Source organism: Oreochromis niloticus, linkage group LG3, assembly GCF_001858045.2.
Source record: "Oreochromis niloticus isolate F11D_XX linkage group LG3, O_niloticus_UMD_NMBU, whole genome shotgun sequence".
NCBI classification, from domain to species: Eukaryota; Metazoa; Chordata; class Actinopteri; order Cichliformes; family Cichlidae; genus Oreochromis; species Oreochromis niloticus.
In genome coordinates, this window is record NC_031967.2 from 3,735,828 (window position 1) to 3,854,874 (window position 119,047).

Genomic DNA, 119,047 nt, shown 5'->3' on the forward strand with positions numbered 1-119,047 from the left:
GAACATGTGAATAAGTTTGTGGAGTCGAAGAGAGTGTCAGATGGAATTGTGAGTTTATAGTTGGAAAGGGGAGAATGTAGTTATGGCGCACTGGAAGTTAATCTGTAGCATGACTTTCAAAGCCAAGAAGAGGAGGAGAGCGAAGGCAGCGATTAAATGGTTGAAGTTGAAGGAAAGATGTTGCACAGAGTTCAGGGAGGAGCTGAGTGAAAAAGAGTCAAGGTGGAAGAATTGCCAGATCACTGGGAAAGTACTGCAGAAGTGGTGAGGGAAACTGTCAAGAAAGAAAATCCTCTGAACAGAAAAAAAAGACAAGAAAACTTGGTGGTGGAATGAAAAAATGTAGGCATTCAAAGGAATTACTTAGCAAGGCAAAAGTAGAATTGTCCGAGAAAGTAGACAGGAGTACTGGGAGACAAGGCATACAGCAAAGAGAGAAGTGGCAAAGACAAAAGAAAGAGCTTATAGTGAGTTGAATGTGAGGCTGAACACTAAGGACGGAGAAAATGACTTGTAGTGATTGGCTGGATAGTTTATGTTAAATAGAATAAGCTGATTTTCTAATTAAGCCTCTAAGGAAATTATTTATTGATGCAATAGATCTCTGGATCTCCCCTAAAGGCACTGCACATCCAGTTTGGATTTAACTACAAGGGATATCACATATTAATGAAACCACAATTCTTTGGCAATAAATTTATGAACCTTAAGAAGGTTGAAAGAGCTTGTTGAATTTGACCATGGTATTGTAATAGGATCCAAAGGTTTGGAAAATTTCTTTCCTCCTTGATGTTCTACAAGAATACCAACCAAAAGTGGTATTATTGCAAAGTGGAAGCAACTATGAATGGGAGGCCATGTAGACTTACAGAGCAGAGTTACTGAGTGTTGATGTAGTGCTGTGTGATACTACAAATTTTGGTATCCATACCAAACACACCTGAGCATCCAGCACAGGACACTGGGGAACCACCAATGCACCAGTGGGTGGGGGCGTGAGGCACTGGCAAGGAGTGTGGTAGGGGCAAATAGGCCCAACACCTGGAGGAGCCTGAAATGTTTTAAGTGATAAGGGTCTAAGACTTGACACATACACAAGTGAAGATCAAATGATCACCGATTTCACGTCTGCACAGCTGTTTTATACGTAAGCTTTGGGGCGTGGCCAGGCTAGCTGGAGTGTCTTAAAAAAGTAGCCACAACCCTCGAGCAAGGGTGGGTCATACCCCGTACATATGGAATATGCAACAGAGTAAACAGATAGTCTCAAAATGATAAAGAACTACTATTGCTATCTTATCAGGAAGTTTTTCTTTCTTTACAGGAAATACTTTACATGTTATAGGTGAGGTTGCTGTCAACCTTGCAAAGTTCACAGTGCAGGCTCTCCAGTCACTGATCTTCCTGCTGTGACTTTAGCATATGAATAGGGTAGGGGGCATTTTAACAGTCAGTCTGATTTAATCTTGGAAATGACTTTGCATTACTTTTATAAATTATTAAAAAAGAGAAAATGTTTGTGTGGATGACATTCAGCAGCCAATAAAATTACTGGTTCGCTTGTTATCCTCAATCCTCTGATGTCCAAGTCAGTGATGAGCCCGACAATAAACGTAACTCTATCAGAATATGTACGTTTTTTGTTTTTGTTTTTTTTTTTAATAAAATTGCCCTCTCAAGTCTTGGAAATTCATGGAAAAACTATTCACATTTATTTTGCAAAAGTCTTTGTTTTTGTCCAGAATATGTGGTAGAGGTAAGGCTTTCACCTAGGACAAAGACAGCAAGGACTGGTATTTTTATTTATTTATTTTACAGCAGTCTGCTTCTGTTACATACACTAGAGAGTACACATGGAACAAAGAATAGACAATCAAAAAAAGGCCTTGAAACGGCCCCACAGGGACACTGTTTGTGGTGAGTGGTTCAGTTTGGACTAATGTTTTATTACAGACTGATTATTCCATGAGTAGATCCAGCATGAGCAGCTACATTAAAATGGTTGCATTAGTGTCTAAAAATGGTGAGCAAAATTTTTAGTGATGAAGACTTTTATTTGTAAAGGAGTATTTTAGAATGGATTGAAAGAATCCAAATAATCTTCCACCATTAGCTGCAGTGGCCGAGTAAGATACGAGACAAAGACATTTCAAGATTTAGCTAATATTTTCATATTAACTACTTGCATTGTGACATAAAAAAAAACTTATTTTGTGAAAAACTAGTGAGGAGTTTTCTTTACATTAAAACATATTTCCTGTTAAAAATGATTATGACTGATATACTAAGCATTAGCATTAGGTTTACCAGTGGTCCCATAGACACACACACATGTACCACTTACTTGAAGGTATCCATTAGAAAAGGGCTTTTAAAATCTCACAAACGTAAGCACTTAAAACCATAGTGACTCTGTAGTTTGGATAAAGCACTTTAATAGCAGATGAATATTAGAAAGAAGACATGGCAATGCATGACAACAGTTAGTGTGTTACTTACAGGAGCAACATTTGACACTCAGATTAAACTCAAAATTTGATATGTTTCTCTTCAAAAGCACTCTTCCCTGACACAACACTCTCAAGATTTCAAAAATAAAATCCCTTCCCCGGTATTGCAATTAAATAAATACCTAACACAAGCTAATGTAAGGAGCTGAGCTGGGCACTTCATTTGACCAGAAAAGAATCAATCACTCAAAACACATTTATGATATTGTCATTCATTTCTTATATGAGGTCAGTTGACAAACCCCATTTCCCATCCTCATGCATGCCTTAAGAGTTATACACCATGGCAGACAGATAAATCTGATATATATCCAGTATATGTTTACATACATGTTACAGTATGTTAGTTGGCAAGTTGATCGATTTACGGTCCAGAAAGTCGAGCAAAGGTGATGGACTTCAGCTTGAATGTATAGCTTTATTACTGTACGCAACAATACTTTCAAACAACAAACATACAAAGAGTTAACTCTCTAGCTGAGAAGATATAATACAGTTAGAGTATTGACTTTAAAATCAAACAAAACCTCTCTTGTTCAGCTTAAGTCTGCTGCAGTTATGTGAACCTTGAAGTCTGAACGGGTTTATTTTGTTCAAAAAAAAGAAAAAAGATGATTCTCTCAGCTGCATCCTCCTGACTGGTTTAATGATCCTTTCCAAAGTCAAAAATAGCTTATAAAAATAATTGTATTTGGTTTTTTTTTTCATGTGAGTGCACGTCACCCTAGCAATGCAGCATGTTTGACATGTTTGTACACCCTGAAATCTTCTGTATTCTACCCCTCCTTTTCTTCCTCTCGCTGACTGTGATTCAGAGTTGTGGCTGCTATCCAGCCCCTGGCTACTCTATCTGGGCTGATTTATGAGAGGCTTGCGTGAGATATGGAGCCACATTCAAATGTACCAGAGCACGGATATCAAAACTATGTGGCCAACTTCTCTGATTGAATAGAACAAGAAGGAAAACCAGAAACAAAAGATGATGAGGTGGTTTTAGACAGTTTTGAAGTAAAAGATCACATATTTTTTGTTTTTTTTATCCCTGTCTTTGGCCTTGACATGCTTGAACAGTGAATGTCTACAGTCTCTTCACTATCCTAATGTAATGGCAAGGGTGTAAAAATGAACTGTCTTGAATATGTAACAGTAACTTAGTGCAAGGAGCAGAAGCAGCAAGAGAGAAAAGGCAGCGCAGCAAACAGGTGATATGTAGAAAGAGACAAGATGGCAAAACCTCACAAAGAGAAAACAAACTCGGTACAGAAACAGAGACAAGTCAATACTGAGATTAAAAGAAGGTGCACATAAAACATTCCAAACCACAGAAACCTGGAGGAAGGCCTGCATGAGAATTAGAAAAAGCTGTTGTTTTTTTATGGAGTATGAAAGCACTGGCATATGAGAGGGTCAGGGGTGGATGCAAAAACCACATAGGAGGCAAGGAGCATCAGCACAGGCCATGCAAACGCAGCTCCTCATTCTCCATAAGGTTGTCAGTCAAATATTTGGACCACACTGCATACAAAAAGCTATAGATCCCCGCCACAGCTTTGTGAAACTGTGCCCTCGCAGGGTTCCTCCGTGGCTTCACAGGCATGGCATTTTAGAGGTGGAAAGTAGGAAGAAGGGGTATCACGGTGGTGCATATATAGATATTTCCGATGGGGCTTTTTTTGTATTTTGTTTTCTTCTCGATACTTTTTCAGATTTTGCTTAGTATTGTTTTTCTGTCTAAAAAAGGCGTGCCTTCTTCTTCAGGTCGTTCTTCTTCCAGAGAGCCAGGCGGTCAAACTGCTCCAGGGTCATGCCGAACACTTGCTGAAAGTCCTCTGGAGATAGATGTCTCTGGATTAGGAAATTGTGGCAGAAAAAAACATTGTTATTTAGAGTGGACAACAGTAATACCCAGCAGCTTCTTGTCAACAAATTATAACCAAAGGAAACACTGGTGGTGGTTGGTGTTTTGATGATAAAGATGCAGAATGGGTGAAAAGATGTTCAGACATATTGACCACAACTGTACTTTTATTTATTTATTTTTTACCATAAAGATCATACATCTTTAAACTCAGCAAAATAGTTGTCATATATTTGTTTTTCATCAACAGTTTTCTTCTATTTGCACACTTTCTCTAAAATTATAAACATCTTCTTTCAGAATGATGTAGAAAAACTAGTTCATGCATTCATTACTTCTAGCCTAGTGTATTCTATTAATTTATATCAAGATGTCCTAAAACTCCCTGAAAAGCCTTCAGTTGATCCTGCAATAAGAGTACTGACAGGAACTAGAAAAAATGCAGATTCCAACCATTTTGGCTTCTTCTTATTGGCTCCCTGTTAAATCCAGAATTGTATTTAAAAACCTTCTCATCACATAAAAAGTGTTGAATAATGAGAAGAATCATCTTATCTTAAAGACCTTGTAGTATCATATCACCCCAACAGAGCACTTCACTCTCAGACTGCAGAATTACTTGTAAAAGTAGAATGGGAGGCAGGGTCTTCTGCTTTCAGGCCTCTCTTCAGTGAAACCAGCTTCCAGTTGGGATCCAGTAAACAGACACCCTCTCTTCTATCTACTTCTACTAGATTGATTGATTGATTGATTGATCATACTTTATTTATCCCGAGGGAAATTGGGTTAAGGCTGCCAGCCGTGCCAGCGCCGTCTTACCCTTCCGACCATACATACGATGTATACATAAGATTAGGCTTAAAACCTTCCTTTTTGCTAACCCTGAGTCCTCCCTTAGTTATACTGCAATAGGTGTAGGCTGTTGGGTGACTCCCATGATGACCTTTTTTCACTCCCTGCATTTAATTATTAGTTATTATTAATCTCTGGCTCTCTTCCACAGTGCATATTTGTTCGGTCTTCCTCCCCTCACCCCCAACCAGTTGTGGCAGATGGCCCCGCCCCTCCCTGAGCTTGGTTCTGCCGGAGGTTTCTTCCTGTTAAAAGGGAGTTTTTCCTTTCCCACTGCCACCAAAATGCTTGCTCAAAGGGGGTCATATGAATGTTGGGGGTTTTCTTTGTAATATTGTAATCTTACAATACTAAGTGCCTTGAGGCAACTGTTGTTGTGATTTGGCACTATATAAATAAAACTGAATTGTATCGAATTGATTTCACAATGCACACATTTTTTTCAAAGGCTAACAGGACTGGATTGAAGGAATGTTGGAATACAAACCATTTGGCATTTTCTTGATGAAATAAGCAAGGTATTGGTAAAAGATACTAGTAACCTGTGTTGTAACCTGTGTTGTTTGAAAACATGTATCATTCAGAATTAAGGGTGCCTTCACAGCAGTGCAAGCTATGCAATTTGCTGCCATTGAGCTGCTCAAACTGATTAATCAATAGAACAATAAATTAATTTCTACCTGAAGCAGTATTATCTCTGGCTCTTGACCAGCATAATTTTTATTAATCTGTATCAGCGTCATGGTCTAAGCCTGGACACATATATTAGATAGACATCCTGACATGTTTGTGTGAGCACACACAGTAAACAGGCATAATATTGCCTTCTGTCTTGATGTTTAATACAGTAATTTGAATTTTATCCCTTATAAGTTCTTCCAATCAACTCCTATCCTAAAACCTCATGTTGCCAACACTCACCAAGTTCTCTCTAAAAAAGCACACAAAAAAAGCGTAACAAAAACTTGCATGGCATTGATTTAAACCCAGAAAAAGAGCGTAGGTAGCTTTATTATAAAATGTTTCCTGCACTGTGCACTGCAGATGTGTGTTTTTTGTGATCAAAGAACTAGGTAAAGCTATTTCTGTGAAACAGCCAATCACCTGCTTTATATCAGCAAACAGAAGGAAGATTGTGGCCCTGTTGGTTTTCACCTCGAGGTAAAAATGTTCAGGTGCCTTAAATTTTTCACCGGCCAAATTGACAGGATAATGACACTGGTGATATGAAAAAGGGGGATACTCTTCCTCATTTCATATCACCACCACCACCAACAACAACAACATACTGTGATTACTTTATTGTGTGTAACTGTAAAACCAATGACTCATGCCATTCAGTATGTTATACAACGTGTTTTCTGTTAGCTGTCAGTAGCAACAGATCACTGATTGGCATTCTGCTAAAGAGGTTTAATCCAAAGACTTTCAGCTTTAATTCTACAACTTTAATACAAGTTTTGCTTCAACTGTTTCAAAATTACAGCCATTTTATACATATTCCCCAATCTCCAGAGGCTCAAAAGTAGCTGGACAACTGCAAGTAGTTTAATGGCCAAGTGAGGCCTATTTCCTTGTAATCGTATAACAAGAGATCTGGAGCTTATGCTGAGAATTGTATTTTGTAGCTTTTTGCTGAAATGTCAGTATGAGGTCCAAAGGAAGGATTATGATGAAAGAGATGGAAGTTATCTTTTGGCGGAAAAACCAAAATCCACCTATCAGAGACGCTGCAAAAACTTTGGTTTTTAGAAAACATGAAGAAAAGAGAGAAACAGCTCATGATCTGAAGCATACCACACGATCTGTCAAACATAGTGGAGGTTATGGCATAGCCATGTATAGCTGCCAATGGAACCAGTAAATAGTATTTATTGAAGACATGACTGCTGATAGAAGTAGCCAGATTATTCTAAGGTGTATAGGAATACACTCTCTGCCCAAGGATATTTTTTATTTACACTGAAGCAGCATGAGATCAAACATGACACCTTAAAATTATTGGGTGACCTACCTCCTGGGCTATAGCCACTCCAATGTGGACCTAACTGTGGGGGTTTACACTTTAACGGGCATCCTTACAGAGGGTCACACACTAGCTAAATAACAGAGTCATCAGTGTTTATCCAGATAATACATGAGCAAATATATCTGAAGGCATATTTGGGGTTGGCTTTGGCTTAGGAGGTGAAGTGAGTCGTCTGCTATTTGGAAGGTCAGTGGCTTGATCCCGCAGCTCCTCCTGTCTGCATTCTTCAGTTATGAGCGCTTAGGCATAGAAAAAATTACTTGCATGAATGTGTGGGTGAATTAGCTTTGAGTGCACAAATAGAAACATGCTACTATCAATTTATTTACTATTTCAAAGAACTTGGAACTCTTTTTTCTTGCATTTCTATATTTTTATATAGCCTGGACTGCAGTTTGTGTTCCTAAATTTGCATTTTTCCATGGCACAAGAACTACATGCAGTGTGTACTTAAATGGTCTGATTCTTATATAGCGCTTTTCTACTCTCCCGGAGTACTCAAAGCGCTCTATACAACACGCCACATTCACCCAGTCAGACCCATTCTCACAAGCACTACCTCTATACTGAGTGCTTTCTAACTACACTCACACACATTCATACTCCGATGGATGCATCGGAGAGCAACTTGGGGTTAGTATCTTGCCCAAGGACACTTGGCACGCAGACCAGAGGAGCCTGGGATCGAACCTCCAACCTTCCGATCAGTAGGTGACCTGCTCTACCTCCTGAGCTACAGCCAGTTATAGCTTTTTCTTTTCATTAAGACTATAAGCAAAGTTAAACTAAATTGAAATAAATTTAAAGCAATCAAAAACCTGTCAGTTTGAGGTGTTGCATGGGTCAGGTAGCTTAATCGACCTAATCCTAACAGGCTCATTGATTGTTACGTGCAATATTTTTGTTATATATATTCAAAGAAAGAACATTAATATTCTTTACAATGATTCTCTGTATTTACAGAAATAAATACATTTAAAATACTTTAAATATTTTGTTACAATAATAGTGAAAAAAGGTACTTAATATAGCAACCCAAGTTTCAAGAGAGCCTGCCTCGAATGCCGAAAGACACATTTTACTGGTTTTGGAGTTTATTTGCAGGCAGTGTATGGTTTAAATGTGTATAAGAATAGCTTTCTTTGTTTTTTCTGGGTTTAGCTGCTGATTAGTATGGCTAAACCTACAACAGTTCGGGGTCAAGGATCAAGATCAGTGGCGGGTAAAATGGAGGTCAAACAGTTTCTCTTCTGCACACACTTACACACACTTCTGACAATAGGACTCCAGTCTGGTATTTCCAACCACAGAGGGAATCTCTCGAGTATCCTCAGTAACCTCAATATGGTCAGACTCCACTTGGGACAATATTTCTGTTAACTGAAAGCCTCACAGTGAACTCTCATAGTGGGGTTACTGAAGACTGAAATGTTTCAGAGGATGTTTTTTAGATAAAACCTCTCTTCCGAGGACTGCAAAACCATGAGCTCTGCACCACAACACAAACCACAATTGGATTTTTACAAAATGGGTTCTTTTAGAGACAAAAACTGTTCCTTTTTTCAGCTGCTCAAACTTAATGAAAGTTTTGAATCTTTAAATGGGTAGTGTAATAATAACAGCAGCAGGAAATTGGTTATTCTGGGACATTAAGTCCAATTTCACTTTATTTCTTTATTATAATTATAGGACATATATGTGTGTTAAACTTGCCATGACCTGGCACCAAATCAAATTAAACTACTGCAAATTATACTTATATTTCTCATAAAATCTCCAGATGCACTGTATTTTAGCATACAATGTGTATGCTTAGAGAAAATAGTTCGTTTATTTTTTATTTGTCACTTAAGTGATTGAAGATGGCACTTCTATAAGCTTTTGCTGATACTTTTATCCCACTTGGCTGAGCTGCCTAGCCATCCTACCCAAACCACAAATTCTTGACTTGACAAAATTCTGTAAGCCAAAATTTCATATTTTCTCAGGCCTGTTAATGACCTACGGATGGAAGGAGGGAAACAACAGAGGGGAAAGTAAGATTAGAGCTCACCTCCAGTCTGGTGCGGTCTACATCTCTGGGAAGCTTCACTTTCACTCTATGCGTCACTGCCAGCATTTCATAAGGGTAGACCTGGCAACACAAAGTAAGCATTGTGGGAGATTTATTAGGGAATACAATTATAATCCAATGTCCTAACAATGCTGCCAAGAATATGAAAGTATATTTGCAAAGTAGTAGCAAACTCTTACCTTGTACTCTGAGGAGGGAAAAGACAGAGACAGAAGGAATTACTCTGGTGGAACAGTTATCTTTTATTTGAATTCAGAGCTATTATAAAAACTAGCATAAGTGAGCTTGAAAATAAATTACACTTGCGGACCCAAATCTCTTCAAAAATATTGGGTTTCAAAGGCGTCAAAAAGCATTAGAAATGGTCGCTCTGCTCACACACACAGACTGTTATGAGGTTGGAATCCTTTCAACTCAATCGTTGCCTCAGATACAGCCAAGACCGTACACGCACGCACTGGTAAACACACAGCACTAATTTTTCGAGCTGGAAAAATGACATCATCCTTCCTCGCTCTTACTTCTTGTAACTGATCTGGAGCCAAAGCAACAGGGCTCTGCATGCTTGATCGCAACATATATGCAATGTTATTAGGCATTGTAAAAATAACCTTGATCTGACTCATAGAAAGATGATATGGTCCATTTAGTGTACATTTTATAGCTTAAGACGTGGCTAATATTTTTTGGAAGGAAACATTCAGTTTTGGGAATGGAGCCTGTGAGATTTTACAACAGTTTCAGCAACGTGAAAACTCCATTTAAAACAATCAGATAACTGACACGGGTACGTGCATTTAGTGGGGTTAGGTTAAGTGGTTAACATGTGAATAGCGATTGCCTGGCTCTCTGTATTAACCCTGCGACAGACCCTGTCCAGGGTGTGACCTGCCTCTTGCCCTATGGAGGATGGGATAGGCTTCAACAGCCCCCACCTCCACTGTATCCACCTACATGATTTCTCATGTAAGAGAACAACTACAATACAGAAATTCTATTTTAGGTGAATCATCTAGTAATCAGATGACACTTCCTTAACACCTTTATTTAAAAAGTTTTTATTTAAGTTCCCAAAGCCAGGCTGACATGTATTCAAAAGCTTATTTATGAGTTAATGAATGCACTCATGAGAGGAAAGAAGATTTTGAATTTATTTCTAAATTAGTCCTCAAGGTTAAAATAGCAAGTTTCAGCTTCACTTAACAGTGAACAATTCATAAATTTGTCAGGGTGACTCACTAGTTGTTTTTCTCAAGCAAAACTCAGATAATTTATGTGGTTCCCCAAACTTAGAGGGTAGAAAGCAACGGGATATTAAATATGTGTTAATGAACAGACTTTCTGAGAATACCAACAGAGACCTAGAGACACCTTGGTATTTTCCATGCTGATGCTAAGCTAGGCCTAGACTGTAAGATGGTGTTGAGCTGTAGCCTGGTCAGAATGAGTAAGGTGAGAGAACTGTCATACTACTAACCCCTTCCAGTATGGTAGTCTTGGTTGGTATATGATCGTGCATGGTTAAAAAAGACGCCTATAGACTGCACTGGGTGTAATGTGCTATGCTGTATATGAGTGTTTTGCTGATAAAACCTTTAAAAACTTAAATTAGAACTGAAGATACATGTCCGCTCTCACCTCTCATGCCTCCCCAGCTCTGGGAGTCTGGGTCCACTTCATCCTCCATCATCTCAGCAGCCTGCAGGAACACACACATTAAACAAACACAGAGTTAGACCATAATTCAGATATTCTGCGTCATTCCGCCAAGAACACTGCTGCTCTTTATCAAAGCAAGGGTTCATTTGAAAGCCTTTTAGTAAAAGCTGTTGCCCTTGATTTGCTCACATTCTTTCAGAGTTAGCAATGGGAAGTGGATGTGACACTTCTGATAGGGAGTTTGGATTCCTTTGCTCAGAAAGACTGAAAGCCACCTGATGAGACAAGGAGAGACCGTTATTGTAAAGTCTCTGCTGTTTGTCCAGTAATCCATTTTCTAGTGTTAAAACTAGTGAAAAACAAATACTATTCTTTAAAATAAGAAAAATAATTTTTGAAAATAAATCAGTATTCAGTGATACTTCCCAAGCCTTTAGAATTCATGAAGCTGAACTGGCAGGGATTTTGATATACGATATACACATAATCGTAACTGGTGTGAAATGTGAGTGTGAATGGTTGTCTCTCTCACTGTAGTACCCCTGCAACACACAAGCTAAGGACAGACCACACCATCTAACATCTGACACAGCTAACTAGTTAATTAGCTATCTTGCCTGCCAGGAAGCTAATGGTTCCATGTTAAATTTGTCTCCATGCAACAACATGAAATACAATATATGCTCTACCATCATGCTTGCAAAGTGGAAAAATATGGTATGTTAGCTAGAAAACTAACACACAGTGTACAGAGGATTTCTTGGTGTCTGTAAGTAAACCAAGAGTCAACCTAAATATCTGAGAAATCAAGCCAAGACAGTATTTCTTGAGGTATCTGGCAGTTCCTAAAATGACCAATTGAGACTAGCTCCAAAGCACAAAGTCTTCAAACTATCATTTAGGAATTATGATCCAAGGAAAAAGACAAGCAGCCCAAGCATTTACTCAGCCTCTAAATGTTCCCACCCTGATCTCACTGGGATGTGCTGTAAGATGCCTAATCTATCACTATTAGCTCCCTTGGTACCAGACATAACAGGTCAACCTCTCCAGGTCTCAAGTTCATTCCTCAACAAGTCAGATCTATTTAGCTACATAAGTAGTGTCCAAATAGTATTTGGCACGTAGCTTAGTTAAAGATCAGTGTTTTGTCTCATAAAAAACTCTACAGAGGAATATAAAAGCTATATTCCCATAATGCAACGTGCAGATGGCAAGATGCTTCTATCTTGCCAGGATATTGAGACTCCTTTGGATACTTTGCATTAGCTTTGCATTAGCTTACTATGGTCTGTCAAAGATGATAAGAGTATGACAGGTAACTATTAAATATTCAATATTGGAATTCCTATTTCTCTGCTATCAACTCTCTCCTGAATGCTTTGATATCATGAAATCTTTCCTACTTATGTGTCACCTCTTCTATGTGCATTATTCTCCTGACAGAGATTGGTGTACACTGAGCATTGTATCCCAGCTGTTCTCTCCCAACAAGACGACATCATCATCAGAACAAACTTCATTGCCATTCTGGGATCCTGGGGTCACTAGTCTGTGTTAATGGTGTTATTACTACCATTGGGTGTTTATGCAACTGCAGGTAGTTCAGGTTTACCATCCCCAAGAGCCTCAACTACCTTTATTTCTGAGCAACTCTTTGTCCCTTGTGTCCCTCTACACTCCTTGGGGATTGTCCATACTTACTCTCACAGCTCCCCCTTTCCTGTAGAATTTTTGTTACTGTTAGACTGCTTCAACATCACTCCATCAGACTTGCACTGTGTTAACCCTGCCAGCTGCAATTATCATGCATTTTTTCTCTGTTCTTATAACTCTGTGCAGGCAGTGTGTCAAGCATACCATCTCATCCAAGTCTCTTTATACATCTGGCCTCACTGTCCACCACTAAACTCTCCAATCAGCTCCCTCCTCTGTCCCTTGTAAACTCAAAATCTGGATGTCAGTTAACTTAATCTAACTGAGCAAAAACAAAAATAACAATCTCTGGAGGTCCAGCTGAGACTCCATTCTTTCATTCTCATCACATATTGTCATATTTAAATGTTTCAAACCATCAAACACATTTGCATATTAGACAACATAATATAAAACAAAGGAAATATGCAGTTTTATATTCCAAATCTATCTGTGTGATAATGTAATTCACCTGCACAGTTAATTAATTACTGTTAAATCAATTGATTTATAATTGTTTGATTAAACACATTTTTTGGGGAAAGCTGGGTTTAATTTCACTTGTCACACCCAGGCCTGATTACTGCCAGAAATGTTGAATCAAGAAAACTGTCTGAAAAAGTAAAGTAGGTTAAAAGATTTCAAAAAACAACACATCGTGTCAAAAAGAAAGAAACTGTCTAAAGAAACACCTGGGACTATGTCATTCTGCACATGAGTTAATTTCCAATTCTAAGGCATACCACAGTGTGACCCATTATCTAAAAATGTAAACAACTTGGAACATTGGTGAACCTTCCCAGGAGAGGCCAGACTACCAAGATTACTCAAAGAGTGCATCAATGAGTCATCTGGGATGTCATAAAAGAATTGGCAAGAAATGGCATCCACAGGAGGGTTCTATGGCAAAAACCACTGCTGACCAAAATAAAAACAAAGGTTGATCTGCCAAAAAATGTCTTCATTGTCCTACAGACCTTTGGGAAAATAATCTGTTGACAGATAAAATTAGCGTTTACCAAGAGTTAAACGTGGTGCTAACAGTGTGATGATGTGGCTACTTTGCTGCTTCATGACCTGGATGATTTGATGGAATCATGAATTCTGCTCTCTACCTGAAAATCCCAAAGGACAATGTCCTGCCATCAGTTCATGTCCTGAAGTTAGTTCATACAAAGCCAAGTAGGTTTGAATTACATTTTTCCCTTAACAAATTAAATAATCATTATTTAGGATTCCGGTGTTCTCTTTGTCTAGCGTTTAAAAATTGTTTCATGATCTGGAACATGTAAGTGGACAAAACCAAAAAAGGAAGAGGAAAAAAGAACATCTTCAGATTCTAGCCTTTACACTCAAACTCTGCAGCTGAGAACTTCATTCATGCCTTTATCACCTCCTACCTGAATTATAGCAATAGCCACCCTGGGACGCACTGACCCAAGGACACAACGACCTAGACTGTCCAAGCTGGGGCTCGAACCGGCAACCTTCCGATTACAAGGCGCCCTCCCAACTCTTGAGCCACGATTGCCCCGTGAATAATGATAGTAACTCTCAATTCACTGCTCAACACTAAGAATACTATTATAAATACTATTATAAATAGTGAGTAATGATTAGAAAAAGGGTTGATTTGGAGAAACTTGGAACACAGCTATCACAGCTATTTGTAAGCTGCAGCAATGTAGTTTAATTAATTTGGATTTTAAACAGACACTAAGTTAGGTTTCATTCTACTCCAAGAAAAGAAAAATCATTCTTTAAAAGTATAATATTGGAAACTGTGTCTTGATATTATTTTCACAGAAAGAAATATATGAAGAGTCTAATTCACTTGATTGTACTTGTAGCACATTAAATCCACCATGTTAACAATAATGTCAGCATGTGAAAAATAGTTCAATATAGTTTGCCATGACTTTGTTGTGGCTCTTGAGCTTTCATTTCCTCTTCTGTTCTGTTTGGTCTGCCTGTCCTCTATCCATCAACAAACACAGAGGGAGAGCAGCTATATTGCATCAGTGGCTCATAGACTACCCCCGATGTCCTAAATAAACCAGAGCACTACCTGTGTGGACTGAATGGTACTGACTGGCCCTGTGAAATTTGATACCAGAGCTGTGATAAAAGGGAGGTGGATTTTTAAGGTAGAGCAACACATTTAAATGGTTTATATGCTACTCTGAGGTTTCCTGTGTTGATTAGTAGTCAGTGGGAGGCTAAACAAGGCTGGAAAGTGTTGGTTTGATAGAGCCATGGTGTAATCACATAGAAATGGAGACCCTGAATGGGAAACAGCACCAGGTAGTGGTCTAAATGGCAAAAGCTGTCAGATCCAGACATCTGTTTGCTCTATATTTGCTCAATTAAACTATAGTAGAAACAGGATAGCAACTTCATTGCAAGTAGGAGCCACTGTTGGTACTGATTTAAATGTATTTCTTCACATCTGATCACTGATCACAAGTAGTTGTGGTGACTGCAATGTGAGGTGTTTGCCAGGTTACCTGGTAGAAGGCAAGTTGTTTCTAAACAACTATGCTCTGAGTTGAGCCGACTGCAGTCAGTATCAGAGTCATTGACAAAGTACTGCTTTAATTTAAAAACACAAACAAAATTCCAACACGTTTCAGTTAATCTGAGTCATTCTGTGCCAGTAAGCGCAGCTTGTCTGTTTTACCAGAGGGGACTTGAGTCAGCTGGTATTCCTACATACAAGCAAAGTCTGTCATTTCACAGTTACAGTCACTATTTGTGAAGGAAATTCTGTTTCTGTGAAAATTTCACTGATCACTGAATGTAAGTAGTTAATTTGTGTGCATGAAATTTGCAACAGACTGTAAAATATTTGTGATTTTTGCTGATTTATCCCAGTCACCATGTTGAGGCACCAAAATAGCTTTGAAGACAGCAATGACTGCGAGTGGTCACAAACCTGGTCTCCATCTTCGAAGCAACCACTTGAAAGGCAACAAGACTGGAAGTGTATTGCACATGGTCACAGTAATTCTGGTCATGCTCCAGTCTCCAATCACTGTTTTCCCTAGTGCGACTGTAGCGTTAATGAAGGACCAAACTATGGTGAGGTCATCTCATCTGTAAATGTGAATTGGTTTGGCACTAGGCATTAACCGTTAACTATTCTGTGTTCAGAGTTTCCAGTGCTAAGTCTCAGTAACACAGGTTAAAAAATTAAACCTGACTTGGACACTTTTAAAATATGATCTTTGGCTGATCTACCAAAGATCTGAGATTGTGCATCTTGATGGCCATTCTATATCAGAATCTGTCTGCTCACCTTGTAGATGCCGTTTCTTCCATAGCCAGGTAAAGATGCAGACTTATTGTAAGGGAAATCTACAAAAAAGCAAAGACAATTATTTTCATTTATGTCAGCTCTAGTTCACCATCTAGCTAAGCTTGTTAATAGATACTTACTAGGTTGGGAAGTGTCAGTGGGCAGACTGCAGGTTGATTTGCGGGGGTCGATGTCCTCTGGACCCATCTGACCATCAATCTCACTCTTCAAAATCATCCAACTGGTCCTCTACAAGGAGAAAGTAAGAGACAGAGAGAAAAGGACAGAAAGATGGAAAGAGGTGACGGATGATGGCAAAGTATGAGTTAGTAAATTAGTGAATGGATGTACAGCATTTGTAAAGTTTAAGAAAATGACTTGAAAAGAGATATGGAAAGACGGATAAAGACAGAAACTGTACACACAGACCCACCTTGCTATCCTCACCATCCTGCCAAGATGTTCTAGAAGCTGCAAAACAGTCAGATGTTACATGACGTCACAGTTAATGTGCTGGATTATCTCTCTCTCGGCTCCCCTGTGCTGCACTATTAACACCAATATTAATCATCCCTGGACCCCTTTGCATGACATCATCGGCCACAGAGAGCATCCACAGGGAGCTCCACAAGCACAATGTTACAAACATGGAGAAAATTCATACTTTAACTAAAGGATTACACTGTACACTGTGGGACATTGGCTTGTTGGCCATAAGAGTCAGGATCTACAAGCCTAGTTACCATAAAACTCTGTATGTATATCCCTTGTCTCATTAGGATAGATAGAAAGGGCTAGACCCCAAAATGCATTTCTTTTACATTTATAACCAGTTTGCTAAATGACAGATGACCATGAACTCTCCTGTGAATCATTACTGTGCCAGAAGAGAATCGTAATGTTGCTTTGACAACCTTTCTTACTTAAGAACCAAATTTCAGCTTTCAAATTTATGTGCCAATGGCCAAGGGCATCAATTTCCTCTAAAGAATCAACTCTTTGTATTTGGTGAATTTAATTTTCCAGTCCTGTAGTTAATACTGAAATAAATAAACTGTCATCTGGAATCAAAATACAAAGTACAACATTATTTTATTACTTTTACTTACAAGTAATAGTATTATTATATACTTATCCTTCTTTAATCTCTCTGTACGAGATGTTAACAATTTCACAATTCTGAAAAACGCAACGCCGAATGGCAAAACTTTCGACATGACCTCATTCACAAAGGGCTTGGGACCAATTGGCAACCTCCTGGCAATCACAGATTGCTTGGGAAAAAATATCTATTGGAGAATAGTTAGTGGAGGCTGCTGTTAGAGTTAAGAAGTCAACTACTGTCAGCTACTCGTTGACTCGTGAAACAAAAACACAAACCAGAATCAGAGGACGCTTACCTTCGCAGTAAAAGTTAAAACTGTGAGGCAAAACTTTTACTCTAAACGCAAACATTTTCTTTTTCCTATTTGCGTGACACTTATTATCTCTGCGCTAGCAAGTGTTTTCATAAAATTTCATCTTGGTTGGCAGGGCCATAAAAGATGGTATCTAAGCCAGTGTGACTGAGGTCATAGTGAGGAACAGGCTAGTAGCTGTTTTGGTATTCAGGTGTTTACAATATCAATGTTGTGCATTCCTGGTGTCATTTGCACTTTTTATTTATTAGAATGCATTGCAACACAAGACAATTTCAGGAGTATAGGCACTTGATAGCCCAACGCAGTGTAAATTAATGTATATCTTCAGGTTGTGGGGCCAAGAGAAACTAAATCTTAAAATGTGTTGGTCACAGCTTTGTTGTAAACTTATCATACAAGCATGTGGAACTATTTGTGATGTTTCTGACATACTGACATTATGATGTTAAGTGAATTCATACGCAAGATTGTGTAAAACATGAAAACTTTAGAGATGACCCCTAAAAAACCTGGATCCAATTCCCACAAAGTAGGTGTAGCCCACTGAAAATAAACTTAAGCTAAAACACATCACAAGTCTAAAGGCAGTTAGGAGATCAGTAAAGGGAGGTGTTTTTCTTTTTTTGGCAAACAGTACACTTTGTCTGTGATCTAATGTCTGCTTGAATGCTTCCAATCTAGCTGTCAAAAGCCAGCTCAGTTGATTTACATGTCACTGTTACTTGTTGATAGTGATGATGATATCCTTGTGTGGTAGTGGTGACATTAGCTCCTTGGAGTCCCGTGTTCATGCATTTTGGGTGAGCCTGTGAAGTTAGACTAGATTTCTTAAAGTATGCAACATAGTCTAGGGTTACTAGAAGTGTAGACCAAAAATTATAATTTAGGCACACAACACAATAATTAGGGTAGAGACACAAAGAGACACTTCACCATACTAACCGAACATACTAACACAACATGATTCATGTGCCTGACCATTCACAGTGTACAGACAGTTACAGCATCACCAATGAAATCAACCAATGAGCTGGTGGAATGAGTGCACACATGCAGGAACAGGATGAGCAAAAAACACCCATGGGCCCAAATCCCAAACAGCTCCACTCCCACATAGTTTGGATTAGGAAGATGAATAATCAATGTTTCACTGTGTGAGATATTGAAATTAGGGATATTTCTAAAATTGTTAAAAAATAAATTATAACATTGTGTAACAATGTTACCTACAGACCCAAAACGAGAGATAACCTGCCTTAAACTGAACAACGCTGATTTAGCAAATGTTTGATCAGGACTCACCGATATTTAACCAGAGATTGACAGTAACGCGTAATCCGATTACTTTTTTCAAGTAACGAGTAAAGTAAGGGATTACTACTGCAAAAAAGTAATTAGACTACTACTACTTACTTTCCCCTAAGCACGCTGCATTACTGCGTTACTAAACTGTGAGTTTGTTTGTGAGAGTGTCTCATGACAATGATGTACGAGCGTGCAGCGTCCGTGGTAACAGACGAGCACAGATCAACAATGGAGTGGGTGGAAGTACTGACATTACTTTGAGTTTGATTCCGTAAAAAGTGACAAAAACATTAGTGTACACTCTGCGTTGGAAGAAAACTTCTTCCTACAGTGAAAAATTAAACTTCAAATCTGAGCGAGCACCAAGCACGCTGCCACGGGAATGTGAAATTCACAGAGAAACCCCGGACCCCCCACTGACATGACCGCTGCAATACCGGGCAAACCTGCACCCGCCCCACTCCTGCTAAACAGATGAAAATAGATTTAGAAGCGACAGAACTCAGTGCTGCTGAATCTTTGATTTATTTATTTTTTTGCTGTGTTTTACTTGCATCTATTTGAAAGAGTGAGTATAAACATAAAAAATTATTTTATTTTATATGCTGTAATATGCAAAAAATAGGTTTAATTGTAAACTAATTTCTTCCAGTCAAAGAATGTTGATTATAATTTTTTCTTGATGCAATTTGCATAAAGTTAGAAGATTAAAACTAATAAAACAATTTAAAAAAAAAGAAATTTATTTGACTCCATTATATATGATGGATTATGAAAAAAAAGTAGAATTGGGCTGGAAGGTCTATTGCTTTATTACCTATTTGGAGTGTGTATTATGTTTTTAAAAAGTAACAAAGTAACTAAGAAATAAAGTAACTAATCACTTTTTTCAAGTAACTTGACCAACACTGTATTTAACATACTCTATCCTATAGGTGCCAGTACCATCATTAAATGGGATAGTTCCCAAAAGCCTGCGATAAATGATTTCAGTAACAGTGAACACAAGTCATAGAAGTTTTTAAGCAATTTTAGGCAAACATGTTATACATATTCATACATATTCAAAATGCAAACTGCACTGTTCATGACACACTGCTTGGATTACAGAAATTCTCTGGGAGCCACTGCAATATTCTGCATCTGTAAGCCTTTAAACTAAGAGACTATTCTGGATATTCTGCAGTGTAAAGGTATGGATGACACATCCATACCTTTACACTGCAGAATATCCAATTGGATTTTAGTAAAAGGAAGGTCATCTGCTCTCAGAGAAGGGTCATACTGTAGGTAGCATCATGTAACTCACACCTAAAATGTTTGATCAGAAACTTTAAGGTTTTTTTAAAATGATTATTTTATTTTGTTGTTAAATTGCCATAGCATTGCCCACCATCCAATTGTTCAACAATCATGGATTCTGGGTGAAGTACACCAGTTCTATGCATGTAGATCCATAGAGCCTTCTAGACAAGCGAAGTTCTTAGAACATAAAGGAGGAGAACTGGAATGAATGACGTGACTGACAGGCAGCATGCAACACATCGTGCAGAGACCAGACCAGATAAAGAAGTGTTAAGGACGAAGTGGACTGTACCATGCTGTTTGTAGATGGGGGGTTTTCTATAGATATTATCTTTGACCATAGTCTCTGAAGATGGGAACAGAGCAGAAGAAAGAAAATGGAAGAAGCCAACATGGGCAGGGTAGAGAAAGAAAGAGAAAATGGAGAAAAAGAAGCATGAGTTAGCAGTTATTGCGGGATGAGATATATTTAAGAAGCAAACGGGGGAACAGGAAAGCTGATTCAACACAAGTCATTTGTCATTTTCATTTTGGCACCTCAGATAAATCAGCAATTTTAAATTCATGCAACATATTCGAAACACATTAATTTATTGGTCACTGTTTAAGGGGAATGGCAGGTCATTTGATGTAGAACAATTGAATGATCCTGAAAGATTAAAATCAGCAGCCACACATAATCCTCTAGGATCAAAAAATCCACTTGTATTAGCAGATTTGAGAGAATTTCAAATAAAATCATTCAAAAATGGCATCTAAATTATTAACATAAACATTAAACATAAGTCCAAAGTTGAAGGTTTGTTCAAGAATTGTTGCAAACACTGCAGTGCTAGTTAAAGTACCTTTGCAGAATGATGAGGACTGTGCGTTATCCCCTAAAGCTGATCTAATCCATCTTAGTGTCAGTGAACCTGTCTAGGCCTCTGATGGAGATGCTTAGTAACGACTGTCACACATTAAGACACGGCAGAAACACGACTCACAATAAAACAACAGATGCTGGTCATTTCTCTGGATTGTTTCAGTGCCTGCCAGCATTTGAAACAATATCCATATAAAAGCAATAAGAGCAATGACTATGAAAGCCATGAAGTGGATAATTTGCTTCCAGCATGACGGTTTTTTCCCCTTCTCCACGACTGACAGTATAATTGACAATGGGAATTATTTTTCCATTTCCCTCTTTGAGAAAGCAGCAAAGACAACAGAGTTAAATGTGACTACTTTTCCAAATGTTGGGATCTTGTGTCACTGCTGTTTGATTGTTTCTGTGCAGTTATTCTGAAATTAGTAAACAGTAAGAACACTGGGAATTAAAGTCCAAGAGTCCAACAGAATATAAAGAAGTCAAGTGCTAAAATATTCTGCATGAAAAAACCATATTAATCCTGTGAAGTTTATAATTAGTGTCTCTTTTATGAGTAAGAAGAATCTTGCCAATGTTACCAATTGCCTGGTCCTCAAAGCCTTCCTACCAGGTAAAGACAAACTTTCCTCTGCTGTTATGGATTTCTTTGAACTCATGTATGAAATAACTGGAAACGAAACTTATCCTACAAATGGAGCAGAACAGGTAGCTTTACATGGCATAGGTGGCATTCATCAAGCTGATTCGGGCCATTTAGAAGAACCCACTGGCTAAATACAGACACTGACACTTGTTCAAATAATAATCAAGCTCCATGTCTTTGATCTTCTTAATAATGTCAAAAGCTTTTCTATGTAAATTACTAGAAAGAAATTGCATCAATTAATTTCATTTTATATAACTAAATAAATAAATGAATAAGACAAACTAGACACCCAAACTGAGTGAATTGCACTGGCTGAGATTTTAACTTTGCTGCAGTTAATCTAACCTGAACCTAAGTTCACAACAGACTAAATATCAAGTTTAGTTTAGTTTAGTTTGATCAGGATTCTATAATGGCTATGGTTAATGATGGCCTATTTTCTGAAGTGTAATGATGTGAAAATCGTGGGCTGAGCTGTGAAAAGCAGTCCTGTATGGCCTACCTGGTATGTGGAAATGCCGGGGAGCAGCCACGTATGTAGAAGTAGATGAGGGGGATTTGCCATCAGAATAGGTGGATAAGCTGGGGGTACTCCGACCGCTTTCACTACCTCCAAACGTGGAGGGCATTGAATATGGAAGGCAAAGGGGAAAGAGTTTGGAAGGAAAAAAAGGGAATTGGGGGGACAGAAAACAGTATTATGGTAAGGTTACTTATACAGCTCAGACATGCAGCTATTACTATAATACCTTATCCAGTGACTTGATAACCCAGCCATTTACAGTGTGTCTGTATTCATTTTATCCTGAATAGTCAAATTTTTATGGAATGTTATTTGGGTCTTCTACCTGCTAACTGATGAGATTTATAAATAATTCTTGCTAGCACTTTAATGTAAATAATCTTACACTATGTTGTTCATCAGCCCAAATGCAAATGAGATATTTTTAGATATTTACGGAGATTCCCAAGCACAGGAAGACATGTCTGTCACCTAGTGTACTTTCCTTTCAAAGTATCATTAAGAAGCTAAATGCAATGTAGAATTTCAGATGCTCATTCATCTTAGGCAACTTACATCTCAGCCTGCAGGATTCGGATTGGCTTTTTTTATGACTCTTTTTTCAGTCTTACTGCCAACTTTACACTACAAGCCAAATTTACCTCGCATAAACACATTAATACAAAACTTTATTAATTTAAGAGTTTTCTTTAAATTATGTCAATGTATGAGGCCAGTTTGAAATTACCAATTGTGGGATGTCCATAGAGTTCTTTATGTGTCTGCCATGTCAGAGGGCTCGCACATTAAGATAGAAAAGGCCTCTCGCAACTCTGCACAGGACAGCAAGAACTTGTTTTTAGTTTGTTTATTCTGATGCTGTAGAAGTTATTATGGAAAACCAATCAAGTGATTTATATGGAACTTATAAAGCCCTTGGAGTCCGGCCAGATGTCAACTCTGTGCTACTCTATGGTTTCAGAAAGTCCTCCAAAATGTTTGGAAACAGCAGCTGAAAAGCTTCTACCACACATCTACTACAAATCTTTGTTTGAATTATAAGTGACCTTATTATTGTAAGGTCTTTACCTTATAATATAAATGTAAAAAAACCAATAAAAGTTAGTATCATAGCACACCTAAAGGGCGTCGATGGCCTCTCATCACGTATCATTTTCCATGTGCTAAGTGTAACAATGTGACATGCTTTCGCATTTTGCTGACTGCATGCATTTGGGTGCTGCGTATCTATGATCACAACCAGGGCACACCCACTGTTACAACACAAGCAGGCTGGGTGATGGAGTCACTGACAACAGTGAAGCCAAAAGTAATAAACACTCTACATCCAGAGCTTTGAGGAAGAAACACAGAGGGGATTGAGACTGTGTCTCTGTGTGAGAGTGTTAGCTGACTGAACACACACACTCATCTCCCCTTAGACACAGAGGAATTATGGTCAGGGATCTGGATGCAAGTGGATGAGATCACTGTCACGCAAGTCTAAGTGATCCCCTTCACATACAGAAACACACACATACACACAATAGTACTGTTAGTGCAGGTCTAAATGTAGGGCAGATCATCCATACAAACATCTGGAGCTAAGACAAGAGGCTAAGAGAGTTTGGGAGGAGATGCATTACAGTTTATCTCAACAGATTACACAATGTCAAAGTCATTCATTTATCAAAAACCAATAACACAAAACAAGATATAAAAGATGGCTTTGGGATCATTAACAAGGAATCTGGGGATTAAAATGAAAACATGCATTTTTCATCCTTACAAGGTTCTTTCCTAAATATCCATCATCAGTGTCACTTCATTTCAAAACACTTTTTGCCCCTTAGGGGGTAATCTGCAGAGCAAAACATCTGGATAACTTGAGTGCAGCTGACAGCAAGTCTTAATACTACAATAAAACATCATTAAAACACAAGTCTGTTGCATAAAGACAAACAGCAGTTCCAAGGCAACACTACGCTGCATGCCACTGCAACTGGAAACCAGATCCCAATTTACAGATCAGTCTGCTTGGTCTGTTTCATTTCTGTGTTACTCCTCTCTTTCATCTTCCCCATAAAAGAGTTCCCATCTCAGCCTCTTCACCCCAAACCCTGGCCCAAGTGCTCGTGATTTTCTGTGCAAAATGTGTCTCCACCTCTTAAATCACTCTTCAAGTACTCTTCAAATTGCATTAAAAATGAAAACTACTAAACAAATATTTGAGCTTAATAGTCCTTGCGCAGCCTTTTGAAGACGTGGGCATTTGTGACCTTGCATGCCCTTTAGTCATCAGTAAACTAGTCTCTCTGATAGTGCTTGTTAAAGGATTTTTATATGTATTCTGCTCTATTGTAGTTAAAAATCCCTAGTTGTTTAGCTTCATTTAAACTCCTGCATACATTGTGTTTCATGACAAAGCTTGCATGAGGAAATACCACAGGTGCCTCCACCCTTGCTGAGTTTGCTGAGATAAGCTTGACCAGTTCCTATTTTTAACTGTTTGAACATATGTTTCATGCTTATCACCTTGTAAGGAGTTGTTTTACACACAAGGGGCACCGACCTGACATATTTTAGGAAGGAGCAGTGTATAAATACAGAGGGAACTGATGTCTCAGTGTGAGTCTCCACTGAGATCACCCATGTATATACATGTTTGAGTTGTGTCTTTCTTTGCTTGCTGGAAACGATTCTTTGACAGTGCTAAATGCTGAAACGACTGGAAAAGTCACACTGATAATGAAATTTTACAAGAGTTTTCTCAAGCTGGTATTTATATAGTTCTAAAAAAATTATTAGCAGCTTATCTAATTATTCATTTGTTCATTTTTACCCATTAAACCAATATGGATGTGCTCATAAAACTAAATTTAAAACAGCAGCCAAATGTAGCCCAAGGCACAAGCAGACAACACTGCTAACACGAGTTTTAATGTTCATATTATTGGATGGAGCAGGTACAGCAGGTCAAAACTGAAATGGTAAGTTAAGTGATATATTAATATCAATTAATATATTATTATCTATTGTGGGTGATAAATTGTTTCATACACGTGTATGATTGCCTGAAAGTGGGAATATCTCTAGACTCCACATTCACTAGTGGTGCACTAGTTTGTGTTTATGGTTTTATTGCTGAATCAACTGATTAGTGGTGGTATTAAGCCAAGTGTTTTCTTTAAACCGTGTCATGGAATATTTTATTGGGTCCGTTGCTGAAAAACTGACAACATCTGCAGATGCAATCATATGAAAAAGAAAGTTTTCACAGGGCTTGATGCAGTCCTGTGACAAACTGAACACACACATGAGCTACCTTTAGCAGCAACAACTTGAAGTACTTGTTTTCTTTACGACTTTATCACTATCTCGCATAAGATTTTTAAGAAAAATGTTGTTCCTCTTCTCTTCAAGATTTCTTCTGCTCATTGATGTTTGCGGGTATTTGTTCATGTACAGCTCTCTTAAGATATCTATCAGTTTGAGGTCTGGACCTTGACTGGGCCACTGCAACACCTTGGTTCTTTTCTTTTTCAGCCATTCTATTGGGATCATTTTCCTGTTGCATGCTGTCCATTATGAGCAAACGTCTCCACTTTGATCTCATCTGTCCAAACGATATTGTTCCGGAAGTCTTGTGGTTTGTTCAAATGCAACTTTGCAAACCCAAGCCATGCTGGCCTGCTTTTTTAGAACAGGGCTTCCAAACAAGCCATACTTGCTTAGTGTTTTCTTATTGTACTATCACGAACTTTAACATGAGCTTTGAGTTTTGGACACACTTGCCAATGACCAACTATTCAAGTGTACGACATTTGATTAGCAAGCACCTAGCTGCTACTTATCCTCTTAATCCTCTCTGACACAATTTAGATCTTTGACATACACAACAGACTTTTCCAATGATTCTGTGTTAGAAATTTACCATTTATCAGTCATCGAGTTAGAAAACCTTGATTCTCTTCAAATTCATATCAAATTCACGGTGATAAAGTCTATATTATGACAATGAACAAGGGATCATTCAAGAAAAATAGCAGAGTGGATCTAAGATCAAAGCTAGGCTGTACAGACAAGCGCAAAAATGAAATCGCCCTTAACCATCCTCTAAAAGTCAATACCAGATGTATCAGGGTCACAAACAGGTCTACAAGGAGTTAAACCATGCATAACAATAACCACATTCACAGACACAAGTGAACAGGGCAAGCAGAATGAGAAAAAAGGAGCAATCCTAAAAATATATCTTGATGCATCCCATGAAACCCGACAACACCACAATACCAGAACACAACATCACAAAACCTGCTATCCATTCCACTACAGGGAGAGGAAACACAGAAAACAGAACTGCTATTGTCTTTACCGTTAGGAGGAGGTAAACTGAGATGCAGGGATGTCCTAGGTTTAGGGTCAGGTAGGGGGTCCTGTTTGAACCCTGAGAGGTGAGGGAGATCAGGGGATGAAGGAAAGCGAGCTTGTTGAATAAGCCCCCAGGCAGGGGTTACATTATGCGAGGGAAATGTGAAAGGTACTGGTTTGTGATGTTGATTTCAGGGATGTGTGACATTGTAAACCGCATCAGTGGTTTCATGGCTTTAGTTCAAGAATCAGTGAGAATACAGAATGAAAATAAAGCTTCACGAGTGACCCAAAGTTTACAGCAGTTCACACCAGTATAGTCACTCTGTTTCCCATTATGGCTCATAATTCTATGGTAAATCCAGGTCTAAAACATACACAGTGAGAGTTTCCAGCACACGGTTAAACTGTTGGTAAATCCATGCGAAGTCAGGTCATTGGTCACAGCACTCCATTCTGTAAGACCTTTGATCTTAGTCGAATACAGACAGGACTGGTTTGCTGCTGAATCACCAGGTTTCCATGCTTCTTTTCAGGCATCTTGGAAACCAGCTTTTGGGACACTTTAAAGCCTCTTCTAAATATTTATTAAATATAGAGATTTTTCTTGGTTTTTATTATTTTTCTCTTTTTAAAATTTTAGCAGCAATGATTCCAGCAAGTAGTCCATTGTCTGCATTGGACCATGTCTTAGTCTTTAGTCACTGGTACCTCTAAAGTAAGGGATATAGTTGTGCTGCTGCAGCATAGCCAGGGTGGTGGGATTTAGGTGTAAAGACAAGCCTGCACTACCACCTATTGGTGTAGGTGAGTACTTGCCACAACTACCACCGCCACTGATCCCTTCAGCCCCACCAGAATAGTACATGGGTGGGGAGGATGTGTTCCTGGCCCAGGTGGAGGGGTACTTAATGCCACCCATGAGGGCTGGGGGTAAAGCTTGGCTGCTGTGTTTACCGGCAAGGTATATCTCTGGTCCTAGGTATCCAAGCAAATCACAGGAGAGTACAAAGGAGAGTACATTACCACAAAGTAATGGCAATAAATGGCTGGTCCTTTTAAAAAGAGGCCAACAGCATACAGAATACCACACAGTATACATGTATATATATATATATATACACATATGTATATATGTATATGTATATATATATATATATGTTCATTACAGACCACAGAAGAAAACAGTTCCTAGGCTTATCTTATCACTACCTGCAAATATGCTAAACATATGTAATGACTTGATGGAGAGCATACAGGTGGACGCTGGGGTGGTGGAGGGGTTCAAATAGCAAGCAGTGATGCTGTGCAGCAGCATTAATATGTCAGAAAGATGTTTAGCTTAAACAGACCACCAAGTTGGGAGAGTGTATTTGGTCTATGACGAGAGTAAAGCATGTTGTATATGATACAGCACAGCTTGAGATCTTTGACTAAACTAGCTTGGAGGCTTTGATTTTCTTTGAAGTTCTGTCAAGACTATCCCTGCAGTTTTGATGCACTTGTACTTTACTTAATAATGGTGCAAATGCAAGTTTTGTATTGGGACTTCACTTAATTCTGCAGTCAACTGAGTGAAAACAGTGACACTCTGCAACTTTGCTTTTATATAGTAATACAACCAAAAACAACCATGTATAAATTAAAAATAAAAAAGTAATGCACTCAGTGAGCACCCTGTGTCCTATTATTAGTCTAGTGTGACTGAGCCATAAACTGTTGGATCTAATACAGGTTAAACCTGGACATAATTAGAGAGTAAGACCTTTCAGCTTTTCAAAAGGCCACAGTGATGTATGGATCATGGGGTTTTGCTAATACCTGGTCGGCTGTAGTTCTGAGGGGAACGAGACGGGGTGTACCGCCCATAGCCCCCCAGGGAGCTGTTAGAGCTGGGGCTCGACGGCCTCCGTTGACGGGGTGATTTTTCCCCATCACCCTGAATACACAAACACAGAAGATAAAAACAGAGTTAGTATATTCTATGGACTCAGTCCTTAATTTCAACATCAGAGAAAAACGTGGGGGAGACTCGATTTCTAAAATAGTAATAGTGAGGCAGCTCAGTTATGTTGCTCAAGTCACACCAAGGAGCGAAGATAATACAACGTCAAGATAACAGGAGTGAGGAGAAACCTGTGTGCTTATTTTTATGATTAAGAGCAGAACTCATTTCAAATATGTATCAACAAATGGAGCAAATGGTTTGGATGTTTTTCAGAGTTTGAAAACAACATGCATGTTCTATTTTAAAAACAATCAGATTACATATATTTTTATTGCTTGTGCTGTTATACTGATCAGCCAAGAACTGAAACTGAAAAACTGTGACTCTAAGACAATAAATCCTGCATTACTGATATTAGCCTTTTGGCAGGGAAAGACCAAAGAGCATGCTTTACTCCAGGCCTCAAGGGCCAGTGTCCTGCAGGTTTTAGATGTGTCCTTCATCCAACACAGCTGATTTAAATGGCTAAATTACCTCCTCGACACATAGTGTAATGTTATCATATCTGCATAAGATCCAACAATTAAAACACATACCACAAATCATTTAAAACTGTCAATTAGCCTAGAAAACTCTTATGTCCTAAATATGGCAAACAATTTGTTTGTGTCCACAAACACATACACTCACACACAAGCACACGAAAAGGCACTGATGAAGTATGATTTACATCCACATTGAGACACAATGCATCACATTACCTCAGTAGGAGTAGGAGAAAGCAGCTGGGGAGACTGCAAATGAAAATGGGGAAAGAGCCAATGATTAGGAAAAACTCATATGTGAGAATATATGAGTTAACCAACCAGCAATGAGAGTGGGAGTGAGCAATGATGTCCAAATGCAAGGACATTGCTGATGAGTGAATGAGGAAGTTTACAGTTCAGCTTATAAGGTCAGGACTGTGAAGCTGTGGCTGAACTGCAAAGTATTGCGTCAGTGTGGCACTAATGAATGACTTCACTGTGATTATGGAGGATGAGGAAGGTGAAAAATAAAACGATAAGACAGGGAAGAAGCTACACAAGGAAGGTTTCTCGCTCAAATTGCATTCATTCACTGGTGTGAGACAGAAAGCAACCTGTGAACAAATCAGTTCTTTCGAGATAAAAGGATGACTGGATGTATTAAATCATTAGACAAAAAAAGACACATTCCTCTGGTTTTCAGTTTAAGTCTGGATATATGCTGCATACATTCAAATTCACCTTAACAAACAATATCCGTACAGAAACACTTGCTCCATATCGCCCATATTTGGCTAGTCTCTGGCTGACACTCATTAACAGTTAAGCAGGTAAGAATGTAGTGAATTCCATTTACTCTTGTTACTGTACCAAAGTTATGTTTACTTGCTTTCTGAGTGATTTAAAACCCCTTTAGCTACAATTTTACTGAAACTTAGATTTGTTTTATAGAAGTATTGTTCTATTCTCATAACGGAGTCATGACAAACCATAAGAATTACCAGGGAAAAAGTTCATCACAGCAGCGTATGGAAAAAGGAGTCGGTGTTACCTCTCCATAGTGCCTCTCGTCAGATGGGTAGCTGACATAGGGAGAATAAGACAACATGTCAGGCCTATCTATGTTATAGATGGCCTTGGTCTTTGGAAGGGCTGCCAGGTCCTTGTAGTCCAGCATCTCCTCTCCTAGCTTGGCCTGGCAGCAGACAGGAGACAGATTTTGTTTTTACTTGCATCCTACTGACACTTGGAGGAGCGCAGAGGTACAAAAGTCATCTGTTGCTCCCCTGGTGGTGAATAGAAGTGATGCAGTCTTACATAGATGACTCTGCTGGGAGAGCCCGAGGCGCTGGATGCCGGGACTGAGGTGATGCTCTCTGATGAAGTCCGGGTCACCTGGAACACACACACACACAACAGTTTTAAACACACTGAATTATGACAGGCTAAGAGAGGTGGCATTCATGTAATTACTGCCATCCATTCAAACTCAAGCGTAGTAAGATATATTATATACAGCGTTTTATCATATACATTTTTTTATTATTCAAAGCTGCCCTTTCGTTTCTTTAGGGTAGTAATGTAACAACAAAGAAAATCCTATAAACGTCTTATCCTGAATGGCTGCTTCGACTGCTGCGAATTTTTTCATCATTATTGATAAAAAATAGTAAAAACAATCGTCTTCCCAGAGAAGTGTCCTCTTAAACTCAAACCCCAAAAGTTTTGCATTTACAGTGAAATAAGTCAAGAAGCCAGACCACAGTTGTATCACAGTCATGTTTTAAAAAGTACAGCTTCAATTGTAATAATAATTGTAATAATAAAAACACAATTAAAGTCAAAGTCCAATTATTTGTCAACTCGCCTATCCATCCAGATCACCTCTCTACAAAAACTGTGCTCCATTAAGGTTAGAGTTATGCCCAGCTGTGGACATGGACAAGCAGAAAACAAGGATTACTAGTCAATCCTGTTATACTTTTCTCAAGCAAGTCTGCTTTAAGTCCATCCAACAGCCAATCAGATCCATGATAAGACTACTCTCCAAGAGAAACCATAACATCTGTGGAACTACATCATGTTAGTCCTGCTTTGTGCCTGTCATAATTTCCATGACCACTAGAGGACACTGTCGTGTCATTATACAGTTGACTAACTGTCACTCTTCAAGTTGGTTGAAATTTGTAAACAGATGGAAATAAACTTCTCCTCAAACTACCTTTGGGGAACATTTTTTCATTTGTTTTATGCTGCATTCAAAGACTGGGACCTGGACATGATGTACATGTTGTTTACCTTATTGCTGCATTATTGTTCATGCCTTAACAGTTCCAATGCCTTTATATAAATATTGCAAAAACTCAAACTTAAAAAACACATTTGAAAGTATAACTGAAAAGATAATATGTGTTAGAAACAACATCTAGATGTTGGCAACAAGAGAGAACTAAACCATGGAGAAGGATGACAGTAATGTTAACCCAATGCTGAATATTTGGCAGACAAATGGTAAACTTTAATTCTCCAACACTGTTTTCATGACAATCAACTTGGTTAAGATGTAAATTGTAACAGTTAGCGTTGATATTATGATCACACTTCAGACTCAGCCTGTTAGCCTAGTGTAGCATAAAAACTCAAAGCAGGAGTAAACAGTTAATCTAGTCCAAGGTTCAGAAATATGCTAAATATCACTTCTAAAGGTTCTATCAATTTTATTTCAATAAAAAGACAGTTTGAGGTAAGTTTTCTAGAGAATCTAAATCTTCTCATCTCCCTTTTTAATTCCACTTCTGCATAACTTGAATCATTTTTCTGTTATTACAAGGGTATTTTGTTTAACACAAGCAATAAAAGCACACATTTTAATTCCTCAAAAATTCAAACAGCAAATACTTACTTTACACAGAGGGCGCAGTGCCTGTATTAGTGAAGCTGTACTGGGATCAGTACCGATGATGTTTAAGTTGAATGAGAGAGAGTGAACTTTCCATCATACGGCAAATTAAATATTTGGAGAATCGAAACAGTTGTGTTTGATTTTTTTAGCACATTTTTAGCACGTTGAAACAAGATAGAAGCATCCACTCTGTCTGGCCAAGCTGTGTGAGTGTTGCCCTCTATGGATGAACTGCTCAGGGGACCATTCTGGGTACATGCGCACACAGATCCTCAGCATCTTTAGTCACATATGTCAGCTCTGCATAGCACCAGAGTAAGTAACAAATGTAACTTTAACACTTTGTGTTGCTGTGGCTGCTTCTCAGCATGAAGACAATGCAGCACTAAGTTGTCAGTTCTAAACAACCCATGCAGCAGATGGTTGTGAGGGGAGGGGAGCTGAGTGGGGTTTTGGTTGCAGGGACGTACAGGAGCACCGACCTGCTGCTCGAGGCCATCATTGAGCTGTATCCGGACCTGCTTCTGGGAAGGAGAGGGGTGACGATGAGGAATGAGGAAGGGAGATGGAGGAAGGGCAGACAATGGCTGATGCAATGCTCAAACCAGAACCTATTTTTTTTAAAACTGACTCAATTACATTTTTCTTTATTTACCTTCAGCTTCACACAATTTTCTTTTGATGGTGATTCTTGTTACGCATTTTTGTTGGTGATATTTTGTCTCTGTTATTACTCTATAGTCTGTATAAATTGTTGTACTACTTTAATGACTGAAAGGCACCAGCAACAACAAAAGGAATGACATGAATATATTCATAGGAATGTTCTTACTGATGAACATTTTTATTTACAATGAAACAAATTATGAAATGTTAAAGTTTAGAAAGCTAAATGAAAAAATGCCAGATGAGTTGTAAAAATGTTCTAAATTATTATTGTTGTTGTTGTTTTTTATTTCAGTGGATATTGCTGTGGACACTGGGATGTGTTGGCACCTCTACTTTAGGTATTAGGTCTATTTAGGGGGAAAAAAACAAACTTTAAAAACAAAAAAAGAACTTTTTAACAAAAATTTGCAATAAAGACTGAACTGTGAACTGCGTAGCTTGTAGGGATAAAAAAAGGCAAAAAGCTCCTTAAACTGCAGTTCAGCAGTTCATGTTAAGAACACGAAAGAAACCTCAGTGACTGTCTAACACAGACCCAAATCTTCCTCCTGCTCACTATTTCATGCACACAAGAAGGTTGGAGAGCTCCATCATAATTTCCTGGGACTATGAAAAATTCAGTTTTTGAAACTGTGTTTTGGGCTCATTGTGGTATTCCACTTTCTATATTCAAAACAGCTAAACTCAACCACTGACTGTGCTATATTCAGAGGTTTTTCAAACTCTTCCCTTTTAACTTCTGAGGAATCCATGACAAGGGAGTATCAGAGCTTTATCTCTTCTGTCATTTATTTACATATATATATATCTGTCAGGACTGCCTTTACCACCCACCTTACTCTTCTCCTCCTGCTTGGCTGCTTGTCTGCATGGAGGATGCCAGATAGAAGATCCTGAAGACACAGAGAGACAGGCAGCACCATTTGCACTTTCATGTTGTTGAAAGTGGGTCAAATATTAAAAATTGGTTTAGTTTAATGAACCATTTGATTGATTTAAATCATACATTATGTCATAACTTATTACTTTATAAATTGGAGCGACATATTTTATGCTTTTTAAATCAGAAATAATTGAATTAATTTACTGTCTGCTTTGTGTTAATGACAGCAGCAGTTGACAGAATCTCTGTTACTAAACTAATGTGACTCAAGCACACATGTGCCTTATTTATTCACCAACACACATTGGGTTTATGAAACAGAGTAAAAGAGAAAAGAGAACGTGATGAACCAAAAAGTGATGTCGCGACTAGAAAATTAGCTCTTACTGCCTAAGAATAGAAAGTAATGTGCTTTAGTCTAAAAATAGATCATGAGTTTTAGCACTGGATCCTCTGTGGTTAGGCAGGAAAAACTACACTGCCTATCCTGACAGGTAGGAGCTATAATAAGACATATGAAGGCTGCTTCTACCTTGCAGGTACATTTCCTCTCCCTCTGCAAACATCTGCTCACACCGGACACAGCGTGCACATGTGGGGTGGTAATGCTTCTCGCCAGCCTGTTGATCAAGAAATTAAAACACATTAGCACACTGCAGTAGTTACTATTTATCATATCTCCTAAGCAATGCAGTCTTAAAAGAGACATTCTAAAAAAGCAGAAGAGGAAACAATACATTGCTTTCAGATGGCAACCAGTATGCTTTCAAGCCTGCAGTTTAAATGTTCTTTTCATTCAATGAACGATGTGATTTAGTCCCTATGCCTAACACATTCATTGAAAGACGTCTGTGTTACCATCTATATTTATATACATAAGCGCTCTTAGAAAATGCATAATTACCTCATTATGAATAAGTTGCAAAATGAACAGTGAGTTTCAGGAGTGTTGCTGAGCTAAAGCTAATTCAGGGACAAAGGGAAACAACTTCTGTTAAACTACAAAAATTAGGTTGTTTTATCATTTAGCCACAAGATGGAGACATTGCCATTCAGACAGAGCACTGCAGGAGTAACACATAAAATCCTTTTGACAAAAAGGATTTAAAATACATACATGACATTCGGCTTAATCCTGTATTTATACAAATTCCCCAAATACGTTTTCTCCATAAGTACCATGAAGCACTGTGTATGATGGCCTGTGTGTTAAGCATGGAGCTCCTGTGTGTTTAGCATGGAGGCAACATGTTATCTCCAGAGCTTGTCAGAATCCACAAAGTGGTGTGATGGGAGGGAGTTGTCACAGTGAGGATGAATGAGTCTGTGATATTGATTTTGAGGCACAGTGTGGATTGTTTCTTGACTTGCGAAACTGCTAGTGACCGATAGTGAACTGCTGTGACCTGGTCAAGTGTTGGGGACTGTCTGGGTTCATTTTTGGCTGTGGAAGCTGATTTGACTGACACTGACACTGTGTGCATGGATCGTTTGGGTAAGTTGTCCACTTTCTACTTCCATCCCTAAGAGCAAATATTACATTTGGTCAGTGTTTTCCTCAACAGGAACTCAGAGGGAGTTTTTCTTTTCTTGACAGATTTTTCAAGCTGTTTCATGGATTCAAACTAGCAAACCTTAAAAAGCATCCTATTCTCTTAAGTTTCACAGTCTTTTGGGTGATTTTCTTAATCCAGATCCTTATTCTGTCTCTTTTCATGGCAACAAAAACCACCATTACTGAAAGTGAGCAGAATTGTCTCATTCTTGGCAGTTTTTCTTGTCCTAAAACACATATGATTTATGGACTCAGTAATAAACAAAACAAGTCAAGATGGAGGTTTATTGGAATTGAGTCATTCTTTTTCTCTCCATGCAAAGAGATTTCATCTTGCTGTAACAGCGGTCTGATTACGTGCAATACCTCTGAGGCTCCTCCACTTTGCTGCATCATTCTAATAGGGTAGGATACCAGAAAACAGGATGTCATCACCATATTTCTTGGCTAACACCCTGCTTAATGCTTGCTGAACCAAATGGACAGCAGATGGAAAGAGGAGGCAACTAGGCACAGAAATGTACTAAAAAAACCCCAAGAAGACTCCAAGTCTAGGTGTTACTGACAGAAAAACAAAAGGCCACCTGTTTAAAAACTGATAGACAGTGCTGATGCTATGCCAGAAGTTCATATTTGAACTGAAACTGAGAGAAAAGAGGAAGCTGACCTAGGAACTCCAAGAACTAAGAAGATAAAAGGCCGGAACAGGATTGAAATTCAAACATGGAAAGTATGAGAGAGGCGGAAAGAAGATAGAACTGCTATCAAATCCTTCCTTTGTCAGCACAGGGAGGAGAATGATCCTATTCAGTGTCCTGCAGGACTGGCATATCAAGAAAGAAGAAGGGGGCTCAGGAACGGTTTGGAGGGAAGTTGAGACTGAAAGAGTCTAATTAGATTTTTACTTAGGAATGGGGCTGTAGCTGGTCAGCCAGGGTTGAAGTTTGTGGCTGAATCTCATGCAGAGTATGGCTTTAGATAATGGGAGAGCTGCTTTTTATATCTTTACTACCTACAGCCCATATGCTTTCTCAAAATTATCCTACCTCTATTGCTCTCTCCATTCGCTCATCTCGCAATTCCAGGAACCAGTCAGGTGAGGGATGTGATTCATTTAGAAGACTGGAATAAATTTGTGGCAGTATGAACACAGAAATACAAACATGGTCTATGGTGTGCAATCCAGTTGACATACATCAAGCTCTGTGTTGTGTCACAGGTTATTAGAACACAACAGCAATGGGATCTTTATCCAGCTCATGATTTTACAGCTCAGTTATATATACTGTAAGAGACAAAAGTACTGGCACGAATGCTGCGTCATCTGATACTGAAATCAGAAGTTTACCTCAGAATATATTCAACTTTAAAGTAAATGGACTGACATCCCAGTCTTACAGACCACTCAAAGTGCTTTAGAATACGATTCATACAGCACTTCTGTTGAATACACTTTGAGTACTTTATCTACTCATTCATTTAAATACAGAACCTTATTAAAAAGTGACATTCATATCTCCACTGCACCACAAAGGGATCTTGAACACTGAAACCAACTGGTTAAAAAATACTGAAGCCTTGTCTCTGATGTTGAAGGTAACACATTTAATGTTTCTACCATGTTTCAAACTAACACTGAACTTAATAGTCAGTATGAACAGTGACAGAAATAAAAATGCCAATGAAGCAAATTAGGCAATGATCAGTAGCACAGATGCTTGGCTGACAGCAGAAATACTTAATCTCAACAGGTATAGTTTGGGTGTTACATATTGTTTTGGCTCAGCTCCGTAAGTTTAAACCTTTCAATAATGTTTGTGTAGGTTCTCAATCATCCAGGTCAAGGCAGTGTAAAGTGCTTAAGTCAAATGAGCTGAACTACCTTGGGCTGCTCATCCAAAATGCTTCTTCATTTCATGTCCTTTCATATTCCTGCATTGGTGAAAGATGCAGAATACAAGACAATATGTCTGCCATCCTGGTTACATATGTTTCAAGTTCTTGAGTCAAAGGCATCTAGACTTCTTTTAGGTTCTTGGTTCTTCTTCGTCTTTTTTTACTATTCCCAGTGTTTTCAGTTACTTGGCATTTATTGCTAAGGTCAACTTAGACTGCATGTTGCTCTTGCATTGTCCTCTATGTCCCAATTTCAGCCAAGCATGACACATCACAGTGTCTACTCTCACTGTTTCACTGACAAAGTGACTGACTGACTAACATCTTGGATGAGAGATAAATGCCATGGCACAAGGAACACCGGGCAACAATAAACATAGCTTCAATTCCATTGCTGCCATCTGCAGTTACTGAGTCAGTGCAGTATGACCTCTGTGTGCTCTTTGATCTCAACCAAATGTCACGGCATTTTGAAAGTACAGTCTTTCAGTTACTATTTCAAAGTGCAGCCTTGCACAGCTAGAACAGCTGGAATCTCCCTGAATCTCACACATGAGACAGCATCATCAGTCAACCCTGAATGCTTATGATAAGGCAGTAACAGCCCAGCTAACTATTAGCTAGCTGAAGTTGTCTTTCTATGGTAGATCCTATGGACATTTATAACTTCATTTGCAATTCCACCTCATGCTGCTAACTCTAGCAAAGGTGTTAAAATAAGGATCAAAAATGCCATTGTTCTGTTGTTCTGTCCCTCATATCTGATGACACACTTTAAAACATGCACTGCTTCATCACGCTCACCGATGAAGATGAACCAATGGTTTTAGTCAAAGAAAGTAATCATTTGAGGACACTGAGGTGAGAGGCAGGTGACAGTGTGCAATCTGTGCTATAGCTCCATGGCTGCGTGATTCTCTGCCACTCTTCTTTTATTTGTTATTGCTGTGTTCCTTCTTCCAGAATGGAAATCATTCCTTTAGCATTTATCAACGCACGCACCATCTGCATCTGCTGTTGCAATCTCATTAACTTGTGTTACATCATATCACCCCGGAGATTCAACTCCCTGTAGTTTTCATGCAACAATCAGAAGTCTAAGCTTTGGCAAACATTTTATTCTGATATGGGTGTTTGCTTTTGCTGGAGTTATGAAACTTGTTATGGAACCACAAAAGCAGCACTTCACTTTAGACTAGGTGCAGTTCAACCTGGATATTAAGTATATGTTTCCTGGAAAGAGACGCACCCTTAACAACTATAGTATGCTCAGTAAACACCAGCAATTACAAGAAAACTAACACACACAATACCTTTGGCTGTGTTAAGGTATGTGGTGTTACTGTAAACCCCCATGGTAAGAGGTTGTACTATATGTCTATGTGCGCCACAATGTTAGAAACATTTATAATGTATTTGCATTTGCAAATATGATGAATTTTTAATGGTCTCTTTGGGGAAATGAGGTCAGTCCTGGAATCAGTTAAGTGGAAATATGAGCATGAGAAACATGTAAAATACAACTCGCTGTGTTTCTCTGTAGCCTCTTTCTCTGTCTCCGATCACATACTTACCCACTCTGTTTTAAGCTTATAGGGGGTCATTGGATTGCTGGGGGTTTCTCTCTTTTATATTATAAAACACAAAATAAAGCGCCGTGAGGCAACTGTTGTTTAACGCTATATAAATAAAAGTGAACTGAAATGCACTGAATTGTGCAGGTAAATGAGCTTCCTCCGAAGGGTGACTGGCCTCTCCCTATGAGGAGTTCAGCCATTTGGGAGGGGCTCAGAGTAGAGCCACTGCTCGAACTGCCTCGACCTCACACTGGAGAGATAATATCTCTCGGCTGGCCTGGGAACGCCTTGGTGTTCCCCCAGACAAGCTGGAGGAACTGGCAGGGAAGAGGGAGGCTTCTCTGCTTAGGATGCTGCCCCTGCGACCCGGCACTGGATAAGCAAAAGAAGATGGATGGATGAATTACATTGATCTAAATTGAAAACCAGTCTAAGTAAGCCATTTAATGATGACTTTTTATTAATAATTCTTTAGCTTGTGTACAGGTTCAGTGTCTCATACTGAACTTTATCTTAAATTATGTGCCCTATAACAAAACATTTAAACTACCTAACAGAAACATCACTACAATGACTTGCAGAATCATATCCTGCAGTTCACACTGGTATACATACACTGATATCACTCATTTAGATGACAGTTGTGATTAAGTTGTACTGTTAACTAGAAGCATCTTGCAGAGAAGTATAATGCTCTCTCCCTGTCAGCAGTGTAATCTAAAAATGTAACTCTTGGAAGGAACAAACTTATTTATTAAATTAATTGTCGGGTCAGTGAGAATTAGATAAGAAGCAGTTGAACAAAATAGGAAAAAATACTGCAAGCAATCTGTTTTTAAAAAAGGAAGGTTATCAGCACATCAGTGCTGTATGGTTGTAGAGAGAAGGACTGGGCAAGTCTTAGGTTTAACTTCCTATAGCTGTCCAAAACATAGCACCTAATGATGTTTTAACTACTGTTTAAAACTAAACACTGAATAAACTGAACCACCATTCTTGGTTTAAGTCTGATTATCGATTCAGATTATTCAGTGTTTTTAACAGTTATTCCTTTTGTGCATTTATATTTACTGTAATTCGATTATTCTTCTTCCCATACATGTTTTCTGTAGCCTCTTTTGTTGGATTGCTGAGGGTTTCTCTCTTTCATATTATAAAACGCAAAATAAAGCGCCGTGGAGCAACTGTAGACAACAAGTAGACAACAAGTAAGTTGAACCACATGCCACATGCTAACAGCTAAAAAAGGTTTTGTTCTTAATGGACGCCAGCAGTGCTGTACCTCAAGGACTTTCCCTGTAATATACTTCTTACAGCTCTCACACTGGATGCCAAACATGGCGTGGTAGTCCATTTCACAATAGGGGATCCCGTCCCTGTAAGAATGACACAGGATAAGAAAGTAGGGTAGAGACAGGTGCAAGCATCAATAATAAATCTAAATCTAAATAACAGCATTAATGAAGTCTTGTGATAATCAAAGTATATTCAGATAACCAGCCAGACTTACTTGCTGATGTACTCGGCATTGAGCACCTTGTTGCAGACTTTACACTTGAAGCAGCCCAGGTGCCAGTGCTTGTCCAGTGCCACGAGTGACTGTTCATTCTTAAATTCCTTTCCACAGCCGCAGCAGTCTGTACAGAGAACAAAATAACAAAGACTAGGTCAAATTTAATGGAAAATGACACTAGAGTTTGATTTGTCTGAGTGGAAAAGAAAAAAAAACATTGGACATTTTGTTTTCTATGAGGAAAACACAATTTAGGAAAGTGCCAATTTAAGTGAAGGAACAAACAATGCAAAGTTTACTTATGGCATGAGTTATGCTTTCAAACAGGCAAACAGAGGAGAAGGGCACTGACTGTGGACAGCCTGTATGGGTGCAGGGCTGTTGGCAGGAAGAGGCTGGGTACACTTTTGGCAGATACACTCTTTCCCATTAAATGTCACTCGGTCACCGGCTGGAAATGGCTGTCTACAAACAAAGAGAAAAACAGTAGATGATCAGAGGGGTTTGACAGGTACAGTACAGTTTGTACTACTCTGAAATAAAATTTGGTCCATCAGGGTGCATAAAAGGCTCATCAGAAGGCCCTACAGACCAATTAGTAATATCCTCCAACCCCTGAAAGTATTTTTATCCTGATGACTTTAGAATAGAATAGAATAGAATAGAATAGAATTCAACTTTATTGTCATTGCACATGTCACAGGTACAGGGCAACGAAATGCAGTTTGCATCCATCCAGAAGTGCTTTAGCCATGATATAGATATATTACAATATATATTAGCAATAATATAGATATGTAAGTATATTACAGAAATGGGTCTATTATGGTATGTTATACCATAACATACCATGGTATACGGTATGAAGTATGTTATGAATATTCTATAACTATAAGTATGTACAGGCTGTAGTGAGTACAAGCTATGTACAGGCTATGAACAGGATATAAATATGAAAAACTATACAGAATATGAAATAAAAAACTATACAGAAATATGAGATATACAGTTATACAGAAATGTGAACTATGCAAGTTATGAACAGTTGTAGGATTAAAAATTATCGTATGTACAGAATGATTATTTACACAGAACTATACAGTAGTGCAGTTAAGATAAGTGAGATATGTGGATAATTTCTACAGAGGCTATATAAAGTGCTAGTGGTTGTGAGTGGTGGTTCAGTCCATGTTATTATTGTGTGTATGAGGGTACAGTTGTCCATTGTGTGTGTGTGTAGGTGGTTGTGGGTGTGTGTATGTTCAGTCCATGAGTTTAATGTGGGTCAGATGTCAGGAGGCAGAGTTCAGGAGTCTGACAGCTGTGGGGAAGAAGCTGTTCCGGTACCTGGTGGTCTTAGTCCGGAGACTCCTGTAGCGCCTCCCAGAGGGCAGGAGGGTGAAGTGTCCATGTGATGGGTGACTGGGGTCTTTGATGATTTTCCCAGCCCTTTTCAGACATTGCTTCCTGTAGATGTCCTTTATGGCAGGAAGTGGTGCTCCGGCGATGCGTTGGGCAGTTTTCACGACCCTCTGCAACGCCTTCCGGTCCGAGGCAGAGCAGTTCCCGTACCAGATTGTTATACAGTTGGTCAGGATGCTCTCGATGGTGCAGCGATAGAAGTTCACCAGGATGTCTGAGGACAGGTGGTTCTTCCCCAGAGTCCTCAAGAAGAAGAGGCGCTGGTGAGCCTTCTTGACCAGCTTGGAGCAGTTGGTCGTCCAGATGAGATCCTCGGAGATGTGGACTCCCAGGAACTTGAAGCTGCTCACACGCTCCACAGCCGTCCCCTTAATGTGGATGGGTGGATGTGGGTCAGCATTCCTCCTGTAGTCCACGATGAGCTCCTTAGTCTTCTCGGTGTTAAGCAGCAGGTTGTTTGTGTCGCACCACTCAGCCAGACGATCCACCTCCTCCCTGTAGGCGGTCTCATCGTTGTCACTGATGAGGCCAATCACCGTGGTGTCATCTGCAAACTTAATGATGGTGTTGGAACCATCAGCAGGTCTGCAGTCGTGGGTGAAGAGGGAGTAGAGGAAAGGGCTCATCACACAGCCTTGTGGTACACCGGTGTTCATTGTGATTGTAGATGAGCAGCGGTTATCCAGCCGGACATGTTGGGGCGGTTGGTCAGGAAGTCCAGTAACCATTTGCAGATGAGGGAACTGATGCCCAGGTCTGTCAGTTTCCTGATGAGTTGTGAGGGGTGGATTGTATTGAATGCTGAACTGAAGTCTATAAACAGCATTCTGGCGTAGGTGTTGTTGTTGTCCAGGTGTGAGAGGACAGAGTGCAGTGCGATGGAGACTGCATCCTCTGTGCTCCTGTTCTGGCGGTATGCGAATTGGTGGGGGTCCAGGGTGGGGGGGAGACAGGATTTGAAGTGTGCTAGGACCAGCTGCTCTCAGCACTTAGTGATGATGGGGGTGAGTGCTACTGGGCGGTAGACTTTCACCTGTTAGGAGGATCTGTCATCATATCTTTCACAAAAAGGTGAAAGGTGCTGAGGTCATAAGCCCAAGCTCTAAGCCTACTCCTCAAAATATGTTTGACAAGCCACCAGATACTCAACTAATTATTGTTACATGTTCTGATATAACTTAATGTATTTATTTACTTTTCTCTGCTATTATGTCTAAATGCAATACCCTGAAGACTGATGTAAAGCTGATTTAATAGCCATTAAAAGTAAAACCTAAATCTTTAAAAGAATTGTTTATATATTAAGCTACTCAGCTGTTGTTTGATATTTTTATTGGTTATTTACATCAGGTTTATTTTCAATTTGAAACTTTTTTCAGTCTTTAACGCATGTATTTAGAGACTTGAGACTTAAGTCTCTAAAAACCTGCTGTATTTTCTTTGTCACTATTCACTTAAATAGGTTCTGCCTGACAAAGTGGAGATCCTCAAATCCTAGTCATCATGAAGCAATCCAAGGGAATTTAAGAACAAATGAGAAACAAAATAATTGTGATCTCTCAGGCTGGAAAAGGTTATAAAGCCATTTCTAAAGCTGTGAGACTCCAGCGAACCACAGTGAGAGCCATTATCTACAAATGGCGAAAACATGGAACAGTGGTGAACCTTCCCAGGAGTGACCGGCTGACTAAAATTACCCCAAGAGCGCAGTGACGACTCATCCAAAAGGACACGAAAGACCCCAGAACAACATCCAAAGAACTGCAGGCCTCACTTTCCTCAGTTAAGGTCAGTGTTCATGACTCCACCATAGGAAAGAGACTGGGCAAAATGGTTCCAAGACAAAAACCACCGCTGAGCAAAAGGAGCATAAAGGCTCATTGCAGTTTTGCCAGAAAGCATCTCGATGATCCCCAAGACTTTTGGGAAAATACGAAAATGACCAGACAAAAGTTGAACTTTTGTCTGGTCATTTCCTGCAGATTATGGATCTGAACACTGTTTACTGCTTGACCAGTAAACTTTTCAGCTTATCACTCCAGCCACACTTTTTCTCAGAGAGATTTCTCATCGTTTTGATTTCTCGTCGTTTTGTAGTGGGAAAGTGTGTGTCCCACTACATCTCGTGCAAAAGTAACAGCATTTCAGGAAAGGAACATCATTCCAACAGTAAAATATGGTGCTAGTAGTGTGGTGGCCTGAATTTGTGATGGTTCATGAATTTTAGACCTCTCTGCATTTAATCATACTTGTTATTAATCTTTGGCTCTCTTCCACAGCATGTCTTTTGTTCTGTCTTGCTTCTCTCACCCCAACCGGTCGCCCCTCCCTGAGCCTGGTTCTGCCGGAGGTTTCTTCCTGTTAAAAGGGAGTTTTTCCTTCCCACTGTCGCCAAAGTGCTCGTCCATAGGGGCTGATATGATTTTTGGCTTTTTTTCTGTATGTATTATTGTAGGGACTACCTTGCACTATAAAGCGCCATGAGGTGCATGTTGTTGTTATTTGGTGCTGCATAAATAGAATTAAATTGAATTCTGCTGTCTACCAAAACATCCTGAAGGAGAATGTCGGGATATCTGTTCATGACCTCAAGCTGAAGTGCACTTGGGTTCTTTTTAGGAGCACTATCCAACACCTATGGGATAAACTGGAACAGTGACTGAGTACCAGGCCTTATCACCTAAACAACAGCCTTGAATCCCACTAATGCTGATGTGTCTGAATGTGGATAAATCCCTACACTCATGTTTAAGCATGTGCTGGAAAGACACCAGAAGCCCAAAACCTGTAACAGTGGGCTGTTAGTGCATCGGTTTTGGATGGAGATCTTCGTTTTCGACATCTCATGTTCAAATCTTAAAATTTCTATGTTTTCTTGTTTGTAATATCTAGTAGGAAATGAAAGAGGTGCAACACGAACACTGGCTTAACTTACAAGCCAAAGACAAATGCCATTATACAGCTAAAGAGTTACTGCAATGACAATGAAACAACGTTAATGTCTGCTGGCTGTTTGTGCAGTCTGCTTCACAAACAGCTGCCATCATCAAGTCAAATGCATAAGGAATGATGACTCCTTGGCAGAGCAGGGCTCTGACTTGCTGCCACGTGCAGCTTCCTACAGCTCTGAAATGTGATATTAGGAGCTGCTGTCACACTGACACAGCCAGCTACTGAGGGAGGAAGACATCCTGGCAGGCTGTGAATGGCTGAAATTAAAGATGACTCATGCATAAATAGACAAAAAGTTATGTTTTCAAACCTGACATTGTGAGTTTTTAAATCTGGAAGTCTTGCTTACAGTTTAATTCTTGGTATTAGGTTGATGGAAGCCTAAAATCTGAAACCCATCAACCCATTTTCCCTTATTACTATTGGTTTATTACTGCATTAATGTCATCAGATTACCATGTTTATGTTAAAATATTACACAAATATCATTTTATCATTTTATTGTTAGCAGGTTACTGTCTAAAATACACTATTTTAGTGACACTATTAGTAAATGGTTTTGACTCATATGTAATTTTAACTGCCATTCATACACGCCAGCGATGCTTTACTTCCTCATCATTATATGTTTGAAAAGGAGAGTAGCATTTTGTGATTTTTATTTACAAGATGCAAAGACTGCCTGCTTACAATACCAGACTGCAGGACATTATTTTAACATTAGCTGCACCTCCTGTTCACACTCACCTTGGAAAAACTGGATTTAAACACTTTGCTGCCCACATGAAACTTTTAAACCGTTGTATTTCTCTGTCTGCAGCTACTCTTGCACATGTTCTTCTTAATTTGTGATCATGTATTATGTGTCTTTTTCTTATGTAGCTGTCTATCAGTGAGACTACCTGTTTAGTTAAAGGATTTAATAGTTATAATAATTCTCATGACTCTTTTATATGCATTATGCATTATGCATCTTCCACAGCATGTCTTTTGTCCTGTCTTCCTTCTCTCTCCCCAACCGGTCACAACAGATGGCCGCCCCTCCCTGAGCCTGGTTCTGCTGGAGGGTTCTTCCTGTTAAAAGGGAGTTTTTCCTTCCCACTGTCACCAAAGTGCTTGCTCATATGATTATTGGGTTTTTCTATGTATGTAAACATAAAAAATATATGCTTGTGTGTGCAGATACAATTTATGTGGAGAGATACAGACAGACAAAGAAAATCCAGACAGCAAAATGAAAAACAGCTAGATTACTAAATAATTGATGATTGACACAGCCTTTTCACTGTGACATACATACAAAAAATACACAAATCACAATATGATGTCTCATGTCAAGCAGCACTTGTCCTATTAGCCTCATTTTTATATTGCTCACAAAAGGCCCGTGTGATTTACTATCACAAAGGCACCATTTGTTGTAAGGGAACTCCAAATACCACACTGGAACATTCTGATCTCAGGTTCAGCAACGGGATGACCGAAGTATGATAGGATGAACACACACACACACACACACACACACACACACACACACACACACACACACACAGAAAACCCACCCCCAGCTCAAAAGACACTTTACACTAGCTGTGGGAATGGGTAAAGTGGCTGCACTGACTGACCACACACTTAAAATTCCTGCCTGCGAGAGGCTTCCATTACCTTTCAGGGCTTGGAAAACAACACTCTCACACAGACACACTATACAGGAGACGCATGCATGTAGATTGAAAAAGGTGAGTGCAACTGTTTGGTGTGCAGTGACACGTGTGTCCTATATTTATACATGTATGTCTATTATAGCTTTATGTGCTTGTAAATGACACCAAGAGAAATGTGCAAAACATACTTATGAGATGTCTCCATCTGTAAAGATTGTTTGATTTTGAGTTCTCTTAATAATGGGAGAGTGGAATTCTGAAACACGATATTTCTGCAGTAAAAAAGATTTAAAAGTATTTGAACTGTGGGTACGGTGGCTTTGTAGGGCTAAACATAATGGGGAAAAAAGTCCTCTTACCTTAAGAGTATGTCAAATGTAAGCATTTTCAAAACGGCGGGACTGACCTAAATATGTTTGTCATATATTCATCATGTGCATGAATGTCATGGCAATTTGGAGCTTTTAATGATTTCTCTGAACTATTCATTTTTTTAGGGAGACACTGGTGTTCCAGCACTTTCCAGTTCTTGGCAAGCTTGAGCCTTGGGTTGTTCCAGAACACCCTAACCAATTTCCTCTCATTTCAGGAAACAGTTTTGGGTTTTCTTCCAGATTTTTGGCAAAGTGTTGACATATACAAATAACTTGTACTGTAACCAGTTGAAATGAACTGAGCCAATGATCAGAATTTACAGATGTTTAGAAATGACACCAAGAGACCTTCCCAACTGGGAAGTAAACTTACAGTTCTACTTCTTAGATCTTCAATAAGTTACTTGGACTTTCCTCTTGTGCTACGTATTGGTCAACCCAACGATTACTATCAAATCAATCCTTTATATGCTAGCAAAAAGAAACTACCAGTTGTATTCAGTCATCGCCGCTAAGGAGAAGTTAATAGCACTTCAAATTAAAAGATATTGTAGAACCTTTAATCTACTGAAAGCTAAGAAGCAATTAAATAACTTAAAACTGCAACACTGAAGAAAGAAATATGTTAAACAGTCTTCTTATTGCATACTGTGTAGTATTGTGCTGAGTACATTAATAATTCGTCACGTTAAAGGCTGATGGTCATCTTTACTCTTTATCGATTTGTATTTGTTTTGGGTTTGAAAACTAAGAAAAAACATGTCTGTGTATAAACATATGTTCATCCATCTCTTCCTCAGCAAGCTCCACATCTGCACTTGCTATTCACATGTTTTTACTATTTTCACTATTCTCATGTTTTTGCTTAAAAACAATCTTTGTTCCCCTAGACTGACTTGTCCCCTACTTGGGGAGAGGGACATACACATGCACTGAAATGCTTGGAAGGACACTCACTGCAGTTCATGCAATCTTAAGCGTCTTAATCTAAGGTTTAATCACCACAACTAAGTGCAAAATCCTTATACTAAACCTAGCAAAACCTAGTTTGTCACTGCATTTGACTTCAGCGCTAACTCATTATCCACTTGTTACCTACATCCAATGCTTAAAACAACAAATCCTTAAGAAGTATTTGATTAAATGCTTTTAAAGCACCATTTTTATATAAACTGTACTGGTCAAATGACTTTGCTTATGTTAAGCCAAGGCCTCTGATGATGCACCAGAATGTGCAGGACACCTTTTGACATTATTGTATGCTTTCAAAAACACATCTCAGTTGCAAACCAAAAAAATTTGGTTGCTCTTGTCAGTTTTCTGTTAATGTCATGAAAGTCAGCAGAACTGCAAAGTTCCTTTTTTAAGTGCAGCTGGCCTGATTTATTGACACATGGCTCAGTGGTGCTTAGATGGTCACGGTAGATTGATGGCAGTGAGTTTATGTGCTAAATGAATAAGCTGCTCTCAGAGCCATGTTTCTCCCACTTGCTAGTTTTAGGAAATACCAAAGTAAAAAATGAAATCTGTTATTTTGATTCTACTCCATATGCTAATTTCTTACTTGCATGAGGTGCAAACAAAGCAGCGTGGGTGGTAGGTCTTGCCCAGCGCGGACACAACCTCCCCCTCGATGAAGTCCTGGCAGCTGAAGCAGCGAGTTCCATACAGCCGCTGGTAGTCCAGAGTACAGATGTATTCACCCTGCCGCACAAAGAAGCCTCCCTGGGCCAGCTCGCAGCCACATACTGGAAAAAGAGAGAGGAACAAATAGTCAAAGGTTATAGCAAGGTTCTCCTTGCTATAGAAACATGTAAAAGTGAAGGGTGGATTTAGGAAATGACCAAGGGGACCAAAAAAGAGAAAAGAAGACATCAGATTTGTTCTCCCTTTTTTCCTTAATTATCGGTTTTTAAAATTAATTCAACAGACATAGGATTGTATAGTAAACAAAACAAAGATTTTTATACTATAATTGCATTGCTCACAGTGTTACCAGCTTCACTGGTGCTTAGAATGGTAGAATGAAAGTGGCAGAAAATCTTGCCTTTTTATCCCTTAAGGCCTCGGTTATTTATTTACAAATAACTTAACCTCAGTTAGTAACAGCTCCACAAAAGGCCAAAATAAACAACCGGGGAAACTTTGGATTATATTCAGTTAATTTGCATCTGTTTTCAGAGATCTGAAACAACAAATCAGAAACCTGTTAGGCATCCACTTTATTAAATGCTACACTCTGGAAATACAAGAAATGTAGAGAAAAAAAGTAGGGGAATGAACTTTAAAAAACTGCGTGACTTGGAGAATACACATCAGTCACATGCAATCAGCTGATTCACAACCTGTGAACAACCCAGCAAGGAAATTAGGGCGCATAAAACAACCAACACAAAAATCATGCCAATCTGGTGGTGGATGCGACACAAAGTCTTCCTAAATTCAAAATGTATGCTCTATGTTCAAAGACAAATCTGCATGCATCATTGGAATGGGAACTCCACAAGTTACTTTAAGAGATGACAGTGAACCAGATAAGTTTCAAACTTTTAATCTAAATCTAGACAACCACTTCTATTCTTACTTTACGAAACAAAGACAGAAAAATCCACAGAGTTTAAAGACATTCTTCTAAAGTAAAAGAAAGACACGGTATTGTCGTATGCAGAGCCAGTTTGACACATCTGATTGTTTTCTTCAGTAGGGTCACGTGAGCATGGGTGTGTTATTAGCCCGAGTGCACATAATGAACCGTGTCTGTTTGTCTGCCTTTGAACAAAACATGACAGGATCTCACCCTGATTACACACAGCAAACATAGCAACCATATGACATCACAGAGCTGCTACGCCCTGAGGGGAAGCTTTGCTTTATTTTTCCTCTCCATTAGCAAAAACAAAACCCCTCCTGCCTTTCCCCCCAATTCTTTCTTTCTGGAAAAAACAACAGGAAAGACACATGACAGAAGTTTGTGCTGCTTTGTGTCATGCCTGGACACTGCTCAGTGAACCTTTGCACACACTTAAACTTGCAGGGATGTCCAAAAGTTCACTATATGGACAAAAGGGCCACACGTCTTTATCTTTGAATTAAGGTGTTTTGTAAATTCCATTGCAACAAGTGTATAACATCAAGCGCCTATCCATGCAGTCTGCCTTTACAAAAGAATGTGAAAGAATGTTTGGTACTAAAGGGCTCACTGAACTCGACCGTGGCACTAGCAAGGTGCCACACTCGAGACACAAGTCAGTTTGTGAAGTTTCTTCCCTCCTACATATTCCATCATCAATTGTAAGTTGTATTGATGCAAAGCGAAAGCTTTTAGGAACCAAGTGGCAGACCACGTAAAGTTGTAGAGCGATGTTGCTGAGAACAGAGGGACATAGTGGATGAGAAATAGCTAATGCTCTGCTGACTTAATAACTTCTTCTGCCCTTAACACTAGCACAAAAACTATGAACCAGGAGCTTCATTGCATGAGTATTCTGTGGCTGTGCTTTTGTCCATGTAGTGTCTCTAGCACATGCTCTTAGCACAAATTCACACACATACTCGCATGAACATTGGAAGGTGCGTGTCAGCAAACTTGCATAAAAAGCGTGTTGATGAGTTTTTCCAGTGGTAATTAAGATCCATTTCACTGGTAGACAGGTCAAACCAGTAAATTCAACCAAGCCTAAGTTTCTGTCAATAACTGGTTAATGACCAGCATCCCTCATGTGCTCAAATCAGTATATGTTTTTTATTGTTATCACACAAATTTAATCAAAACAAACATATCAAACCAAAAAAAATGTCTGCATTCATTTTGCTTTTTAAAAACATTAACAAAAAGAAAACAGTATCCTCTGTAAATCGCCACCTTAGTGTGGTAGAGGTGTGTCCAAGTGTTACTAGGGGCTTTTGGCACTTGTAGGGTCTCTCAAGGCAAATTTGTGAAAAAAAAACAAAACAAAAGAAGACTTATCCACATGACCCACTAAGTAAATATCAAGGGACCCGGGAACAGGGATACCAGGGTCCCACCCTGGAACCAGGCCTGGGGAAGGAGCTTGAAAGGAGATTTAGCTCACTGGGTACAGCAATATTTTTCTTCATAGACATACATTAAACTAAAACTACAACATTTTACTGTGATTCTGATTCTGAATGATACGTTGGGTAACCTTTGTCGAGCATTTGCACAATTTCTCTTTTTTTCATGTTGTGCTAATAAAACAACAATACAAGCAGGAATGTTTTCGCAGGAAGACAAACTTTTCCAGCAGCTGCTATCAATTCCCTTTCATCCGGTTCAGAAATTTGGCAACCTGTCTACAATGAGATAATGCTCAGATTTGATGGAATAAACACCACTACATGGTAACTCTGAGTGGATGGATAGGTGGAGTCATGTTTCGAGGAATAAAATATAACCACAGAAACAATAATTCTGCAATGCCTCTTTTGAAATGCTCTGAGACAGTCAGTATAAAATTTGGAAGCCAAATGCCCACAAAGACACTACACAAGGCTCTTTTGTCCTTTTTGTCCAACACCAAAAGGACAAAAGGACTAGTGATAGGTCTCAAGTAATTCTAAAAACATTAGGATTTAGAACAGATTTCCTGTGATTCAGTTAAATTGGGAAATAACAGCTAAGAGACTGCTTATAAATAACTTAAGACTACTTTTAAAAGACTTTGGACTTGAGTCTTCAGAAATGATGTGGACTGCTATGAGACATTTAAGGAGTCAGAACTCAGACTTAATGTAAATGTCGTTTAATACACATGAGGCTTGATTTAGAGTTGTTTCAAATGACATAAGTCTTGAAGTAAGACTTTAGACTGACAGACTTGAGACTGTGAGAGAAAATAAAATAAGAAAACAGCTTTGTTATTGAGCAACACAGAAAGAGACATAGTGGGCAGAAACGTATAGAGAAACAGACGTCCTCACTCAGTCCTGAGTGCTGTTTCCCATCAGCTCATCTTTCAATCCCTGTATATTTATACCTACACTGCCAGTTGGCATACAGGCTTTTCTCCTCTCTGTATCATAAATTATTTGCTTAAGCGGCTCAACACTTGAGTCTTTATGAGCTCATCCTGCATTGATAGCTCTTCCAGAAAACATTAAAGGTGACAGCACACTAAATCGTTGTATGTTATTTGTTTAATGGGAAGCAGAGAAACATAGTTCATATATTGCAGATTACTCAAAGTTACTGTAAACTTGCCTCTAATGCAGATCAAAAGGATTTTGCCTGAGTGCATGGCATACCGTCTCATTGCAAACTGGAATGTGTATTAGGAATGCAGTGGGTGGGGCATATGTTGAAAGCCAGATAAAGTTGAATAAATTCAGTAGACATGGAAATAAAAGTCAGCAAACTGATTCGTCCATATTTAGAATTCTAACATCAGTGGTGTACTTGGTAAAACTGTAACTTCTTATAAAGTAATACAGTAATGCTTTTGATCTTTTTCCATGGAGTTAAAGAAAAACTGGTGTTTTAATTGATCTGATGAAAAATGTAAAAAAAAAAAAAAAAATGTTAACAGCCACATGAACGTGTCAGAATTATATATGTCAGCCTGATGTAGGGTTAAGGGTTACACTACAGTAGATAGATGCTTACAATGTTTTCTGGCTGAAAGATATTACTTTACAAAAACAAGATTGTTTCTGTCTCTGAAAGCTTATCTCATGCACAGTGAAGGCACTTGCATAACTCCAAATGACTTGAGAGGAATTCAGTGTGTTGTGAATGTGCTTCCTTCATGCTAAATGAGGTCTGTTTAGCTTTTCCTCGAATGGAATGGATGGATGTACAACCAACTTACCCTGTTGTGGTCTATAAATAAAATATGGCGCATCTGTTTTCTCATGTACAAATGAGGTCTAGTGAGAGAAAAAAGTAAAAGATTTAAAACTCTGGAGAAGAAACCAAGTCAAAAATAATGCTGGGTATCCTAAAAATATCCTATTAAAAATATTAAAAATGTCCTAAATATATTTAATTTTGACACAACGAAATAAAAGACAGATAGCAGTGGCTAACTGGCTCGCTAATCAGATTGTGGTTTATTATTTTTTTGGGATTCACTTCTGATTTAAAGCTGCATTGTTGATATACCGTAAATCCCGGACTACAGAGCGCACCTGATTAAAAGCCACATACTCTAATTGTAGAAAGAAAATCAATTTTGTACCTGTACAGGCCGCACCGGATTTTAAGCCGTATGCGTTTCACTTGTAATATGAGATATTTACACAGAAATATTACACGCTTGGATTTTTAACGTTTAATTTAATCCATAAGGTAACATAAACATGGTAACATAAACCTTATGGTAACATACAAAAATACATACTGCAAATGCTTTTTTTCCTCAAACAGCGCCTGTAACACGGCTATCTTTAAGTATACGTACATATCGATAACACACAAATTACGTTGCTTATGGTTTTTTTACGGAACAGTGCACAAACAACATTACAACGTCTCTTAACAACCGATAAAAATATATACCGTATATATACTACTTATCATTTTGATTGGTCTACTGTTACCAGGCAAAATGTTTTTGGCCGCATGAAAAAAAATATGCATTAGCCGCACGTCAGTATAAGCCGCAGTGTTCACAGTGTGGGAAAAAAGTAGCGGCTTATGACCCGAAAACTACGGTAGATATGAAATAACATTCTGTTGAATATGAAAGCGATTGTTTAAATCTTTACAGATTTTACAGTTTTGTGGGGGAACTTTAACCTTAACCTTTTCTGGCTCATCGTTTTGGTTGATCAGCCCAACTCCCCACTGTTTTGGTTCACCGGCTAGCAACAGCTGCCTTCTAATTAAGTACAAAAAGCTAACCTAAACGCACTGCATACCACAATCATAGCAAAAAAAAGAAAGAGTTAACCACTAGGGCTGGGTATTGTCACTGATTTCTAGAATCGATTCGTTTCCGATTCACAAGGTCCCAAATCGATTCGATCCACGATTCGATTCAATTCGATTCGATTCAATTCAATTTGAATCTGGGAAATTTTGACAGTCAGAAATATTATGATTCAGATCAGTACATTTGCATATTTTTGTATCTATAAAAAGGAAGCTGACACACGCAAGACTTTATCAAAGGTGTGAGCGTCACAGCAGATGCCTTTGTGTCAAAGTAGCTGAAGATAAAACACAGAAAAACATGAAGGTGGTTTTCCTGGCCTGGGATTTTATAAAAATATTCTGCAGTACATCAAAAATGAAAGAAAACCATTAATAAACATATGAACGTTACCTCTGACGTTACAGCAGTGTTATTAGAGACACAGCTAAGCGTTTTGCATTTTGCATAATTTTAAAAAGTTTAAATTTGTTCAGTATTGAACGGCAGAAATTAGGTTTTCTTTTTGGAAGTAAGTAAAAGGAAAAAACAGCGGCCGACAGCGCTGTAAATAACAGTAGACTTGTGCGTAACAAGCAAGCGAATAATGCAGAAAACAGATTTTTAGACGGGAAACTGTTCTTGAAGTACACACACAGAGAGAGAGAGAGAGAGAGCTGTGCATGAAGTGTGATTTTATCATGGTGGAAGCAAAACAGTAAAAGTTAGAGGGAATTCATGACGATGTTTATGTGAAGCGTAGTTTGGATCTTCTTTTGCTGCTGGTTCGGTCAATATTGTTTGGAGAGAGATAAAACTAACAGCTTTAGAATCAGCGCAAAAAGGGTGTGAACACAAAGCGCGGACCCGGTGACAGATCAGAATCAGCGAGCTGTCGGCTTTCAGCCCCGACCGTGTCCGTGCCGTCGGGTAAGAAAGGCGACATCTCACTGATTCTGATCCGCGGGTCCGCGCTGTGTGTTTACGTCTTTGTGCAGAATCTGTGTACCTGCTCTCATTTACTGTCTTAGCTGTTTGGTGGTTGTTGAAATTTTGTGAGATTTCACCAGAGATTCTGGCATTTCGGGCAAAATAAATTTATATTAAAAAATTGATTCAGGATTTTAATGAATCGATCTCACGTTATCCAAGCCAGAATCGATTTTAATCGATAAATCGATTATAAAGACCCACCCCTATTAACCACTACCATAAATTTTTGCTGTATATAGTGCAGCTAAGAAGGCAGATATTTTTCTCAAAGGAAAAACAAACAGAGCTAACATGCTACTGTTCCTTTATGTGTCAAAAGTACCTGGCTGCAGGTGTGGACCTCCACACACAGTATGGTTAGGATTAAGGGTTAGGGTTCCATGTTGGGTTTTTTGGGGCTTTTTACGGCTTTATTTGAAAGGGTAAAGTGAAGAGTGACAGGAAAGCTGAGGGAGTGAGAGCGGGGAACACATGCGGCAAAGGGCCATGGGTCGGATTCGAACCCAAGACGGCTGCTCTCAGCCATGTGGCATATGCGGCGTCTATATGAATGACTCTGTCCCAGCCTTTATGATACACTTGCGCGATTTCCACTTTATCTGTGCAGGTTATGTGTTTCTGCCTACTGTGGAGCTCCAGAGTGGCTGCAACCCTTCTCTTATGTGTTCTGGATATACTCAGAAACTCTTCAGCAATCGGTAAACTAACATTGAAAACACTAAGCTTACAAGACCTGTAATTTTTTGCTAATTTGTGGTTTGTGTTACTTCAATAAAGCTCAAAATAGTAACACAAAAGATAGCTTTCAGTCAAGATTGCATCCACTTATTGCATCCACCCACAATATTTTTTACAGTTTTAATTAAGACCAGTTTCAAGAAAATCAGTTTTCAAATGTTCACAAGTAAGGTACGACAAGTACTGTTTTGGGATTGTGTTTGTGTGTTTTTCCAAAAAACATTAAGATGTTCTTTATCTTTATAACATCCTTCATCCTCAGAGACCCTATATACTGACATGCCGTGTCGTTACAAGAAGGTGACCTTGACTCTAACTCATGTTTCACAATGCTCTCACTGTGTGAGCCTGCGTGTGTTTTGTGTGTCATCAGGGTTAAATATACATGCGGCACGTGCTCTCTGCTATAAATGTAAGACCCTGACTGCAACTTGTGTTTTACAATGAATCACCGCTCAATTCAACTTTATTTATATATAGCACCAAATCACAACAACTGTTGCCCCAAGGCGCTTCATGCACATGTGTGTGGGACGTTGTCAATACCAATCCATTTCACAACCTTAACTATAGCATCTTCAGTCTGCTTACACTGATTTTTTACAGGCTAATTGAAATGTACTTGGGAAAGAAAATCCAAGGTTGATTCTTCTAATTCGTTAAATGCTTGCTGCAAACAGGACTGTACAGATGAGGGAGGTCTGTCTATTTTCTACTTGAAGGTGAACACTTCCACACCTTTTTTTTTGCCCCACCAACTTAATACACATGTGCTTGAGGTCAGCACCCCCAGCCCAATGATGCACACACACGCACACACTTCCTCTAAATATGTTCTGGTTAGTTGGCTTCCAAGAAGGAGACAATTCAACAGCCAACACCCGACTGAGAACATCACAACCATCTGCTATTATAACACCAATGACTGGACTACGAGGACCATAACATGTGGCCAACACTGGCTATTTACTTCCAGGAAGAAGCACAGACTGGTTAGGTAATTGTCCAAAAAAACAATGCAGTAGGCTGTAATTGCATACAACATGCAGTGGAAACCCCATTATAGCCTGCCTCTTAATGACTTTGGACTTGGTTTATTTATTCAAATAATGATATCGGTAAGCAAGTAGTTTATTTTTGTATTAACAGCCACAGGAAGTAGTTAAAAAAAGACAATGAGCATTTTTTCTTGGCTTAGCAGCTGGGGAATTTACTGGGAATTTAAGAATTAATCACATATGAGTTAATCATGTTAAGACTGCCGCAATAAGGACTTTGCCTTAAAAACTTGGCTACAAACTGATCAAGCAGAATCTGAAGGGCACTTCTTGATGAAGCCAGAAAGACTACACCATTACCAAAAAGGAAACACAAGATCTTGAGATAATCAAAAGGGAAACCTTCCACCACTTGCTGTGCTGAATTTTGCCCATAAAAGTTATGAACAGAACCAGTGACAAAAGCAGTTCAAAAGTTCAACTCCCAATGGGAACATATCTGACATACCCTGGTTGGGCAGTCTCTGATGCACCCGTCCAAAAGAGCAGAAAACTCACGAGTGACACAGTAGCTGGTAGCCATACATCTTCTTGTGGTATTTTAAGCAAGTATTTCTTTGCTTGTGTTGTGTTTGTGTATTTCTTCCATTAAATAAGTGTTCAGTGAAGCCTGGTCTTCACAGTTGGTTTATTCTTGGCCAGAAGGGCCGATGGCGCAATATGGCAGCCTCGCTTCTGTCAGTCTGCCCCAGGGCAGCTGTGGCTACAACTGTAGCTTGCCTCCACCAGTGTGTGAATGTGTGTGTGAATGGGTGGATGACTGGGTATGTAAAGCGCTTTGGGGTCCTTAGGCGGGGCTAGTAAAAGCGCTATACAAATACAGGCCATTTACCATTTACCATTCTCAAAATCTAATCTTTCGCTAAGTTCTATGTTGTATACGACTAATACTATTTAAATTGTGTATGTTCGACAACACAATGCACACTTGAGAGCATTCTCATTCCCAACGCATAACATACCAACAATTTGTCACATCCCGAGGAGTCTCATAGTTCCGCGTCCCTATGATACGCTCCAGATTGTGGATGGAATCCAATAGAATGACGCTTGTGGCGGTAACACACACGCCTGCCGTGTAATCCATCCCTAACCCTAACCTTAACCATAATCATAACCTTAACCGTATCACATAGTGTTTTCCAAAGCGATTGATGATCAGAACGTAAAAGAAATGTAGATGTCTAGGTTCATTCCAAACGGTTCTCATGTCTCTGAATACATAACATGCAGAAATTTTGGCTGCCGAAAGCGTAACATACCGACGGTTTGTCACATAGTGTCGGTATGTTACGTTTTGGGATGAGAACGTGTTGGCACACTTACACTGGGACAAATCGCAGTACATGCTGGAAAACTATATATTACACAGGAGGTAAAATAGACCCTAAAAGGAAGAACTGCAATGGGCTTTAGCTCTTGCAGTTTCCCTCTGTTTCTTAGCTGCGGACTTTAACTCAAACATGTAATATTATATCCTTGTATACCTGCGTATGTGTATACAGGATGTGCAAGCCGCACTGAGAGGTGAGGTATACTGCCTCAGCAGACTTTGCCTACTTCATGAAAAAAAAAAAACTAACATTTTTACCTGTATGGAGAACCCAGTGTGAAATAAAAGATTAGTATACATGCTTGCCAATGTGGCGTGAGAATGACAAGTCTGACATAATGAAGCCTTCCTAACACTTCTCATTTATCTGTTTTCATGCAGGCTTCGCTGCTTTAGGGTGTGTCCACATATTTTCATGTTTGAGTATTCCCCGCTGTATTCAAATGCTGTTTGGATGATGTGATGGCCCTTCAAGAGAGTAAAAACAGGGGATAAATGTCTGTCTGAGCTGTTCGGCCAGGTCGTATTGTCTGCAGCGTCTGCTATTGATGGCGTCTCACTGCTAGCTTAAAGATTTCTGAGACACAGACAAAACAGGATATACAGAGAAGGCCACAGTTGGTACCTAAATAAAACACACTTCCTCAACCATACAGTTAGGTGTTGCTGGAAGCTACAATAAAAACAGCAATTAGTGCTCATCACTAATGGGGGGTGGGTGACTGGGATGTTTGTCAAATTTTTATAATAAAATAAGAAAGACAAAGTCCTCTTCTTTCTTTAAAAAGATATTTAAGACAATTAAAGTACTATGTGGGACTTTACTCATCCCACATATGATTTTCAATGATTCATCTTCAACTTGGAGGGGTTATGTGAATCCAGTGAAGTGTTTCAGAAAATTAGCTTATCTGGTCCAATCGCATTCAATTTATTTATATAGCAACAAATTACAGTTTCCTCAACGCGGTAAAGACTCCATAATAATACAGAAAAAAAAGACTACCCAATCAGCCAGCACTTGACAATAGTGGGAAGGAAAAGCTTTATTTTAATTCTTACTAATTTTAACAAGAAGAAACCTCCAGCAGATTTAGGCATAGGGAGGGGCAGCTATGACCAGCTTGGGTTGAGGGGAGGGAGACAGATCCAATCTGAGACACAGATTTCAATTCAATTCTTATTTCGTTTCTAATATTTTTCTGTTTTTAATCTAATGCAGTCCCCAAAAGTTGTTATATTTTTTCTATGTCAGTTTTCTATGTCAGTTGTTAATAATATTTTGATGTTGATATCTCAAAAAGTATAATTTTAACAGGCTGTCAGTTGGTTTCTAACAGTGAGTGATGCCACATGGTTCTTGTTATCTTCTCATTCATTACCCTTTGAGGCTTTTGCAGATGTTTTCTTTTATGTAATGAAAGCTCTTGTTTGTGAATGGCATTTGGGCCTCACCTGGTTTCTATATATTGTCAATCCTCTTTGTTTCAAATTACGCTGATGATGTCTTATCTTTGAAACCCGTCTAAATATAGTGAAATACATTAATTAGAAAGTACCTTCATTGTCTTAATCACTTTAGTAAGTAACTGCAGTCACTTGAAAGCACGCTGTCAGGTGCTGTTGCCAAAAGCACTAAGACTATGTATATTATGATGAACCCGAAGAAACCTTGATATATTAAACACAGCTAGCTGAGCTTTTGGGGTTCCTTGCTTCAGATCTGGCCACTGTTAACCTCTTGGCTAAGGCCCAGGCTTAAGGTAACTGGTGATAATACTGTAATAAAATCAAAGGTCATGATTCTCTTCCATGAAGCATGCACTGGGAGAAAAACCTAACATCTCAATTAGCATTACACTTTGTTGAAGTAGGCTGCTAACACTCCTTTGGGTGTCTCCTCTTTTCTTTGATGTTAAATTTTGAACTGCGGATTGAAAAATGTCATTGCCACTAAGCCTGCTATGGTTTATTTTATTGGCATACTCAAAAGTTTCAAACTCCTATCACTCCACATCTGGAAGTTTTAATAACTAACCGAACCTGACTCCCCACCTAGCCCTCACAATGCTGGGATAATCAGCACATTTAACAGGCCAAATTCGTTGGAAATTGAATTACTGTGGTCATGCTTTAGATTTATAGATGGGAGGAACAGCCAAGCACTTTTGGGTGGGGTAAAGAGAACCCTTACATAGCTCCTCTGACTGTTGTGTGTTGGTATTAGACTTGTAGTCAAGACTGCCTAAACCACGACCAAGACAATACCAAGACCAAGACAGACCGAGTCAAGACCGAGTCAAGACCAAGACAAAGTCGAGACGAGACCAAGACCAAGACAAAAAAGTCTTTAAACTGTAGCCAGATGCTGCTTCGTTTACGGGTGCAAGGCATATTTATGTGTTTTTGCGATGCACTCGCACACCCCTCCTCACTGCTGTCTACTGTCTCACTCGCTTACTGAGAGGACAGACGCACGCTCCACTTGACTGTCGCGTCTCTCACCCTCTCTGTTTTTCACATAATGATATTATCCTATATCCTCGCATGTGATTGGCCACAATATGGAGGGATTGGAGCATAGCTGAGCCACTGTGTGAGAGCTGAGCAGCGAAAGGAAATTAAGTGAGTCGACTCAATGGGAGTCGACTCTTCTGATTCACTACAAAGCACTCTCTAAGCACAGCTCTTAGAGCTGATGCTTTTACGCATGACACATTATCGAACGTTACGTTGTGTGTCATGGATACTGTTGACTCCAAATCTCCCGACCACTATGTCGCTCTGAGACAGCAAGACCAAGACAGCGAGACCAAGACAAGACTGAGGGATCCGAGACCAAGAGAAGACCAAGAAAAAAGTTCGTTGAGACCAAGACAAGACCAAGACCACGTAAAAGTGGTCTCGAGACATCCAACTCTAGTTGGTATTAGCATACTCACTGAATACTTGGCATGAATCACCTCAATTTGCCCATTTTTTTTTTTTCAAACCAATCATAAAAGCTCTTCATGAAGGAACAGCTCAATCAGTAAAGTGTGACAGTTTAATAGATGCTGTCATTACTGACAAATCAGACTTTTTAAATTAATAGCAGCAAAGATGATGTTTTTATTAACTATTTTGTGCCATACAGGATATAAATACAGTAATCTGTAGCATGCAGCGTGATATGTAGTGTTGGTCTACACAACAATAATGGCCAAAACTATTTAAAAAGGCTACAACTTGCAACAAAAAGGAATCATCTGTTAAGTAAAACAAAAACAAGCTGACCACTGAGTGCAGTGCACTTATAATCTTGTGATGGCAATGCAAACACTGCCACTTTATCACTTGATAACAGAGTTAAAGATGGAGGTAGTGGTAATGGCAGGGTGTAAATGTACAGACAGCGAGTCTGCTGGTCAGTGTAAGATTAAACTCCAGGAAGCTGCCGACACTTTAACGACCCCAACCATTGCCTAGCAACCGGAGCGTGTGTTGACAACAACAGCAGTCTGACACAAGAATCGAGCTGGGAGTCTGGCCTGGGAGTGGTGAAAATACATACTCAAAGTCACATGTGAAAAGAAAAAAGAAAAACATCCACAACCCACCCACAAGCACACACATATACACAAATGGAACATGCTCACATTTCAAGTTTCTGACACTTACAGCTACCCTCCCAGATTATATGTACAAAGAAAAAATCCCCTCACTCCCACCCTACCCCTCAATTACACACTAACACAGACACACATGCACACACACTCACACTCACACCTACAGCTGGTTAGCTTTGACCAACCCATTAATAATGACTGTATTGCTCAACTATAGATGTGCTATTACAGTACACAGAAAAACAATAAACTAATGCTTTTTTATTCAGTTCTCTAAATCTCAGCCACATGGTGTCTAACTAGATACTCTGGCTGGCATTATCTTGGCCTCCAGTAATGCTGTGAGGAATGGGATATGTGCTGCAATATTCACATTAACGCACAAAATATTGCTAAAATTTGTATCATCCCATCTCAGAGTGCAATTCATGCATGTGCATTACTTCTTGGCTGTAATTCATTATTATTTGGCTGTTCTAAAGGCTCCCCGAAAAGCCTCAATTTGATACAAAACGTTGCAGCAAAAGTACTGAGAGGGACGTGAAACAGAGATCCTAATTCCACCATTTCAGCTTCTCTTCACTGACTTCCTGGTAAATCTAGAATGTGTTTTAAACTTCTTTTCACATACAAAGTCTTGATTACTCAGGCACCATCATATCTTAAAAGACCACGTAGTATTATATTATCATAATACAGTACTTTGCTCTCAGAGTACAGGCTTGGTTTTTGTTCCTAGGTTTCTAGGATCCAGACCCATCCCTCTGATGAAGAGAGCAGTTATAGTTATAGTTTGTGTTTTTTCCTGTCTCCCTATGCTCTCCCTTTATTTTTCTCTTTCCCTTCACTCTCAACTGGTTGCAGCAGATGACTGCCCCTCTCTGAGCTACAGTTGTTTTTTTTCCCTGTTAAAAGGGAGTTCTTCCTTACCACTATCCCCTAGTGCTTGCTCATAGAGGGCTGTCTAATCATTGGAGTTTTCCATCTATTATTGTAGGCTGTGGCTCTGATTTGGTGTTACATACCTTTGCAGATGAAACACTTGATATGAAAGTGTTTGTTCTGAACTCGGAGTGCCTCCCCTTTGCAGGGCTTTCCACAGTTCTGGCAGGCGACAGGTCCTCCACTGCTACCCTGCTTCTGTTTCTGCTTCTGTTGCTCCAGAGGGCTGTGGACAGCCTGCTGCTGAAACACTGGAGGGGGCACATACAGGGACACAGATAAGGAAATTTTAGATTATACTGTAGTAGATATAATTTGTAAGTACTGTGTTTGGAGTAATACTCCCAATATATGGCAGATAACTGCTTATAAGGTTGATAAAATCCAAGATGATTTGTTTAATTTCTATGAGCCCTTTATTCATATCTTATACTTGTATCTCATGTCTAATAAACACTTAAAAATCTTATGTGCAATGTCAGATTTCATTGCTAAAATAGAAACAGTGCTTTGATCCAAAAATATCCAACTCGACACTCCGAATGTGACACAAAGATATAAATATAACGTTCTCATTTGTTTTTCTTTGTTCTCTGTCTCAACACTGAAACAGGTTTGTTATTTTCATAATTTACTGGCAGGTAGGATTGTCTTCTTACTCTCCTCTCTATTGAGCCATTTGCTATGTTGAGCAATATGAGGACGTACAATTGAGTGTTTCAAATCATCAAACAAATCATATTAGAGAACAACAACCTGAGTAAATACTAATGTGTTTTTTAAACAGGGAACAGGGGAAAAAAATCCAAACCTACCTGGCCCTATCTGAAAAAGTCATTTTGTGATCTTATTGGTCAGCAGTGGTTTTAACCTTGGAATGCTTCCATAAATGCCATTTTTGCTTGGTCTCTTTGTTATTGCTGAATCATGAACACTGACATTAAGGCTACTTCCACACTAGCCCGGATAGATTTGAAAACGGCGTTTTCATCTGAAAACGCTCCGCATCCACATTAGCGTTTTCAGTCGTTTTCACAGAGTTGTGCGTCCACATTGAAACGACCGAAAACGCTTACGTTCCGGTACTGAGCATGTGCAAAAGCGAGTGAGAATTAAAGAATTTGAAGAAAAGCTATCTGGAGCATGTACAAACTGATATTAATCTTTTTTAGCGCTGTCAAAATTGAGAGCAATCAAAACAACTGCTGTATAATGCCCTCCGCTATCTTTGTTTAATTGGTCACATGACTGCATCACATGACTAAAACGCGTCATCGTTTTAGAAAGTCTGCGTTTTCGAGTGTCCACACTGCGACGGGACAGCTCCGTTTTGAAATGCATGTGTTTTCGAGAGCATTTCCAAAACGCTGCATTTTTCCTTGGGGAAAACGCCGTCTCAGTGTGGACGGGAGGCCAAAAGGGAGAGAAACGATGCGTTTTCAAACAAAAATGCATTAGTGTGGACGTAGCCTAAATGAGGCAAGTGAAGTCTGCAGTTCTTTAGATGTTTTGGGTTCTTTTGTGACCTTGTCAATGCATTGCCAATGCAATCTTAAAGTAATAACGGCAGGCCAACCACTCTTGGGAAGGTTCACAACTGACTACGACAGGTTGTTCCAATCTTCCTCCATTTGAGGATAATGCACCCAAAACCTTAGAAGTGGCTTTGTAACCCATTCCAGACTAATTTCAATAACTCTGTTTCTCAACAGTTTCTTTAGACTATGTCACGATGTGTTGTTTTTTGAGATCTTTTAGCCTACTTCAACTTGATCTAAGAGATCTGGCAGTAATCAGGCCTGAAAAACTACTATTAGTAAGTAGGAAGGGACAAATATTCTTTCATGGCGCTGTGTTTTGCTAACAGGCACACAGTCGAAATCATAAAAGCTACATAAACCCTATAGTGAATGGACTTTACAACTTCTTTCTTCTCTTTGTTTCTCCCACATAGGAAGGAGGGAGTGAATCAAGGTAAGCTAAGAAAAACATCAAACCAGCCACAGTAACAAAAACCAAAACACAGACACACACACTGTAAGACCCTGACATGTCCATCCCAACAGTTCTATCAATACACCTCACCCCTTTGCCCTTTCATCGTAAGCCTAGCAGAATAGGCTCGTATGCTGATCTGCCTTTCAGTACTGACTGGGGCAGCAGCTTAACAAAAGGCCCTTTGTGTTCTCAGGAAACATTTGTGTCGTCAGACCGGTTTCATCAGGTCTCCATGGTTACCAATAATTGGGCTCGGAAAGGGAAGTTCATCAAATGAATTGATTCGGAGAAAGAGAAAAAAAAGAAAGCACACGGATAATAACAGTGAGCCACGCAGAGCTACTTTTTGGAAGCTAACCAAGAACTTGTTGCTGGTAAACATTATCGTTCATTCCACTTTACTCACTTCATCGGATGTTAATTAGTTGCTCTATTGAGATAATGTTGTATTAATGCTACCGTGTTTTTCAGTTCAACTTAACTGTGTAATCTAGTAAAATGAAGCCAGAAAAAAACATTTCCATAGGAAGTCAAAAGAAAACTTTTCAGTCCAATCCAAATAATTTTTTTCCTACCGCCATTCTTTATTGATCTAAAAAAAACCCTAAATAAATTAAATTTGAGAATAACATGAGAAGATTGATATGAGTCTCATATCATTAGGAAAGCACACAAAGTCAAAAGACAGCCATTTATGTGATAAAAAGCTGACTATATCTTGTCTGTATGACTAACTCTTTATGAACACATTTGTACATCTGTTAAGTACTGCTAACTAATTAGCAGATTGCAAGCTAGAGTCAGGCATTGTTCAGTAAAAGTCGCAGACATTAAAATATAAAATCTCTTAACTCTTACTGAGACATCAAGAAACAAAACAAAACAAACTCGAAAAACTACTTGGTTAGAACTAAGAAAAGCTCATTGGTTTATCGAGATTAAAAGACAACCTTTGACAATATTATTCACAAATTCAAAAGCCCTTTGGTTTAGGTTAACCACACCTTCTGCAACATTAGTTGGTACAGAAGTGCACCCAAGCGCCATTACTACAGGAATGATTATCACTTTTAACAATCAATTAATGGCCAGATAGCATCTACAGCAGTGTGTGTGGACTTACAGTAGTGCTAAATGTGAGCAATAGGATATTCTAGACAGTAACCATCTCTTCCTAGTTTAACTGGATCGCTAACTTGAAAATTAGCTGACACCCAAAATTAATAATGGGAATAAGAGGGATTTTTTAAAATGTTGTCATGTTCAGGAAATGGGACCTTATTGAAGCTACCATGCAGAGCATATATGAGCATGGCAACCAATAAAGACAAGAATTTAGGAGGGGAAACTCTTGAGTCCTTGTTTGAAAAAATACATAAAAAAGGTCCAGGACCATGCTGATTGGAACCATCTGGAAAAGACAACAGCCCAAAAGTGAGAAAGTGTCAGGAGGAGGGAGGGCAATAGGGATTTGCAGTAACAGGGAAGCCTGGAGGGGTTCTGCCTTCTGATCTGACCTGGCATGTGCTGCTGAACCCTTGCACCTGTTGGGAGGGATCCAGTGTCCAGTGTCACTACTTCCTATTCAAATAGCAAACAGAAGAGGAAGGCAGGGGTGAGGAAGAGACAGGAGCTGATCATTTTTACCAGATGTAAAATCTGGCAAGTTGAACAACACATTCAGGCTGTCGGCAGACATTTGTAGTGGTATGTGATAAGGGTCCAATATTCTGTCTGTGCAGGGATTGAGCAATTTACTGTTTATATTTGATGCAGTTAGCTGACAAAAATAAATAAAGAGTAGTCTGCTTGATCCATGTTAAATTACTGCTAGGATCCTTGATCGGTTGCTATTTTCATCTTCGTGTTTCAAAATGCCAAGTAATCAATCTAACAATTAATCATCAGTTGTTTTGCAATAATTCTATTTAGCCCAGTTTGAGAGTATGCCTGCCAGGAGATACTACCATTTTTTTGTGAAAATGCAAATGAAACAACCAATCTATTTCTTAGAATGGACCACATAATCCCTCATTTAACATCACCCAATGATTAAATGAAAAATAAATCTTAAAAAAACTCAGGAAAGTGCACTCATATATATTTCTGACCAATTCATTTCTGTCCCTGCAAGTAACTACCGGTGCAGAGGTTAAAGGTTTTAGAACAAAGGAGTGGAAGTACAGGGATTTTGAAATAATTCATTTGTGAAAATGTAATAAATTTCCATTCTGTGAAGGAAGACAGAAAGTTACTATGCTGTGAGTGGAGAGTCTTTCCCAGGAGTCCGCTACTCCTGCTAGTATCTGATCTTCTCCAGGGGGCCAGTTGTCCCCATCATCAATCAGTCTCACTGGTGCCTGCGTTGGCTGACAGGCGCTAGTGCGCTACTAATGCTGTTGTCCCAAAGGTCGTGGTCGGGTAGGAAACACTATCTGTGCAATGCAACACACACACATACACACACAAACACACACACACACACACACACACACACATACACATACACATATATATATATATATATATATATATATATATATATATATATATATATATATATACACACACACATGTGTGTGTGTATAATACACAGAGGCCATTGCTGCAGCCTTATCTCTAATGCCTTTTCAAGAAGCCATGGTCCAGCTCCTAAAAATAGTGTTCCCTCACACTCACAGGGATCCCATGATGCTCTGCAGCATTCCTTGTGTGAACCATCTGCAGAGGCAGCAGGGGTGGGCAGGAGATCATTATGTTCACAGAACCACAGCAGTAGTACTTTGAGGCTGCTGAGCTGCTGACCTTGGGGACTTTTCATTTTCTTCTTCACACATTTTAAAATATTTGTAAAATCTTTGTAAAAAGCATAGGAGCATCAGTGAAAATTCTTTCAACTATTACTTTAAATTGTTAAAAAAAAATGCTAAAATGTACCTGGGAAGCTGGAACACATCTTCTAGAAAAGCTACTTAGGTAACCAGCTGTTCACAGATTGACAGTTTTTTAGGTGGACTATCATGGTATCAATAAACTACAAGTTTCTTTAATGAATGTGACACTTTTCTGAAGTATATTTCTGAAGTAATACAAAATCAAATTTGCATGGCAACAGATTTTGAAGACCACTAGTGATTGTTACCAGCTTATTTATTTTAGTATCTGAATAAAACGTTGACTATGTCAGCATAGTCTCTGCACCAGAGGTCTAAGTGTCAAATTTCTGACCAAAGCGGTAAGTGATTCAGTCCCAGAAAACCCAGAATATCCCGGAATGTTTAGGAGACCTATTAAACACAATTTTGGAATTCAAATACTTTTATTGGGTGTATTCACATCCTCTTAAAGTTATATGCCTAAATAATATGATCAACAACATGTGAGATTTTTTTAAGGGCCTGCTGACACCTTGCTTTACCTTGAAATTGCCATTACTTCATTGCTAAAGAGTTTCCTGTCCTTCACCCTAACAGAATACTCCCTCCATTATCTCACCCTTGTTAGAAGCCAAGAAAAAGATGCAAGGCAAGCGTCATTGGCAAAGTTCACTGAATACAACCCCAGTGGTAAAAAGAGGAACATGCAGTTTTTTGAATTTAGTCAGACATTATGATTTAGGATTTTTCCCACTTTAAGCCGTCACATCCACCTGTGCAGTGATGCCTGCAACCTGACCCGTGCGGCACTGAATCTCTGACCATGAGGTCAAACACTACAAAAAGCAGACCTTCAACCTCTCTGGCAGATGACACCAGAATACTTTTGCTGGCTTAGTTAAGGCAAACAGAAAAGTGCAAGTGCTGACTACCAGTTTTCATAATGCTATGTATTATTCAAGTAACCAGAATAACCACCAGGACATTATTTAAGCAGTCATAAACCTCCATAATGGCCCAAAGCAGAGCAAGAATAGGCAACTACTATGTTTTCATCTGAATGTGGCCTTTGTGTGAGAGCATATGATTCTTTGCCCTTCCTGTGACAGCTGGCTCAGTGAATAGTTATTCCATGTGGATGACACAACCCACTGATATGATCCCATGTGTTACTGCAGGAGGCTGCACTGTAATATGTCCATGAATTTGCCTCAGTATAAAACAGTACAAGGTAACCAGCACACTATATGTAAACTATATGTAAGCTTTTTAGCATACTTCCAGCTTGTCTAAAGGTTCCATCTCCCATTTCATGACTTTGACATTAAACAGCTGAGGTCAGTTTTCTTGCCCTCATATGTCTTCAGTATGAACCTGAAGGCTATTGCAGTTGAAAAAAAAAGTTCTTAAAGAGGAATATCTCACAGAGTCAGTGAATAAGCTATCTATCTATCTATCTATCTATCTATCTATCTATCTATCTATCTATCTATCTATCTATCTATCTATAGATATCTATCTATCTATCTATCTATCTATCTATCTATCTATCTATCTATCTATATCTAGATATATACATATATATCTAGATATAGATATAGATATATCTATCTATATATATTTAGATCTTTATATATATATCTATTGTGTCCTGTACTGTGTTGTCTGATTTTTTTTACTGTCTATAAAAGCAAACTATATTGAAAGACGTACCAGGGACTGCCCACAGATAGCTGATGTGCTGTAACAAAGACATAATAATAATCACAGGTATCCAATTAAATATTTACTTTTAGAAAATATGTCATTATTGATAACAGAAGGGATCCTTGATTGGCAGACAACCTGCTGGTCTTTCAATCCAGAGGCACTGTCTTCGATTCCCATTCAATTCTGTAGAGGCAACCAAGACAGCGCTACAACATCCAGAGCCTTGAGGAACTCGAAGAATCTCATCCATCCTAGTGGTCCAGCCACTGGAGAGCTTTTTGATCACTTCAGCAGTCACTAAACTGCTCAGCAGATCAGAGTATAGGTGTACACAGTATACTCATATGTGAACTGTTCATCAGCAATTAAGCTGATTAGGGAGGAATAAAAAGAGAAGTCTGGACAGGATGAAAGAGTTAGGATAAAGGAAGGATAAATTATGGTCACAGCCTGAAGCTGTGTTTGAGAAGGGAGCAGTAGTTGGACTCAAACCCATTATCACCATCCACAGGACAACTCTACATTGAACTGCACGAATGTAAACATAGTCACTGAGTGTGCACACTGATCTCAATCACACATGATTCACCTCTTACTATACAATTTCATTGTAACGGAATTTAAAAGCACTAATTACCATAGTTGACCATGTGTTGATTGAGACAACAATTTAAAACAAATACTTAATATTTCTTTGATAATATTGACAAGACGGGGTCTATTGAGAATGAAAGAACATAAAGTACATCAACTCTATCCTTTTATTAACACCCCCTTGCAGAAGGTGCCGAACAGGACAGGATTTCTTTTTTTAAAGAACATTGAGTGAAATCAAAAACCTTCTAGAACCAATCAAGAAACAGTCTAACAACTCAGCAGTCATTATGGATCAAATCTTAAAAGCTATTTTTAAACCACCATATAAAGGAGAGAGATATAACTTTAATTTCAAGGGTCACTGAGATACACAAACTGTATGTTTAAAGTGAAGTAAGACTGATCACTGTTTTAGTCTGTGCTTTTATGGCACACTGTCCAGCAGACAGCTGTACTTAAACATAGCAGACTAATTTGTATCTAAAGAACCAGATCTTTTCTCGGGGACTCGGTGGAGACCAAAACCAAACTGAAAGTAGATTTAAGCAATTTTTTATCAAGTTGAAAGAAACATACAGAATGCTAATACTGTTTCCTACAAGTGCTTGGATACAGTAATACTACCACAAGTAATACTACTGTGTCAGTATTTAGTTGGCATCAACAGACTGAATACAAGAAAAAACACTGACTTTTATTAAGAAATGCAGATTTATATTTTTACCAATGACTTAAACTTTGCTCTTATGTTTATCTAAGGCCCATGTGATAGAGCTCCATTGTTGTAAGAAAGCTATTAAAAACAAGTCAGTGAGTCACATCCCACATACACCTTACTAGCTCACTACATTTATATTTATACACTGCTGAAAACAGTCTTCAATAAATGTGCTATTTTCTACTTGTTATCTAAAAGTAGTAAGCCTTTTTTTAAAATGCACATTTTGACACATTTTACAGATTTATATTTTCAATGGGAACCAGTGAGGTTTAGAGTGATTTGCACATACTGGTTACTAACATGTGAGACACTTTGGTCTGGGCAGATTGTGACAGAACATTAGAATAACACCAGCTTTATTTGACCTTTGTCATTTCTGGTTTTATTTCTTATTATGAAATGTCATAGTAGTGCTAGTAAGGCGACCAACACACAGATGGTTTGTTTACTGGCAGGTCTGGAATACTGACAGGCGTCGTTGCGACTGCTGAGAGCAAGCCAACCATTACATCACACATCCAGGATACACTGTCCTTGGTGGGGACTGAGACACAGTCTAGAGTAGAGTGTATGTCTGTTCCTACTGACTCAGTGTTTACCTCTCATATTTGTTGTGCATTCTTGAGTACATGTCTTCAGAATATATGTATATAATAGAACCACATGAAAATGTGTGTGTGTGTGTGTGTGTGTGTGTGTGTGTGTGTGTGTGGCTGGGTGTGTACCCTCACCACCAAACTTAACAAGCTTTGTCACACTGTGATGGCAATGCAGCTTTATACAAAAAAGTCATGCTTCTGTATTTACAAAGCAACACGCTTTAGATGAATTTTGAAAAGTGGGCAGTGGAGAGGAGGAGACATTTACAGGGTGTTTATGAGGAACGGCAGTAAGGCTTCTTTTTACAGCCAACTGGGTGGAGGTCAGTAATGAAAACTATATTTACTCCAGTACTTAAGCTTTGTTGTACTGAGATAATGTAGTAGTATTTTATGTTTTTGCATCTTATTTTAACTTCATGACATTTATGTGATAGCTACAGCTACAAAAATACGAACAAACAAAATATTCTAGTCATGTCATATTACCTTACATAATAACATACAGTATCGGGTTTAAATTGGCTTAAACTCAACAAGCCAGTTACAGGGAGCCAAAATCTTCATGCTATTTCAGAGCTGGCCATGCTTATAACGAGTTCTGTTTTTGTTTTTTGTAAATAATATTTCTGAAAATGTGTCGTGTTTCCGATGCTTGTTATTAAAAGATAAATATGCAGCACTTATTACTTGAATTTAGCTAATTTTATATAAAATCCTGCAGTCCCCATCTCATTTGATTCCGGAAATCCATTTTTATATCCATAATGATATCTTCTAACTAACTATGTCTAATAATATAGGTTAGTAAAATCAGCTGCATTGCTCTGTTCTACCTGGAACACTAAGAGCTGTGTCTAAAATAGCCACTTGCCTCAGTATATGTTTTTTGATAATAGCAGATAAAACTGTAAGTGTGATATAGCTAAGGTCATGGTATAATGCCTTGGCAGGTGAGGAAGAGTACATGTCTTTTTACCCTGTAGCTACTAGCTTTTGTTAAGGGATACTAGCGGCATCTTTTAATAATAATAATAATAATGATTGGATTTATATAGCGCTTTTCAAGGGACCCAAAGCGCTTTACAATGCCATTATTCATTCACGCTCACATTCACTGGTGGAGGCAAGCTACGGTTGTAGCCACAGCTGCCCTGGGGCAGACTGACAGAGGCGAGGCTGCCATATCACGCCTGTCTCTGGCCAACACCAGTAGGCGGTAGGGTAAAGTGTCTTGCCCAAGGACACAACGACCAGGACAGAAAGGCCAGGGATCGAACCGGCGACCTTCCGGTTACAGGTGCGCTTCCCAACCCCCTGAGCCACGGTCGGTTTTTTTTGGTGAAAAAACCTAGAGGTCTGCAAAAAGGGGCATTGACTCAGCTTTGAGCTAACTGAAGTGCACACGAATGAGAGTGACAGCTATCATTTGCATATGACATGTGGGTACACTTTATGCATCTATGTATGCATGCTATACATTTAAAATGACGAAGAAAAGTCACACAATGCAAGCTCACTTTGTTTCATTGAACTCAACTTTCATTGAACTCAACAATGAATAAGAAGCCTCATTAGCTCTGTTTTCTTTGCTGCTAAATTTTAAACTTTATATATTCAAATCATCTATTAATATAAACATGTGTAATTTATCACACTACTGTGCAGACAAGCTTGTTTTGATCTCTCACCGCAAACTATAAGTCATCATAGAGACATGGGAATATTAGTAGATGTTTTACACAATAAACCATTAAAAGATGACAACCCCATAATTTGGTATAATACCAAAAACACTGTAAATAAGTATTGGAATTATTATAGGTATTTCTTCTTAGCAACCTGCCCTCATACCTTTGTAAGCAGCCCAAATGGCTAATGTCCCAGAGCTTGAGATGCAGAAAATGGGCCAAGACAACAGTGTTGTTGCCAGGGATGTTGCAGGCAGGCAGCATATCAACCTGCAGTATAAGCATTCAGCTTGCTGCCACAGGCTTGTTGTCGTTCACATTCACATTCAAAGAGAAAGTGCCCTAAGCTCCAGACCAGGATTGCATAACATGAGGGCGGCTTGGTTGTATTCAAAGTTCACTTTCATAGACGCACATATATTCCTACACAAACACCCTGTATCGAGAGCTAACTTAAAAATTATGTTTTAATGTCTGACTTGCAGTTATTAAAGTAAAAAAAAGATAGTATTTAGTATGTGAGTGATGCATAGCGGTGTTGCTAAAAGGTAAGTGATTATTAAAGAAAATCAATTCTGTTACCAGCAGGTGAACACGTCACAAACAGCTCATTTAAGGATATTAAAGGTAATTATTACCTTTCTCCTCTGGCATTGTCACTCAGCTGTTCCAAATGCGATATACTGTTCCGTCCTTTGCTGATAATAATTACAGACAAAATCCCAGAAATCTGTTCAGAGTACACTGACAGTGTTGCGACACATCCTCTGAACACGCTGCAGCTCTGGTGAAATTACAGATGGAAGCACAGAGTGAGCATGCTGTCCGTCACTATCTGTGGAATGAGCAGTAGGTCATAAGACTCCCTCTCTCTCCCTCTCTTTCTCACCTCTCTGAGGTATTGCAGCTATCTGTTATAAATAGAAGCATGTGGACGTTTAAGAGAATGACACCTCTGAATGGTTATCTGTCACTGGGTGTGTCCCAGTCTTTCCAGTACACACCAAAATAGCTTCTGACAGCTCAGTGATAAGCTAACTGGTTTTCAGCCTGTTTGGTGGTAAAAGGTGATATTTAACAAAACAGTATTTATTCTTATATTATTCCCCACATATTCTTATGTTGGTAATACAAAAAATGTTCAGAATTCTTTTTCCATAACTGTTCCTGCAGATTAAACTAACACTTACTTAGTATTAAGAGATCAATTACAAAAGTAACATAATTTCAGGAAGGAAAATATAAATAATCATCTTGTTTTATTATTATTTGATTTAATTATTATTTGTTATAAGTTCATAATTACACCTAGAGTCTAACATGTTAAGCAGTGTTGTGGTGTCACACAACTCCACAGTGTTAGATCAAAGGCATTGTTTTTATTATGCTTTGTTGCTAAAAAGCAAATAAAATAATGAGCAGTCCATTGTTCATATCCAACTATTGTACATTGATCATCCACAGCATACTGTCTGTGATGGTCCCCTTCCAGCCACCAAAACATCTGATATGTCAAGATTGTTTACAGCAATGTTTAGGTAGATGGTACATCAAAGTAACCTCCGGGATCCAGACAAAGATTTCCAAGCAGAACATTGCATCGTATCAAGATAATGAATGTTAACGGGGTGGCTGCAGCTCAGGTGGCAGAGCAGATCAGCCACTAACCAGAAGGTCGGTGGTTCGATCCCAGGCTGCTCCAGTCTGCATGCCAAACATCCTTTGGCAAGATACTAACCCCATGTTGCTCTCCGATGCATCCATCGGAGTATGAATGTTAGATAGAGCACTTAGAGCTTAGAAGAAGTGCTTGTGTGATTGGGTGAATGAATTAGTTGTGTAGAGCGCTTTGAGTGCTCAGACAGAGTAGAAAAGCGCTATATAAGAACCAGACCATTTAATCACTTTACCAGTCAGCGGTAAAGTGATGTTGATGTTGTGATCTCATCAGTCTCTGTAGGAGTAAAGTTATATTTTCAAGTTTGACCTGACAAATAAAAAAAGACACACTATTACACTATTACTATTGCAGCATTTGATGCAGCACCAGTGTTACAGGTCCAATGAAGAACAAAATTTTCTGAAGATGTACACAAGAGTAGTGAAAATGAGGGGTTAGGTACTGTGCCATGTATTTAAAAGTTAAATCAAAGAGTATCAATCAGTCAGTTATAACAATACATACAGATAACATGCTATATAGGTTCATAGGTACTGTAATAGAATACTCAACTTTTATATGTGTAGAAGTGCTAACAAAGGCTAATAAGATGTATTTCAAGTTTCAGCTTTTGCATAAACAAAAAGGTTCCAGGGCTGAGTTTCAGTTCTAATTAGGCTTGCTATATGCTGACAGAAACTCTGTGCTTTACTGGAAAATGTATGAGAATCAAAAGTTTATATTTTAGCTAACTTTCTATAAAATCAGTCGCAGAAAAGAAAAAAGAATATTATAGCAAATTTCCAACCACTTAAGAGAAGATTACAGTTGGTTCATAAAGTTTACCAGGCTGTATGGATTGATTCTTTGGTCATTTTCATAAAACATTTGCAGAATGATGTAATCAACAGACCTAGCAAAGTGACTTGATTTCATATTTGACGGTTGAGTATTTTCTGAAATTTGGAAACTGCCTTTAGCTCCCCCAGTTAATCTGACCTGATATCTAATCAATATCCAAATAAGGATTTATTGCTTTACAGCTTTAAATACAGACACATAGGGACAGAGCTAATATACTGTACAGAGAAATAAATGGATAAATAATGTAAACTTAGCATTTAGCTAGCACTATTGCTAATTAAGGACAACTTAGATCAAATGTATTGAGATGGTGATCTGCAACTTTTGCCTGCCTGACTTGCATAAACACTTTTTAATGACTGACAACGTGTAGCGTGACTTAACTCTCTGAATGATGCTTCATAAACAATACTTACTGCCAAAACATAATAGTTGCGTGATATAACTGAACAGTGTATGCACAGTGTAAAGAAACAATGAGGTCATTCTTTATTCAGCAGGTGTAGGGTCACCTTAGGGTAATGGTAAGAAATTTGGACCCTCTCCATGTTCTGGGCCTACATAAAACAATGGCCATTTCCTCAGTGGTTAAGTAATCACTCATTAGGTACTAAGCCAGGCATTTATAATACAACTGAACCAGACGATTTGAGAGGAATATTCTGCCATTATCATAATAACTTTTACTCTGGATGGAATTACCTTGGCCTCCAGTAACACTGTGAGGAATCTTGGAGTTGTTTTTTTTATAAGGATGTGTCCATCAATGTCCATATTATGCATATATAAAATATGTAGGATTGTTTTCTTCCATTTGCACAATATCTCTAAAATTAGAAACATCCTGTCTTAGAGTGACGCTGAAAAACTAGTTCATGCATTTATTACTTCTAGGCTGGACTACTGTAATTCATTATTATCAGGATGTCCTAAAAACTCCTTGAGAAGCCTTCAGCTAATCCAAAATGCTGCAGCAAAAGTACTGACAGGGAGTAAAAAGAGAGAGCATATTTCGGCCATAGTGGCTTCTCTTCATTGGCTCCCTGTTAAATCCAGAATCAAATTTAAAATCATTCTCTACACATATAAGGACTTGAATAATCAGGTCCTATCTTATCTTAAAAACCTCATAGTACTGTATCACTCCATTAAGGCACTTCACACACGCCCAACTGGTCGCGGACGCCGCTCCCTGAGCCTAGTTCTGTTGGAGAGTTTTTCCTTCCCACTGTAACCAAAGTGCCTGCTCACAAGGGGTCATATGATTGTTGGGGGTTTCTCTTGTTTTCTTTGTATAATTGTAGGGCTTTACCTTACAATATAAAGCACCTTGAGACAATTGCTGTTGTGATTTGGTGATACTTAAAGAAAACTGAAATTGAATAATAACTTTTCTTAAGTTAACGTTTCTTAAGAGTTTAATGAAGATTTTTCAAAACACCTTAACATCTTGGATCTGAGTTCTTAATTTGCAATAGTGACAGGCATTTTTAATGGTCTGAGTCTTCTCTGGTGATATTCTAGACTTGACTTTACATATTTGCACAATCGAAAGGTCAAGATAAAATGATCTGAGCGAAATGTTGTGACAGTTAGCAACATTAACGGTTCTCCTATAATAAATCAGTGTGACTTTTTTGGCATTGGACCGAGTTTATGATTGCAACTTGCTAAACAAGCTAACTGGCATTAGCAGATAACTTAGAGTTATCGCTTTTATCCTAAATTCTGGGTTCAAATAACCAACATGGTAACACCGAAACATTCACAAAAAGCTTCAAAACTAGGAGTCCAAAAGCACAATAGGTGATGTCACAATGGCACAATGAAATTGTAAAAATTTGTGCCTGTGAAGGCACTGTATTCATGAAAAGTGCACCAATTAAATCAAATAAAAATGTTCTGTTCAGTTCCCCAGAAGAACTCTCATTATTACCTCTGCCTTTACAGCTACAACAGCACCTTAGAGTTTTACTCTACAGTGTTGTTTTCACTCTTCTGACCTGAGGACATTATCTAACCCCTCTGGTTGATGACATTATGCTTGCAAAACTGACAGCATTCCCATGAGCATCATGTGAAGTGCTAATTAACAAATTTAGCATGCTAACATCTTACAGCCACATGGTGAACATTCTCAACATCTTGCTAACATCAACCAGCATGTTAGAGCTAACCTATAGTCGCCTGCTTGATACTTTTTCCCCCCGTACTGCAGCATATCAACCTTTTAAGAGTATTCAGCATTAGCTTAAAAACAACGAATGTCACTTGAACCTTGGTACTGTACACTGAGGACAAGCACAGCATGCATTCAAATCCTTGACATGACAGGTGAATGCCTGTCAAACCAGACCAGCTTGAGCCCACAGAAGAGGTTTTAAAAAAGTACCAAAAATAAAAGACAAGATGTACCAGAGCACGGCATAACAACTAAGCTGCCTGTCAGTGAGCAGAGACATGTGCCAGAGATACTGAGCATTTAGTGTGGCCTCATTTCTTCTCTAACGTTGGCTTTATTTTTACTCACATATCTTTTAAAGCTGCCTTCTTTCTTTCCCTGTCTTTTGAAGCTGTGATGGGTCATCACTGGAGCTCAGTAAATGGTAGAAAGCTTCAGGGCAACAGTGTGTATGGTGGACTGTGCCATGTGACTCAGCAGCAGGCACTGCTTGTGTGTCTGTGTTTATGCGAGAAAATACACAATATCTGCATTGCAAATCATCCAGTACCGCCTCTGCCAAGTGGCATCTACAACAAATTCAAAGGGAGACCAAGACAGAAAGTGCTGCTGCATCCAAATAAGCCAAAATAATAAAGCCACAACACAATATACAGACACATAATGACATTTATAAGGATCAGAATTCCAGATAAGATAACAAAAATGCAACTTCACAGTTTTGTCATAGGACTTTATGCAGAAAAAAGATACTGAAAGAAAAAGAATCATTCTGATCTTTACCCATCCAACAGAGAACACCGGCAAAGTGGGTTTAACTTTAAAATAAAAACAAAAAAATTTCAACAATCTTCACTGTAAAAGTGGCGGCCAGGGCACTGATATAAATCTTTAAAAAGCAACTGCATCAACAAGAGAACAAACACAGCAACAAAATAAAAATGTCCAAAAGTTGATTCTTCTTTCACATAAAAATGAAAGAAGAAAGAAGAAACAGCTCAGCCTGTGGCGTCTTTTGTAGCTTTGGCAGGATAAAGTGCTGAAAGGCAAGAAGGCAGATATCTGCATAGACTTAAATTTACATAAAACATCTTAGGTACAGAGAAACTCTCTATCCCTTCTTTCCTAAGTGGAGAGTTATTGCCTGGATTGGCTATAAGGATACTTTGGGTGAATTACTATTTAGATATAGTATCTTAACATTTTTATTTGCTTCATTTATTCATTTGCTTCAGGTGTTCAAACCAACAAACACATATCCGATTTACATAAATCATAGAAGTTCATAAATGTAGTGGCTGATGTTCACCAAAACGTGTTTTCATGTTCACTTTTTTCATTTAACTTAGAAATTTCCTTAGTTCAAAACTACTGACTGCATTTGGCCCAAAACATCCCATGCAAGTACAAAAATCCTTTAAGCTATGAAAGATGCATTTCATAAACTTTTACATTCTGGACTGGGTTCAATGAAAATCTTCACATAACAGAAGTTATAACAGCAAGAGAAATCCATTTCTTTGGATTTGCTTAAGCTCAACTCTTTCTGCTAACCAACTGCACTAAAGTCTATCTTTGGCTTCTTAAATACTTGCCTCAGGACTGCTAATGAGAACGCATTGAGTATGATCAACATAGCTGGACATTCTTTTGGGGGCTATGAATCCAGTTTATCATACCATTTTTGGGTATCTGATATCTGTTATTGCAAACCTACCCTATCCCAATTGCAATCAGCAATCAGGATAAGCAGTCACACAAAGCTTTTTATCATTTCACTAAAATAGCCGAGGGTTTCCCCTGCAGGCTCACATGAAAAGGGGCGGCTATATATGATCAATCACAATTATGGATAGGTTTGCTGGAAGCAGAGTCGCTAATTTTACAAAGGAAGATAAAACGATATTAGAAAAATGGCAAGCAGTAAAACACAGAATACAGGTTTGAAAGCAGATAGCTGCTATAGACAAAGGCACAGTGTCATTGTGTGTGAGGGGGAAAGTACTATACAGTAGTTTAGTATTAAAACCGCTGGTTGAGTTTGTTTGTGCACTTCAGCCACATTGCTCGGTAAAAGTGAAAAAGATATTAGCCTAGGACCTCACCATGTTGTCCAAATTTGATCACTTCTGACTCCAAAAACAAAATGGTAGCAGATAAAACACTGAAACGTGGAGGATTCAAAGTTCAGTTGGTTGACTTCACTGGGATATATACATTTTTATGCCACTCACATTTAGTGTATATAATTATAATAATAATAATGTATTAATGTATACTTTATTGATCCCTGTGGGGAAATTCCTCTCTGCATTTAACCCATTTACTCAGTGAAGCAGTGAATATATAAAGCTTGCTACAAACAAGTTACTAAAATGTAGTAAGACACAAGAGCCACTCTTTGACAGCAGGTACGCAGAGAAGACATGGAAAGAACTGAGACCTTGACCTTGACTTTAACTTTCTGCATTTTCCTAGATTTGTAACCAATTATATCACATATGAACAAGTATTTAATTCTCAGGGCTTTCCTAATAGGAAAGCCCTGAGTCAGTATACCGGAGGTTAATACCTGACTAGCTCACAGCACTAAAGTGAACTGTGCTATCATAAAGAGCTTCACATCAAAGGTTTAGATGACTATAAAACTGGGGGTACTGGAGGGGCAGATAAAGGATAATGCCACAAGAAAGCCCACTGAGGGATCATAGAACCTCCTTCTTTCTGTCTGTAAATATGTGTGCAAGCACCCATGTGTGTGTGTGTGTGTGTGTGTGTGTGCCTCTGCAATGCACCATCGCTGCTTATTCAAAGTCCAACTCCCATTTATAAAGATGAGTTAAACTGCACTAAGCAAAAAGTAGTTCCCCTTTAGAAACCCAAAACATGTCCTTCCCTCCAAACTGCAAGACATTAAGACAAATGTGTGGTCAGTTTGTGGGGACAAGATGAAAGGAGAAAAAAAACAAACAAACACAAGAAATATGGCTTACTACAAGAGTGACCTAGCTCTGCAACTGTTTTAATGTGTAACATCTCCAGGAAGTGTCAAGTTTCACTAGACAGGGTCTTAACAGGAAACGTCAGGGAAAACAGCTGAAAATGTTCTGAGTGCGTTGTCCTTTTATCGTGACACATGATTAACAAACTTAAATTACAAGTTTTCAAATTTTATAAATGATTGAAAGTTTAAGTTTTAACATGTCGCTCTGTCCAGTAGTCCAGCCAAAGAAATGGTGTCACTCCCTAGTGGGCAAAGTTTTTATTTAAATTTCTTGTAACACAAAAAAACTTTAGTACGACAAACTGAAAATGTGCTTGACGATGTACAAATACTCTGCAAACACAACTGAAAATCCTGGTGAATACAAAAATGGCATTTAAAGTCCATGAATCCAAATTACAGTGCAGATAGTTAGAAATCTGTGGGCTTCAAACCCAAGCCAAAATCCCTAATCAGGATCAGGGGTTTTTACAGACTGTGTAATAATCCATAGTTAGCAAAGTGCCTGTTAAGATTTCCCATGGAATTTTAGTTTTAAGTCAAGTCTACCTGGATACAGCATACAAGATAACCCAATATTTATTATTTTGTGTATCTGTATATTGGAATTTAGATATCTATAGTCTGTATCTGTTAAAGTGGATGAATGGGCAGAAATTTAGTGATACCATTTAGCATCTTAATTTCCAAGGTCACAATCTCTCTAATCTGGGTTGCAGGGTTGTTCAGCAGTCTCTTTGGTCGACTGTAGATAGATTTTTGTTCAACTGACATGCCGAGTCAACTGTATATCAGTGATATTTAGTTCTGCAACCGAAATGTGATAAACAGTGCAGGAGAGAATATAAACTGAAACCTCCACTGATGGAAAGCTGCTGTTTGTAGTGTGCACTTGTGTGTTTTAGTGTATCTAAACATGGGGAAACACCCATCAGATTATATATCCAATGCTAGAGAGAGTACACCCTGTCAGCTCCAGCTTTTCAGTGGAAGTGAAAACAAAGCTGTAACGAATGACTAGGTAGCGCCACATATTCTCTGATGCATCTGAATAACACAATAACACACAAGTGCAACACATCCAAGGCAGCACACAATGTGCACTTGTTAGCTGTAAAAGCATCAGAATATTAGCAGGAATCTTCTGGTAATGGGACAATGTGACTGTATTGGATATTTGCTTGGTTGCATACAACGCTGGGTGCTGACTACGCTGTACATATGTGAAAACACATTTGTCACACAAGTCACAGTTGTCTATAGTGCCTTAAATAATTCAGTGGTATGGACAATACCAAGTTCACTTAGTCACTAATGGGATAGTAAGTTAACACAACTTATTCTGAAGACAGTACAAATCCTGTCTCTTAATTGTCTGCAAATTGTGGATTTTTTTTGGAGCATCCCACACTTAGCAGGTTAGTGTTACATAATAGTAAAACTTGTAAGCTCCTCTGTTTGGGGTCAGCACGACATCCATGGTTTGCTAAAATAAGGCTTTCACTTTGACCCATTAAAGAAATGTCTAGTAACCCACCAATGATGACATTCCAGAGTTTTCCTACATTTTCTGCCACTTCCAAAGAAAATAGTAAAAGATTCTAGACTGTAGATTTGCTAAAGGAATTTCAAAAAAATATCTTGTATAGCAAGAAGGCCCTGAGTTCAATTTCACCATCAGGCCGGGGTCTTTCTATGTGGAGTTTGCATGTTCTCCCCGTGTTTGCGTGGGTTCCCTCCGGGTACTACGGCTTGCCCATAGGTGTGAATGTGAGTGCGAATGGTTGTCCATGTGTTAGCCCTGCGACAGACTGGCGACCTGTCCAGGGTGTACCCTGCCTCTCGCCCTATGACAGCTGGGATAGGCTCCAGCACCCCCGCGACCCTGCAAAGGATAAGCGGAAGCAAAGGGATGGATGGATGGATGGATAGATCTCACACAAGGACCATATATCCACAATGGAGAACTGACAAAGTGACTGTCACCACAAGATTATCCACTGCTGAGGTAAATCGAATCAAATCCACTGCAATTCTGAGATTTACAAGTTTTTCACTTTAACAATTTGTAACAGTTTAAAGTTTAACAAAAATAAAGTTACGCTGGCCTCCTAAGGGGGAAAAATTCAGTCAGAGTGTCTCTGACTCATAAAAAATAAGGTGTTGTCAAAGAGTCTCCAAGCTGACCCTTAAGTACAAAGACAGACTAGTTGTTGTTTTTTTCCTCCCCAGGATACCTCCCTGTACCTCCCTGTGGATAACAGAAAGATAAAAATCACAGTTTTGGATTGCTTACATAAACTATCAAGGACACAGACACAATGGTCTCACAAGAAATATGGGAATATGTAATTGGGCGAAGGACTTCTAAGCTGCTTCATACAGCATGAGGCCACCCGCATCCTCACAGAGTAGAAATAACTTCTGCAGTCCCGAGAAGAAGCTTCTGCTATATGAAAGCTTGCAGGTGAGAGAATAGCCATGAAGTAAAAATGTAGTATTCTGTAGAAAAGTCCTCAGATTTTTGTCTACTGAGTTCATTAAGTGTATGTGCATAACAGTAGATTTAATTTGATCTGGTGATAAAGGGAAAGGTGTCAGCTTTTTATAATAGTGCCACATTAGGAAAACAACAAAATACTGATTTTTGTGCACACATCAGGGTATATCACTCTCTGCTGTGCATAATAAATTGTGTATAAAAATTTCTAGGTCATTTGTCAAAGTGACAAAAGGCACAGCCACTCCAGTGAAATAGCTTTAAGACATACCATGGTACAATAAACCTCATTTACTGAAAGCACTGTGGAGTGGAGAAATTTAAGGAATGCTTCAGTCAAAGATAAAGATCATGTTTTTATCATTTCCACAGTAACCAAATCTCTGTCAATTGCAACTGACGAGTGACAATGTTGCTTAAATGGGCACTTCTTGTTGAGCAACGCTTTGTTGTTCTTTGATCAAAGCCTCCTGCCCCTGAGATAGTCCCACTTAAATTATTGCCTTTTCAATAGTTAATGTTCCTCTAAACATGGATGAAACAGGTTAAAAAAATCTACTAGAAGTACAAAATCATGAAATCCTTCTTCACACTTCAACATGTCAATCTACTAGCAGAAGAGCTGCAGTACAAGGACTCTGTAGTCCTCTTAGAAGCGTGTTGCATTTAGCTGTGAAGAGAGCTGCTACCAGAATCAACTTGCTATTTAAATGTGCCAGTAATTCGGCCTAACACTTAAGACCACACTTTTCACTAAATACCAAGAGCCACCAGGTCAGTTGGTTTATAGTGATTCTAGTGAAGTGCGCAGCATAAAGTGCCATTGAACAATACACAGATTGTCATTTAGACTCACCAGCTACAACCTTAGCTTCCTTACAGTTCATCCTATGTGAGTATAAAGAACCACACAGACACTTTTCTTACAGTATTGGCTCAACAAACCTCACTGCTGCAGTAATTTAAAAATTCAATTTTAAAAATTCCATGGACGCTTTAACACAGCTTGTAACATAACTCTGTCTATTGTATTATACTGTTCCCATTAAAATGCCTGTATGACCTTGATAGCCAATGTCATACACTCTGTTAATATTGGAAGATTCAATTATTGGAAGCTCCAGGCTACATATTGTAGCTCTGAGTATGAATAAGTGGATACTGTAAATCTTTGTATGAACGCGAGGGTGCTAGTTTCCTTTGAAATAAAACGTCACTTTTATACAGCAGCTCTCTTCTAATACAGACTTCACAAGTGCTGTTTTGTTTCTTGATTCCAAGATAAGCTGAGATTAATATTTTCATTTGTCTTCCTCACACAGTCCAAAGACATGCAATTAGTGGGGTTAGTTTCATTAGTGATTCGAAATTGCCAATAAGTGTGAATGTGAGTGTGAATGGTTGCCTATCTCTCTGTGTTAGTCCTCCATCAGACTGGTGACCTGTCCATGGTGTTCCCTCTCGCCCTATGGTAACTGGGATAGATCAAGTTTGCGTTTGGTCCTAATCTATCCGTGTCCACTCTATTTCTCTTCTTTTTCCCCTTGAACTAAATAAAGTTGTGGAATTGTTCCTACTGAAAACAAGGTACGAAAGTTATTTTTACAAACATGCTTCGATCAGAAAAACTGAAGTAGATGTCTGTAGAGTCACACAGAATAAACAACCAGCCATTCCTGCCTTCATCAAAGGCCCACGTAAAACAGCACGCTGCAGAGAAATGCCACAAGCTATCACCACACTGCAAGTTTAATCACTGCTCTGTGTGTGTTTTTCTGAAGCCCCAGGTCAGGGGTTTAGCACCACTGTGTTCAGCCAGTATTTATCCCAGTAAGAAGAGCTATGGTGTGTCTCTAGATCAGCAACACAGTTGTTGGGTCAACTGTTTTTTCATCCAGCACTTCTGGGTCACCATTGTAGCAGCAAGAGCATGACCACAAGCAATATTTCCAAAAACACATAAACGGCTATTGCAGATTTGTTACAGTTACATTTTGTTAAGGATGACATTATTGCATAAAGCTGCCTCAGTGTCACTTGAAAAGCTCAGAGCCATTATTTATGTTTTTAGTAACATCTGTAATCTTTGTACACATGTTTGTGGACTACAGCATTGATCATTATTTACAATCCACCATGAGCTGTTCTAAATACTGCTCAGTGGCCCCTCTTTACTGTTCTCTGCAAGGGCAACAGGTTTTGTGAGGAAGTGAAGTTCCTGATTATTTAACAATAATAATTTGTTGATTATAAAAAAATTATATTCAATAAAATTATTTAATTATTATTATTGCAATCTATCACAGTAACTAAATCAATTACTGACCTATACTGATTCATATCCCAGATGAAACAAATTGTCCCTATTAATATAAACACATGCTCGTGTATAATCTCCACATATTAAAACACTTTCTTCTTCTCCCCTTGCAGAGGAAAAAACTTACTGAAAGAAAAAACTCTATCCCCATTCTTGACACACAAACAATAAACTGCACACACACACACACACACCCTGGAGGCACATGCCTCAGAGGGCAGAAAGCACAAAACAATGCTGCACCTCCTGTCTTGTGAGACACATTATTTAACTGAGGAACAAGGAAGCAAGGTTTCTGCAAAAGTGTGACTAATGCCAGAAATTATAATCACACATGATTGTTTGCTCACTAGCTTGTACTCAAAGATTCCTGCGCCTTAGCTGGTGCTAATGTTTTTTTTCAGTGGTATGAAGATTTTGAAATATTCTGTAATGATGCACAGCGTTAGGTGTGCAACAACATCAGTTTGCACGGGTTTGTAGAGATTAAAAAATAAAATAAAACATGTAAATAAACTGAAACAAAATGTTATCCTGTTGCCACTCCCACATAATTTAGTCATAGACACAATGGTAACCTCTCTGTTACAAGCAGGGCTGCAGACAGACACACAGCTCCTCAACTCATTAACAGCTGAAGTAGTTAATGTTCATAACACCAAACATAACTTTAGGAGGAGTTTCATAGGTCAGGTTTCAACAACCTGCCCTGTGCACACATTAATGTTAGCTACTTAACTATTAGTAATTACCTGATAGCCACCTCTTACCCATGTGTTACCATGAATATAGCAGCTAGCAGACTGTAGTTGGAATGACAGAGCAGATTACACACACACACAGTGTGGAGAAGTAATCTGAGCAAAGAATAGCACAAATCTGGAGCAGAGCAGCCAAATCAGATGGGTTTCAGACCTGAAGAGCTGAGCTGCAAAGAGCAGAAGACTGAGGTAGAGCAATGTGAACTGTGGATGAGGGACATTCTGCAGGCAGATGTGGATAAGATGATGAACTTTTCATTGTTGTAGCCAACTTTATCCAAATGTTCCTGGCAACGTTTCCACAATGCTCTTCTTCTTCAATAATTAAATTATTTAGATAGTATGTATTGTGTTGTTTCTTATACTCTTTGTTTATTAGTAGGCTCTAAAAATTTAACATTCATAATAAAATAATTAAAAAAATTGTAAAACCACTAAAGTTGATCTGAAATCCTGAATTTTATTAAATCTAACTTATAGTTGGGGAAATTACTTAATATATTTGAAATAGACCCAAAGCATAACTCTCACTAAAACGAAAATCATTTTATATTTTTCTAAAAGATTTTTCGTTTTTCAAGTCTTTGAAAAAACTTTTAAAGGGAAAAGCAGCTAGCTCTGTAGGCTAAATTTAGCCTAGCAGCCTATCTTACAGAGTGCAGCCCTGTGTAGCACAAACATCAGACTAACAAGGATCTAACTTTGAAACAAAAAATAGGTTAATTCATGAGATACAGAACGATCTCACTAAATTCCGCTATAACTAAAGCTAAAGTGCCAGAAGGCTTTCCTGATTTGGTTTTCTAATTTGTCAGGGGTTATAATGAAAAGACACCTGGTTTTGAGCTTGTGTAGACTGTGTCATAGTTAGGATCACTAAAATCAGTGAAAATTCTAAAGCCTAGAAGCAATTTCCACTATTTTCATAAACTTGTTTTAGGTCCTGAACATTCTTCCTCTTTTGCCTTGAGGATATCATCAAGAGGTCAGCAGGTTCATACTAGGAGAAAACTGTGAGAAACAGTATTGATTAGACCTCTCTTCATGTGACCTGTGGCGTAATCTGAGCTGGAATTAACAGTTAAATTCACCGATGTTCCATCCCTCTTTGTCACTGATAATTATTCCACTGTGGTTAGGGGGATCAGTGCTGTCAATGTGTCCCATCTTAGGAAATACCTTGCTTACAAGGCCTGGAAATAATCTAATCTACTGTAACTCTGAACCTACCTCCTTCATGCATCCACTATTGCCAAGGCTCGCAAAATTTCAAAATCTCTGGTAGCCCTTCAGGCAGGCACTCTTCAATTTTTGGTAGCCCAAAATAAATTTAAGTAGCCCGAATAAAAAAGAGAGCAATTTTTTAATGTTTTGTTTCCTTTACAATATTATACATTAAAGTATAACATTGTAACAGAAACAAAAATTAATCAGAAAGTTGTTAAAATACAAATCACAACAACTGTATAAAAATCACAGTCATCAACTCAAATACTTGGTTCTAATTGAACAGAAATTTCTATGAACTTGCAAGAACTGTGTAGAACATGAATCAGTCTGTGTCAGTTCCTGAATCTGAAATTTCCACTGAAGTCAAGGGTAAGGGGTAAGTGGAACCAAGATCGAGGCCATTTGCTTTTTGAAGTTTGCAAAGACTGCTAAATTTTGACAATGGTAGTTCACTCTTTGCAACATAGTACGCTTTTGAAAGATTTTTCAGGACTTCTTCTTGTGCTTGGTTTATTTTTAGTATGTTTTTTGCAATTGCTGTTTGTTCTGGGAAAGATATTGCAGACTGGGCAATAATGCATTTCTTGCATTTCTCATGGGTTCTGATGGGGTCTTTCTTAAAATTACTGGTCCCAGTTACAAAGGCGCTTGTCGACTCAAATGAAATGAAACTCACAACACACCTGGCAGAACATTATGTTATTTAGCTTGTCATATTCCAGCCACATAAATTCTTTTGTCCATAAAACCAAAAAAGCTGAGCTTTCTTCTTGCCTCATAGTCTGATTTGTCATAAGTTTTCCGTTTTGTGGTAGGCTTTTATTTGGCTGCCCCTTCTTCACCCTGACCTGTCTTATTGGGCTCAGCAGAACTGAAATACCGGCGTAAATCCTGCTGCTTTTCCACACGTACTTACATAACGGTCAGCGATTCTCTGCGCAATTAACCTCTCACATGTTTAAGCTTGCTGTGGGAGATTTCACTTGTCACGTTTGAATAGTAAGCTAATGAGTGATAAGACGATGTCAGAGGAATTGGTGCGCAATTAATCGTCACTCACCAATCAGTGCTGCCGCTCTCTACACACTGTTCGCGCGATCGCAAAGTGAAAATGAAAGCAAAAAACAAGCACAAATTCAAACGCGATTTCAATATGTCACATATTGACAGTGGCTGCCAATGCCAATGCCAATGACATAATTACTCAGCTACATTTTCGAAAGAATGCAAAAGCATTGACGCATATTTTTCCTTCCTATGATAGCCCGACGGGCAGGGCTGAGGTAGATTTTGGTAGCCCGACTGGAAAAATCGCTAGCCCCAGGACGTCGGGCTAGCGATTTTGCGAGCCCTGACTATTGCACTTGTATTTTTATGGAACTGAAAGAACGCAGACTGATCTGAAAACTAAAGACTTTCTGTCAGGGTATATTCATTATCTCTAAGAGGTTTATTTAAACTCGGTCATGTCCTGAGCTCAAGAATGTTCATAGTGTCAAATTTTAGTGTTACTAGACAACCGCACCGTGGATCTCTCTTTCTTTCGTTCTTTATTTTTTCTTAAGAACATTATCTGAATTGAGGCCTGGCACTTCATCTAAGAACAATCCCACTGGGTCACACTGGTTCTGGAAGGACAGTGTGGTTTGAGATAAAGAATGAATCAGGTTTGTCTGTTTCACTGTTTGGTGAAATGTGACCAGTACCTCAGGATAAATGAGTCAAATCTGCTAAACATACATATGTAATTAACACATTAAAGCTGGATTAGGATCTTACAGCTGAAGGACATTTAAATGTGTTGCCTATTGAGATCTGCTATTTGGCAGCTGCAATCCCACACACACACAAGAAGCAAGAAAACTGGAGAATTATTCCTGAAGATTAGTTAAAGAAGAATAAAGGTGGTCATACCAAGACTTGCACAAACCCTGGTTTTGCCTTCAGTACTGTATTTCCATTGATGGAACGGCTCAATAAATTGTTGCACTTATCATTTATTTTCCCAGAAAAATATGAAGAAATGAGGGTTGGCTTGAGACTTTTGCACAGTAATGTAGGACTACAACAGGGCCAGATAGTAGACTTGGAATTCATAACATTATTTTACACTGAGAACAAGATCAGGGGAAAAGTCAGAACAGGACAGTAACAGGATTGTGATCTGGAAAATATCAAAAATCAACTTAATCCAGTGAAAGGAAAATATCTCAAAACATAACTTTCGTTTTCCAATAACATGCTCAATCATTTAAACAAGCTGCCAGTACTCCAAGCTTCCTTGTTTTCAGAAACGCCCTCTGTAAAGATTAATGAACACATCTCTTCGAAATAGACTTTTTTTGCTAGCTAAACACACTGAAATACAACAGCACCTCTTCGACAGATAAAGCTGTTTATCAGAAGCAAACTGATCCTGTATGTGCAGACCAGCTGTCAGCATAGATAGGTAGAGATCTGAATCCCTAATCACACATCCTGCCAACATTCTTCATCAGCTAAAAAGTTGCATTTATCAAAAGGCATCACACAGAAAGGTGACAAAGTGGCAGAGTAATGCCATCTCAGGGTTGGCTCTTTCTCCATCAGGTTATAATAGTGTGCACCCTGCAGCACTCTCATTAATGCCTCCAACAGCCACGGTTTCCTTATTAAAGCTGAGGACCGTCCATTTTCCTGTCTTGAAGAACTCGATCTCTTTCCTCACCATTTCTACTTGTTTTTAATTGGACAGCCTCAGATTCCAAGTTTGAAAATCTGACATCTGGTAAAAGACATCAGGAAACATAGAAATGGCAGAGAAACATGCATGCATCATCAAACATGCATCTTACTAGAGTCTCAAAATGATGATTATTTATACTGGCCCTTGGTGCAGCTCCTCAGTTCATCAAGAGTCATAAAGTGAGCAATTTTAGCTCCTTTGTCTTAAAGGTCAGTCTCCCTCCCTCTTTCCTCTGATTGTCTTTGCCCCCACAAACAGAGTGTTTGAACAGCAGATGGGTGGGACTGCTGTGCTCACAGCCTCTCATTGACATAATTAAATTCCAAAAGTAGAAAAAAAAAAGTTGTAGTTTGGAATCCTATGTGTTTACTCATTTCTTCAAACAATTTTTAACATGAGTACACATCTGTAATAATACTAACTCACTGGCCACTTTTTGAGGTACAGCTGTTTAGCTACTCATTATGGCAAATACACATGGCAGACAGTTCATATGATCACGATGACCTGCTGAGGTTCAGGCCAAGCATCCGAAAGGAAGGAAAGGTGCTTTTAAGTAATGTTAAACACGTCATGGTTGTTGGTGCCAGATGGGCTGGTCTCAGTATTTTAGGGACTGATGATCTACTGGGGTTTCACTTAACAACCAGGGTTTACAGAGAATGGTCCATAAAAGTGAAAATAGCCTGTGAGCGACCTTGGCTAGAGGTCAGAGGAGAGCTTTGAGCTGATAGGAGGGCAACAGTCATTAAAATAACAACTCGTTGCAGCCGTGTAACCACAAAACCACAAGAGCATCTCTGAATGCAACACTAACTATGAAGCAGATATGCTTCAGCAGCACAGGTGTTACTCCTGCCAGCTAAGAACAGAAAATTACAGTTCACACAGCCTCACAAACTTCAACAGAAGAAGAAAAAAACATTTGGATGATAGGGTCAAGATGGAGCTGTCCTGCTGGCATCAGTGGCTCATGCTGTTGAGGCTGTGCTGAGTTTGAACACCACTGCCTACCTGAGCACTGTTGTTGACCTTGTCCATCTCTTTATGACGACAGCCTACTCATCTTCTCTGTCTTATTTGTGAGCTATAACACATCCATTTGTAATTTACCCTTAAGCAAATTTATGTCTTAACAACATTTTATTTACTGCCACACCTCATGCTGAGGAGCTTTCTCGCATTAGGAACTTATTATTGTGGAACTTGTGTTGCAAGTTTAGCTCTAGGATTTATTTGCACAAGCAAAACAGAATGTCACTTAACTGCCTAGTTGACACTACACACAGACTTCAAATAATGATCAACCTTTTTCTGCCACAGCTGGCAGCACCTCACCAGAAGGCCTGCTGTAGACACACAGTCATACAGTGTCTGCAGAGCCACATGATGAAAAAGAGCCACCAAAGCCACTGTGGGTGTAGCTGCAACCTAATTAACCCACATAATATCATTTCTCAAAGGGATTAAAGCTGAAGCTTTGTCTCAACTTCAGATCCTAGCCTTTAATGTAGAATCTGTTATCTAGGTGCGTTCTGGTGCCCCTTTTGCAGCAAAGAGCGGGAATAAACTATGTTGTGTTCTAATCGATTATAAATACACTTTAATAATATTTTCCACACCTGATCACATAATAACAAACAAAAACAAAAAAAGAAGCATTACCTGAGACAAAGAAGAAAAGACACAGTATTGATCAGCTAACTGGATTTTATGATGATCCTTTTAAAAGATATTATAGAAGATATTATTGGAATGTTTCTATTAATATTAATACATTTGCGTTTGTGTAGTTAAAAAAAACGCAGTGTCTACAGTAAATAGTCTAATCGGTCTTACCCGTGCTGCTCATGGTGCCAGGCAGATATATTCTCCAGTCAGATGATGCACAGTAAACAAGTCACTATCCACATTAACAGTACATGGATGATGCCAGCAGCCGCAAAGCGCACAAGCTTCAGTGGCAGCCAGCCGAATGAATGACAGAGAGATGTTTACACGGGCAAGTGCAGCAGAGAGTCCGGCTGTGCCTGGCTGCTGACGCCGCACAGATCTCCGCAAACAGCTGCACCGTGAGGACAATGTCCTGCACACACTGCAGAACTGCGCTGCCTCTCCGTACACCAGACGGTGCAGGTTGGGTGTGGGCGCACGGTGCAGAAACGCTAGTGTCAAGCTCGAAAAAAGAAAGGATTGAGCAGTGTCCGGTGCGTCATTTCAAAATAAATGTCAGATTGAATGCTGACGTTTAAGTAGCGTGTCTGTGCTCTGTGTTAAAAATGTAGCAGAAATGCGACCTTTATATCTGGGTTACATCCCAAAACTACTTTTCACTCTCTGTTTGTGCTAATTTAAACTGAAAGTATAATAACACAGGTGAAATATATATAACAAATAAATACTGGCAAATTGTTGTAACTTGTTATTCTGTTTATATTTTAGGGGTAAGCGTCTCAGGAGAGTTTTTCCATCACTCATATAAATGCTGGAATTTGGGACTCCAGACACAGTCGTTAAAGAAATTTTTTTTGAGATGATCGATTCCTTCTTGTTTCCCTGTACACCCATATGTTGAATTATTCTTGTCCTAATGATTTTACCTTGAAGACATAAACTGCAAGCTTCCTGTTTGGATTTAGGTAACAGCGGCCGTATTGTCTATTGAAGCTTCAGCATCCAGCCGTTAGTTCCAGAGCAGTCATCGGGCTGACAGCGCCACTGCGCTTATGGCTCAGGATTTATGGGAATTGTATTTTTCTTTTTTTAAAGTAAACTCGCTGTGTAATGAACAGAGTGTGATGGACTACATTCCTGCTGGTATAAACAAACCTCATTGTAAAAGTCTATTAATCTTAAAACTGAGTTTATATAGCGCTTCTACTTCTTTGTTGTTAAATACTTACTTATAAAAATTTCATTCTAATTTTGAATAAATCTATTGCTAAATATACAGGTAAGGACAGTTAAGGGTTCTGTGGTTCAACACTAATATATTTAGTGAACTATTTTTTTTTAACTACTGCTCTTTGGACAATTAATGTCCAATTAACTATAAAATAAATTATGATTTTGCATGTGAATTAAACCATAACCCCTAACCATAACCCCTACTCCATAAAAATAGCATAAATTCCTAAAATATATTCATAACACGTTGGATTTTATCAAGATCGTATTCCCAATAACCACTACCAATCCAATTAATCCCATATAACTGAAATTCGTAAATTTCGACAACAATGCCAGTCATTATCAAGGTATACTTGATAATGCTCTTTTTTCACCTTCTGTTTTGCGTTCTGCGACAACGTGGTTGTGACGTCATATGTCCGCGACAAGAAAAGGCTTCAGTTGAATTTGCCATGGTGTTGAAGGCTTTATAATTAAACTTTGTTATTGTATCAAATCCACACAATGGATGTAAACGAGGAATATGCCAACAGTTACGGAATAGAAATAATTCTCGGTGAGGGCGGGAAAACAGCCCCGTGTTGTTCTCATGGTAAGTCTACTCAGAAGAGCAAGCCAAACTGATGTCCTCTTTTAAAGTTGCTTAGCTTTTTTATGGATACACTTAGAACAAGATTATTTGTGATACTATACATGTAATCAATGTATTTTAATATATCCTGTCTATAGTAACTAACTGTAATAGGGGTGTATTTCTGAAAAAAAGAAATCTACTACATGTGTACATGTAAAATCTAATGCACACGCTTACAGGTGTCGTGCCAAGGTAGGCTTCCCGACAGAATTGAATTTGCTTGTCCTGCTTCGCGAGCACCTACTGGGTTGTCCAAATCACGGACAAACAGTATCTTTCGTTCTCCATTTTTAGTTCACAATCCTGCTGGGAGCAGCCATAAGAGAATGAACAAGTATAGTGGCAGAACTCAAGTAGGCTGTGGTGTTTAAATTATCAGCTGGTACTAGGGAGCCCAAAGTGTGCCAAGAAATTAAGCTCCCACACCATTACACCAGCAGCTCCCTGAACTGTTGATACAAAGCACATGGACCCATCACTTTATGTTATTTGCACCAAATTCTGAGTTTACTGTCCGAACATCGTAGTAGAATTCTAAGGTCATCAGACCAGCCAATGTTTTTCCAAATTTGTGAGACCATGCTCACAGTTTTGTAGTCTCACTTACCTGTTCTTAGCTGAAAGGAGTGGCACCTGCTGTGGTCTCATGTTGTGCATTCAGACATGCTCTTTTGCATGCCATGGTCAGCTCAAAGCAGATTAACTATTCTTCTCTGGCTTCAACGCCATCAGGGAAGCAGTTTGGCACAAAGAACTGAACGTTTTCTGTAAACCCTAGAGATGGTTGTCTCAGACCAGGCTGTGTGGGAACACCAACTATGCTACATTCAATGTAACTTAAATTACCTTTCTTTCCCATTTTTATGCTCAGTTTGAGTTTCAAAAGTTTAAAATTTAGTTACTGCCATGCTATTGGGTGATTAAATATTTCTGTTTAATGAGCCATTGAACAGGTGAGCTGAAGACTTTAGTAAATGTTTGTGTGACCTTCCAGGGTTAGAAATGACCCATATTATTTTTCTCTGTGGAATTTTGCAAAACTTTCAACAACTTTGTATATTTTGTCAGGTCCTACCTTGCTGTTTGAGAAGGTTTGCAAAGGAGGAGAAAAAAGTCGGAGGTTTTATGCATGTTCAGCCTGTCGAGATAGAAAAGACTGCAACTTCTTTCAGTGGGAAGATGAAAAGGTAGGCTTACTGGAAAATTCCAGAGCTCATGATATATAACGATTTATGACATCGATCAGTGTGTTTCAATTCACTTGTGTCAAAGGTTTCAGAAGCCAGGCTGCTGGCCAGAGAAGCAGAGAACCAGTCAACGAAGCCCCCTTTCACCCATCAGGAGTACTGCAGCAGGTAAGAATTTATACTCATTTTGCTTACCTTAGGATGTTTATAATGCTTCGTTTTATTTATTTAATGCTGATTTTGTATAGGATGACTTTTAGGATATTTGTATCTTGTCCTTCAGATTTCAAAAGTTTGTCTCCCTCCCTCTGGATGAGAAGAAGTTCTGTCAGGACTGTCAGATTTTGCTCCTGCCAGAAGAGCACAGCCTTCACTCTGCTCACATATCCACTCCCATTACTGCTGCGCAGCTGAGGAGGCCCAGTGCACTGTTGCGTCCCCTGGACAACAAGAAGAGCAACGCACAGTACCTTTTCACGGACCGCAGTGCAGACTTTCTCTTGGATACTTTAGCAGGTCTGGGATACAGGAAGATACTGTGTGTGGGCACACCCAGGTGAGACAGACACAACTGTGACCTTTGAACGTATCAGAATATTTGTCTCAGTTACAGTGAAGCATCTTGTCTGAACTGCCTTGATGGATCAGTTCAGCTGGTGACTTAAAGCAGAAATGGAGCCATTATGTAACGTAAAGTTTCTAATTTGACTGTGACAAGCTCAACCATGACTATGGAAACACACTAACCAAATCCTCTCTGCTAATGTACATCTTTCTGTACAATTACCCTTTGTGATCTCTCCACACTTTGAAAAACGGTAACCTCTGTTACATCACGACCTTAAGAAGTGCATGTTATCAACATCCATGAAGTGAAAAAGTACTCCAACTGATTCATCTTTTCCACAATTTATCACTAGGTCACTCAATGGTAGCTTAAGACTAATGAGAAATGGTCTTGGTTGTGTTTTGGCTCAATGGTTTTAGCCTCCGTGAGCAGCGTGGACACCCAAGTTTGTGAATGTGATAACTCAAGAAAGTGGCTATGTAGGACTTTGAAATTCATACCATAGGTGCATCTAGTAGGAGGCTGAGGGGTAGCACTGGTGGTCACCTGAATTTTTACTTAATTTTGGAGAAGTCTCTCTGTCTATTCCCACTGCAGCATGATTTTGCCTTCACCGTGGGTCACTGTAGGTATGGCAGTGACCCACAGGTGATACATTAGTTATATGTAAAACTGTCATATACTGAAGACTAAATATTTTGATTAGTCAAATCTCAGTTAAATGCTTTAAATGTTAAAAACTTACAGATGTTTTTTTTCGTCAGTAATGAGATTGTTGCCTTTTGGGTCAGACTGCAGGAGCTGATCAAGCTGCGAAATCTGGAGCAAAAGCTTGAGCCAATAAAGAGTCTCTTGCTGGACATTGACTTCAGGTAAGTTTGTCTAATTTATGCATCAGTTGCTGCTTTCCTGTGTATAACAAAGCGCTCCAGGTATTTGCACATAGGCTATTTTGTGTATATAAAATCAAGGTGAGAATGAATTAGACTAGATTCCACTGAGTCTAACATGTTTATTCTGCAATATTCACGTTCTTTGTGTATTTCAAAGAATGATGACCGAGCAGAACATGTTGGCATTTGAAACTGATACTACTAATGTTTCATAATGAGAGAAAATTTCGGGACTGACTGAAATCAGACTAGCAGTACGTTTCATCACATTACAACCTGATCATCAAGGCCAGTTCCAGTTGTCATCAGCCAGTTGAGTAATGTAGCTTTAGTTACCACGTCTCAGTCTATATTCTGCTATGTAGCTTTTCGAGGTACTTTTGTGAAAGGTTGTGTGTTGCTTCAAGGACAAGTTACCACTATGCTTCTGTGGAGGAGGATGTGGGAATCTGATGTTTAGTCATTCTTGAAATACTGTTGAATGACAGGTAGTTGTTGACTATATACAGATACTGTTACAACCACTTGGCTTCTTGAAAAATACTGCTTCTGTTTAACTGGACCTCCTTAAATTGTAATTGAGTACCTCTGGGCTAGATGGTTCACTGGTCACACTTTTTCATGTACTTATCATGGGCATGAATATCAGGGTAAATTTTGGGATTTTAATTATTTTTTTGATCCGCTCTTTTCTCAGTGTGGAACCATTGTAGAAGATACATTTTTAACCCCTTAATGCCTAGTGTATCATATGTGATACAAATTAAAACTCATAATGTTCAAATAAATATTTCATTTTTTTATTACCAGAAGATTAAATAAACATTCCAAATATCTTTTCAAAAAATTAGCAATTATTTCATGGTTCAGGCTTCAAAGGTCAAAAGCATACATACAGGCACAAATATGTACTTGCGTATAGTTGTTTGAGCCGATGACCTTGGAATCACATTTAGGGATGATTTCATGAGACTTTCTGAACTTGTGTAAATCTATAATCCTATAAATAATCTGAATTTGTGTAAATTTATAATCCTATAAATAATCTATAATCCTATAGTTCCTTGGAGTTTCCATTGTTCTAAGTTTTGGTCTCATGAGTGCTGTCAAGCAAATCCTTTTTTATGCTGGCAAAGAGAAACTACCAGTTGTAGTCAATTGATCAAAATATTTAAAGGCCCTGTCAAGTTAAAAAAAATTCAGCGCCATCCATTAAAAGACTTAAGTGAGTGTATGTATATATTTGAGCCTTTAGTCATTAAAGCTTGGATGCTGTACAATCGTTTTACGTAGTTCAAAGATATAGCATTCATCACAATGATGAGCATATGTAAACTTCTAAGCACAACTTTATGTAGAATATGATAATGGTATCACAGAAACTTCTGGGAACAAAACTCCAAGTGGTTTGGCCAGACCTGCTTGTCCGGAGGTCTCAGGAAGCATATGGCAGGGTACAGGGGTTGCGTGAACTGGTGATGAGCTCTGTCGAACACCGGTGTCATGGCTGCTGAGAACTTTTGCAGGACAACCATGTTTTTTGCATCATAAAATATCAGCTGGCCTTTGTCATAATTCACCCACACTCCCACCTTTCTTATTGGAGTCTGCCCCACTCCTCGACATGATATGTGGCGGTCGTTGTGCCATGCGGTCAGATTGTGGTTCTGGAACTCCACGCACCAGGAGTTCCTGTTTCGGCCCAACTTGGCACCCTTGTCATTGCCCTTTCTCTCAAGGGTGTCATAGGCTACACCCACAGCCCAGGCTGAGCAGCAGCGGACATCAACTTCCCAGTAACTCTGACCTGCTGTGATGGGAGAGGACCCCAGAGCACAGCATACCTTATCAAACTGAAGGGGATGTTCTGGAGCTGGGCAAGCAGAGCAAGAGAAGGACATGCCCCGCCCCTCTGATGTCACTCTGATCAGATTATGGCAAGTCTGCCTGTCGATCATTATGGGGAAAGAATCTGAAAAGAATGAAATAGATTTGTTAATGAGATTTTGATCTTTTGTTAATATCAGAATTACTGTAAACAAATGTACTATTACTTAGGAATTGGGCTACTGGAGCACAACATACATAGAAAAGGACTGACAATATGCTGGAATGCTTGTAATGAGAGAAGACCGATGGATGTGGGAACTATGGAGAAGTAGAAAGCCAATATCCACACTTATGAAGAAGCACCTGGTGGCTCAGTGCAATAGCATCAACAGATCAGCAAACAGGTGATATTGGCTATTTGGATCGACTGAGTTGAGAGTTGATGGATTTGATGCCACGATCATCAGTACCTATATTGTGACCTAAACAACATCCAACCCAACCATTTTTTCACACAAAGACTAATTTATTTGTATATGCAGCAAATGAGTAATATTTGCAATCTGGAGCAGACAATTACTGTAGATTGCAGGAAAAAAAAGAAATATGTATTTTTTTTGGTGTTATTTTAACCAAATAAAGCATGCCTTGGTTGGCCTACTTTGTTCTGTCATGTTCCCAAAGTACACCTAACTTCACTCACTCTGCTTCTGTAAATGAGTTAACCTGATACCATATAGATGTAAGCATCTTAGTACCTAAAAGTAGAGACTTCCTCTGCAGCCTGGCCTTAAGGTTTTTGGAGATGGAGGAGAGTGTTTTCAGAAGCTTCTCAAATCTCTCTTCATTCAGCCTGATTTCTTTCTCAGAAGTGTCTGGCTTCTTAAGGCTGGAAGAGTGGTGACAAAGATCAAAGTGAGGCACAGAGGTGTGATTTAGACCTGTACGGGGATGAAGCGGCAAACGTAAAAGGTGCAGCGTTTTACCTTACAGTCTCAGAGTGACCCTTGAGATGAGACATAAGCAGAAATACTGGTTAAAACAGAAGAACACTACTTATAGCTTTGTTATTGAGCTGTATGCAAATCAGACCTGCTCGCCTTCCTTCACTGTGGTGCTTTTACTCAGCGTTCTTTGTATGCTGCTGATGCTCTTGGTGACCTGGTCGAGGTAGCTATCCCACTTCTTTAGAACCTGGTCCAGCTTGGTCCTTGTATGCCTCAGGTCCAGCTCCAGAGAGTCCAGGATCACCTGTTCATCCTGCTTCAAAATGCACTGCATGTTCTCAAAGTGCTCTCGAACCTGCTGCTTCATGACCTCTGTGGTCCTCTTCAGGAAGGAGCGTGATTAAGAGGACATGTTATTCGGGATTTATTATATTTCATTGCTCTGTTTGCAGTTCTTGACTTGGTGATCAGAAATGTGTTAGGTAATTTTTCAGTGCTGGTAGTTTTAGGTTTTGTACTTACAGAGAGATCGGCCTTGCGTTTCTTCAGAGACTGGATGCGCGCCTCAGTCTTGGATGTCTCAGCCTGCAGCTCCTGGATACGTCTGGATAACTGCTCCTGCAGACAACAAGACACTTTTTGCATCATAAATTAGCTGATAATTAATCCATTATGAAAACTGTGTCTCTTTGGCACCTGATGATTCTATGATCTATCTATTCTGTCATACTTGTTAATCAGTTCCTGTTGTTCTTTAAAGAGGTCTACACTCTACTGATATTTATATGACAATATTCCTTTTCTTTTTGGGGGGCTGCTGATTGCTGAGCTCTATAATAAAGAAAGGTTTTACAGAGAGAAAATGCACAGCTTTGCCTTGATTAGGTCACAGTCATTATGGCTTATGACACATGCATAGGTATTGGTAAACTCTGGAGATTGGCAGCACTAGAGCAACTTAATATTTGGCAGCTAGTTTTAAGGCTATAGCTGACTGGTGTATGTTCCAGCCAATCAAAACATATCTGTACCTGAGAGGGTTGTGCGGCTTTGGAAGCCTTACGCTGTAGTTTGGGTGAACGAGAAAAAGGTTGAATAGTGCTGTCACTGCTGGCGTCCAGTGGAGTGAAGCTCAGTCCGTCTTGCAGTAGGCTGTGGATGCCTTCAGAGGGGGCTAAAAGATTACTGTAAACGGCTGTTGACTTTCCATTACCGAGGGAACACGACTCTCTTTCTGCCATTTCTGAGGACTGAACAAAACAATAAAAACAGATTACATTTCTCCAAAAGCCATTTACCTTTATTTAAAAAAAACACTGTGTGTTTGTGTGTGTATAGAGTAAATTCATTCGTCAGGGCTATGAAAAGTTTGAGAATACCTGTCAGTTCATGCCAAGCCTTTTCCAAAAATATATTCCAGAGCAGAGTTGCGAGTCCGACCTACTGTAATAATTTAAATAAAATAATAATAATTAAAACCAATGTTTGGTTTTTTATTCAAGTTTCAAAGAAACAAGTCTGTTTTGTTGTGTACTGTTTAATAACTTCTGCATGATAAAGGCATATTCTCTAACCATTATCGAATAACATTGTTTTAAGAAGTTCTTACCTGAGTTCTCTGCGCTTTCTCTGCTGTTTGTTTCTGTAACGTTGTGCTAGAAGTGCAGGGTGGGTATGTTTCTGGGTAACAAGCTTCAGCTTGCAGCACATAGTCAGACACCTTATCCTTCCCTGCTGTGTTGTTACCTAATGTGCTGTATACCAGTCGTCGATAGGCTCAAACTTGTGTTTTTTTTTTTTAACCAGCGTCCAGAAGCACTGAACAGTCTGTTGCATAATAAAAAGCCAAAATAATTCTTTCTGTTTCAGGTATGCTCAATTCTACAGTCAAGATGAGTTCTGTCATTACAACATGTTTAACCATCACTTCTTTGGTGGAGAGGTAGGAGTTGAGCTGATGTCCCACTGTGTTTAGTCAAGCTTTCCATTAACAGCCGAGTTTGATAAAGCCTGCTCTCTTATCAGTCATCCAGTGCAACCCTGAAGAACTTCCTCAGAGAGTCTGACGGGGAGAAGGTGGCAATGGTGGCCGACCCTCCATTTGGTGGTCTGGTGAACCCCCTGGCCAACAGTTTTTCTCTGCTATCCCACACATGGAAGAAGTTGCAGAGCTCTGGTCAGCACCACTGTGGAACTTTCAGAATTAATTGTTTCTTTTTATATTTATGAGTTTTGTCTTTTTTTTTTTTTAAATAGGTACAAGATGCAATAACAAAGCTTTATGCTAAAATGTTATCATAATTTAAAGTTGATATGGCTAACATGTTAGCATTAAGCATTAAGATATATTTAGAAGCTCTATTGTGTGTTGGAAAGGAGGTTGGTTGAGAAGTGTAAGACTTTAAATTGTATAGACTGTAACAGCAAAACAAGCTAAAGGAGACTAAAACTGTAGATTTGCTTACAATTCTGTTCTCTGCAGGTTAGGGTTAAGCTAAAGTTATAATAGCAACAAGTCATTGCATGGCTCAAGGAAGGAGTCATTTTGGTTACTATTATAACTATTATTTCAAATGAAGAAATCCAGTGTTTGACTGTAACATGCATGTTGTGTTTGTGTGTGCAGACAGTAGTAATGCTAACATGCCCATGATCTGGATCTTCCCTTACTTCTTTGAGCCTCGGATACTGGAGTGTTTCCCATCATTCAGCATGTTGGATTACCAGGTAACAGCAAGGCAACAGTTTCGAGTCATCAGCTAATGTTAATATCCCCATACGTATAGCTTTAGGTTTTTCTAAACTAATGACATTAAGTGATGCACTGTAATATTTACTGGCATACACACTCATAATTTTGTTGAATGAAAAATTCCATTGACTCGCACTCCACCCCTTATTTTTTATGTTTATAAAGGAAATGTGATATAGTCTGCATCAATTTATGTGCAGACGTGAGTGAAAAAATTAAAAAACAAAACAAACAAAACAAACATCCAAGTAATAGTTCTCCAGACAGCCGGAAAAACTATTGCTCAAGACCTAATTACAACAAAGGTTGGTTCCTTGGAAGTAAGACATACACAAATCCCAAGTGACTTAAGACTTTTGTAGAGTAAATACAGTAATGTGCAAGTTCAAGGTCAGGATGGACAAAGTTTTGGGAGGAAAAGGACACATTATGATTCTTAAATTGAAGTTATTTAAAATGTGTTTTTGGCACCTGCTTTAGCTGCAGCATGCTGACTCACACATGAGTTACTGTTATTAGACTACAAACTGAATCAAGGCTATGCTTTTTATCAATGCTCCACTTTCCCTAGATCCTCAGGCTTACTTTATTTATTAGATATTTCAGTGCACTTTACAGTGGAATATTATGGCCACAAAAATAAATAAAAGATTTAGAACTAGAAGTAATGAAGTTTCAGTTTTAAAATTTTCTGTTTTTCTTTTGAACCAGGTGGACTATGACAACCATCCTCTATATAAACATGGAAAGATGGGCAGAAAACAGTCTCCTGTCAGACTCTTCACTAATCTTTCACCCAGAGACATCATCCTTCCCAAAGAGGAAGGTTACAGGTTACAACATGCTCACTCAGTCAAATCCAGACGTGTTCAGAAATGATGTTGGAGATGAGAATGTGTTAAAGTATATGTAATAAAACATTTGAATAGATTGTTATTGGTTTGTGATTTGATGTTAACTAAAAGTGCTTGAACATAGACTGACACAAAAATCATGTTTTTTGGTTAACTGTGGAGAATAAAAATCATCTGTTAATTTTCTCGACTGTAAGAAAATCAGCGCCATAAAATGGGCAAAGTTATGAGCTAAATTGTTAAAGTGTTTAAAGTGTTTAATTAAAGATATCTTATAAGGATATCTCTCTGATATTTCTCACATTTAGCACAAATTTAAGAAGGTGGTTTAATGGGAAACTAATGGATGCATGAATTCATTGGTGTTATTTGTCATTTAATCATGCAGCATCATTAATTCCTCAGCTTCATTTAAAAAAAATGGGGCTGGGGGTTTTGTTTTGATTTTCAAGATTTTTATATGTGAAAAAATGAACAGCTCATACACCGCCAACTCTAAGTTTTCCTTGTGCAGTTAATAAAATGCATAAATACATGAGAGTTTTGTGAAACACAAACTGTCAGAATGCTAATATGTAATAAATGAAATACTATAGATACATAATTCCTTCTGATGGTGTAGTTCAGACAAAAGCAGGTAAATTAACCACAGCACTGTAATAGCCTACATTGAATGCTAGTTACTATTTAAGCAACTCTGGAAATTTGAATTTAAAGTGTTTAATTTGTGAATGATCCTCTCGTTTTTAGATTTTGCCCTATATGTGAGAGATATGTGTCATCCCTGAACAAACACTGTGCGAAATGCAACCTCTGCCCATCCAAGGTACAAAACTCGTGTGACTGCATTTTATTTTTAAACTGAAAAGGCACTGCATCAAGTTTCCATTGAGTCTTTGCATGTCACGGCCTGTATTTTCTGTGTTTGCAGGACGGCCGAGAATGGAAGCACTGCTCAACCTGTGTGAAATGTGTGAAACCGTGTAGGTTGATTAATCACAGATACAAACTGATGTGCAGTTACTGATTTCACGTCACTACTCTCCCATATATTTCTTGTGAATTTATTTAAATATCTTTCCTGTAAGCCTGGGAGCACTGCCAGTCCTGTGGCCGTTGTGCCCTGCCAGACCACCCATGTACCACCCGTGAAGGGAAGGAGGGCTGCTTTAACTGCGGAAGCCCAGAGCACAAACGTAAAGACTGCTCTGTCAAACACACACACAGGTTCAACAGGTGAGCCAGGGATCTGTTCCTGTTAAGGGATAAATCTTGTCACTCTACTCTGCCTGTAAGATTTAATATTTACACGTCTTAACTTGCTCGTCTGTGTTTTACTCCTCCAGACATCGGACCAAAGCCAAAGTTGGAGGGAAAAAAGGATCCCCTCAGTCCCTCCTCAGGCCTAAAGCAAAGAGGAAGTCTGGTGCAGCTCGCAGAGCAAAGTTGTTGGCTGCAAAATCTCTGTGACTTCAGTAGTCAGGCAGTACCTTCTCATCTGTGCAATGCAAAGCAATATTATTTTCCTTTTCAGCATGATTTTTTTTGGCAGTAATTTAAAGTGTTGTAACAGAATAAAACTTGAAGGGAGAGTTTGGTTTGTACTTTTCTTTAAATGCTGAACTGACAAGTAAAGTTTTCCAGGTCCACCAGCTAAATTTCACATCCACATAATATGGCTTTGTATTCAAGTGTTCTCAAAATACTAGCTAATCACCTTCAGCCAGTATAGAAACAAAGAGGAGTAATCAGTCTTTTTTTGATCTCTGTAACGCTGCAGGTTTTTCGAAGACCAGGTAGTGTACAGTGGGTTTTAGGTTCTTCACCTATAGGTGCAACTAAAGCGTTTTGCATTAATTGCCCATGTAATGTAGATTGCACCTGTTTATCATTTTGACTTAGTCTAATTCAGACCAATTTCATTTACAACTTAATTTCCTACCAAATTAAGAAAGACTCCAACAATCAGACACTCAACAAGATGCATTTAGCAATGTTGGGTAATAAAAAAAACCTTTTAACAGGAAGAGACCTCCACCAGCACCAGGCTTAGAGAGGAGCAGCTATTGGCTCAAATACACCTCCTGAAAGATGTGAAAACCCAAGAGCAACAGCAAAATGGATACAGAATATGCTGCAGTTCACTATAATATGTGTCCTTGTGTTCACTTTAGGAAAAATGGCTTTTCTCAAGTTTTTCAGAGCTCTCGACTTAAACCTGTAGGCTTGTTTCTGCCCTGTTATACCCTTTTCACAGGCTCTTCTTGTGAGAGTATTCTGTCATTAAAGATTTTATGGCTCAATAAATTTCAGTCCACTTCTGAGTATTTCAGCAATTTCATAATTGCAGTTAAGAATGGCCTTTGAATAGGTTTACAGTTCCTGGCAGGTGTCTTTGCACATGATAACCACTTTCTAAGAATGAACAGCAGGATATTATGCATTTAATAGATCATCACTAGCATAGTTTAACCAATTTTTCCTGTAGTTTCATTTTATAGCATTCTACTGTTGCACCACATCTGGAGTTCATGTTTGGCCAGCTGATGGCAGTATTGTTGATGTTTACTTAAAAATCTCCAGTTAACCTATACACGACATTACATTTAAGTGTGATTTTTCCACACTGCAAATCAAAGTACAGGTATAGACATTGTTTGGGCGAGCTATAATAGAACAGGGTATACAGCACATCCTGCCAAAATTATGGACCAAACCTGACAGTAATGGTTCTGGTGATGATGAGAAAAAGACAGGAGTCTCACACTGCTGCTTTCAGTGATGTTTACCTGGTTCAAACAGTGAAGGTTTCCAGACCCAAGAGCACTTCCCTCTTCACGGTGGATGTAAACAGTGACTGATTTTATGCTTTTATTCTGACAGCCACCTTTGATGGAATGATCCTGTGAAGCCAAAAATGGTTCCTTATGTATCTTACTGTAGACTCACTGCTGAACATAGTTGGGCTCATACGATATAATCCCTAATCACCCAGCAATCAAGTGACTAATTGATTCAACAGAGTGTTTGCTTCTTAACAGAATTCTGAATGGTTAATATGTTTTTGTTTTTATTATATATTAATGTGTTCAACTATTTGCTATTTTAGTTTAGTTATTCCATATAAAGCCAGGAGTCCAGATTGAGGGAGTCCTCAATTACATTAGTTAGATACTGTAGGATACTGATTGTGACAGGCCAGAAAAGAAAAATAACACCAGGTACATTAAATAAAGACAGGGTTATGTTACTTTTTAAGTGAGGAGTGTCAGATTTGGTAAAAAGTCTTGAATAAAAGACTCAAAAGTGAAACGCTGGTATGTGCCAGGATGACTGTTTACCTTTTTTGGCTTCTCTGTGTAAAATGCCATCATATTTGCAAAATTAACTTTATACTTGTAATTATCAGTTTTCAGGTTTCAAAAAGTGAAAGACATCATCAACAAGAGAAGAAAGGTGGGAAGTTAAAGCAGATAGGGGCAAAGGTCAGGACAGGATTTAAAGCTGCTAAGCACTGCTGTGCTATTCAAATGCTAAGCAGGCAGAGAAAGATTTTTATCTGATAGCCTTCCTCTATAAAATGTAAATTCGATGGAAAACAAGGGGGGGGGGAATCTAAAAAATAGGACCTTCCCTCATCTGTTCCCATGTATTTTAAATTCACACATCAAAACAGTAGACCAGTGGAAGGTAATGATGCAGGTATATGATGAAGCGAGGGAGCAGGGGTGTTGTTCATAAAAATGGGCTTCATATATGCACTAAAACTTATTTCCTCCTTATTTTATCAAATTATCAAATCAATTTAAACTTCATAATATAATGATATTAAACATTTTGTATCATGTCAGAGGCTAATAAACATTGCACATTGTTTCTTACAGAGAGAGATGCATACCATGATAATACCAACATTTTTGTTTAACAGATCATCTTAAATTGTAAGCTTAATTTGGTTTGGGTGTTTTAATTGATGAACCCCATAGACTATATCAAAGAATGAATGTAGCCTCCAGGTCTGAAAAGTGAAGCCAATGGAAAAGTGTCATAAACTCGCCTGTGATGTAATACCCAAAAGGGGTATTGGTATTGCTCACTTAATATGTATATCACTGTTTATCAGCACTACTATTCAATTTACCACACGTGACTATTCTGTAGTGGGCTATTTATGATTTTTTAGCACTTTAATAAATACTACTTTTTCATTGCATCAAGTTTTACTGAGTTTATTGAATCCTAGAGCTACAATCCTAATTCCAAATACAAATAAAAACAGTAAATACATTAATCCATATTTTATTCACAAGAACATATAAAACACATTAAATGCTGTGATTAATAATTAGCAGAGGTTCACTAATCTGAAAAGTAGCAATCTGAAGACTGACTATGTCATCATCTACATGATATTATCAAAAGATTCTGAGACTCTGGAAAAATCATCATCAGTGCCTCAGGAATTGGCAGCTTGCACATCTGGAAAGGCGCTATCACTGCTGAAAGGTATATACAGGTTTTAGAACAGCATATGCTCCCATCCAATTTAGAATCACCAGCTAGCCTAACCTCACTAACTGCATTTACTGCTTATCCTAAATTGGATGTAGGTGTGAATGGCTGTCAGTCTCTATGTTAGCCCAGTGACAGACTGGTGTCCTGTCCAGGGTGTACCCCACCTCTTGCCCTATGGTATCTGGGATAGGCTCCAGCTAAGCAACTTAAAGAAGTCCAGACGCTTTTCTTTCCAAGCTCCTTAGACTATGATGACCTGGATGACTGAGAACCTTCACAAACATTTGGCTCCAGCAACCTGGAAACCCTGAATTGGATAAGCAAAAGAAAATAGATGTCACAAGTGACCACCACAGTATGAAGCGCTGCATGTTTGATTTGGCAGAGTTTAATTACCGGATTTCCTTCATGACACAACCCCGAAGGGGATTATTTATGGCCTCAATTAAATTCAGTATATTCAGGCGAAACTAATATCTGGTGGTAAACATGAGCCAAAGGCTTCTTGACCTACTCTCCTCCATCGATAGTACAGTATCACTGTGCTTTTTAGCTCAGAGTAAACCCTGGAGTGTGGACTGGCCAACCTTTTCTGAGTACACTAAATCCCTTAACAGGGTCTTTCCAGTGTGGTAATCAGCGTGCTTGAAAAACACTGAGATTCTTCACATGCTACGAGGATCAAATTTCTGCTACAGAAACAGGTATGCTGTTTGTCAGATTTTGACGGATTTTTTTGAAATGTATGGAAGTATAGGCATTGCAAATGTAACCCCCCCCCCCAAAAAAAAAGAACCCCAAAAAAGAATTACTGTATAAAAATGGTGGAAACAAAAGGCCCCCTTAAAACAGAAGCCTAAATCTGATATTTAATACCAACAGCTCCTCCAAAGGAGCAGTTGGCATTTGATGTAGGCTATTACAGTGCTGTGGTTAATTTACCTGCTTTTGTCTCAACTACACCATCAGAAGGAATTATGTATCTATAGTATTTCATTTATTACATATTAGCATTCTGTTTTTAGATGAAAACATTATTGTGTCTAACACAGCCTCAAATAACTTCTATCACGTAAGCTCCTAAGTTTATTGTATACTATTGTAGCAAAGCCATGTGTGTGTGCGTGTGTAACACAATCTGTGTATATGTATTTTGATTTGTATTCTGATCCATGAGTGTGTATTCAGATTATTCAATGTATATTCAGAGTGTGTATGTAATTAAATTTTTAAATATATAAATAGATCTGTAAGCATGCAGATTGAATGAATAAATGAAAAGTCTTAAAGTTGCACAGAAGAATTGAAAGTACAGACAAACCTTTGATTACTATTCAGTCAGTTTTTTAGCTGGCATGTAGCTGTTATAAGTAAATAAAATAAAAAATAAATGTTACCAGTAACTGAAAACAGCTATGTTTGCTCAGTTTATGGTTCTTATGTCATACGAAGGGTCAGTGCCACTTGGCGAGTAACTTTGAGCTAGAAGAGAATAATTCAAGCATCTTATCTCCTGGTGAAAACTGCCTGAGTCTAACCCATGTGTTGTACAGGCGCTGCTGACGTTCCTGGGCCTGGAACTAATTCTCTCATGATAACCTCCCCAATGTGTCTAGCTGCTCTCATGTTCTGAACTTATTGAATTTCATTTTTAACTGGGCTTGGACCTTCCTCACAGTTTTCTTTAATCATGTATACTTTCTGCTGAACAGTAACTCAAACGGAGAAAATCCTGTGGAGGCCTAAGGCACCTCCCACACTATGAACAGCTTGAGGGTCTAACCAGCAATCCCAATTGCATCCATCCTTATGGATCATGGACTTTAAAGTCTTATTCAGCTGCTCCACCAACCCGTCAGTCTGACAGTGGTAGACGCTATTTGAACAAATTTAATACCCAGTAATTCATATAGTTCTTATAATGTATGAGACATGAATGGACGGCCCTGGTCAATCAATATCTCTTTATGGATGACGATTTCAGAAAGAGTGCCTGCGCCACAGTCTTTGCAGAAATGGTGCATAGTGGCACTGCTTCAGGATTTTGCATTGCATAATCCACCAATCCAACCAATACAAAAATATCCCAGTGTATTCTGTTGAAATGGCCCAATGAGTGTGCTCAAATGGAACCTACATTATTGGTAGTGAGCTCAAAGGTGCTTTTGGAATGGTCCACCAGTTAACTAGCTGACAGCTCGGGCAGGACCAACACTGCACATCCACATGGATGCCCAGTCAATAAAGTTGGGCCATTATTCACTCCAGAGTTTCACTATACCCCATATAACCAGTCATCGGGTTGTAATAAGCCACCAACAACTGGGTGTTTTCCAAATTGATACTGTCCATCGCTAATCAATACAAAATGCAGATCAGTGTTGTGTCAGGGCACATCTGTGACCATCAGTTTTTATCACTTGATCATAGGTTGAGTATAGAGTGCTCAAGTGACAGGCTCTCACGAGAAGGTCCTGCCGTCGCCTCCTCCTCAGAGTCAACATCGGATGACCTAGCCTCACTGCTGTGTGCATCACAGACACTACATGCTATTATCGGTTGTGAATCTGTCCACAGAGCCTCCTCCACAAAGCTGGAATAGGCCAGCTCCCAGCTGGCAGTTGCGGCTGCCTGCTACCTCCCTTGGCTGCTCTGACAGGTAGTCCTTGACCAAGGTCGTGGCCAGGCTGATGAGCTGCTGGCAGTGGTTTCTGCGGTGAGCTAGGTCAATGATGTGAACTTCCTCTCTTGTGTGGATTTGGGTCTACATGGCTGCATCAAAGAGCAACCTGGCATAGGCGAAAGGCTGGTTCTCCAGCCCCATCTATCACTGCAGAAAATGCCAACGATAGTCCTCTGGCACGAGGCACAAGTGACATCAACATTATACTAAAATGATATATTTTAGTATAATGATTACAATTACTCTTTTAGTCCCTTCTGTTTTAATATCATACTTAGCTGATTAAACTTACTTTAATTAGCTGTCCTGGAAGACAAAGCTCTGAGTTGCTGATCTCAAGGACAATTAAATAGAAGCCAACCCAGTGGGGTCATAACCAATGCAACTGGCAACTATGGATGAGGAGAAACCCAACGTCCATACCGACCAAGAAGCAGCTAGGAGCTCAATACAATAACATCAAGAGGAGACAGCTACTATCAAAGTTAGAGTTAGAGGCTACAATACAGTGGAAACAGTATTGATCAATATGGAAATAATCTGAGAGTAATGAGACAGGACTGCACCTACACCAGAGTCTGAAATATGAAGATCAATGAACTGTAGTTTGGGTTCAGACTGGATGAAAGGTCTATGAAATGTACATTTTTCAATCTTGACATATAACTCGTTCTCAAGGAGTCTTTGAAGGCTCTAGCAGACATGACAGCAATGCTCCTTTGGGTTCTTAGAAAAAAATCACAATGGCATCAAGGTAGACAAACAAACAAATTTGGGAAATCTCTGAGCACATCCTTCACAAGGGCTGGAAACACTGCTGGAGATATGGACCCACTGGGGCAGAAAAGGGATGACTGATTCAGGCTGCCAGGAACTCCCAGATGTATGTCTCCATCATTTCTCGATTCTGGATGGGAGATGTTGTACAACTGGCTGGTGGCTCCTGGGAGAAGATCTATGGCCCCCAACATAGGGGCAATGTTGGGGGGAGAGAGTGAGCTTTGTCTTTATTGAATATTTGCTGAAGGTCATGATTCTCAGTGGTAACAGAGGAAAGGTCAAGTGAGTGTAAGGTGGAGTGTTCTTTGTTTCTTTGCCTGTGGGACAGCTGACTATAAATATTTTGACATACAAAATAAACTCCATCCCTCAATCTTTTGTCTGACCAGTTAATGTGTAGATTATGTTCAGTTCAATTTAGTTTTATTTATATAGCAGCAAATCAAAACAACAGGTGCTTTATCTTGTAAGGTAAAGACCTTAAAATAATATAGAATTTGTGTCTAAAGCCATGGAAATACTAGAATTACAGGCATATAGGGAGCAGTGAAAATAAAGAATATTAAATGTGACAACAATCGAGACAATGGGGACTCCAGTTAGAGAATAATGAGTTAGAGAATAATGTGACACTCCACGCACGCCACGCACTAATGTGGCAATTAAATCTCCAGCAAAAAAAAGTAAAAGTAGAAAGAACAGGGAGGTCCATTTCCATCGGGTGGAGACCCCCCCCCCTTAAAAAATACATAAATAAATAAACAGGGGTCATGGTAGCCTAGGATTACAAAACTGAACAGTAGCAGATAATATTTATTTATAAAAAAAACAAGCCCAGGGCATTTAAAATACTAAACAATAAAACCAAGCTAAAAGTCTGACACATATATGATTTTCCAGCACCAACCATCACAGAAATCCTTCTTTTTCACTGGTTGTGTCTCGCTGAGAAAGGCCTTACTGCATACAAGTCCCCTGCCATGTCCACCTTCAATCTTCTTTTTTAAAATCTTTATTTAACCAGGGAAAAAAATCTTTGAGATTAGAAAATCTCTTTTACAATGATGTCCTGGCCAAGATGAGAAACAAGTGCAACAATGTATAAAATTATTCACATTAGCCACAAATTATGAAACAGTTGTCAAGGCAGTGGGGTAGAAAGCGGACCCAAACACTGCATTGATGTTGAACAGATGGGACTACCAGCTCACCTTCACTGTTGAAGAGAAGAGGACTTTGGTACCCCAGGTATGCCCTTAATGGTGAGACTCCGGTGGCCGTTGACCTACTGGAGTTATGTGGGTAGTCCACACATGCTACCTGGTCACCCCAATGTGGTTTGGTTGGAAGAGGCGATACAGCGAAGAACGGCTTCCAGTTCTTAGTTGGCTCTCTCAGCTTGGAGATTCGTTTGAGGGTGAAACCCTGAAGACAGACTCAGTTGCGCCCCCAGCTGGAGCAGAACTCCTTCTAAACCTGAGACGTGAACTGGGGCATGTGATCGGAGATGATGTCCTGACACATGTTGGGTTAGTAGTTTCGCAGTCTCCAAGGCAGTGGGCAGGTTGGGTAATGCCACAAAGTGGGCTGCCTTGGAAAACTGGTCTATTATGGTGAGAATTGTGGTGTTACCCACCGATGGCAGAAGGCCCATCTCAAAGTCCAAGGATTGTGCGACCATGGCTGCCTGGGGACGGGTAGGGGTCGGAGCAGGCCCACAGGAGAAATGTTTGCGACCTTCTTCAGGGCACACACTGGGCAGGGCCCCACGCACTCCTGGGTGTCTTTGCTGAGAGAAGGCTACCAGGACAGATGTTGTAAGAATTGCACTGTTCGATTCTAACCCAGATTGCATGAACACCTGGCCATGCGGGCCCAGTGGAGGACCTTCCCGTGGACCATTGTGGGAACATATAATTGACCAGAGGGCCCCGTCCCTGGGTCAGGTTCCTGCTGCTGAGCTTCCTGGATTAACTTCTCCACTTCCCAAGTGAGTGCCCCCACAACACACGTGGGCGGCAGAACAGTTCTCTACTTTTCTTCGGGTTCCTTAGCTGGAGCAACCTGGTGAGACAAGGCGTCTGGCTTTTGTTTCAAAATTCGGGCCAGTATGTGATGGTGAGGTTAAAACGCGTAAAGAATAGAGCCAACCTGGCTTGACAGGAGTTTAGTCATTTGATGGCCTGCAGGTACGGTTTTTGTTGTCAGTCCAGACTAGTACAGGGTGCTTGCTCCCCTTCACTCTTCCAGGGCCAGCTTAATCGCCAAGAGCTCATGATCTCACACATCGTAGTTCCACTCAGCCTGTAAGAGACACTGGGAGAAAAAAGCACATGGGTGGAGATTACCTTGTAATTGCTGGGAGAGGTCGGCTCAGGTCGGCCTGGACCAAGAAAAATGCTGATGAAAACATCCGTTTGAGATGGTTGAAAGCTTGTTGAGCAGAAGGTGACCACAAGAATGGCGCTTTAGGTGAAGTAAGTTGCGAGAGGGTGAGAGGGATTGCTCCCCAAAGAGCCGACGGTAGAAATTTGCGAAGCCGAGGAACCTCTGGAGTTCCTTCCTAGACTTGGGTTCGGGCCACTCCACCCTGATTTTGGCAGGGTCGGCCTGCAGCTGTCCTTGTGGTGATCGTGGCTCAAGAGTTGGGAGTGCGCCTTGTAATCGGAAGGTTACCGGTTCGAGCCCCGGCTCGGACAGTCTCAGTCGTTGTGTCCTTGGGCAAGACACTTCACCCGTTGCCTACTGGTGGTGGTCAGAGGGCCCGGTGGCGCCAGTGTCCGGCAGCCTCGCCTCTGTCAGTGCGCCCCAGGGTGGCTGTGGCTACAACGTAGCTTGCCATCACCAGTGTGTGAATGGGTGAATGACTGGATATGTAAAGCGCTTTGGGGTCCTTAGGGACTAGAAAGCGCTATATAAATATAGGCCATTTTACAATGAACCCTAGGAATGCCGCTCTGTAGACGTGGAACTTGCACTTCTCTGCCTTAACATATTGCTGGTTCTCCAGCAACTGTTGGAGTACAAGCTGTACTTGTTTCACATATTCTGAAACGGTCTTAGAGAAGATGAGAATGTCATCAAGATAGACAAATATTAAAGAAGATAGTCAGTCTATGTTTCACCACTATTAACACCGGCACACTCATGGGTCAACATCTTGAACTGGCTGAATTACTTAAGAACCGGAGAGTGGACATAGCGTGTGTCCAGGAGACCAAATGGAAAGGATCTAAATCAAGAGATATTGGCGAAGGTTACTTTGAAGACGAAGGTAAATTGTCTAATATGGCACGAGCACAGTCCAAAATGGAGTTGCAATCATCGTAAGCCAACTCTTCCGCAACAAGATTGTGGAGGTTAAATGGGCCTCGGAAAGGCTAATGGCAATAAAAGACAGAATAAAACATTAAAACTACTTCTACCCTGTAACACTTAACCTCAGTTCATCTCTACTGTTCCCCTGGGGTTAGTCAAGCCCTGTTCAGCTCAGCACCTTAACAACTTATTTTCCAGGAAGTGCTGGAGGACAGAACAAACATGGACCTGGTGCTCCTCAAGGGATTTGGAAAAGATTAGTATGTCATCCAAATACATAACGGGTTAACCTTCAAGAAATTTCTCAGTATGCCATTTTCCAGTGCTTGGAAAACGTCCGCGGCATTAGTTAGACCAAACGGCATTACCAAGTAGTAGATGTGATGATGAAGTGGTTCAAAGGCTGAGTTTATTAAGGTAAAAGGATACTTGTTTTTAACTGTGACATCATTTAACCCATGATGATCTATGCACAGCTGGAGAGTTCCATCCTTCTTCCCAACAAAAAAGAAACTGGCCCCTACCGGAAAAGAAGACGGGCGGATAATTCCTGCTGCAAGAGATTCCTAAATATTCTTCTCCATGACCCCTTGTTCAGGCCAGGACAGATTATACAGGTGACTGGTAGGTAGTGGGGATGATGGAGGAGAACTATTGCACAGGCATATGGTCTGTGGGGTGGTAGCGAGAGAGCTAGAGAGGTAAGTACAGGAGAAAGTTATCACACAAAGTAGCACACAGTGCTGAGAAGTGGAAATCCAGGATCCACCTAGGGGCACCCCTGAAGAAAGTGAGCAGATCAAATACAATTAAAGCCCGGCACGGTAAACATCTCCTATCCCCACTAGGTGGCAACAGAGAATACCATTTGACCAAATGTCACACTGATGCATATAGAGATTGACAGACCACGTGACTTTCGCGCATTGCATTGTGGGTAGGAGTGGCAACAAAATCAAAACACTGCATCAAGCGCTAGCATTTCCAGCACCGGTAATCATTAATTCTGCGGTTTTAATCCCTACTTGCATTTTATTTGCCCCAAAAACAGACGGTGTACAAAATGACGGTGAACACGGCAGGTCCGTACAAAGACAGACTTGACGAAAAGGCAAAAAAAAAAAAGTACCCGGACCCACACGAGCATACAGAGTGGAGTAAGGACGTTAGCATGCTGCCCAACTTTCATCACGCACATATTTATTATTATATGGTCCTAAGTGTGAGTGCATACACTCACAAAATGTTTAGTAACTTCAGATCGCTGCAACAAGCCCAGGTCCAGTTTACTTTGGTGATTTGGACTATTCCATTTCACAGCTGTTGTTAAATTGTGTGGAACCACCAGTTAAAATTTAACCTCGATCAAATGGTAATTATAACCTATTGCGCATTTCCTTATCCCACTCTGCAGCACTCTAACTATTGCTGACAAATGGCATATCAGTCTGTTCAGGGCTCGACTTGAAGTTTGAAAGAGATTTGACAATGTGTCGTTGAGTTACAGCAGTTTTATGATTTACGGTGAATGAATGAAACTTGGCGTGTAGCCATGGCCACACGAAACGCCAAAAGCTTTAACATCACCAAGGTCTTCAGATTTAATTATCATGTTGATCTGATAAAATCCCCAGGAGGAGTTCGTTAAAGTTCAAAGCATGAAAACGGCAAAAAATGTTCCCAAATTTACAAGTTTAAATTCAAAATGGCTGATTTCCCGTCAGATTTAGGCTATGGCTCTAAGAGACTTTTTTTGTATGCCTTGTTACATCATGGTGCCACATTTCAAACTCATAGACGCAATATAGTGCAGGGGATGCTTCTTTGAATTATTTTAGGTGATGCTGTTAAGCCATTTTGGATTATTCCATCACAATATCCATAAAACATGAAAGCCTTAATCACATTGGAGGTATGTGTCAAGTTTCATGAGTTTTCGAGCTTTCCAAGCCCCTCGAAAGCAACTTCCTGTTTCATGGCAATTTCCATTGCCACCAGGAGGGTTCAATGAAACCTCACAGTTTTCACACTGAAGCATTATGAAGGTCTGATTTTTATTCTCACCACTTTTGAAGTGGATGCAATCAACCTGGGCGGAATAGTGTATTAAAGAATAACACATGACATTTCCTGTTGCCACTAGATGGTGCTTTAACTATTGGTGACAATGAGTATTGTCAGTCTGTTCAGGGCAGGACTCTCATCATACTTGTGCATGACATTTCCTGTTCCTACTAGGTGACACTGTGACCACTGTCAAAAATTGCACTTGAAAGGTGTTCAGGGGCAGAGCCTTATCACACATGAGAAGTTTGGTCCAGATTGAGAGCAAATTAAAATTTCATGGAGAATGATCGAAATTTGCCGTGGCACCATGGACACACCCTTTGACGAAAACTCAAAAGCAACACAATTTGCAAAATTACAACACCTGGAAATGGCAGACTTCCTGTTGGGTTAGCATCAATGCATGGGTGCACAGGTACAAAATTTCGTACATGTAGCTCAAACTATATGCCCCTAGTACTGCATAATATCCTGCACAGGTGGTGCTCTAGAGCAATTTTGAAACACTCATGTATGAATCTATTAATATACATAAAGTTTTGCCATACCGATCATGTGTAAAATTTCATGAGTTTTTGAGCACATTAATACCCTCAAAAAGCCAATTCATGTGCCTGAAAAATCATAATAAAGGAACGATTACATTAAGGCCTTCACACTGCGACTACTCTAACCTTAAAAACACGGTGTCCAACAGAGACATGTAGATTCAGAGCTGTTTTTGGTAACTTCTCTAAAAATTACACTGTCTAACCTTGGGGCAAATTTGCCATGGTTTCCAAATGAGGGAAGATTGAGTGCATCAGACCAGCAAACTTCCAGTTTTGCTTTTATAGAGAAACTTAGTCACACTTGCTGATAATCAGTTAATCAAGTATATTTGATTAACAGCATAAGATTGTATAGTCTTTTATACATGCACAGACATGATATAGGCATTTATACATGCATATGTCAGTAAAGTTTGCATTTTGATATTGAACAAAGACTCTGTTCTGGCAAGTGTTACTTCTTTAATAATTAAATAAAATGTTTTATGGTATTTACTCAATATCAACCTTGTTTAAAAACAAGCTTAAGAGCTTAAATACTATTTTTTTTTAAAGTATAATTATTATTTTGGCTCCACGGTGGTACGGTAGTTAGAAACATCAGGAAACATCAAACAGCAGAAAAATCTGTTTAGTATCTGAAATGATATATCTTCTTACAGAGGATGTTTCAAAAAGACCAGATGCTTTATTCTAGCTGAACTAAAGCTGTGTTCTGTCCCCCCCAAAAGGAGCTAAGCTGAAAGAGGTGGTTGTTGGTTCCATTTCCTGTCTGAACCTTCACTGACCTTTTAAAGCAAAAGAGGGTTTTTTTTGCATCTGCTTTGATCTACGGAGAACAAAGACAGAATGCTCCCAACCATTACAGCAAATGGCTAAACAGACACAAACACACACACACACAAACCTGTTGGACAGAAACAAACAGTAGACACTTGAAAGCTAAAGAAGATTTATTTGAAAGTTATCATACACGAAATGCTAATCCTAACACACACTGATGAATTTTTATTGTATTAATTTCCTTCATGCTTAACCAACCCTTAACCTCAAAGCAAGTCTTCACCCCAAAATGTGTGAATCACCTTATTGTCCTTAGTTATAACTTATAACTATACAACAGCTGTTCAAACAGACTCAGAGAGGAGTGTACACTCAAAATAAAATAAAATAAAGGAATAATTACATGGAGCTTGGGTAGCATGAATCCTGCTACAGGTGAACCCAGCACAACACACATTATTACTTATTATGGTTATTGGTTACTGGATACGTAGTTTATTATACAACATTATTATATTTATTTTATTATTTTATTATAGAGTTTTTATTACAGAGTCTGAGCTGCTGTTATTTCAGCTTTGCCTAGCTTGTCCAGCTCTACTCATACTTCACCCCCGCCAGGTCTCAGTGTCCTAGTCAGATAGGGGAGGCATGATTAGATGATGATGATCTGCTGTGTTAGCCAGACTCTCTGACACTGCACCCTGAAAACAACCACTCCACCCCTCCCAAGCAGCTGCCCACAGACCATAAACCTGCAACCATCACCTTGAACTTGATCTGAACAGAGGGTGAGTCCCAGGGGGTAATAGCAAAGAGAGTCAACCATCCACTTCTTTGCCAAACTCTCTTTTAACAGTGCTGTACTGGGCTTCCTGGTCTGACAGTTTCCCACTGATGTACACAACCAGGCGGTTGACCACCCCATATCTGTTGGGATAAATATGTGTGCCCCACAAAGGGCTTTCTCAACATGTGCAAATACCACCTGGCACTGCTCTTGTCACTGGACCAGATTTTGGGCACATTTTTGGGTGCGGTCAGTTAAAGGTCAGCTCCACGTAGTTTGGCATAAACTGGCACTAACAGCTGGCCAGTCCCAAAAATCGCCTTACTTCTGTTTTGGTCTTGTGATGTGGGCTGGATGTGGTGGCTGCTGTCTTGTCTGTCTGTGGGGGCACCTCCTCGCCTCGAAGCCCAGATACTGTACCTGTCTCCGTCCATAAGTCTGTGAAGATTCTCAGACATCCAGGCCATCGTAGTCAGACTTCTTTAAGTTTCCTTCAAGGAAACTTTAAGAAGTCAAGATGCTTTTTTTCCCAAGCTCCTCTCCATCCATAAGCACACTCTTTGGGTTAACTGTGAGCTCTACCTCTACCTTGAGCCCTACCTTGAAAGGTGGCTGGGACTCTGGACAAGCTGAACAGGTATTTTTTTTCTAGGGTATTTTTTCCCCTAGACTCTGGGGCAAGGGAATCTGCCAGTAGCCCTAGGCCAAAACCAGCACTGTGAAAAAGTGAAAAAGTGAGTCGTGCCTAACCAGTGCAGAGCTCATTGACCCAGGGCATGTGGTACAGAGCATGTGGTAAGCGTCAAAATGTGACACCTCATTCACCCTGCGGTAGTCAACACAAAACTGTCCTGACCTATCTTTCTTCACCACAAGAACTATGGGCTACACCATGCACTGTGCCACTCTTCTATCACCCTCATCTCCAGCATAGCAACCAATTCTTTCTGAACTAATTGCCACTTATGTTCAGGTAGGGCTGTGAATGCACCATCGCTCCAGGATGGGTTTCAGAACGGTGCTCTATGAGAGTAGTGTAACTGGCAGGGCTAAATCCTGTTGCAATGCAGCAACATCCACTCTCTGGGCTGGTGTGAGATGGTCATCGCAAAGGAGCAAGGATGGAATATTAGAATTTGCCACCTCAGACCCCAACTTTTCCTAATCCGTAACCAGGTTCACCAGAAAAACTTGTTCAACCTCTCTCCACACTATCAGCAGTCTATAAATTTGACGAGCTAATGAATACTTAATAGGCTGTGTCACCTTCATAATAAGACTTAAATGTGTTTTACATAGAAAAGTTTTGATCAAAACCCGCCAGTTGTGCCTGTCATCTGTCTACTGTTCAAGCTTTACAGATAACTGCCTGGGTGGGAATTAGTAAAGTATACAAATCTTAGCATCTTTATGGCTGCAGAGTTCTTGGCTCCAGTCAATTGTCCCCAGTGCTCTGGTTGCTTTTTGAACCCTGTGGAACATTTCCTGGGAAATGATGGAATGAAGATAAGCCAAGTAGACTTATGTGTACACGCACATTACTTTCCAAAAGCCAAAATGATGGAAAGAAGGGTGATTGGATATAACAATAAAGATTTTTAAAAATGTGATGGTGGTAAAGTACATGTCTGGTGAGGTGTGAAAAATGGATTCAAGATGGGGGGAGAAACTGCCTCTGAGCCACTTCTTGTTTGCAGTGATGATGATCAGACAGACAACACTATG

At 39.2% G+C, this 119,047-nt stretch overlaps 3 protein-coding genes across 20 annotated transcripts; 1 reads left to right on the forward strand and 2 right to left on the reverse strand.

Annotated features, from left to right (window-relative positions):
• Positions 1-2,418: 2,418 nt before the first annotated feature.
• On the reverse strand, positions 2,419-91,420 carry ablim2 (actin binding LIM protein family, member 2). Of its 17 annotated transcripts, XM_025899375.1 has the most exons (24): positions 72,653-72,901; positions 61,906-62,073; positions 47,843-48,026; positions 40,219-40,331; positions 39,864-39,990; positions 39,636-39,729; positions 33,858-33,945; positions 33,277-33,335; positions 32,256-32,297; positions 30,189-30,266; positions 29,923-30,066; positions 29,106-29,138; positions 28,218-28,335; positions 27,216-27,374; positions 26,401-26,472; positions 22,026-22,133; positions 20,299-20,352; positions 16,409-16,446; positions 16,116-16,224; positions 15,976-16,034; positions 10,962-11,022; positions 9,503-9,510; positions 9,303-9,383; positions 4,242-4,355 (listed from the first exon to the last, which is right to left on the reverse strand). In XM_025899375.1, exons 1-24 carry the CDS (start codon positions 72,666-72,668, stop codon positions 4,242-4,244), a joined length of 2,127 nt encoding a protein of 708 aa, XP_025755160.1. In that variant the 5' UTR covers positions 72,669-72,901. The 17 variants fall into 17 exon arrangements, with proteins under 17 accessions (XP_019204712.1, XP_025755160.1, XP_025755155.1 ...); XM_019349167.2 differs by lacking the exon at positions 26,401-26,472 and having other exon boundaries at positions 2,419-4,355; positions 27,108-27,374; positions 72,653-72,898; XM_025899370.1 differs by lacking the exons at positions 26,401-26,472; positions 72,653-72,901 and adding an exon at positions 91,100-91,420 and having other exon boundaries at positions 27,108-27,374.
• A 1,139-nt stretch (positions 91,421-92,559) lies between these two features.
• Positions 92,560-103,427, forward strand: zcchc4 (zinc finger, CCHC domain containing 4). Of its 2 annotated transcripts, none has more exons than XM_005464012.4 (13): positions 92,560-92,762; positions 93,873-93,991; positions 94,077-94,159; positions 94,275-94,547; positions 95,324-95,431; positions 100,099-100,171; positions 100,255-100,405; positions 100,856-100,956; positions 101,693-101,814; positions 102,586-102,661; positions 102,767-102,818; positions 102,924-103,071; positions 103,182-103,427. In XM_005464012.4, exons 1-13 carry the CDS (start codon positions 92,675-92,677, stop codon positions 103,303-103,305), a joined length of 1,518 nt encoding a protein of 505 aa, XP_005464069.1. In that variant the 5' UTR covers positions 92,560-92,674; the 3' UTR covers positions 103,306-103,427. The 2 variants fall into 2 exon arrangements, with proteins under 2 accessions (XP_005464069.1, XP_003458875.1); XM_003458827.5 differs by having other exon boundaries at positions 92,561-92,762; positions 95,351-95,431.
• si:dkey-219e21.4 (E3 ubiquitin-protein ligase TRIM62) lies at positions 96,237-100,081 on the reverse strand. Its single transcript, XM_005464010.4, has 8 exons — positions 99,839-100,081; positions 99,609-99,672; positions 99,261-99,479; positions 98,752-98,847; positions 98,375-98,611; positions 98,269-98,288; positions 98,041-98,171; positions 96,237-97,424 (listed from the first exon to the last, which is right to left on the reverse strand). Exons 3-8 carry the CDS (start codon positions 99,468-99,470, stop codon positions 96,826-96,828), a joined length of 1,293 nt encoding a protein of 430 aa, XP_005464067.1. The 5' UTR covers positions 99,471-99,479; positions 99,609-99,672; positions 99,839-100,081; the 3' UTR covers positions 96,237-96,825.
• Positions 103,428-119,047: the final 15,620 nt, after the last annotated feature.

Bases quoted from the DNA above. Each gene is read 5' to 3' on its own strand.
- ablim2 (XM_019349167.2), bottom strand. The intron at 48,027-61,905 runs GTATGTAACACC...CTCTTTTTCCAG, and splicing joins CAAGTGTTTCATCTGCAAAG to TATGTGGCTGCGAGCTGGCC. The intron at 20,353-22,025 runs GTAGGCCATACA...TCCCATCTTCAG, and splicing joins CCGGCATTTCCACATACCAG to AGACTATGGTCAAAGATAAT.
- zcchc4 (XM_005464012.4), top strand. From the start codon at position 92,675: ATGGATGTAAACGAGGAATATGCCAACAGTTACGGAATAGAAATAATT. The intron at 95,432-100,098 runs GTAAGTTTGTCT...TTTCTGTTTCAG, and splicing joins TTGCTGGACATTGACTTCAG to GTATGCTCAATTCTACAGTC. The intron at 100,957-101,692 runs GTAACAGCAAGG...CTTTTGAACCAG, and splicing joins TCAGCATGTTGGATTACCAG to GTGGACTATGACAACCATCC.
- si:dkey-219e21.4 (XM_005464010.4), bottom strand. From the start codon at position 99,470: ATGGCAGAAAGAGAGTCGTGTTCCCTCGGTAATGGAAAGTCAACAGCC. The intron at 98,172-98,268 runs GTAAAACGCTGC...CCACTCTTCCAG, and splicing joins GGTCACTCTGAGACTGTAAG to CCTTAAGAAGCCAGACACTT. The intron at 97,425-98,040 runs GTACTAAGATGC...CATTCTTTTCAG, and splicing joins GAGGAAGTCTCTACTTTTAG to ATTCTTTCCCCATAATGATC.